The 130,283-nt window shown below is 39.1% G+C and overlaps 4 protein-coding genes across 16 annotated transcripts; 2 read left to right on the top strand and 2 right to left on the bottom strand.

Annotated features, from left to right (window-relative positions):
* The first annotated feature begins 8,967 nt into the window (after positions 1 to 8,967).
* NMU (neuromedin U) lies at positions 8,968 to 22,524 on the top strand. Of its 2 annotated transcripts, XM_053941313.1 has the most exons (10): positions 8,968 to 9,110; positions 11,915 to 11,973; positions 15,239 to 15,286; positions 15,385 to 15,444; positions 16,005 to 16,034; positions 16,141 to 16,191; positions 18,222 to 18,296; positions 20,414 to 20,467; positions 21,800 to 21,839; positions 22,422 to 22,524. In XM_053941313.1, the coding sequence occupies exons 1-9, from the start codon at positions 8,969 to 8,971 to the stop codon at positions 21,833 to 21,835; spliced, it is 555 nt and encodes a 184-aa protein (XP_053797288.1). In that variant the 5' UTR covers position 8,968; the 3' UTR covers positions 21,836 to 21,839; positions 22,422 to 22,524. The 2 variants fall into 2 exon arrangements, with proteins under 2 accessions (XP_053797288.1, XP_053797289.1); XM_053941314.1 differs by lacking the exon at positions 18,222 to 18,296.
* Positions 22,525 to 31,793: 9,269 nt separating this feature from the next.
* On the top strand, positions 31,794 to 93,442 carry CLOCK (clock circadian regulator). 12 transcript variants are annotated; one of them, XM_053940483.1, is made up of 24 exons: positions 31,794 to 31,946; positions 41,964 to 42,062; positions 44,179 to 44,265; positions 62,318 to 62,428; positions 64,660 to 64,750; positions 66,437 to 66,496; positions 66,900 to 67,048; positions 71,146 to 71,237; positions 72,565 to 72,654; positions 73,939 to 74,059; positions 75,461 to 75,574; positions 78,007 to 78,125; positions 81,802 to 81,884; positions 82,106 to 82,212; positions 82,684 to 82,831; positions 83,045 to 83,120; positions 84,017 to 84,158; positions 84,533 to 84,633; positions 85,505 to 85,594; positions 87,518 to 87,676; positions 89,001 to 89,207; positions 90,260 to 90,468; positions 90,763 to 91,027; positions 92,602 to 93,442. In XM_053940483.1, exons 5-24 carry the CDS (start codon positions 64,704 to 64,706, stop codon positions 92,776 to 92,778), a joined length of 2,556 nt encoding a protein of 851 aa, XP_053796458.1. In that variant the 5' UTR covers positions 31,794 to 31,946; positions 41,964 to 42,062; positions 44,179 to 44,265; positions 62,318 to 62,428; positions 64,660 to 64,703; the 3' UTR covers positions 92,779 to 93,442. The 12 variants fall into 12 exon arrangements, with proteins under 12 accessions (XP_053796458.1, XP_053796457.1, XP_053796460.1 ...); XM_053940482.1 differs by having other exon boundaries at positions 41,961 to 42,053; XM_053940485.1 differs by having other exon boundaries at positions 41,961 to 42,062; positions 62,375 to 62,428.
* Positions 93,443 to 102,236: 8,794 nt separating this feature from the next.
* On the bottom strand, positions 102,237 to 111,864 carry TMEM165 (transmembrane protein 165). The gene is made up of 6 exons (XM_053941742.1): positions 111,691 to 111,864; positions 109,858 to 110,083; positions 107,373 to 107,548; positions 106,588 to 106,770; positions 104,389 to 104,494; positions 102,237 to 103,130 (listed from the first exon to the last, which is right to left on the bottom strand). Exons 1-6 carry the CDS (start codon positions 111,862 to 111,864, stop codon positions 103,054 to 103,056), a joined length of 942 nt encoding a protein of 313 aa, XP_053797717.1. The 3' UTR covers positions 102,237 to 103,053.
* A 1,099-nt stretch (positions 111,865 to 112,963) lies between these two features.
* Positions 112,964 to 119,767, bottom strand: SRD5A3 (steroid 5 alpha-reductase 3). Its single transcript, XM_053941281.1, has 5 exons — positions 119,536 to 119,767; positions 116,519 to 116,674; positions 115,938 to 116,128; positions 114,736 to 114,858; positions 112,964 to 114,328 (listed from the first exon to the last, which is right to left on the bottom strand). The coding sequence occupies exons 1-5, from the start codon at positions 119,742 to 119,744 to the stop codon at positions 114,069 to 114,071; spliced, it is 939 nt and encodes a 312-aa protein (XP_053797256.1). The 5' UTR covers positions 119,745 to 119,767; the 3' UTR covers positions 112,964 to 114,068.
* Between the last annotated feature and the right edge of the window lie 10,516 nt (positions 119,768 to 130,283).

The raw sequence follows: 130,283 nt of genomic DNA, 5'->3' as shown, positions 1-130,283 counted from the left end.
AGGAAGGAAGGAAGGAAGGAAGGAAGGAAGGAAGGAAGGAAGGAAGGAAGGAAGGAAGGAAGGAAGGAAGGAAGGAAGGAAGGAAGGAAGGAAGGAAGGAAGGAAGGAAGGAAGGGAAGGAAGGAAGGAAGGAGGAAGGAAGGAAGGAAGGAAGGAAGGAAGGAAGGAAGGAAGGAAGGAAGGAAGGAAGGAAGGAAGGAAGGAAGGAAGGAAGAAGGGTGGTGGTTCATGGTCTTCTCTTTCAGTTGATAGAGGAAGAGCATAAGCTTCCACATTTTAAAACCAAGACAAGGCATTCAAACCTTACTGGCTGTCCTTTTTGGCCTTTGATGAATAATTCCTACTCTGTTCTCTGTTTTTGGGAAAAATAGGTAACACATCCTCTGTTTTACCTTCCTTCTTGGGGCACACCAGGAGTGGTTAATCTCTTTAACTACCTGTTCCTGTAGAAGTACTATCCTGCACAAATATTTTTGTCCATAGCACTGGAAAATGCACACGAAGTTTCAGAGGAACATCGTCCAGAAAAGGAGGCTGGGCATGGCATTGTGTTCTTCAATGAAAACAGAAGTAGTCTGGGCAATTAGACTGGGGAATATTTCCATGTAACTTCTATGGGCTCTCACTTTCATCAGCGAAAAAGAATACTTCTCATTTGAGTTTGGATTATCATGTTGCATGATCCTGCACAGGGTGATGACTGAATAATGAAAAGCTGATTTCATAATACAGGGCAGTTCACGCTGTGGCTGCCCTTGCCCTCACGTATTTGCCCAGGACTTTGTTCAGCTTTAATTCACATGCTTAAATTCTTAAATTCCAGTTTACGGTGTCAGAGCTGGTGCTGGCCACTGAGGAAAGCCAATACTGATGCTTTGTTGCTTTGCTGCATCATCTCCAAAATTTCTGCTGCTATTTGGCAGGAAGATGGAGAAAAACCTCTATATGAAGCACAGAATATTGTATATGCAATATTCTATGTACAAAACTTTACAAAACATCTGTTCTACCAAAAAAAAAAAAAGGTACAAAAATTCTATATGCAGCATTAAATATTGTATATAAATACAGAGAAAAACTCTGCATAGATTATTATATATAAAGTTCAGCCCTAAGCCACCAGGCAGTAAGATTATCTGGAGCTAAACTTCAGCTAGTGTAATTTCATATAAGTCCTCTGAAACGTGTCCTTAGCATAACTGTGTGGTTCATGCCAACAGAGCACCTGAAATTTTTTTCTTTTAATATTTTTGAAAATCAGAAGCTGTCTTCAGAGCATTTGTCACAAGGAACTAACAGCAGGTGCTGTCAGGTCATGTATGTCTAGCAAAATGTCTAGTGAAATGTTAGCTCTCCAGCCCTGACATACACTGCAGCTGTAGCTTTAGAATAAGGATTTCCAGAACAGAATATGTTAACGATTGGCTCGGTCTCATTTTAAAGTTAGTGTAGCTCCATTAGTTCTCTGCTTCACAGGGCAGTAGATGCTCTTTGCCAAGGGACTGACAGACTGATAAACCACTGTACGTACTCTATACCTGTCATTCAAGTGGAAATTGTATTTCCATTTAAATGTCTATTACTTTATTAGAGTGCAATAAATGTGTTTTCATTAGTTGTGATCCCCGGTCTCTGTCTTTCACTTCTAATGTGTTTTCTTTGGTGACATTTTTTCTTGTCAGGGAAAGGTCGTGACATTTCAAGGTGTTCACTTCCTGAAGCATGACTTCTTGAAGTAATGAGATGCAGCTTACCTGCCGGTAAAAATCTGCCACAGTGAAAACAAGCCTGGCAAAAGCAGAGCTCAGAAGCATCAACTCAAAGTCACTCCTGATGTAGCTGATGGCTGCCCATGTTCTCTGTGTTATTAAAAGACTGCCCAGAAAGGACAAAAACCCCAGGATTATGTGTCACTGAGTGCTGTTATTATTTGAACCTCTGTTTTCAAGCATCCCATTAATTTGCATAGTGATTCAGGATCAGGCAAACTTTGTTTCGTTTAACCGTTAAATCATGTTAACTTTAAATGCCAAAAATTGTTGTAAAGCAATTTTGGTTCCTTAATGAGTATAAATAGATTTCAGATTGTGTATGTTAGTTGGAAGTGACCTGACTGAAATTCTTGGGCCTTTTTATCGTGGTTGTTACTCAGGAGCGCAACACTGAGGACTTTAATCTCAAAGGGAAGTCTCTTCAATGCTGTAATCTCAGAGGGAAGTGTCTTTAATGCTGGCATCTCCAGAATGTAAATCAAAAGTAGATTTGGGCCTGACTGAAATAGTTGGTTGTTTTCTGCCCCAATTTTCTTATTGCAGAAAAGTTGTATACAGTTTTCATTTTGATTTAACAGTGCTTTGCATTCTCTTTTCACCTGGGAAGGACTACATTACATTATTCTACAAAAACATGCTCAGCCCAAGGCAAGGCTGAAAAGAACCTCTACATGTCCCCTTTGTGCCAATGCATGCAGAACTGATAAACTATCTTCTGGAGAGAGAACTGTGCTCTAGCCCTTTTAACCCCTACACAACGTCTTTTCTAGTAATATTTGTTAAATAAGCCTTTCTGATAATTTCATCATGTCTCCTGAAGAAAAGAAAAAAATTTACCTAGTATATATTTTTGCCTATTATGAAGTATTATGTATTTCAGCCTTCTTCCATTTTAGGGGCTGTGCTTTAGGCTCATAATTTTTCTTTTCGTAAGTTGCTGCAGTTTTCAGCCGATTTGAAAAAAAAAGAGTCTGTGTTTTTAAGCATGAACTCCTTGAATTGATTTATTCTTTTTTAATGGACTTCCCAACTTTGTCATTTTATTGGAGTTGTTCTGTCATACTTGATTTTTGCAGCGTTCATTGATCATATTCCCCAACAGAAACAAAGAATCACTTTTTAAAATCTGATGTCGTCAGTAAAACTGGAGGTTTTTCATAGATAATGTTTATATTTGAGGAGTTCTTTTGTCTGGGAAGACAGCAATATGAAATCAGAATTAAAAGAATTTAGGACTTAAAATCTCATTTGTGTAGACTGATTTTCCCCTGAAGAATATGACAGTGTCATGCTCCTCCTTAAAGGCAATTAAAACAATTAATTAAAAAATAGACAATTTTTGTCTTAAATTTCTAAGTGCATTTTAAAAATCCTCAAAAAAAAAACCAAAACCAAAAACAAAACAACAAAAAAAGAAAAAAAAAACCCCAAAAAAGTGTATTTCTCCTGGCATTAATCCATTTTTAGCCTATTACAATATGTTAAAATATTAAGTTACTGTACTTCCTATAGCCCTTGTGGGCTCGCTTCCATGATAAGAATAAGAAATAGTGATCCTACTCACTCCAGGGCTGTCATTTGAGATGGAGAGTGCAAGAGTGATGCAGACAGTTGGGTTTTTACTTGCTGTTATGGGGAGAGCTGCCACTCATAGAAGTAGTAATAATCTGTATTAGTCATCATTTGTGAATGTTTCTTCCTGATAAGTAGCATTTTTATAAGGAAAGTCACCTTCAGTTTTTCCTGGAAATAACTGTGTGACCCATCATGTACTATGAGCAGCCAGATTTATAGTGAGACGGTTTTCAACAAAATCTGGAAGGAGTAGGCAAGGATGTTGAACTGATCATCAGTGATATATTTGATCAATCTGCACAGAAAGCAATTCCATTTTAAACAGAATAAATAATGTGGTGTGTATAAAAGGTTTTTGTAATTCCTAAGTTGCAGTGTATTATTTATTGTAAAGCCATTGAAAAGTTCATGTGTCTGATCATGGTGTCTCAGATTAGACAGGTAAGACACCTTACAAAACCCTCCTTATGATAGACTCCAAAAAACATAAAACTAAGAAAAGAGAAATATCTTGAGTTTTGAGGCAAAAGACCCTACTGATGGGTTTTGGCATTCTTCTGCATTCACTGATTGGTACAATGACAAAAAAATAGTTGCAGGCTCTGTACAGGAGTAATAGCCTGCACAGTAAGGTGCCTTGCTGATTAACCCACAGTAAGAGCAGCTTTGTGGGGCTGGGATAAGAACGAAGGGATTGGTAGAATAGGGTTCTTGTTTGTGATTATTTAGACATAACAAAATCTATGAATTTTTCTTCAGTTTTCTGCTCGATTAATAAATAGGATTTCTAAGTAAATCTGACATGAGCCAAGTGCTCTGGTCTTAGGCAGACAGTGAGCAGATGAACAGGACAAAGAACAGACTACTGGGATCCCTTTGCTTCACAGTTTGGGCAGAGAATCTCTGAACGATTCAAACTGGAAGACACTCAGAGGATTTTAGTCTATTCTTCCAAACAATTTCCTTATGATCTTTTCCTTCAAACTCTCAAGTAAGTGCTTATATGTTGCATCCATGCAAAGAAATTTCCTGCAGCTGGCATTAGTTGTACCTCACTAGGAAGCTGAGAGGAAACTTCTGTTGAAGTACTAGAGTTTAGACAGTGTACCAACTTTAGCCCTGAATTATATTTTTTTTTTTTCTGGGGCCAGTGACAATTCAAAACTTTTGGCAAAATATGAACTTTATAAACCAAATTTTCAGGATTCCTTCCTTTCTGCTGGATTTATGTGCATATTGTGAAAAAATTACACAAAACCATTGTGAGGTCATGATATGAGTTTGTCTCTCATTACAAGAGAAATGATCCCATTGTAAACCCAACTCATCGCACAGGGGTGTGGAAGGGAAAATTACATTTTCTAAGTGTTGTTATTCATCTACTTTCACTCTCTATTTTCTTGCTTAAGGTCTTTTCAGTTAATAAAACCTGTAGATTCTGAAAACAATACTGAGGAGAGAAAAGTTGAGATGAGAGTATCTTGAAGATTAGCCTTTTTCAAAAAAAATTATGTGACCATTCTTCTTACATAGTAATTATGGTAGATAATTATTCCTTTCTTTTGAACAGAAATTTATATTTTTTCTACAATCATCAGGACTTCATAAAACAGTAATCTCTTCTGTTTCTAGTCCCATGCTTGTATAGAATAAATGGTGAATGCTGGTGGAAAATATGGAAAATGGTGTGAGTTTGGTGGAGAAAGGTTTATCATCTGTGACCTGTTCCACTTCTAAAATAAACTCAAGTCCATAAAAATGACACCTTTCTTCTGGGTATTCACAGGTAGCCACCATTTTGGAAAGATGTTTTTCCTGAATTTAGTTACTGTCATCAGATTTCCTTTAGCCATTCAAGAGTTCAGTCATCTCTCTTTTACACAAGGAATTTTTTATGCAAAATATTCTGTAACTCTTGAAGAGAGACCTGAACACTTGCTGTAATCAGTCCCATCACTGTTCCCTAGTGGAGTCTCTCTTAGCACAGTGGCTGGGTTTTCTGTCCTCATTTCCAGTAGTTCAGGCAAGATCTAGTTCATTAGAGGGTCATTTATGTTTTACTTATTCATAAAGGAAGAGCTGAGGCATCATCTTAGATAAAGTAAAAAAGGAATTTTTTTAGAAAATACAGGGTCTATCATGCCCAATATTACTTAGGTTTTGTTGTTTGCTTTCTATTTGTAGGGAGACATCCCTAAAGACTACTACTGAGTGATTGTCTCTTTGTGTTAGCCCAGCACTCTAATAAAAGCCCAATTAGAGATGCTTATTCTTGAATTGAAACTCCAGTGACTTTTCTTTATGGGCCTTTTTTCTGTTCTGACACAAAATCTCTATTCATTATTAGCAGTAAAAGGAGAAAATACCTTGAAGGGGCATAGTATCTGAGCAGCCATTCATTAATTTTTGAGACTCTCTTACACAAAATTTAATTCTCTAGAACCTTAAAAAGAAATAACAAAAATCCATGTGCACATCTTACCCATTGTACAGAAGGATAAACAAGTTATTAATGGACCCATCTGAAGTTGTGAGAAGCATCCTCATGCTTGCACACAGTGAGCCATTTCAAGCACTCTGCAGTAAGTTTGAAATACATTGGTGAAGAAAGTGCAGAATGGATAAAAGCCCACCTAGTGCTTGTAGTCAGGCCTAGGAGGAATGATTTCTCATAATTTTTATTAAATTAAAGTTGTAGAAAAACCAGCATGCATTGACCTCTTCAGAGGCTGTGTGTGCGTGTATGCAGCGAGTGGATTCAGTGACGCACCTCCTGACCCTGCCTTTGCACAGACAGAGAAGATGATGTTTTCACATACTCAGCTCTTTGATTTCCTTTCCACTAGCCATAATTAACATTTATTCAAGCAACATTAGGAAGAACATAAATATTTCAAAGAAGCTAATTACAGCATCCAAAACATCCTCCAAGCTATTCGTTTAATGAGGATGTGTGTTTTTCCCGCAATAGTGTAACATTAATTTCATCAAGCTATTAAACAAAACAGAACCAGATACAATAGAGAAAGATGCATTTTTTCTCCTGTTTACAAGAATGCTTACTTGAATTTTGGTGAGTTCCTTGAATAAAGATGACTGTCATAAACCATTCAAGCTTCCTATAAACTCAGATTCAAGGTTGGTGAACTTGCTCTGTCAAAATTTGCACCAATTTCAGTAGAAATACTATCTTGGTATAATATATAGTCTGACCTTAGTGCAAATGTACATTTTTGTTAGAAGTTATTTTGTTTTTTCTAGTATATTACAAGGAGGATTATAACTATTCCCAAATCAGATTACCTTACCCATGTACTGGGAAATGCAAATTTTTTCTTTTAATGGTAAATGGAAGACCAGAAATTTTCTACCTGGATTTTTTTTCCCATAATCTTCAAAATCTCCTGATATGTTTTTGTGCAAGTGGTCTCAGCAAAATTTTTCAGTTTCCAGTACTAAAACACACTACGCAAAAAATGCAGCTTCTGGGCTAATCAAAATTCTTTCACCTGAAACTAAAGTTTAATTCAAGATGTTATCTTTTCTTCTGTATTCTTAAAACACTCTGCACCATTCAACAGGTACAGAATATTTACAGGTATCCTGTACTCAAATCATAATAGACTGTAATTCATTTTATTTCACCATCTATTAAATATTTAACAAGAATGTAATAATTAAAATTCATAGCAAATTAAATCCTTCCTTAGGCTAAAGCCTGGGACACTGATGCATGCAGCTGAATCAAGATAAATTAGGGAGGTATCTTTCAGCACTGATGACTCCCCATTTATGATAATTTTTTCAAATAAATGTGTTCTGCTTTTATTAATGAAAAACCAGAACTAAATGCAATACCTCAACTAAAACTATTTTTAAAAACGTTTTTGATTGGGTAGATATAAATACAACCATACATACAAAATACAGGCTTCTTCAGTTTATATACTGCTCTGATAACTGGCTCTCCATTGACATGGGGATTAGCTCTCTCCCCAGACATATAAAGGAAAGCTTTGCTACTGAATCTCATAGAGAAGATGCTTCTATTACTTAGAGAATTTTACAGCATCTTAGCATGCTGCTTGGCAAAGCTTTTGCAATTTTGATGGCCTATCAAAGTGTCCAGGGTGGCAGAGCCCACTTTTTTCACATACATCTGATAAAGGTGAAGGCAAAGAGCAAACACCAACGCTATGGCTATAAATCAAAGTTTTGCTTTGTTTCACGGTAACAGCCACTGCTCTTGTCAGGCAGATTTACTCCACCACATACTATTTAGCCCCCAGTCAAAACCCACTGAAATGGTAAAAAAGAACTGCAAGTTGTTATGGAAAATGACAATCTCTGCTGTTGCGCTATTGTCTCATTGCTGGACTGCGATGTACTAATTTCCTTAGGAAACAAAGCAACCAAGAGAAAGAAATACGAACATAAAAAGAAGGGAAAACAAATCATAGACTCTAAACTGGGATCTCCCATCCAGAAACCATCTCTGTAACATCGCAGCAGCACCTTCCTGGAGCAAATGGGAGAAAGCAGAGGCAGTCAGACATGTGCCACACTTTAAAGGCAGACCGTGCTACTGGGCTTGGCGTGAGGAACAGATCAGCACTAGCATGAGCATCTTCTCACTCTTGGCAGTGGCGATCATCGCTTGTTGGATCTGACAGCAGGAGGAATGGCTTGGGTAGCCACTCTGGTAAGCCAGACCTTGCTGTGCTCCAGGGACGGCTGCACTAAACTGCCCAATTGCCTTAACAGATCTGGAGTCTGTGTACTTTTGACTGTCCTGGATTGTCAGTCATTCTTTCATTATCTACAGGCATAAATAACAACTGGGACCGAGGGCTGCAGCTGCATTATAAGTAAAATACCTTGCTAAGCACAGTATTAAGATTTTAATAGCTAAATATTACCATATCGCTGAGTTGTGTTTCATGGTGTGGCATTGTGTAGGTATTCAAGGCATAGGAAAAGTCTGGAGGCAGTCGCACCTCTGCATCCGGGGAGTCTTCAGAAAATTCAGTGACCAGTCAGTGGGCGCTGGGACAGAGGGGTGCCCATCCCCAGAGCTACCGACGGCTTCTCCCACATGCAAGCTCCACCAGGTTTACTCCCAAGTTCGGCTAGTTGGGGGCAAATCAGCTAGTGGGTCCGATTTACCCACTTTAAATCACGCCTGTTCTCCCCCGTACAGCCGGCTGGGACAGTGTCTGAACACCCCTTCACCGCCCTCGTTTTATCTCTCGGAACATCCTCGGCAGTGAGGGAGCGCTACCTGCCGCGCCAGCCACCGCGGCTCCTGCGGGGCTCTGGGGGACTAAAACATGGATTTCTTTGTTAAGGAGGGAGTTTAATAAAGGGCGTGGAGCCTGGCCAGCGCCTCGCCTCTGTGCCGGGCAGGGACACCCGCCGCCACAGCGCGGGCTCCCGCGGCCCTGCGCCGGGGCGGAGCGGGCTGAGTCACCAGCCGCCGGCCCCGGGGGGAGCGGGGCAGCCCTCCCGAGCCGGGCTGGGGCTGGTCCACGTGTCGGGGGGATTTAAAAAGTTGGGGCAGAGAGCGAGGACATGCCCAGAAGAGCGGCTGGCAGAGCGGCGGCGCCGGGAGCTCGGCGGACATGGGACACCTGTGCCACCATCAGCCCGCCGCGGCCACCCCCGAGCGCAGCCTGAGGAAGGGAGGAGACGGCGCGGCGCTGCCCGGGTCCCCGCTACTCCTCCTCTTCGTCCTCCTCGCTTCCTCCATTTCTGCTTGCAAAGGTGAGGCTTGTCCCGCTCGCAATCCCTTCCTGCGCCGCCAGCTCTGCCCGTTTTCGGGCAGCAGAGTGCCCGCAGCCTGCCAGCCTTGCGGGGTAGTACTGGGCACAGCTCCGGGGGTTGGTCTGGGGGCTTCTTCTGTCCCGGCAGGATTACTCTGTCCTGGCAAAACACTCCAGCACCTTGGGAAATAGGCTTTTGTTGAAAGAGCTTTAATTTTAAGTATCATTTACTCTGATTTTAAAAGGTAAGAAAAGACATGAAACAACATGTGTCACAAAATTGCAGGACAAATTAGGACCCTCTGGTAGTCATTCCAACCTGTAGCAATATTTATCAGGTGAGGAATCCTGAAAGTTGCTGTTTTTGTAGCAGGGGACTCTTGTGAAACATCTAGCGGACTGTTTAACAAACCACACTCTCCTTTTGACTCTGTTTTCCCACCTCAGATAGATTAGCTGCTTACACCTTGTAAAATAACGTTACAAAATGCTGTGCAAGGACCATTTCTATTTTGCTTGTATTTCATTTGTGTGATTTGCTTTAGTTGTGAGGGGCTTTTTTTATGCTTTGTTTTGGTTTTTTAATATCAATAACCAAAGAAATCTAATGGCAGCACACTTAATATGTTAAAAAGAAGTTCTGAAGATGTGGAAGAGGGGAGGGAAGGAAGATGAGCACAATGGAGGGGAGTGACACGCAGTATTTCATCACTGTTCTCACACAAATGATTGGCAGGAGCTTGTTTAGGGATGCAGTATAGGGAAGAGAAAATTTTAATTGTGAGTCCCAGGCTGTGCATCTGGCATTCTACTGCCTAGAAAGAAGTTGAATTTCTTAAAGATTGCAGAATTGAAGGATAGGGGAGCAAATATGCTGTCGACAATATTGATTTTGTAAAAGGATTTCCTCCTCCATGTTCCCTTTAAATAGGACTCTTTTCTTCAATAGCACATGCTTCTTTCTCTCTCTCTCTCCTCCCTCTCCTCTCTCTCTCTCTCTTCTCTCTCTTGCCTTTTTTTTTTTTTTTTTTCCTTCTCCCTGTGGTTATGTTGTATATATTACAAAATCCTTAATGTTTCACTGTGTGTGCTGATGTGGAAATGAATGATGTCCTGTAGGTACTGCAGCCCTGTTCTGAATGGGGTGATAAAGGAACACTGCTCAGTCTTTGGAGGAACACAGTCCTAGGTGCACAAAACAGATGGGATTGCACATGAAATACAATTTTCTGAATATGTACAGAAGGGTAAAGGAAAGTGAGGAGTGGGAAATAATTTATCTTCTCTGTCCAGAAGTTTATGCAACAGGCCAAAAAAAAAAAAAAATAGGAGAAAGTTATAGTATTCAGGCTTTCCTGCTTGTTGCCCTAAGGTTTACTAAAGCATGCAAATGAATTTCTTTAGGTCTCCCTGAAAAGCCTTGGGAACCAGTCAATGGCAGGAGCAGTGCTCAGAGATAGGCAGCAATGCTCTGGTGGGGAAGGTGTGCTAATTTGAAATATTGCCCTATTCCACTCTTTTAACTAGGATACTAATCCCAGGTAGTACTTCAGTTTGAATACACTAATTTAAGAGCAGAAGACAACCTAAGACAACTGTAGCACCTTTAATTTATTTGGCATTTTCCTTCGAAATGAAACAAATAATTGGAAATCAGTTTCCTTGTTATGTGAACAACTCAGAGATTTTTTTAACATCCCACTTCTATATAGTGTGAAATTAAGAGCCCCTCTAATTCTTTCTTGGGGAAAAGCAAGCATCCATAATAATTGGTTACCTTAAGTCCGTGCCAGTACAAAAATGTGGTTTTGAAGTCCATCCCATTCCATTAATGCCTGGAACTAACTACTGTTGTGATTATTGTTATCAGGGGTAAATGTAAAACAAATAATATAATGGCAGTTATTCCCTGCTCCTGAACATTCTAGCTAGGTCTAGAGGTCCAGCACCAGTTTCCCTCCCATGGGAGTTACAGCACATCCCCTCACTGATATCATTGCGTGGTGTCTGACGTACTCACAATTTGGTGATGCTCATTTCTGTGATTTACAGAGACTCTAACAATACACTGCTGTCAGAAATGCACTGCCAGGTAAAATAACTATGTGGTAAGAGGGACATTCTGGATATTGAGCTGGAAGGGATACTGGGACAATGACTTCCATGTCTGCAGCCTGGGTGGGTAGAGATAGAGAAAGGAGATCCCCCAAGTTAAGCACAGCTTCACTGCATTGTTATGCAATTAAGAGCACATTTAATCTACTGAGGGACAAGCTTTTCCACATCACATATGCAAGAGAGAGGAAACAAATCCAGTTACAGATGTACTATCACCTTGTCAAAACAACATGTTCATATCATGGGCATTATATATATGCAATTGTACATTACATAGTGCATGTTCAATTCTGCAGCTGTAGCATACAAGAAGGCAAGAAGTAGAGTCCAGATCCTCAACTCAATAGTACATGTACTGGAGGTGAGCAGAGCTCTCAGAAAGCTCAAGGCAATAGGAACTGGAATGTGATTTTCTGAGCAGGTCTCAGTGAGGCCTAAGTAACCTCCACACAGTTTATTGTTATTATGTGAGTGCCCATATCTGCTGTGAACTTGTGAAAAAGCGTCCTGCTGTGTTGCTGAAATAGAGCAGGCAAAAACCGCAGAGCACCCAGGGTCACAGACTTCCTTGGACCAAGCAGCTCTCGGCCTTTGCAGTTAATAGTTGTGCTAGGTAGGACTGACATGGGACACTTACACAAATGACCTTTGCTGTACAGCATTGCTAAGCACAGTTTGTGCTTCCAGGTGCACCAATGCCATCCCAAGCACTCGAATCAGATGAGGATTTGCAGCTGTTGAAGGAGGTAAGCATCATCTGTGATGTGGTATCCTCCCATTTCTTCTGTGCCCATCCTTGCTACAGCCCCACCTCACTATCCAGTGTTTCTCTTGCACAGAGTTCAGCTGTGTTTTCTTACAGTACATCTTCTTATATGTCTCCTATCCTGGCATCAGCAAAGAGGTGAAATATCTAATTTTCCAGGTATTCTGAAAAGTTGCTTCAGGAGGATGTTGGGACCAAGTGCTGAGATGTCATTTTGAGAAAAGATTGTCTTGTCTCAATGGAGAGTTATGTTTGATAACTGTCAATGACCAGGCAGACACTGTCCCTGGAAGCATCACAGTGTCCCTCACATCTGGCAGCTTTATAGTCTGTACAGGATACCCAGGAATTTTTTCAACTCATCCAGTCTTGCTTCTTGCATCCTCTGTTCTGCACACAAGGCTGGGACACTGTTCAATCCTATCCTAGCCTTTCAATTTACTAGGTAAAGGATAATGTACTGTGTCAATTAGCCCCTCTAACATTTGGCTACTGATTGGTATCACAACTTCCACTGTCATCTCTGAAATGAACGTTTGTTGAGTGTGACGCATGTGTTAACACAGGCTCTTCCCTGCCCTTTTGGAACAGATGGAGTGGCAGGGCATAACATGTGGAGAGAGTTTATCCTGCAACTTGCATGCCCTGGTGTTGCTGCCACTGTCAACTGTTGTGTTGACATTTAATTTAGTAGCTTTTGATAACATTGGAAAATAAATGACTCATCGGGGGGCAGAGGCAGAGAGTAAATTTCTTCTGACTGAGACCATTACAGGAGACATTCTGCTTACTGTCATCTCCCCACAGTTCATATTGGACATGGTGACTCAAAACCTAACCTATTCTGGACTGGCACTTGAATGAGCCCTAGTGATGCTTATCACCCAGGAAAAAATAGTCTCTTGGGATGTAAGATCCTGATAACTATAAGGAGTTTTGGAAAATGAGTTATTTACATTCTGAATTTAAAAAGCTTTTTTATACATTTCTGCATGTCTTGATAAGATTTGCTAGCTATAAGATTTGTCCCTGTGGTGCCTGGAAAACCAAGATAAAGGTCCTGTTGATTGCAATGAAGAAAACAGTATGCATAAGATACTAAATTTTTAAAAATTTTGCAATAGAAGCAATATAAAACTTACCATTAGAACCAGAATTATGCTGGACTGGAAAGAGTTTAAAGAAAGAGAATTAGATATAAAGTCACATACCCTAAATCAACATAATTGCTCACTCATACTAGGTCACCGGGGTTTCATAAAGTGCAAGTAAGTAATAATTCTTCCCTCTTTGCTACTTTCCTAGTGGATCATTGAGGAGAAACCCTGCCTCTAAATAAACCTAGTATGTTCCAGGAATGGCTCTGAGTTTATAAATTTCAGAACTTTGTAACTAAGTATTTTGGTTCATTATTTGTCTCTTACTTCCTTTTGTTTCTTTATGTTAATTAACCAACACCAACCAACTTGCAATCTACTACCCTCAGGCCACATTTCTGAGACAGGAGAGAAAATTTTGGAGAAGAAGCATAAAAGACAGAAACTACTAATTTTTTAAAAAGGCCTTAACAGAAATTGTGGCTTTTCCTCAGCCCTTGCTTTGTCTGCAAAGGTTTTAGCTGAAAGATACCATTGAACACAAAGCAGTATTTGGCTTGTTCTGCTACTGAATTATGGTAGTTCTCTGTGTCAAGGAAATAAACAAATAAAAACCAAGCACAAGCAATCCCCAAGAGGAAACAGCCCTTTTTTAAACATAAGCTTCCAAAATGACTTTAGCTTGATTTTATCTCATTCATTGCTGACTTCTTCCTCTACACTTTCTTACCCTAAAAGTAGTGAAGCTGAACTAATACACTCAAATACGTGCAAGATGAAGGAAAAAGTGAACAGAGAGGATGTGTTACCAACAAAACCTATTTGAAAAGGGAATCCTGTGAGCTATTAGTTTTTCCACTATGCCTGCTAATGCTTTCTCATAGATTGTCTCTGGAGAAATGAATCATCTCCTGTTCTGAAGTGCTCAGATAAGCATTATTTTTTTTTTTAATTTCTTTTTTCCTTTAATGTTTTCTTTGCTAATGCATGTCGCTTAGGGCTTTTTTTTTCTATAAAAAATTTGCAAGAACAATTGCATTCCCTGCTCTGTCAAAAAAACCTCAAAAACCACTATGTTTTTTATGCAGCCTGTGAACAATGTGAGTGGCAAAGATTTTTTTCATCTAACACTACCAAATATTACATGGAAAAAAAATAGCAAATACTGATTGAAGTTAGTATGATACAACTTCGAAGTTACTTACTAAAATTGTAAGTTGCTTTTTGTTATCGCTATTAAACTGTGCAATTTAAGTTGCAGTGCTGGAGACTTTTCCTTACAGAATACTCTGAGCTTTCAGCGCTGGTAATATTATTTCCCTGAACTCAAGCACCTTTTATTCCATTTCTTATTCCTTCTCTATTAATAACTCTACTAAAAATTAGTCAGTACTACATTATTCTTTCATCTTGGATAAGAGACAGAAGGAGGATATAATTGATACAAAGTTATGAACTGTAGGGAGAGGATGGGTAGGAATCACTTCTGTACTTCTTCCAAGAAAAGATCATGACAGCACTGAATGAAGACAGCTTTGAAAAGACTGGTGAAGACAAACAGTAGTGGTGTTTCACACAGTGTTTAGGAAACTTCTGGCACAAATTGAGTGGTGTGCATAAGATGTGCCAGCATACATCATAATCACTCAAGGGATGCATGTGCCATATGCTTGAAGGGATGCTGTAATCCAATTGAAAGAGTTGTGTTTGAGGATTGATCCTTGAATCCCTTGCCTTAGTTTTGTAATTTTCTTCACAGTTTTGTATAATTCAAAGGTATTGCAGAAGAGATTCAAGTTCATAGGTCATGCCCCAGATGCTTACAATCATAACTTAAAATACGACTTAATCTGAGAAGTTTGCACTTAAGAGGGGTATGTGGTGGGTAGGGAATAAAGGTCACAGATGCATATGTTTGTTTGGGTCAAGCAAGTGTAAGTTTGTTGTTGTTGTTGTTTTCTTTTTTTTATGTGGTTAAGGCCCTTTCCCCCTTTGAATGCAAGGTATTTAATGAATGGACCTATAAGGATGCCTTACAGTAGGCAAGCTTGCCATGCCATTAGCTGCATTTACCTTTTTCTGAAAATATGCATATTTCACTTGTTTTTATTACTCTGATTCCTAAAAAAACTGTGTGAACTCTTACAGATAGACAATGCATGTTCTGCTTACCTGTCCACGGATTCTCAGCCTCAGGTGAGTCAGACAGAGGTAACTCTACTATTTGGATACTGTTTGTTATATGTAGTAGAATGGGAAGTGTGATACCTAAGTTCCTGTTTTCTTTGCATTAGGTATCCAGTACACTGGAAGAACTTTGTTTTTTGATCACGGGATTTCTTCAGAAACCACAGGTAACACACATAAAAGACTGCTTAGCATTTTTGAAGCCTGATCTCTCACTGTGCCATTGTCTACAATGAATTCTGAGGACCCAGAATGCAAAGTGTCATTCAGCACTGGAATTACTTCTATCAGTTTTTACTCTGAAATGCCATGTGCCAGAATGTAACACCTTGTAAAGACAGCAGGGATACATCAATGTTTGGAAAATTATCTCCAGGTTGAGTACAAGGTGTTAGGTGTTTTTATTGTTCTAGATTAGAAAAACTATGAATTCTCAACAGACAAAGAAATTTACTCAATAGAAAAAGAAATTTACTCAGGAGAGTCTGGGGATGAACAAGGAAACATCTACTAAACACATCTAACTCTTCTAGGGCAGAGTAATCAATGCTCTCTACAGAAATCAAAATGATTAGTTAGATTGATAAGTAAAGACATATAATACACCTGCCAAGGAAGAAGGATATTTCAACCTAGTGCTGAAAAGATTATGTATTTAATAAAAATTATCCATCATTCTTTTTATTTTAATGAATAAAAGCCTTTCTACCAACTATTATTCCCACAGGATTTAGATGAGAAAGACAACACCAAAAGGGTAAGATACCTATATATGTCCTACAATCACTAAAAAAAAGGCAAGAATATAATAAAAGTCTTGCCCTGCTTTGTAGTAAAACCCCACTTTTAATTTTTTTGAACAGTTCTTATTTCATTATTCTAAGACTCATGACTCGGGTAACTCAGACATCATGGTAAGTGGCATAGCACCTCTTTATGAGTGAGTGTGTGTGTGCTTGTATACAAAACCAAGGCAATATTCCTTTTTGCAGTAGTCTCTCCGACTGTATAGCAAGCTCAGGGCTGGGAGTTGCATGTTTACAGTACAGAAGGCGTTTTAATAATATAGGAGAGGATGATCAGTACTGTACAGATGTGGAAAAAAAAATCTAACAGACTCAACAAAACTTTCATGGAATCCCAACTGAATCTTAATCTTGCAGTTTCAAATTTTAAGAATGAGATCAAATACTTTTTTTGGGTATTGGAACATAGCCCATGCAGTGATATAATGTGGACTTACAGGACCTGAGAACGTGACCATAACTATTAGATACTTTTGAAAGCATTTTTATTAAGTTTTAGTTAAACTGCGTTAATTCATTTGCGCATGTCATAAATACGTAGAGGCAAAATAGAATTTAAGTCTCATTTGAACTTTGGATTATATTTTGAATGAAAAATATAGTTTAAACCATGGCCAAGAGTTGTTGCTCAAAAAGTATTCTCATAAACCAACAAGCCAAGTACACGATCCATTCTCTTTTTGAAGTGCAAACATACTCTGTTATCTGTGCGCATCTATGTGCCATAGGATTTTGAGAGAGTTAAATGTATTCGCATTTTCTTGTTTCTTAACAATCATTCTTCCATGCAAATGTCCATTTTTGCCTTGTTCTTTACATTTCTCCAGAAATATGTGTGTATTTCTAGAAAGTGACATTGCTCATATTGGTGTCAATGTTTTCATACTACACTGTTTTGGAGGCTTTAATGGTAGTTAAGGCACAGTGAAAACAGCGATTTCTGCTGCTGCTCCTGCTTAAAAGGTTATTGCATTCCACTGCACCACCATCCTGAATACCTTTGCTGCTGCTCCCAGAGATTACCATTCTCTCACTTTTGGTTTAGCTGTTAAGATGACAATTTTCTAGCCATGCTCAGAGATACTTACTTAGGTGAGGTCCATCATTCCTCAGCTTTATAAGCTCTCTCCACTGGCTGCAAGACAGACCCCAAGTGGACAGCTGGGATGTTCAATAACTACTTCAATCACATCAGATTCCTACTTTTTAAAAGTATTATGATCCCATATTGCCTACCTTAGGAAGATAGCACAAAATTGGCAACAAATAAGCAAATTATTTTTACCTATTAAGTACAATAACACTTTGGTAACTCTGGTTACTCCACGTATTACAATTCTCTTAATTGCATTACTTTTCGAAGAAGTATTGTAGTAAAGATGCAATTTTTAAAATTACATTTATATGAGTTGAAGGTTTAAATTGGTTAATGGAACATAGTTTTTTTATAATTTATTTCTTCCTGAGGACCTCTCTCCAAAATCCCACACAGCTGTGTTTTTCCAGGGTGAGTACTTTGCACACAATGCCACTATAATTAGGCTGTCTGCAAGCTTAAAGTCTTGTTGAACACAAGGAATTTCATGATTGGAGCTTAGATAGAGTGACCAGTGTCGTGGTTACAAATGTCCCTTGAGAATGGATTTCTACTGTACACTGCTTTTTAGCAAAAAATACAGGTTTGTTTTTTTTTTTTTGTCATTTATTTTGAAGTAAAATGAACTTCTCAGTACAGCAGAGGTTGCAGCTGCTAGCTTCCATAGTAGAAAATTCTAGAAATGTTAGTGAGAATACTGTATGGAAATATTCTCAGTACCACTCATAGAGACTGAACATTTTTTGAGTAATTCCAGGAGTCTGTAAATGGTTCTGAACTTTCAATTAGTAAAGGTGAGGATACATAGCTTTTCCCTCCATCACTCCATGTAGTGTAAATAAAAATGTTGATTCCTGTTTGTTGTCAAGTCAAAACGCAAAACGTTTAAAAAAAGAGTTTTTCAATTAATAAGTTTCTCAGTCTTCAGTCCTTTACTGGTGCATGTTTGGTCCACGAGTCAATACTGCAGAAAGAGACTTTTTTTGCATCATAAGGGCCAAATTTCACTGTTGCTCATGTGTGTGTGTTCGTGTCCTCTCAGTCATCTGTCCTGCATCCTTTACTGCAACTCGTTCCTCAGCTTAATGAGAGAAGACTGAAGAGATACAAACTGGACGTATGTAAACTGAAACTCTGCATGCTTATGTTCTTATGCTTTGTGATTCATTAGCTTTTCTAAAAATGCCCTTGTAGACCTTTCTGCTGATATATTTTGGTTGGACTACCCAAATCTTGATGTCACATAATGTGCTTCAGGAAGGGTCATCTTGCTGCTGATCTTTTTTCTTCCTGATATTGGGAAGAAAAACAGAACCTGCTGTACATACACGCACACCTCTCTCCCTGACTGGATAAGGAATTGAAAAGGTGGATGGGTGAAGGAGAAAACATGCTCTATTAAATTCATTCTTTCTCTCCAATTTGAAACAGCACCAGATTTTTTCATGACTTTGACTCCTCTTGAGCTACAGCCTGCCTGATAGGATATGATCTAAGAAAGAAGACTCAAGCATTATTTTGGCTAGTCAATAAAAGAGACTGAGCAAAATACCTTCTAAAGGGCAGGCATTAAAATAAAACTCTAAGTAATCATACATCTTCATGAATACATATATTTCTGTGTACATATATACATGCAGGTTTGTGAATAAACTTGTATATTTATTATGGCAGTTTTTTTTTTTTTTTTTAATATCTCCAAACCCTTAGAAGTTTAGAAGGCAGGTGTTACAAAAATTAGATTGTTAGCTTCAGCTGTTTACTAATATCAAACCTCTGACATGAACTCAAACAAGAACATGTAATCTTTAAGGAGGGTCTGGTTGTAAGAGGAAAATGACATTAACATAAATCACAATTTCTCACTAGTAGTTTTGATTACTTTTCTGTTCTGGATGAATTTCTTAATCGTGCAACAGCTGCCTATTTTGTTCCTGTTTTCAGTTTTTTTCACATATTGAATAGAAAAAGTAGAAAATATTACATATGAATACCATATGACTCCAATGGCAATGTACAGAAAAATTTTTACCCTTTTGAAATATAAAAAATTATAGTAGCGATCAGATTATAAATCCAAGATGGATGTTTCAAACGCAGATAATGCTAGAATGAGAAGAACAATAGAAATAAAAATCATACAGATGTTTTATGTACAGTAAGAAACTGAATACAATGCTATATGTGATGAATTGAAGTCAGAGTTAAAATCAAGACTTCAAAATTTAAAGTTTAAACTCTACTTCCTTTGAAAGCTTTCCTGGATTGAATCTGCTTCTGTAGTTTGGAAATGATGGGAGTCATCCTGTTTCACATAATTCTCACAGCATTAGAAGAGAGCAGGTGTGATTCCTTTCTATGACACTTCACCTTATAATATTTACCCAAGAGATCACAGCACCCCAGTTTTTAGTTGAGAAATACCCCCATTGCTAAATAAAAGCCCTCTTCATTTTAATGTTCTGGTAAGCATAATACTGAGACTATTTTGTTTCTCAAATTTCCTGTCTCCCCACCTGCAGGACAGACACATCACTCCTCTCTGATACCAACAGAAGCAAAATAAAACACTGTGATTAAGCTTATGTGTTCTCTAATCAGGAAGATCTCATTAAAGCAACTGGATACTTCATGCTTTGTACTTACTACATTTAAATAGAATTTCTATTTTCTTCATCATTTGTTAGCCTCCTTGCTATATGGATCACTAGGCAGCTGTTTCACCCTGTGTGCAGCACGGACAGGATAGACTGTCACAAGTACTGCTCTTTGGGAGTTAATGTGAGAGGCATGGTTATGGTACATCCTTGGGAACAGTCTGGGCTCTCATTCCTGGGAGAAGCCCAAGTATTTCTGATATTTAAACTTTGTATTTTTGTCCATTTTGTTGCAAAAAGCAACTCTATCTGTAGAGACCACTATCACGAAGACACTCTTGTTGTGCCGGGGTAGTGAACCCTGGAAAATCAGAGACCATCATTCCTGGTGCCATTCAAAAGCAATCTGACCTGATCTAAAACTTCAGGTGGAATTTGGTTCCATTCATATGTTCTCTTCTATTTCTACATGACAACATAAACTTTGTGTTACTGACATGGAGAAATGCACATAAAGCATTTAAGGAGTAAGACTGCATGTAGTACTGAAAAAAAAATTTTTTTAAATACATAAATAACCTCTCTGTATGTACTAATTTATAGCTGTAGATATAATTTAAAATACTTTTTTCTTCAGGAAGAACTTCAAGGACCTGGAGTGATTCAAAGCAGAGGCTACTTCTTCTACAGGGTATGGGTTTTTTTTTTCCTTTTTGTTTTATGGTGAGAGTTAAAAAAAAAAAAAGTAGAAAAAAAAGTAGAGAAATAACTGAATTACAGAAAGAATTACTGGGATTAAGGATACTTTTTTCAGTTAGACCATTCTACTGTACAGGACATCTCCAGGTCTGCTCCTGACATTTCCTCATATTAAAATTGTAGGAATTTTTTAAAAATCATATTCCTAGGTTTGTGAATACATGATTCTATGCCTTAAGAAGTCATTGGTTATTTTGTACCTATTTGTCAGAGAAAGTTCTAGAAAATATGGCATCTTGGAAAATCTTCGTAAAGCATTGTTCAACAGGGTATGTTTGCACGTGGTATAACTATGATTCCATGCTTACGCACTGTGCTAGGGCTGACTTTGCCATTTTCCTTCTGTTTTGACCAGTAATGTAAGAAACTAGATACAGAAATTCTCATGAGACCGAATCGACTGTGTTCATCTTTTACACCATAGAGCCTTTTTACTTCACTTTAGCAAAATTGAGAAGGTGGCATGTCAGATGTTTGAATAGTTCTCTTGATTTTGGTTAGTACTTCTACTTAAATAAGAAAGTGGCTGATGGCTTTAAATAAAAATGTAGCTAGGGTTGTACTTGATGATCTTAAAGGTCTTTTTGCAAACTATATTATTCTATAATTCAAATGAAAAGCCCACAGATTTGTATAGTTACATTTCTTATGTATCAGGCTTGGATCCTTAAAGTTTTTATGACTGGCCAAAGTTATGGGTAATATTAACATTGGTGCATTCATGCTTCCAGAGTAAAAGACAAATCCTTTTTAAGCCCAGGAAGAAATTTTTTATCAGCTTTAGTCCCTCACCAGTGCAAAATATTCCTGAAAAACACCACAGTGAAAGGAAAGTCCTTGCCTATATCAAAGAACACAGTCTAAAAAGAAAATCGAGGGTGACATGTATTTGTTTATAAGTAGCAACAAGCACTTATAATGCAATAATTATAACAATCAGAAAGCACATTTTAAGCAAATGCAAAAAGAATAAGGATTAACGATCTCTTGAAGTGACTTCTTATGGCTTTCTCCCCCGTATAAAATCATACAAGAAAGAAAATTCATTCTTCAATCGATATGCAGTAAATTTTAGTGTGCAGTTCTCCTCCAGAGGTAGATACAGATTAAACAATAACTTATCTTAGGTCTATCTTTGACAGTAATCACAATGACACTACTGAGAAATTCACTAATTTCTATATACACCAAGTTGTTTGGGGCTTTGTTACTAAATCCTGTCCGTTTTATAGAATATATAATTTACTGAATATTTGTCTTTCAGCCACGCAATGGAAGGAGATCAGTGGGTTTTCGCTAAGGAGGTATTTATTTAATGCTTTTGATCATGATCTACATGTAAATGAGTTCATTTTTATCCAAATAGACCATGATATTTTTGTTGAGAAGTTGTCTCAGAAAGCCTTTAACTGTGTAATCAGCTTAGATTTCCACCGACAAACTTTTTCCAGATGTGTTAAATACACTTAGATATGTTAATTACACTTACCTTCAGATGAAGTGAAGAGAAACTGTAGGTATTCAGTTCCCAGAACAGAGAGCACAGAGGTGTTTCAAGCAGCAAGAAATGGAAAATATCCCACGTTTGTAAACAATTTGGGAAGTACTGATGATGACAAGTAAGTCTAAGAAAGAATGTCAAAAGAATGCTGAGAAGTAAACTGATATCCTGAAGGTAATTCCCTAATCTCACAAAGATAAAAAGCTCACTTTGAAACTGAGTGCAAACTTCAGGATTTAATTTCAATGCCTGCAACTATTTGGAGAGACGTAAAAATGTAGACCAATACCATGCATTTTCTAATGTATTTTATTCTGCCATCATTTTTAAGTCTTATATCAACTTAGAGTTATATCAACAGCTAATACTCTATCTTATTTTTCAGGATTATAGATTCCTGACTTAGAACTAAAACTGCAGGAATGCTGAGAACATGGACATACTGATTTCCTTACAATAATTATTCGTCATTAATGTACAATTAGAAATCACTCAAATGTAAATATTCTTAAACCAGATTCTGTTAAGAAGGTCTTTACTATCTTGATTCTATTAAAAGCATATTAAAATTATTTGTTTCCTAGTGTTTTGATGTTTACAATCACATGTAATTCAACTGTAAAAGAGTCATTGCTTGCTAGCAACAGACATTGTCTCTAACAACCCTGTTAAGCAAATTTTCCCTTCTAAATAAAGGCCCTCAGCCAGACAGTTATTTTAATGAGAATGTTTGCAATCAAGACTACTGTGTTTTTTTCCAGAATACATTGTGATTTGTGTGTTTCACCATCTGGAAAAAAAAAAAAAAAAAAAAAAAAAGAGAATCCCTTTTCCCTTAATAAAAGGAACCTGAAAACAAGTTGCACATTTTGAAGAAATATTGTGACTTTAATTCAACTAAAATATAATGGCATGCTTTTTTAGCTATTAACTACGCAGATGCACCATGGTCCTCATTTAGAAGAAGACTTAATTGCAACTGGGGTCACAATTCACTTGAAAACTCAAGTACTTTTGATGGAGATTGAAAGAAACTCTACTCAGAAGCACAAGTTAGCCTTACAATCTTCCCAGCTTATGTCTCGGAGTTTATTTTCACAACAAAATTTTGTTAGATGATGTTGTTGAAGTTGTAATTATATTGAATGTAACTAATCACTCAGAACTAGATGATCTTTAAGTCCCTTCCAACCCAAACCATTCTGTGCTTCTATGACTCAGTTTAGAAGTGGGCTAAAGTTTTTAACGTTGTATTGGCTGGTCATGGTTTGAATTGGCCTCAGCATTACTACTCCTGCTTCTGCACTTTTGGATGAGCAATAAAACTTCAGAAGGTAGTTGGAAAAATTACGGCCTCAGAGGAAGCCAAATTGAGAAGAAGTTTTCCTCTTCTTGCGCACTTGTTTTTGCTCTGCATTTAAATAATTAGCACTTCTTATGACAAAATTTGTTCAATATCTATCATTTAATTTTAATTATTTTCACTTGATTGTTTTAAAAAGGATTCTAAATTAAACATACAATGCAGATAGTGACAAGTGGTATGACATCTAACATGTACAGATAACTAACTTACATGATTTCATAAAGAAGCCAGTCAGTGTAAGGAAGATTACCATTTTGAATTATTAGTAGCAATCCACCTCTGTATTTTCCTGTATAGTTATAATTAAATAAAGTCCCTTCCCCCCCCCCCCCCCCTTACCAAGAGTTAACTAATGGCAAAGTTAACTAATTTCTGAAATAAATACATATTTTTCTTTCATTAGTTCTACATTACATCTGCTTATTACTTTTCACACACATTTAAAATGTTTGGTGACTCTGGAGAACAAAAGGTGGACTTTTTTTGTTTGTTTGTTTTTTTGGTTTGGGTTTTTTGTGTTTCCAGTGAAACCATATGAATGAATGAATCTTGAAGAACTAAAGGAAGCTGAAGCTGGCTTTGATGAGACTGATAGGAAAGCTATTGATATGTACAGTGCAGTGAGAGATATCTATCCAGATTAGCAGTGCACATGTCACTATTGTCCATGTACATGTTCCTAAAAGATAAACTCAGAATCTTTTGAATAGCAATGTGTGCTGACTGACACAACTGCCTTTTCCCACTTTCTACTCTTTTGCCATCAGATAGAACCCACATTATTGTCCTACTTCTTCCTGATTGCCAGTGGCACAGAGAAACAGTTTACACCATATTTTGCTTTGATGTTCTGTTAGAACAAAATTATTTACTCTGAAAGCTGGATACTTAAAAGAAAGTGTTCGACAGGCCACAGTGGAAACCACTGTTACACATTCTCAGTTGAGCCACATCGGGCCACTGTGTGTTTGGACGTGTGCTATGTTTGAAGTGTTTTAATCTCAACATTTGTCCAAGTTACACAAGTAGGGCTCATTCTCTTTCTGCCTGATTAAAAGGTACCCCTCACTCTGCCACACCAAAGACGACTCTGCCACACTAAAGACACTTTCTGCTAGTCTTTAGGACTTTGTGCAATGATGATAAATGTTCAAATAAAGAAGTTCTGAATCCCATTTTCTCTCTCCTGCTTTGGATAGAGTTTTCTGTGCATTTCAAGACAGAAAGAATGGACAATTGGTTGTGGGTATCCCTTTTCTCTCATGCGCACAAGAAAAATAGGAAAAACAATATCTTGTCATGCATGGCTCCAGTTTTGTGATAGATAATGTTTTGCATATGGGGTACATGCCACCCATATGAGGGTGGCATGCCATTAAAGAAGAAAACTGTATTTTAGTGCTGGTATCAAACTGTTCCGAATTTTTAATTGATTAAGTAATTAATTTGACTATTATGAGCAAAATACTTTTCTTCTTCTAGCATAGCACTCATTTCTGGTACAATATGGCTTCTAAATATATTACTGTAATAATGCACCTTATTATGAATTACTATAGCAATTACCATAGTTTCACTATATAATACATTAAAATTTTTGTGCTGTAGTGGTGGTAGCTGCAGAACCACAGCATCACAGAACGGGTCAGGCTGGGAGAGAAAACAGTGGGTCATCAGGTCCAAGATCCTTGCTCCAGCAGGGTCATTCCAGAGCACATGGCACAGGACTGAATCCGGCCAGTTTTTGACTATCACCAGTGAGGGAGACTCCACAACCTCTCTGGGCAACCTGTTCCAGTGCACAGCCAGCCACAGAGTAAAGAAGTTCTTCCTTATATTCAAGTGGAACTTCCTGTGCATCAGTTTCTGTCCATTGTCTTTTCTGCTATTGCTTGGCTCTCCTGACAGAAACTTGGCTTGGCTCCATCCTCTGACACCCTCCCTGCCGACATTTATAGACATTGATGAGGTTCTGTCAACAAGTCTCCTCTGAGTTTTCTCCTCTTGAGGCTGACCTGGTCCATTCCCTCAGCCTTTCCTCATAAGAGAGATACTCCTGTCAATAAACTTGTGTGGTTTTAAAAGCCAGCTGTGGATCCCTAATAAACAGCTATTGTGTTTGGTTTGCCTCTTATTCAAGGTAGATTTTAATGACTTGTCTATTTCTTACTTCAGGAAAACGTTCATTTGAAGTTTATATTGAAGGAAGGCTCAGGGGAGACCAAATCAAGTCTATAAATACCTGAATGGAGGGTATAAAGCAAACAGAGCCAAGGTGTTTCCAGTGGTGCCCCATGCCAGGACCAGAGGACGTGGGCACAAACTGAAATTCTGGAGGCTCCCTCTGAATACCAGAAAACACTTTTTTACTGTGAGGGAAAACAACTGAAATGTTGCATAGTCTTCTTCCTTGTTCAGAAGCTGTTTGGACATGGCTCTGGACAGCCTGCCCAAGGCTGATGCTACTTGAGCTGGAGGGTTGAATCAGGTGACCTCCCTTCCAAGCCCAGGCTACAATTCTGGAAATCTGTGATACATGGCACACTGTTCTTAGGCACAACTGTGACACAATCAACCTCATTCAGCTATTTAATAGGACTACACCGATCATTTTACTTACAGTACCAGACAGAGTCAATGTGCTTATGAATCCAGGTTCAGAAAACTTTGGCACCTTGTATCAACTTCAGCAATTGTTGCTATACCAGACATTCACATGTATATTTTTGTACATATTTTACAAGTTACTCTGCTGAGTTCTGCCCAGCATTGTATTGTAACTAAGAAAAATGAGGCATGCAGTTTACACAAAATAAGAAAGCTAATGTGATCAAAACATTTCCTCTGTCTAGATTCTACCTGTACTTACTGCTGATGAATTTTTAAAATGACTACAATAATTCTAGGACTAACACACTGGATCTAGTAATGTACTCTCAGAGAAAGAAAACAATTAACATAAATATGTGGAAGTTGTGAACCAAAACTATAATGTAGTGTTCCTAGAGTATAATAACATTGTACTTTTTTTTTTTTCTTTGTGAAAAGCAGTTCCACAGTGGCTTTCAGTTGGTGTAATTAATAGCTGCTTTTAGTTCAACAAGTTTCACTAAAGCATTTTCCTTTTCTAGCTTTCTGCAAGTATTTTTACAGACAAAGACTGCCATCTACCGATTTTACATTTCAGTTTTCATTGATTATTTTAAAACTGTCTGTTTTTTTAACTATCTGGTCAGCAGCGGTACTGTAATTCCTCCTTAAACTAATCTCATATTCAGAATCACACAAATATTTAGTACATGCTCTAATGTTTTCTTGCTTCATCTCAAATGATAAATGCTTGTACAATTTGTTTGTTACTCTAGTTTCCCAAATCTGATACTGATGAATTAAGAAAATTAATTTTAATATTATATTATTGAAAAAAGATTGGCATAGATACCTTTCTAGCTCTAAAATTTTAAGACTGTGAGCTCAAGAGTTACTCAAATAATTTAAGTAATTGAGATGCACTAGATATTATTTTAAAATGCATGTAAAATGTTCCAAAGATGCCTATTATTGTTTTTACTCTCTAATTAAGCAGCAGCACTTGCAGGAATGGAAATGTCTTCAGAGGAGGCAAAAGTATGTGAAGCTAAGAGGAAGTTGTGGAAAGCAGTATGCAAAAGAAGTTTACAAATGCTCCAGAGGATGTTTGGGCTATAATTCATCTTTATTGGTCAAGGTAATTACATTTTTTTGCATAAGATGTAGAATACTTCAATACAAAGAAGTCAACTAGCAATTTAAAAAAAAATCTAGAAAAATGAAATACGAGAGGCTAATGAAATAGCAATTTCTTGGAAGCAATGGAATCATCTGACCTACTTGATTTGTTAATTCATTTCGTGAGGGTTAATCGTTCACTTTTGTTCAAACACATGGAAGATTTATTTTGCTGAGCATGCTTATCACCATGTATGTAACCTTACTGAGATCTCTGGGTTTCACTAAGAAAGTGGTGTCCACTGTGCAGTTTCTTTTCTCAGCAGGAGTGGTCTAACAGGATTATTCTACCTTTATTTCCCCTTTGACGTGAACAAATCAAAAGTCCATCAGGAAAAGTCTCAGTTATGCAAACTGAGGAAAGCTGGGGACTTGTTAGTTTATTGATTGCCCTGTGAATTCTCTAATGGCAGCAGAAGTTGTGACAGGATGCAGCAGAAATGTCAAAGGACTCCCATGACTAGTTCTGTGTATGTTAGCAATTCTATTAGATGTTTTTGAAAAGCGCTGAGAATTAGTACAGAATGTTTAATCATATTTTAGATTCAGACCAGTTTTCTCTTTTCCTTCAAGATTTTTTGGGAGGGAGTTTCTTCTCCATTGACAGGAATCAAGTATTTTTTTTCCAGGAGCAAAAGGAATAGGACAACCAAATGAAATTGTTAGAATTACAGTAATTTAAATTTCAAGATCTGAAGAGAGAAAATAGTGGCCTTTCTTGATTTTCATTTGATTTGTATAATGGAGAAGCAACTCTGCATTTTACCATTGCATAAAAAAGAACTTCTGAGGAAATTTGTAACCCCTTAGGAATGAGTATGAGTATCCCTAAAAATCTCTCATCGCTATTAACAAAACTGTCTCACCTGCCTTTGACCTCCAAGTTCCACAGGCCACACTAGCTGATTTAACTTCAGTCAGATACAAAAGATCCTAATTGCTCAAAGGGCTGGAGAGGAACAAGAAAATCCCTGTTGGTTTTGGCATTTTCTGTGTCTGTGTTTTCTTCATCTGTTGGTTAGTTTTTGGGGTTTATATAGATTGTATTTTAAATAGTAACTATGAAAATAATGAACATGGTAAAAATCAAAATATACAAAGGTTTCCCTGATGTTACTTAGGGATGGAGAATTATTTAAATGTTAAATTAAAATCACGTTTAAATAAAGTAAAATGTATGCCACAGATTCAAAAACGTAATTTAAACTCTACAATGGACAAAATCAGTTTTAAAAACTTATTGAGGAATGAAACTGAGGCACAGTGCTTGAAGTGTCTGGTAGCTTTACTAACATATTTCGTAGACTGCGCCTGCTATGAATTTTTACTTCAACAGTTCTTTGAATCACAATGATCTCGGAAGAAGCTAGAAAAAATTTGTCCTGCAATTCTTATAACAAATTAAAGTAGAAGCAGACAATAGGAAAAGGTACTTGTGCTCTTCAAATGCTTCAATAACTTCAGTTATTTTACAAATCATTTACATCAGAACTGTCATTATATTTCCTTATTCTTTTCTAGTATCCCAATGTGTTTACTGGTTAATGAACACCTCAACCTGCTGGCCTGAAAGTTTCCACATGGCAAGTTTCTCAAAGCCATTGTAAACTGCAGAACTCAGAATTACAAGGACAGGTGTTTACCCACAATACCTGTGTATAAACTGGTGAAATACAAGGCAGGTTCATTGGGATAGCTAAACATGGGGGAATCTATCTGAAAGCAGAAGGCACTAGGAATATTTCTAAATAATTCACATTATGAAAAATTCTATGTTGTTTGTAATCATTAGATCTAAAGTCCACTTCTTAAAGGTTGAAAAGGTATTTGATTATTTTTGAAGGGAAAAAAGATCTGAAAAAAAGCAAAGATTTTGCATAAAATTTATGTAAATCCGTGGTAAGAATATTGCCTAAGCACGGTATTTTGCAATTTAATGGTAAGATATTTTACTGAGATAAAAACATGTATTGCTTGAAAAAATTTTAATTAAGATCATGTGTTCTGACATAAGTTAGTTCAAATATGGTTTTCTACTCCTTTGGTAAGCCTATTGGTGGTTACCCACTGGCAGATACCACTGCTGGAAGCTTTTATTTTCCAGATTCAGAGATAACTAGTAGATGCATTTCAGAGACAGCGGCTTATCTGCCGTTATCTGCCACTTCTAACTAGAACACTAGCTAGTAGTTTTAAATGTAAATAGCTCGTCAGGGACTTCAGATAGGACTGCACAGCCCCTTCAAGTATCAAAGCTGGCTGCTATAAAAGTAGCATTGCTTCCTCTCAGCAGCCAGCTACCCTCCCACTCCTGTGGCTGCTGCAAGGGACACATGCACAGTGTGTGACAGTGGAAGCAGATGCGACAGGAAGAGAGCCAAACCTCCCCTTTGGTGACCCTGTCTTTGTTCAAGCAAAGTGATCACGCAGTTGTAGTTAAAGCCACCAGATGTGACAGAGCAGCAGCAACATCCAAGGTAATCTGCAGGTTAAAACCAGATGTTTCTGGTACTGAGTCAGTTACACTGTTTGGAAGAAAAGGCTCCAGGAATATTAGCCAACCTTGCTTTGCAAGCATTATGTGGATTGTGACAGGCTTTCAAGTCAACATCCACTCATTTTAGTATTCTGGAGTGATGTGAAATTTAGTTTCAACACCAGTTTCCTCAAAGAGATCCTCTTTTGAACAGGCCAGTGTGGATCAAAGAGGAACACACTAAGCAGGTGGTCATTCTGTGGCTCTGAAGTACATTATGCAGGATAGCGATGGCACTTCTCTAGGAAACACAGCTATAGTTAATGGAAGTGCATTGGAAATTTCCCCATTTCCAGCTCAATGCAGTCCCACCGTTCACCAATTCACAAAAGATCTGCTGCCCCTAACTTGGCATTGTTTAAAAGTTGTGTTGGCTCTCACATAGCCCGTGTGAGTGAACCACAATTATCATTACACAGCAAAGCCACACTGATGACAAGAGCAGAGCAATAGTATTTCTAGGAGAATAGTTTCATAAAACCACCACACCATCTCTAAGGTGTCCTGCTCCTTCAGGATCCTACAAAATACTGCCAAAAGAGAAGTAGCATTAAAAAAATGACCTCGCTTAGGCCACAGCTTTGGCAGAAAATGCAAATGTGCATCATCTCCACAGCTGTCTTGCCTGTTTTGATCTTGTCAAAGAATAACTTGTCACTGCAACATTGCAGTAAGTAGGTGTAAAGCTCCTATTCATGGAAGGTGTGAAGAGATAGTGCAGCATCCCTACTTTTTCTGAGGAATTATCACTGGTTACTAAAGATCTTCTAGCAAATTCAATAGATACAGCCTATTTGTAGCCTCCTGGTTTCTTTGCCGTGTTCTAGTTCTGATAATTACGCATTTTTGTTGAAAATATTCCTGCATTTTCTCCTGGATATTCCAATCCTGCTGTACCCTATTATCTCTACTGCATTTCAACCTAAGAGCGTTATCCTTTGAGCAAAAGATAATATTATTAGCTTTCCTTATGTCACATTTTCCTGATCTGAAAGCTCAAATTAAGAGTATTACGAATCAGTAACAAAAATAAGCCGTTTTACTAACGTTTTTCAGAATTCTTCCAGTGGAAAAGCTCATGGTCAGCTCTTTGAGAGCATTACTGGTAAGGAAGCTCCTGTCCCTACAGTATCTTTGCATTAAGACTTTGGTCACAATTGTAAATCAAATGGGGAAACTGAACTACCTGAAAAGCACCCCAGAAAGGAAATCCGACAATTTGCAGTCAAGTTCTTTATTTTCTTCTAGACACAAACACGAATTAAACTTCTACAGATACTTTTAAATACATTGCTATTGAAAAATAAAATCCTTTTAACCGAGGGAAAAAAAATTGGGCTTATACAATATTACTTCTAAGCGTTTTATTTTACAAAAAAAAACGGTTCGCCGCTATGTTTTGCTGCAGGCAATAACAGGTTTACTTTTAAATAGCCCCCGCATATTATCGAACGGTATTGAAAGCCTCGCACACACAAAAGGGTTGAGGCAAACATGTCTGGTCTCTGCCGCTCTGGGAATTTCACCGCTTTATGTACACGAAAGAAGAAACCACGGACCTCCGCTGGGACGGGTTCGTTGAACCCCTAAATACCTCGGGGCGCATTTCCCGGAGAGGACCCGGGATGTCGCTTGTTCCGCTTTGGGAACGCGCGTGCGACCGCGTTCTGTGCCGGGTTCACCGTGCCGGCGGGGAAGCGGCTCCGTTCAGCGGAGCCCCTTCGGCGGGCTCGGCAGGCGGCTCTGCGCCTGCAGCGCAGTGCCCGCTCTCCCGCTCGCAGCCCGGCTGCCGGCCCGGGCCCGCGCCGCCGCCATTTCCCGCGCCCGCGGGGTGAGCTGAGGCGAGGTGAGCCGAGGTCAGGGAGGCGCGCGCAGCCCTCGCCCGCCCCCCTGCGCACGCGTGGCGAGGCGCGCGCGCAGAGCGGGGATCACCTCCCCGGTGTGCCGTTCCCGCGCACGCGCGGCGGCGGCGGCGGCGGCCCCGGGCTGCCGCGGGTTGCAGTGCGCGCCGGCGCACGCGCGGTGGCGCGAGGCGCCGCGGCGGCCGGCGGCGGCGGTGGGGGCTCGGCGGCGCAGGCGCGGTGGTGTCGGGGGGACTCCCGGGCCCGGGTGCTGCTGTGCCGCCGCCGGAGGAGCGGGAGCGGGACGTTCAGTCGGGCAGTGCCGGCGGGCGCGGGGTTGCGCGGGTGGAGCGACGCTCGCCGGGGCAACGCAAGCGGGCAGCGGCAGCGCGGGGCCAGGTGAGCAGCGAGCGCGGCGCGGGGCGGTGCGGGCGGACCCGCCGGGCCCCGGTGTGCGGCGGCGAGGGGAAGGCGGGGGCACGGCGCGGAGGGGAGCGGTGGAAGTTTGACAGCGCCGGCGTGTGTCTCCCGCCGCGAACCGGGGGGCGGGAGTGCGGCGGCTGCCCTTGGGCGGGCACGGCCGCGGCCGGGGGCGGGGGGCGCTCGCGGGGCACCCGCTAGGCCCGGTGACCCACTTTGCTCCTGTCACAACTCCCGGGCGCGTCGGGAGCGCTGCCTGCCTGGCCCCGCGCCCGCGAACCGGGCAGGGCGGGCGCAGGACTCCCCGGTATTCCCCGGGCCGCGCCGGACCGAGCAGAGCCGCGGGCGGTACCTCGCCCCGCGGCCCCTCCGCCGCCGCTCCGTGGGGCGGCTCGTCCCGCGGGCGCCGGGGGGACGCGCCCGGCCCCGCCGCCCCACGCGCGGGGGAGGTTTCCGCGGCGGCCCTGCGGAGCGCGGGTGTTTACACGGCGGGCGGGCGGGCGGCGGTCGGTGCCCGCTCGGCCCCGGGCCCTCCCCGCGGCGGGACAGCTCTGCGGGGCCTCGGGCTCCGGGCGGTGGCGAGAGCGTGCCCCGCGCTCTCCCTGCGGCAGGTGGGCTGGAGCTGCGGGGTTACGTATGCACTTCGTAGGCTTTTCCCCCCCCCCCCTTTTTTTTTCGCTTGCGATAACTTTATTGCGATAACTGTCGCGTGTTCACGCTCGTGAAACATGAGGGATTCTCAGTAGCCCCTCGTCCTTTTTCGAGTTACTGCGGCCTTAAAGTCAGTGTGTTAAATACTCCATGCATGCAGGTGTGAAATACGACCAGCGAGGGACTGGAAATCCATGGTACTTCAATTTTGTGTTTGGGTTAAGTTGGATCAGGATTTTTGGTTGGTTTCACTTTCAAATTCCGAATATTTTAGGCCTCGATATAAAATGGAAATTTTTTTTTTCCCCGTGAGGAGGAGTGCTTGTGAACTAATCAAACATATTTGCAGTGAGATTTTTGTAAGGCCGCTGTTTTCATGTGCTAAGGGTTAACCTACCAAGATGCATAGGGAAAGGTATGGTTTTGGCTGCAATATGAAACTGTATATAGACGCAGAGTGGCCGATCATAGAACCTGATGCTCTAAATCCTTAAAGTAGGTATTTTTTCTTCAATGACTGGTTGACAAGCTGTGCTTTTGGTGGCAGTATTGACTTGACCTGGCCTGCCTCTTCCTTGCTCCAGCTGCACCAGCACAACGGTTCGGAATTGTGTCCCGTAACTAGCTTGAGGAAATGATCCAGGTTAAAATTAACTACCTTGGTTTTGTGGTTTTGTTTTTTCTTTTTAACGTGGTTATTTTTAACCTGTATGATTTCTCTGGCTAGCAGGTGTGACAGGAGGCAAAGAGGATTGTTTAAGCAAATACTCTAGAGAAAGAAGTTCTTGAGAAATACACCTCGACTGTGGTAGTCCTGGCAAAGTTCAGTTGCAGTTGTTTCATAATGTTCAGTTTTACAGAAATAATATTGACTTTGTTTATAAATATCTGTGGGGTTTGGGCCTGTTATTTGAAATTGGACAGCATTTGATTGTTGTAATAGATTCTAGTTGAAAGTAACTCTGCTTTTAAATTTTTTTTATAAATTAAACTATTAATTTTCATATGTATCCACTTAAGACACTTTCTCAAACTCGCTACAGACACTGCTTTCAGATTACCAGACATAATGTGTTTGGTTTAGGTTTTTGTAGAATATGGCAACTTTGTCTGAGAATTTTGTTGGTAAGGCAAGGGTTACTGCTGCTTAACAAACAATTCCAACAGGGGAAAAAACCCCAAACTTCCGGGTTGATATTTAATAGTTTAAGGTGCCATTCAGCCATGTCTTGTTTTTTATTTCTTCCGCTTCATGTTCTTACATGGAAAAGTTGTAACACATTTAGGTAAAATAAAAGAATGTGAGGAAAGCAGAGTGTTTTCGTTACTAATGCTCTTCTAAGGACCCCCACACCTTTGCTGTAGGTAACTTTACTCTCTTTGTACTAAGCAATTTAAAAACTGAGTGGTAATTACCTTAAATTTAATTTGCAGTGTTGGTTAATTAGCTTCTTAGTATAGAATTTCATAGAAGTCATGAATCTTTGTGGTTGGATTGGTCTTGCAAAAGAAATTGCTGCTTTTAAGAGCTTTAGGCTTTTGCTTTTTTCCCCCCTCTATTTTAAATTTCTGCAAAAAGTTGAAGGTATTAAATAGTAGTGGAGGTATTGCCCCCCAGCTTCTCCACATGTTCTTTTTATGAAATGTTTTTATCAACTTGGAAAGTTGTGATTTTTTTATTAAAAACTAATAAACTTGTATTGAAAATAGTTGTGAATCAAAAATGCAGTTTTCTTCACTAGGTAATTTCCTCATTTGAAAGCAGCTCCTTTTTTATCTGTGCTTTCCTTCAGGAGATGGATATAATTTGTTGTCAGTGCCTCATGGTTTCAACCTAATTTTATAGATGAAGACTATGGATAACTTTCCTCTTAAAGTAGAAAATTAGCATCCTAATGCAGTTTTAAATACAGAATATAATTCAGAAGAAGTGGCTGAAAGGTGCCTTTTCATCATGCTGTCATGAGTTAGTTTTTCTCGAGACAAAGACTTTGGTAGATCTCTGAAGTAAAGAAAAGTTCATTTTAGTGTTTCAGCCTTTTAAAAGTACTAGCTTCTCTATGAACACTGCAAACTGTGAAGGCCAAGTGTGAAAGCAGGTGTAGAACTGTTTCGGAGGATTGGTGATGTGAGTAGGTAGTGGCATAGCAAAGTCAGTAGTGATTGTTCCTGCCATTCTTCCTTTCTGTTTATTTACTTTGCAAAGTATATTTAACCTTTCCGTTTTAATGAACTGGTTCACCACTGAAGGGGTGGCACAAGATCAGGAGAGTCACCAGGCTGTTGGAGGAGCAGTAGCTGTTTTACAGTAGCTTTATCTCTAGAGGAGAAAAAAATAGTGAGACTACAGATAGTCAGATAGTCGCCAAACCATTCAACTGTTTCTCTCATCTTAAGCTAATACTGAATTACTGTTAGTAGCATTGATATTATTGGATTGGATTTAGTGGTCTTTCAGTATAAAAAGACGTGTTGGAAGCACACCTTCAGTCCCTTAGCAGAATCTGAAATGAAAGATACCGGTGTCTCTCTGTAACTCTGGCACAAGTGAATTTGGGTAGATCCATTAGGAAGGTACCCCATTGACTTCTGTGGGTGGTCCATCTGGGGAAAGGAACTTACTAGTATAGTTGGTTATTTTGTTAACTCAATCCATGTAATACTTTAAAACTCTGACAGACATTACACTGTTTATTTGTTGTAGGACTTAAAAGATGTGAAATGCAAAATAACAGAAGAGAAAGGAGACTCAGGGTTAATGCAGCTGCCCTGAAGGATTGAATTCTCTATCCCCACAAAATTCCTTTGTAATGTAAAAGCCACTTTAATTTTGGTATACCTCACCTCTGAGTGTTTTAATTTATAGTCTTAGTGTTCTCTTACCATACTTTTTGTGTGTATTATAAATTCTTCATTTATAGCCACTTTTAGAATATATAATCATATACATAAAACGTTTTAGTCCTCTGTGGTTGTCATATGTTTAATATTATGTGGAAATAACAAGGCTTCACAGATTCTTTCAACGGTTTAGAGCTGCGCACTGTGGACTCTTTCCAACTGTTACATTTTGTCGTTAAAATCAGTGAATAAGTTTCCTTATTCTGTACTAATGTTCTGAATATATTATGAAATCATCATTAATAGTATTAAAATGTTATTAAATATAGATCCTTAAAAATTAGTTATGTATATGAGATTCAAGAGTGATAATGACTTATATTTGGAGTGTGGTGCTTTTGAAGCTTAGTAGATACTATGGGCATACCTCATATACATGATAAAAATGTACCCAAATTAGGAATAAATGTGGCTACTTCAATGTTTTGCTCTTAAAACTGTGTGTGTGAGATCATCTCAGAGTATGTGAGAAGGCTTCAGTTTTGAAGCTAATGTCATTTTACCGATAATGACGGCTTGGGACCATGAGATAAATGGTGTTAGACTATTGTCCTTTTGTTAAAACAGAACACTTCTTGGAGTAAGACAGATCCAATTAAAGTGGGTTTTTAAAATAAATATATGTGACATAATTCTTCTATAGAGGTCTTTCTAGAGTTCCACTAAAAAGGACATTTGCATGGTTTTTTATGTATGTTATTTTGATATATGGCCAGATCCATAAAATAATATGGAGGAGTCAAAATTGATTTAGATGGGTTTTGTCTGTCCAGCCCCAAATAAAATTGGTATCTGTGTTAGAGGTTTCTAGGTTTTCACTAGTAAAGTTTTCCAAAGTTGAACACTGAAGTTTTGTTCTCATTCACATCTTCCAGAATCTTATCATAACCGAGCATCTTGGCATCTAAATCTGTTTACTATTCATAAATTAGGCAATCTGTAAATTAGGCCTTCACTTGTTCAAAGGCATGTTCAAACCACACCTCAGGCACACCTATGGGATTGGACTTGGACCAAAACCCTGTGGTGACTCTCCCTTTTGTTCAGAAGCACAAAGGAGTGAAGAGGAAGAGGTTTTGTTCATGTCTCCTGTTAAAAAAAAAAAGAAACACCCAAAATAAACAAGAAACCAACAAAATTCCAAAGGCTGGAACCTCACTTTTCCTTGTGGACAAGATGAGTAAAGTCTAATTGGGCTAAAGAGATATACCAGGGCAGTTGTTTTCTTGGAGGAAAAGGAGATTTTATATATATATATATATATGTATATATACCTATATTCTGGCCTGTGTTCCATTTAAAATTTTGAATGCCATTACAAACTGGAACCCAAGAATTACATCTCTTGTTTGCTGCCCTGTAGAAGCATGTGTACTTCTGGTGCTGCTCTGTCCAGTAAAGCTTTACTTTTTATTTTTGCTTCCATATTCTGAAAATTGCCGCTGAAATAAAAAGTTAGGAGTTGATGCATCTTCCCAGTGTGATGCAGAGCCTGCTGAGAGATTAGGGTTTGAACCCTGTTTGGTAGACTGGAGATTGGCTTTCCAGTTTCTGTGATCCAGGTTATTGTGCTGTAACCCTGTGCTGCTGGACAAAATGAGAGCACATCTTTTCCCTCCTGCTGGCATATTAAAAGAATATATTACTCCTGCTTTGATGGAGAAAGCTTAGCTGTGTGCATGACAAGGACAGGGACTAGGCCTCCAGAAACAGGCAAAGTACTGTGTTCACTGGTTACTTACATAGTTTGCATCTCTGTTAACTTCTGAAAAAGTCTTGCTGAATGATGCAACTCTCCCTGGCTTTGGTACTTAAGAATTATAGATCCTTTTGTATGGAATCCCCTTTTGTGCCCTGTTTTAGTGAAGACTGTGCTGCTTTGTGGTCTACTACAGCCAGAGCAGGCCACAGAAGTCGCTAAACACGCAGAATAGTAATGGTCTTGCTGTGGGACACTTAGAAAAGGAGGAATACCTGGGAATGGGCTGATCATCCTGCATGATGTCAGAATTTTAAGTGCTTCATAGTAGGGAGTAGTATTCCTAGCGACCTCATCTACAAGAATTTTTAGCTTGCAGCACCACAAATTTGTGAGTGTATCTCCATGGCTTGCAGAAGAATGATCCAAATCCCATAAGCATGTCATAATCTGCTGAACCGGTAGATCTCCAGAAAGTTTCAGCACTTTCTTCACTGGGGCAGGTATTTGTGAGCATAGAGGCCAGGCTGGCTGGTAAGAAGTGGTTCTTGTGGGAGGTTAATGTGTGAGTTTCCTAATGGACATTAGAAACACTGATGTTATAAAAATATATATTTTTACATCTTAAATTGCAGTCTTAATGAAAGTATGAGATACTAAGCTGCCTAATAAAAAGGTACTTCAAAATACATACCGCTAATTTAATATTTCAAATTCTGAGAATCCTGCTGCTGTTTTAAATAAAACATAAGTCTCCATTTTTATGTTTGAGTAAAGTTTTTAATGAAGTAATTAATAATAGTTTCTGGCATTTAAGGGCATTTGAAGTGTTTGGTGGCTATTTCATTGCATGTTAAATGTCAGTGACTGCCTGTTGAGTGTTGGCTATTACTGACATGCACCTTGCTAGAACAGTGTTTAGAGGTTGCTGTTGAGAAGATGGTTGTGAATACAGAGGATGTAGACTCCTGCTGGCGTGCTAAGATAGAAGGTGTGTAATTTTTCAGATTACTCTTGCTAGAGATATGTTAAATGCTTGGATTTTTACCAGTCATCCAAAAGCCTCAAGATACATTAGGAGAAAAAACCTGTCTTGTTTCAGGTGGTAATTTCCCCACCTTGGTTCCCCAAAGCTTAATTTGAAACCTACATGTGAAGTTGTAAAAAGATAAAAAATATTTTGCCAAAAGCTGCTTATTTCTTTGGCTCAATAAACAACTAGGATCTTTTCCTCGATTAAAAGCTGTAGGGAGTTGCCTTTTTTTAAGCCTGATTTCCTAAGAAATTGTGATTTATGCTTTTTCCTTGTTTTCTCTCATTCTTTCCTTACATATTCACCAGTAGCTTTTGAAATAGTTGATTAGTTGTAGCCATGTTTGTAGGAGGGATGGAAATCACAGACTATAATGTTATCACAGATTTTGGGAAAATGGGCAAGCTGGGTAGAGAGAAATGTGTCACTGCCCTCTCTTGAGGGAGACATAATGCAATGGGATTTTGGTGCTGACCTGTTTTTTCAGCATGCACTGGGTCTGTGTTGGATAGGAGAGCAGGAGTTGTATGTGTCATCAGGTCTTGAGGAGACAGGAAGAATATTGGGCTGTTTTGGAAAGGGAGGGGGACCAACAATATCGTAGTGTGACATTATAGCAAAATAATAATAAAAATAATATTTTTCTGTCAGCATAAGAACAAAAGTATTTCCCAAATCAGATTTCCAGTAAGCCCACTCCTCTGTCATGTAACATGGAGTTACTTGTTGAAAAGCAGGAACTGAATTTATGTCTAGAATGGCATTTCTCGGCTTCTTTCCTGTCTGGCCTGTATTTGCATTACTTATTTATCATAATAAACAGCAGACTGAAATCAACTTGAAGATTTTTATGAAGTCTCAGTAGAGAAATGTAGGATGTCCTGCTGGTTGGTTTAGAAAAACTGAAAATCTTGGTAAAAGTGAAGAAAACTTTATTAGCTTGTGCTGCTTTCATTTCTAGAGAGTTCTCTGCTGTATAATATGAAGTATACTTGTCAAGCCTCATAATCTTCACACATTTTAATTTATTGATTTCAAGTTTTAAAATGGTTCATTTAAAAATATCATAGCAGACTGCAAAATAGGTGTTTTTGACTTGTGCTTATTTTAAAGTAGTTTTCATAGTAACAACAAATACTTTAAAGGAAACAGGGTTTTCCTCTACTGTGAGTATAAAAGTAACTAGCAGCATGAATCACAGCTTCCAAGAACTGTCAGAATAGAAATGCAGATTCTCTCTCTCTCTCTCACACACACACACACACACTTTCCTGTCAGTTTTACTGTAGTAATGTGATTTAATAAAGTTTTCTTGCCATCCACAGCAGCAACATCCATTATGTGTAATACTAGCAGTTGTATGTTTGAGAACTACTGTTCAGAACTAATATGGTAGTTCCACTGGTAGTTCTCTAATATCTCAGCAATTTTACATATAATACATTTTTCTGGAAGTGTTTTTGTTGTTAAAATGTTCTACTTCATTTTTTTAATATAGTCTTTTTTTCCAGCTCAGAAGCATTAGCTAAACATTTTGTGCTGCCCTAGAGCTCTTCATGATGTTTCATAGATAATAAGATAGAGTTTCAACCTTGAGAAGCTTGTGATCTGAATTTCACTGACATAGAAAATGATGACAATGACCTCAGAAAGGGGGACAAGGATTCAAGTTCATAAGCGACTCATAGTGAGTGAATTAAAAAAATTCTCATTTCTAAGAAGATGATAAGATAGATCAGCAATGAGTAATATGAGAATATAGAAGCATAAGACAGCATAAAGCAAGCCCAAATAATATACACATTTGGAGGAAAAGAAGCAAAATATTTTGTGGGAACTGGAAAGCATAATGAAATCAGAAAAGTAGTCTGGATCAAGAGGAAGAGTAGCTAGAAGGTTTTATGAAATAGAGCAGGAAAAAGATCTATAGAAACTTAGAAATTATGTTGATGGGTTTAGCTCTTCTGAAGAAAAAAAAAAATGAGACAGGAAAAGGATTTGAGAATATGCTGTTTTCATCAGTTTGACAGAGAGGTTAGGACACAAATTCTAGTACTAAGATTTTTTTTTTTAAACTCTTTTTAAGAAATTTATCTGTCACTTGAACTTGCTTTTAAAGTGAGTGGAAAAACAACAGGCACCTGTGCCTGAAAATTTCATCTCAGGCATTCCTCTTGCTACCTTCTATTACATGCTATTTTGCTACAGGCTGGAGGACATACGAATTTCAGTACAATTGAGAGTGGGATTATAGAAGTTTTTAACATCAATGGTGATTGACATCCTACCATTTTATCTAAGTCAAAAGGATCACAAACTTTTTTTCACTAAAATAACTGAAATTGCTTTTTCAAATTATTTTAGTTACATTTGTAGTGCCTTTGTATAGACAATTAGATCTATGATTGGTTTAGACTGAGTTACATTAAACTTTATGTTGCCAACAGAGGAATGAAAAATAATCTTTCATAAACTGGCATAGATTTAAAAAAAAAATACATCTTATCTTCCTGCCCTGTAGAATATAGTTTGCCATTTCTTATCTACATGCTGGTATTTGATTCAAATAATTGATTTCTAAAATTTCATATTTCATTTGACCACTTAGAAAAATAGATATGTAGGTGATAGTGGTCTGCATTTCTTATCCCATTAGACTTGGCAGTAGATCTTCCTCAAGCATTGACATTCTTCTTCCCTAGGCTGCCAGCTTCTTCTTTCTATGTTATATGTACTGGGGATAAGGTGGTAAAGAACAGGGGTTTAGAAGTTACTTTGTTTTGATTATTTTATGTCAAAGGAAATCCGCCAGTCCTTGCATACAATGGAAGGGAATGGATTTATGTATGCCTTAAAGGATATGCTTTGCCACATGGGAGTGCTGAATAGAAAATATCAGCAGTGGGTCAGTAGGAGTAGATTTTTCCAGCAGGATTATAATCAGTTAGATGGTATTACCAGGTTGGTGCATGTGTATTTAAAATACAGCATGATGTGTAGGAATACAGAATTAATGATCTGTAGCAGATGGGGAGCTCTTTCTTCGTTGAATAAGTAGAGTGTATGAGTATAAAAATCTCTGTTGTATAGTTAGCTTTTGCTCAGCACATCTTACTGAAATTGGTTTTTTATCACTGAAGAGAGTGATTGATTGATTGATTAGTGAGGGGAGTTTGATCAGTGAGAGGAGTCTTGTGCTGTTGCATGCTATGTTTTCTGGGAGTTTCAGGTTGTGTTCTGAGGTAGTTCATATGTCCTGTTTGAACCATATTACACACAGTTAAGATTTTATTGATGCAGTTTCTTTCCAGAAGTTTGCATAGTGTATTATTAATGTTCTGCAAGGTCGTAATACAATCCAAAGCAATTGTAGTGCAATAATTGTAATATTAATGTTTTGTAGACATTGTTACATCTGTAAATTTCGTGTTACCATTGGGCTGTTGCGTTTGTCTCATGGGTTTGGATTTCAGACAGTGCCAGAGCTCTGTAAAAGGTGGTGTGCAATGTTGAAGTTCTCCTTCACAAGTATTTACATCCTTCTATTGAATAGAAAAATTAGAAAGTGATTTTTTTGACAATTTAAGGATGCATATGAAATTACTGAAATGGCAGGAGAGAAAACAGAAATAATCAAGGGCTCATCCCCAAAAAGTTTTTTCGAACAGTTAATTTGCATTAAAATGTGAGGTTTTTTGTTGTTTTTCAGAAGACCGTGCCAAAGAAGACTTTTACTCAGATGACATCACATTTGAACTACTAATGCTACCCACCCACTCTACAAGGCACAATGTATTTCTAGGTAATTTAAGTAAGTATGCAGATATTATTGCTACTAGAACAGTAATGCTTTAAACAGAAACTCTTTTTCAACCTCAGGCAAGGTAGACATTCCACTTCAATTTGAGATTCAAATTAATGGTGTGTGTGGGCAAGAATAAACTTCAAATAAGCTTTTTATAAGCTTTTATCCTGTATACTGGAGCATGGAATGAAACAACTGAACTGTACTTGAGCTGCCTTGGAAACTAGAAGGAAGAAAAAACCCAGACCTTATGAAGGCACTGTCCCCAGCAATGCAGCATGCTGATGTGGCCCTGTGGTTTCTGGAGACTAAAGTAATACCTCTCCTAGGGATGTGTTGCAGTGAATGAGCATATGTACTGCCATGCTCACTGCTTTTCTGAGTGGTTTTTTGTTTGTTTGTTTGAAGTATTTTTGTGTGGTGTGGGGTGGTTTGTTTTGTTTTGGATTTTTTTTTTTTTTTTTTTTTTTTGCATATGCTCTTGGTTGAGGTGACTTAATACCCCGTTCATGTAAGGATATAGCAGAAGAATGCATCTTAATGGGTTCAAGTACCACTATCTCTGTTCACATGTCACCTTATGAAAGGGTTGCTTCTCCCTGCTTCCTTGATTGGACACTGTGTACTGTCCAGATGAGGATGGGCTGGGAGGTGCAGATTTTCATATTTGCAAGATTTGTCCATGTTGTATCTTGCAGTAAGGTTGCTGATTGCTTTGTGCATCATACAGAGAGAAGCACAGAACAGCAGGGTACTTGGTTTGTGGTTCATCTTTTGAGCACAATGGGATTTTGATTCAGTGGATCATGAGGATCATGGCTATGGCCCTCTGTAGACTTCATGAATGTGTTTTTATGTTTTATCTTTCTAAGTAGGTGTTATTTTTCAGATGTTTTGTTGTTTTTCTGACTGGTTCAAAGCACACTTTTATACTGGGTCAAAAAACCCCAATAAATTGATCTATTTGTGTAGAACTGACATTGAGCCAATCTTGCTGAAATGGGATTATTTTGTCTTGCTGGCAGAAAGCCTTCCTGTATTCCTCGTGGCTTATAATGCATTGGAGGTGCTTGGTCATACATGAAGTATGGTCATGAATGGAATTACAGGTAGCAGTGCTTGTAGTTAATGATGCTTGACACTTCCTGTTCCAGAACCCTGGTTTTAGTTGCTTATAATTTACTAAGACTTAAATTTCTGTTATATGTCTCCTTCACCTAAAATTCGACCAAACATCAATTTGTGTCTGAGAATAAGTTTAGAAGGAAGAACATGCTGTTTTCTTGATGCAAAATGCAATGAAAATCTTGCCACTGGAAAAATAAAGCACCTGCATATGCTGGAGCAAGAACTCAAGGTTTTAGGAGAAACAAATTGTTATGCTGCAGTATTTTTTTCTGCTTTCCCACTTACATTAGGCAGCTTGATAGATTTCTGAAAATATGTTTTGTACCAGTTCAATGAATTTCCTAAATCCATTTCATCTGTCCAAATCAGATGAGGTAGATATGTTCCAAATCCTTTTAGTCATAAGCAGACAGGGCTACTGAGCATGTTCTAGTTGGACTGTGAGAAGTAAACAGGTCTAATCTCTTTGGCTCCGTTGTAGTGTCAGGTACAAACACTGAGTAAGAAGATTTTCTTTTGCACTCTTTGTACTTTTCTTTAACTTTATCATGCATGTACTGTTGATTTGGTCCTTCAAATTCTGCTTCAGCAGTATATTTCCATAACTGTTGTTGATTTTTTTTCAATCAGTTTTTCTCTATTCTTTGCTTTTTCTCTTTATTGCTACTCTCATGTTCACAAGATCAATATTTTATCATAATAAAATTGATCTTTTTGGACAGTGCAGGTGTGTGTGGTTAAAAGTTATAAAATACTTCTTTTTTGGCATCCTTAAAACCTCTGTGTGTTGTGCATCTTTGAGACTGCTTTTCAAGTAACATTTTTAAAACATGAAGATCATATCTGTTCTGAAATGGAAAGGCAATATAATATACTTAAAATTTTCAGATTGTGTACATGTGAAAATTCGTATAGTGTTGTCTTTCTTAAAAGGCAGTTTTGCTTTAGGAATTGCTCTAAAGAGATCTGATTTTTTTGTTTTCATCTAATTTAGCAAGTGTAGAGAGAAGCCCATTCTTTCATTTACGAAATCTTCTGGAAATTTATTTGAATTTTGTATACTGAACGTCAGTGAAACTAGGTAAGTCTGTGTAGTTTGGTTATTCTAAGCAACTAATGAATTAATTGTATGTGAAAAAAAAAGATTAAAAAATCGTATTTGTAATTTACAGTTTCAGGAGAAACTGGCATATAACCTAAAATCTAGAGGATTATAGTATTATAAAAATTACATATCCCAGAAAATAAAGGGTAAAAAGCTGTGTATACACCAAATATATTTTATCTATTATTTCTTTCATTCCATAGATTCCTTGATCAGCTTCCCTTAGTATTTCTTCGTTCCTGGGGCTGTTCTCTAAGATGATGTTTAGAACCAGGCTAATTTCAGTCTTACGGTAGACTAATATTCCTGTGTCATTAATCTGATTTTTCTCAATTCCCATAGTTGGTTAACACAGAATTTAGAGATCAATATGAGTCATTGCAGTAAGCCCATGATCATCTTCACCCCTTTTAAATTTTGTTTGAGTTAGAGCAAGTTAAATCACAGTGGTAGTGCTTACAAACCTGTCTCAGACTATACTATCTGAATTTCCAGGGAAAAACAACTTTTCTGTCTAAACGTTCAGAGATGCAAGAATATTTACTTTTCCCTTACTGTATTTAATAGCATAGGTAATAGGAGGAAATGAATAAATAAATGAGAGAAAGGCTGAAAGAAATAAGGTAGAAACAAGAAGTGAAGTAAAATATTTGAAGTGAGAAAACAGGACAAAAGATGAAGTAAATAAGCAAAGAAAAGAGAAATGAAGCCTAAGGAGTAGGAACATCTAGATTTATGTCTTCTGCTGAATTCTGGCACAGAGGAAATAATTTTTTTGTGGAAGCCAGTAAATAGTCTTTCATCATGATTTTGTTTTTCAATTGTGAGGAATTTTTCTGAAGTCTTTCAGTGCCATCAAGTTTTCTGTTTGTGACATGACATCTCTTTTGATTAGCTTGGTTTGAAAAGTAGGGTATAACTCCAATGTATGCATTACAATTGTGATTTGGATTATTAAAACTGCTTTGGAGAAAATCTCACTGTTGTCTCCCCTTACCACTTGTTTGTCTCAGTGTGTTTGAACTACATTCCTTTCTCAGAAGACTAGTCTGTGAGTTCTGCTGTAGGTGCAGAGTGATGTTCTGTCTCTACTAGGGACATGGAGTTCTGCATCAATCATGAAATTCCTGGAAAAATTTGAATGGTCCATGTGATAGTGATGTTTGCTTCTGGAGACCAGATGAAATCTAATCCAAAATAAACCCTCTTGAACAGCTAGCATAGGAGTGTCAGCACCAGCTGCTTTGATCTACTGATCCATTTCTACAGTTTCAGATTACTTTCTAATGGGGACAGAGCCATACTTGTTCACTTTGGTTATAGGTCAGTGGATGAGGGCAGTGAACCTCTACGATATGTGTCTATGCTGCAAGTCTAGCCATGAGTTTGGGTGCTGATTTAGAAAAAATTTGAAGTGCCAGAAATACTTTTCAATTTTTGTAATATAAACTATGTCTATGAAGCACATAAATACTATAAATGACAGTGGTTCAAACGACTAAATCGTAACTGTTTTCCATAATTCAGATGGATTTTCTGATGGATTAGTTTGCTTATATTTTTAAAGTGTTAAACAGAGGAATCTTCTGATTTCTTTCATTTTACAATTTTTGTATAGAATTTGAAAATATGTATGCTTCCCACGCCAAATGTTTTGCTTGAGCTGCTCATCTGCATTGATAAAATCCCAAGACCAGTGTTTTATGGCAGTCATTAAGTAACAGCAAGACAAAAAATGAAAAAGAGATGGTATTTGCAAGTTTTTGCAATTATTACCCTTTTTCGTGCCTTAGCTGTCATGAATCATGACAGACTTTTTTTTTTTTTTTTTGGCCTGGAATGAATTCCTCAGTTGTTAAGGTGTTGAAAATCTGAGTGATATTTAGGTGCTGGTGTTAAATCATTTTATCTTGAAATAGCAGTTGAAAGAGTACTCTCCATCTGCCCTGTTTAATTTTAAGTTCAGAGTTTCCCAAGATTTTTGCATGTTTAACTGTAGTATAATCTCTCACATATCTAAGCCAGTAATTAGTACTAAATTCAGCTATGTTTCTTGTTTATTAGATCGTTGCAGATTCTTGACTTTGGCTTTCAGCATTTTTTCCAGAAAATTTCCAATGTTCAATTAAGATTTCTGTTGATAGGGATGTTTAAACCTACAATATTTTAATATAATCATTAAAATCCACCCAAAACTATTAAGCTTGTAACAGCATAAATACCAGAAGCATTTTGAAACTATTTGAAAAAAATCACTGGTTTTAATAAAAACAATAAAGTCATTTGCAGTATTATTTAATTTGTTCAAAATTGAGATATAAGCCTCAATTTAAAATGAAGAAAAATGTCGAGAGTCAAAATGTGAGTTGTAAGCCAGTAAGTTCTGAAAGACTCCTTATAAGTAATCTTGGCTTAAGAGTATTTCACTGTTAAGTTGAAGTGCTCTGTTTGTGTATTTTTTTAATGTGTTTGATACAAGTAAACTGTTTCAAGCTTTAATGTGTGCTTCAATACAATACAGCTGTTTTCATTACCCTGTTAGCACATGGCCTGAACGTAAAATTCATATTAATTTCAGGACTTCTTGTAAATATTCATAACTTTTGGTATCCCATTCCTCACTACCAGTGCTTCATAGGCCACTAGCAAGATCCTGGGTCTTTAAAACCGTTCTTGCAATGTGGTGAGCAGAAGGGCGTTAAATAAAACTGGTTGTAATTTTGGTTTTTGATAACTGATACATTAATTGTAACTTGAAATAGCTATAATACTTTTATAAGCATTTCTTAGTGCTGCTTTTAGGGACTTAAGTGCTGGATGATCAGGTTTTGTTAATTGAGCAAAGAGCTGTATGAGGGATAGAACCACTCACTGTGAAGGGGCCTTGATCCCAGCAGGGAAAGTCTCTGATGGTGGGAGTGACTCCTGCATGGTCAGACAGGGAACTTTCCTTAACGCTGGGATCTCAAGAGTGCACAGATAACTTTGAGAGGCAGGAAGTAGGCACTCAGAGGCAGCTATCTTGGTACACAGAAATAACATTCTGTGAAAGAAAAACTTGGGAATTGTAGAAGATAAGAATTAAAAAACTCAGGGAGTTTAAAGTCACGCAAACGTAGCAAGCGTGGTCCTAAGTAGTTGATATGATTTTTTTGTTGGATATTATAGATGGTTAAAAGGACTAATAGTTCTCACAGAAATAACTTTAAGGACTCATTTGAAACTTTATAGGGTTTATATGGGGTGTCAGGATAGAATCTGAATTTCCAAAATACAAAAATACAAAAAGGAGCTGAGTTTGTGACCTGTTCCCTACCCTTAATCTAATCCTGAAAATTCCATTATTAAATATTGTAGCTGCAAAGTTTTTAAGAGCTTGGTGTAGAATTTCCTGATATGTTTTGTATTTCAGTCAATATCATGATCTTAAAATATTTTGAAGGAATGGGAGACACATGACAGAATTTTGCTATGAACATTGAATTAGCCTGCAAGGTATTAAAAGCCTTCATTATAAAAATTCCTTGTGCCTGAAGAGTAATATTCTCATCATAATTAATCAACTTAATTTACAATTAGATTGACTGGAGCCAATATTTTGAGATGATACTGATACATGAGAAGAAGGAATTTGTTCTTTGTCTTTTGCTGTTTCTCTGGTGGCCCTCAGAAGGTGATTTCAGTAGGTTTTGTGGACTTAGCTTAGCACAAGCTCTGAAAGTTTCAGAGGAGGGAGTGCATGCTTCTGCTGCTCAGGAGAATGAAGAAAAAGTGAGAAAATTCATTATCTACATAAATAGATAATGGTTTAGAAACACAGATTGTTAAAACATGTTAAATGTTAGTGTTACTTTAAACTATAATTTTTCTTTGAGCTTTGTTTCCTGAACATTAATAAATTCAGTTGTGTTCAGTGCTCTAATATTTTAATTAAGTAAAGATACTCTTCCTTTAATTCCTTATAAGAATATATGCAAAGTAATTACAGTAAAATTAAATTAAATTTGGAGTTGATTTTATATACTTTTTTCCTATTGCTGCATTGCTGTTTCTGTTTAGTTTATGCAGCACTATTGTCTTTTGTTTCAATAATGTATCATCTTTTCTACCTGAACAAGTCCAGTGTGACTAGATGCTGGCTGGTTTTATTTCCTTTGATTTTTGCTTGTAGCAGGGTGGCGAAAAGACACTTAGCATCTATACCCAAAGTGGTTACTGAATGCCAAAAGTTTATAGGGAAAATAAAACTAAACTTGTTTTTGTCTTAGTTTTATTTGTTCTTTAGCCAAAACAAGAGTTATTTCCTCTCTGTATCAATTGCAAAACTCTTCTGGTTTGTTGCTTTTTTGGGAGTTGTGTTTCTCATTTGGTTTGGTTGGTTGGGTTTGTTTGTTTATTTGGGTTGTTTTTTTTTTTTTTTTCCTTTCCCTTTCCCTCTTAAGGTCTTTTTTTTCCCTTTCCCTCTTAAGGTCTTTGTATATGAAATACTTGTCCTTTATCTCAAGTCTTGCAATCACTGTAATTCCAGTTGAGCCCAGATTCTTCTGTTGAAAGTTCTGACAAAAGAGTAACTCCAGTGTTTTCTTCAGTGAAATTAAAATCTGGAATTCTGCAGTATAGTGTTGAGGATCTTTTTACAGTATAAGCTTGATTTTTCAGTAACAGGTAGTTGTATTGAGGGATAAATGGAAGGATCTGGCAGACACTACTATAATTCTGGAAAATAGTTCTTCTTTTAAAGCTTGTTAACCATAGGAATATAATAGTAAGCATGCTAATACAGAAGTATGTTTTGCCACATATTTTTTGGATAGAATCATAGGCTTGGTTTGGAAGAGACCTTAGAGATTATCTAGTTCCTATCCTGCTCCCCCATGAATAGGGAATGCCATTCACCTGATCAAGTTGCTCAGGGTCACATCTAACCTGGCTTTGAACACTTCCAGGGACAGGCCATCCACAACTTCTCTGGAAAACCTGTTCCAGTGCCTCAGCACCTTCTGAATCAAGAATTTCTTCCAAACATCTAATTTAAATCGTTGCTCTTTTAGTTTTAAGCTGTTCTTCCTTGTTCTGTATCTGCTTGTGTAAAAAGTTGCTCTCCCTCTTTTTTAAAAGCCTCCTTCAAGTACTGGAAGGCTGCAGTGAGGTTTCTGTGGAGCCGTCTCTGCTTCAGGTTGGAGAAACTCAGCTCTCTCAGCCTGTCTTCCATAGGAGAGGTGCTCCAGTCTTATGATCATCTTTGTGGCCTCCTCTGGGCCTGCTCTAACAGGTCCATGTCTTTCTTGTGTTGAGGATCTAAGAGCTGGATACAGTCACCCCTTGTCACTGGCCTTGATCTGGACATAGAGTCATTGACCACAAGTCTCTGGCTGTGTCCATCCATCCATCCAGTTAATTTTCCCTCCAATAATCCACAATTTAAACCTGTGTCTCCGATGTGGCGAAAAGGGTCTTGTGTGGCACAATGTCAAAAGCCTTACAGAAGTCTAGTTAGATGACATTGGTTGGTCTTTACCTTGTCAGCTGGTGCTCCATCATAGGAGGCCACCACATTGGTCAGGCATGATTTGCCCTTAGCAAAGCTGTGCTGGCTATCTCTGTTCAACATGTGCCTTAAAATTGCTTCCATGATCTTTCCAGACACAGAGATGAGACTCATTGTTCTGTAGTTCCCCGGATCTTCATTTCTCCCTTTTTAAAAAAAAATAGGACTGATGTTTCTGTTTTTCCAGTCAACGGGGTTTTTGTGTGACTACCATGGCTTTTCACATATGATGGAGAGTGGCATGGCAGCTTCATCTCATCAGGTCCCATAGACTTGTGGTTATTCAGTTTCATCAAGTGGTCTCAAACCTGCTCTTCTTTTACAGTGGAAATACACTGAAATGACCATCCCCTAGTGCTTCCCATGTTTTGTTTTGTCCTTTTTTCAGCTACTTCATTAATTTTCCTTTTGTTACCACTTTGTGGTCTCCAAAATGATGTGCAGGACTTCTGGGGAAAGTGGTGGGTGGAGGTAGGGAGGAGGAGCTGCTTGTTTGGTAATTTTTTACTTGGACTGCACTTCAGTGTTGTAGCTTAAAATTTTCCAACTGTTTCATTTTATGGAAATGTGAAGTCTCACTTCTTTCATTTTGAAGATGCTTTCCAGTGAAGTACACTGCCTACTCCATTTTTCAGGCAGGCAAACAGTCCACTCTTCACAAGAGTTTTACAGAATAATTTAGCTGTGTGTGAGTCACCCATGCTAGGAAATTTAGGAACCAGAGGCACTTCCACAGCTGCACAGATCATGGATTGTGCAATCAACTTGTAAAAAGTAAAGTGGTGACTAGCACTAAATATTTTTAGAAGTGTTTTACTTACATGTATGCATTTCTGTGATATAGATAATTAAGTTGCAAATAAAATAGTGCCTTTCTAAAGCACCTGTCATATGTTCTTGGGTGTTGCTGTTAGCAACTGTTGTCAATTAAAAAAAGAAATTGTGTCCATTTGGTATACCTGCACAATTGTAAGTGCTACATATGGCTACTGTTAATATAAATTATTCATCAAATTGTCTTAGTTTCAGATTATTAATTTAGAGGAATATCCTTGTATAAGTATCTGTACTGAGGATCGTCCTAAAACCATCCAAGTTCTTGCTAATTAACATGCTATTTGATAAATAGGTTGACAACCAAGCAACACATCAGGTATATATATTTACATTTTGCTTGAGATTCCCATTGACTGTAAGGCTGAGTTCTGGTTTTGTTTTCATATCCAGAAGCTGATCTGTGAGTCTGGATCAGTGTATAAGAATAAATCGCATTCTGCCCAGAAGTTCAATTTCTCATGGGTTGTCATGTGAGAGGCAACAGCGCATGGGAGAATAAAGATGTTTCCTTTAAATGTGATGCAGGCTTCTCAGGTAGTAACTACAGTGCTCATCTCTTTGAACACAAATTTGAATCTTGTTTTTCCTAATTTTGTCTCTGGTTGTGATTTAACACATGATGTACGTCAGCATGAAATGCCACTGTTGCCAAAAGATGTCTAACCTGGTGATTTGCTGCTTCCCCTTCCTCAGTGCCAACACAGCTTTTGAGCAGTCATATGCTGAAACAAATGTAGTTGATTTAGCTGAATGAAACAATATTTGGGTTAGTTTGGGGCTGGACCAGTTTTAGCATCTGCTGACTGATCACATATTAATGATAGCTGAAGAGAGGGAATTTAATGTGGCCATGGAAATAAGTGGTCAGAGAAAGGATCATAGGCTAATATTACACAAACTTCTGGTTTGATCAAGGAGATTGGTAAAAGTGCTTATAGGGTGTGAAGTGCCTGGTCTCTGTAGCCATGTAGTTACCTGTGTGGTCTGTGGGTATTGCTCTTGCTATCTTTCATGTGGTAATTCTTCATCTGTGGACAGATTCAGAGGAAGTACTTAGTCTTACTTCTCCCACATTCTAGGTAAATACCCTGACCATGAGTTAGGAATCCCTTGAGTTCATTTTGTTTAGTTGTCTGGCATTTTTTTTAGTTGTCTGGTACTGGTGTGCCAGTTCCCCTCTGACCCCTCCCATCACTTTTTCATGTGGGTGTAACTAAGAAGCAGTAAGATTTTCTGGATGTGCTAGATAATTGTATCTTAAAGGAGTAAGTTGATGATATAAAATAATTTGATGTCCCTTAAAACTGATTTAAGACTCATAAACTATATCCCTTATGGACTGTAAAGGGCAAGGATGAAGCAAGGCAGCAAGTAAGATTACAACCATGGACTTCAGGGATCTTCTTCAAAGAATCCCATGGGGACAAGAGTCCAGGAGAGCTGGTTGGTATTCAAGCATGACTCCTTTAAGGCAAGCATGACTCCTTTAAGGCTCAAGAACAATGAGCAAGAAGTTGGACAAAGGGGGCAGGAGACCTGTATGAATGAATAAAAAACTGCTGTCATTTTTCAACTGTAACCAGGAAATACACAGGAAATGAAAGCAGGGACAGACTGCTTGGAATCAATATAAAGTGCTTGTCAAAGTAGAAACATGACAAGAAGGGCCAAGACCCACCTGGAATTAAATCTGATTGAGAATGTCAAGGACAACAAGAAGGGCTTCTTCAAATACATAAATAACAAAAGAAAAACCTAAGATAATGAGGGCCTCTTACTAAATGGAAAGGGACCCTGGTGACGGAGGATGCAGAAAAGGTGGAGACAGTGAATGACTTCTTTGCATTGGTCTTCACTGGCAAGACCAGCTCTCCAGAATATCTGACTCAGGAGACCAGGGTAAAGGAATGCTGGAGGAAAGACTTTTCTTCAAGGAGGTCAAGGAGGATTGGGTTAGAGAACACCCAGGTAAACTGAACATTTACAGGTCCATAGGCCCTGATGGATTGCATCAGCAAGTGCTGAGAGAGCTGGTGGACACCATAATGAGGCTGCTCATGAGAGGTTAGGGCAATCAGGAGAAGTACCTGAGGACTGGAAGAAAGCAAATGTCACCCTGGTCTTCAGAAATGGCAAAAAAAGAGAACCCAGAGAACTACTGACCAGTCAACCTCATCTCATTCCCTGGAAAGGTGATGGAATGTCTCCTTCTGGAGGCCATCTCTATTCATGTGGGTAACAAGAAGGGGATCAGGAGCATGGATTCACTGAGGGCAAATCATCCTTGGCCAACCTGATTGCCTTTTACGATGAAACAACTACCTGAAGGGATGAGGGGAGAGCAATGGATGTTGTTTAACCTCAACTTAAGCAAGGCTTTCAACAACATCTCTAACAACATCCTTGTAGGCAAACTCAGGAAGCATAGCCTGGATGAGTGGACAGTGAAATGGATTGAGAACTGGCTGACCCCAGAGAGTCACTATCAGTGACACACGTTCTGGTTGGAGGCCTGACACTTGTGGTGTCCCCCATGATTCAATATTGGAGTTGTTTAAATTATTCACCAATGGCTTGGATGAAGGGGCAGATTCCTCCTCAGCAAGTTTGCTGGTGACACCAAGCTGGGAGGAGCAGCCAATACCCCAGAGTGCCATGCAGCCCTTCAGAAGGGCCTCGACAGGCTGGAGAGATGGGCAGAGAGGAAATTCAGTGAAGGCAGGTGCAGGGTCTTACCTGGGGAGGAGTAACCCCATGTACCAGCACAGGCTGGGGATTGACCTGCTGGAAAGCAGCTGTACAGGGAAGGACCTGGTGGACAACAAACTGTCCATGAGCCAGCAGTGTGCCCATGTGGATGAGAAGGCCAATGGTGTCCTGGGGTGCATTAGGAAGAACATTGCCAGCAGGCTGAGGGAGGTGATCCTGCCCCTCTTAGTACTGGTGAGGCCACATCAGGAGTGCTGTGCCCAGTTCTGAGCTCCTCAGGGCAGGAGAGACATGGAGCTCCTGGAGCAGGTCCAGTGGAGGGCAGTAAAGATGAGTGAGGGATTGGAGCATCTCTCTCATGAGGAAAGGCTGAGGGAGCTGGGCCTGTTCATCCTGGAGGAGAGGCAGTTGAGAGGGGACCTTCTGAATGTATGTAAGTATCTGCAGGAAGAGAGGATGGATCCAGGCTCTTCTCAGTGTTGCCAAGCAGTAGCACAAGAGGCAAAGTGTGGTGTCACATTATAGGAGTAGCGGGGGGGGAAGGCCAACGGCAGGCAGCATGGGGCCAGACACCTTGGGGGGGAATACATGGGGGAAGCATGGGGGTACACAGGACTTGGCTAGCTAACACAAATAAGAACCCCTAAAACCCAATCCTGGGATGCAACAGCAAAGTTGATGCACAGGAAGTTCCACCTGAAGAGGAAGAACTTCTTTACTGTGCAGGTGAACGAGCACAGGAACAGATTTCCAGGGAGTCTTTGGAGTCTCCCTCACTGGAAGTACTCTGGGAACTGGACACAGCCCTGTGCACTGTGCTTTAGGATAACCCTGCTTGAGTGGGGAGGTTGGATGAGGTCCCTCCCATCCTGACCTGTTCCATGATTCTGTCATAAAGGCATTGGGTGCAGAAATAATTTGCATATCTTCTTACAGACCCTCGTGGTCAACTATTGACTTTTTTATTTCTGAAAGTTTTAGAATGGCATCATGAGAATGGAACAGGAAATTTTGACTGAAGTTTTCTCTTTTTTTTATGTAAAAAGTGTACGTAAGTGTTCATTTGAATGTAAAAGCTAATAAATCTTCATTGGGTGTGTTTTTTTTTTTTTTCTGGTCTAGGATTGAATTTTAGAAAGATTCATTTGTGTGAATTTCATAATCTCTTTTTAGCTTCCTTTCCCAACTTTTAAGACATATCTGCATGCTAAAAGTTTGACAGTTGAAGTGCTCATGTAATATGTAGGTTCATGGATTTCAGAAAGAGTAATTGACATGGATAGCTGAGTGTTGTTGCAGTAATAATAACAATGATAAAGTCTCATTTTCTAAACTTAAGCCTGCATTTATATCAAAACCAAACAGAAATTTTGCATGGAATAAGAATTTCCTTGGTGTTATCTTGCTTTGAATGTGTAATAATTATGTCTGTTGAAATCGATAGTTAATTTTCTCCAGGACAGTTTTCAAAAAGTAGTTGACTTTCTGTATGTGTTATTCTTTCCTTTTAGTATTGAGGTATAGGAAAACCAATGTTTGACTCTTTAGTCTGTCTCATTTCTTGGTGAATTACCATGTTTATTTTCCAGTATAGGAATTAAATGTTTAATAAATTTTTCTTCTTTGGTTTGATTTGTTAGGATTCTTCATAGTATTTTTGCTTTGATGAATATGTGAAATACCATTTTAGAAAAATTGATTGTTAAACTAACATTTGTGTCGGATACAAAACATCTAAAATTTATAGTGCTCCGTTTCATAAATATGCACATTTTAAATTGGGTTAATTATATCAAAGTGTTTTTAACTCCAGGATAGATATCTTGGTACTGTATTTTGAAGTTTTTTCTTTAAATTTCTGTTAATATTGATAAATCATCAAGTGAAGATTTTTTTTTTTATTTTCTGATAACTTTATTCTGTAGAAAAACAATTACTTGTATGTAGTAAATAATTTTATGTGATACTTATAATATTCAGTAGGAATTTAAACTTCTGAATGTGTGTGTGGAATTTTTTCACCTTTTGAACTTCTGGAAAAAACTTGACAGTTATCTACCTTCTCAGTTCCATCTAAGAGGCTGGAAGAAAGGAGCTTGATTTTATTTGTTCATTGTGAATTGTACCAAGTTTATGTGGGTCATGTTAGAAAATAGCAGACTGCAGATTTTAGACCATCTATAGCACTTTTTTCCTCAGCAGTGAGCTTTAATTTAGGATCTGTTCTTCAACTGCCTAGCTGACTACAGGTTGTATCTTTCCAGCATTCCATTAAAGGAAATGAAGATGTACACAGGGATGTGAAAGTTTTCCTTTTTGAATTGTAACACTAATAGGTTAGTAATTAGCTTCTCTTGACCTAAATGCCTGTTGTGAAGTACTAGTTTTGTGTTAAGCGCCATTTAAAGAGACAGTAGGTGTACTTTTAAGCCAGACTTGATTATGTATATTGTATTTTAGATGTGGAGACACAACACATAATCAAGTCTAACCCAGGGTACTGTGTTATAGAACCAGGAATGGGAGATGTAGCTAAGATGTTCCTGCTCTTTAGAGAGAGGTTTCTTAGCTGTGCCAATTTTCAAAGATAGATGGAGCCACACTTTTAAAATTCATTCTTTATTGTTTTGTTCTTAAAACTGTGTGATATGTGTGTTCTTTTAAACACATAGTTTCACAAATCTGCTTCAGTGTGTGGCCAGAGCTAAAGGGGTGTGCACCTTCAGTGAGAGCCAAGGAAGGGTGGGGCCTTAAAAAAATGGGAGCAAGTGGGATCATAACGTGTAGCCACAGTCTTTTTTTGTACAGACTAGTTGCACATGATTTGCAAACATTATTTCTGCCACTCACTCTTACAGCTTTGTTATTGAAGGAAGGGAGTCTCTTGTAAGGAACTGTACACAAATGACTGAGTTAATATTTAAAATGAGACTACAGAAGAATAACAGCTGGTTCTGATGGCTAGGTTATTAAATGCTGCCTTTCAAATTTATCTATAAACTTGGGTTTGTACTATTTCTTATTGTCCTTTTTGTTTTTCTGATTTGGGGAGCTTGTTTATTGACAACTCTGAAAATTTGTATCACTCTCTTTTAGTATCTTTGTTAGTAATTTGACGGAGGCACATAAACAATACCTCAGGTGTTTAGAAGTGTAGGTAGTTGGAATCTTGGAAGGCGAAGGTAATACAGGCAGCCTGGAAAGGGATGGAGGGGTAAAAAGCCTCATAAGTGCTTCAGCACCCCACAGCCAAGGACCAATTATTAGACACCTAGCAACCTGCTGAGTGCTTTCCTGGTCACCCCCAGGGAGCTGGAGGGAAGCCAGGCTCAGGCCAAGAGCCCAGATTGCTAGAGAATTCCTGATGAGGTGGCAGGTCTGACGATGTTTTGAGAAGTCAGTTTGGTGAGTCAGAGACCAGATCAGTGGGGTACATGGGCAAGTGTGGGCCAGGTTCAGATGTATCATAAAATAGTTTAGGTTGGAAGGCACTGTAAAGATCATCTGATGTCAATGTTTCCCTTTTTCCAGTCACCTGGAACTTAGCTTGATTGCCATTACTTTTCAAATTTTATGGAGAATGGCTGTGCAAATACATCAACCAGTTCCCTCAGGACTCCGGGATGCATCTTATCAGGTGTCATGGACTTAGTGTATAATCAGGTTCCTCAGGTGATCGTGAATCTGATCTTCCCTTACAGTGGAAGAGACTTTGTTCCTCTAGTTTCTGTCTTGCAGTCCATCCATTTAAGAAGTGTGGGAAGAGGGGTTGCAAGCCAAAAAAGTTATTGAGTGTCGTAGCCTTCTCCTCATCTGTTGTTTCCAGTTTACCAGCCTTATTTACTGGGTGTGTACACCTTCTTTGACCTTCCTTTCCTGGTTAATATACCTATAGATGTTGATGTTATTCTTTGCAGCCCTTGTCAAGTTCAGCTCCAGCGTTGCCATGGCCTTCCTCATCCCATTCCTTCACAACTGGGCTGCATCCCTCTACTCTTCCTGGGATACCTCTCCTGGGACAGAGTAGAGGGATGCATTTATGCCTTGCCCTTTAGTTTGACCAGCAGTACCTTCTCATCCTTGCTAGACTTTTGTGTTCCTTGCTGTTTTCTTGTGCCTGGAGATCATTAGCTCTTGTGCTCTCTGGAGGAAATCCTTACAGATCTGCCAGCTCTGTTGCTCTCCCTTGTCCCTGAGGGCGGTTTCCCTGGGGTTGGTATTGGCTAGCTCCAGAGGCCTGACTTTACTGCTCAACTGATTCACAAACTTCACCAGTGTGTAATCACTGTAGCCCAGGTAAAGGTCTGAGGCTTTTAGAGCTTTCTTGCATGCATCTTCACTGCAGTCTGGGCTAAGATTAGGGAGCTGCACTGCATCACGAGGGAGCTGTGTTGAGTAAGGGGAAAGAGGTACAGACTGTGGAGAAGAGTAGAAGAGTGGCTGCAGAACGGCTGGTCAAGCAGAGATCAGCTCAAATGATCTGGAGCAAAGGAGTGTTTTCTTTTTCTGTGAGCTAGAGAGATGGAAATTACAGACTGTTGTTAGTCCCAAGTCCTAGAGAAATCTCCCTCTTGATGGTGGGACAGTCTAATACGTGAAGCATGCAGGAGAGAATTGCTTTTTCTTGTCATCCTCATAAATAATTTTTCTATGAAGATACTATTTGCAGTGACTTTTGAACATATTTGTTTGAGCAGCTTGTTTAGGTCCATTACCTTGTCAGGGAGTAGACCAGGGCACATCTGTGTGACAAACCATTTCTAAGAACTTAACCTCTCTTCACCTCTGTTGTCATGTTTTCTGCTAATCAAGGTGATCTGTAGCCTCTTCTAGCTGCTGTGGACTGTATATGATGGTACACAAATAGTATGCACTTTTTCAAATGTCATTATAACTCAACTAAATTGGTGATATCACTAACTACTACCATTACAGGCCTTCTAACAGGCATTTAATCTCTCCTGTAGACTGCTTGAACTTTACCCTCTTACCAAGAGTGCTTCAGTAGCAGACATGAGACTGCCATTCAGGTAATGGCAACCCACACCACCAGTCTTCTGTTCTACTGCACTTTCTCCACTATATATCCTTGAGTACTCCCTGAAAAGGTGATGGACCTAAGGAAGCTGCTCATCCACAGCAGACTACTCATGGCCACTCAGAAATTTTCCTATTAAAAGCCATCTGGGATCCATCCATGCTAGAAGCAGCCCTCTCATTGTTTGTCCTCTGAAGCACTGGAAGATGAACACCTGCTGCTATAGCATGTTTTATCTCAGAAAATGACATTTCTAGGATGTGTCATCTCTTCTGTGCAAGCACGGACCAAAAACTGATTTGTTGGTGTGATAGAGGAAAGCTTGCAATATGTGACTATTCCCAGCTGCGGGAATAACCTATTCAGCTGCAAAGTTAGAGCAGAGTTCCTTGAAGTTCCTTTTAGCCCTGTCTTTTGATTATTTTGATTTTTTTTTCCAATTGCCCTTTTTTTTTTTTTTGAGGTAAAAAAAGAGCCGTGTCAGTTTTAAAATCATAGTATTTTCACAGACAGCCTTTGATTAGCAAGAAAAGATTAATCAGTCATTACCCTAATTTGCTTTCTGCTGGTGTGTATACCATTGCAAGCAAAGGAGCAACTGCCTTGAAACCTGCTTGCTCATTCTATTAGACCAAACTATATGTGATTAGAGAGCAAATGCTTATGGTTTACCTGTCTAAAAATCTCTTGCTCTACAAAATGCTATGGTTCTGGAGAGAAACTAAACCAGAGATAATGATTCTTCTTCTCTTCCCCTCTACTCCACCTCCAAAAAAGAGAAATGGCTGAGCTGGAGGTAATCCAATGAAGCAAAAAGCAAAATGGAAAATATGAGTGATAGTGATGTGCTATTCTGGGCAGGAGATAATGGCTGGATCTCTGCTTGCCCTAATTATGGTATAATGTCCTAGTAGAGTAAAACCCCAGAAATTCATTATCCAAATGATCAGAAGCTCATTGAAAGGAGTATCAGGAAGGTTTGTAATTATCTTCAGAATCTCTATAATGAACAGGGCTTCTAATGCTGTGCTTACATTGGGAGTCAGGTTCTGCTCAGCTGTTTGCTCAGGGTGATGTTTCTGCTCTTGGTCTTTCTTACCCTGGTGGGTGACTAGTGTTAAGAGCTTTGCAGGGCACTGGGTGCTGTGGCTTTGATTCTTTAAACAAGGTCTTCTCTACAGCTAATCCTCAATGATTTTAATAACTAGTTAGCTCCCCTGGCAAAATTGGATTACAGCACAGAAATCAGGTTGTATTAAAGAAATTCATCAGTTTCTCTTTGAAGAAACTGTAAGGTTGGAAAATTGTATGGCTTCATATGTTTTTCCTGTGATAATCCTGGTGTGAAATTATTTATTTTAATAATACAAGCCATCTCACATTATTTGTCAGGGTGATAATCTGCAAAATCATGTAAGTATTACTTGTATGCCGTGGCACACATTCTACATAAATAAAGGCTTTTATAGAAAAATATTTTCTACAGTATAGGGGTAATACTTATTCTTCCTCAAAAATATTTTTCAGTGTTACCATTACAGTGAAGTCCTGGAGACATAGGGATTTCAGTTACTGGCTCTATACAAAATGAAATACAGGCAATGCATGCACCATTGTTCCACTCATTTTTCAGTCCAGTCCTGACAGAACATCTGTCATTAGCAAGACTGTACTGTAATCGTTTGTTCAATCTTTGAATTTGTTTTCAATATTTAATATTACCAATGTGCATTCCAGTATTGATAATAAAATTGGACTGAAGGTACTGAAATTCTTTCAGTCTAAAAAAATTGAATTTTTTATCAGATGGTGTGAACTTTATTACCTTAGGTTGTATTATGACTTTTTACCCTGTAACTTATTCAGAACCTTTTTTATTTGGCCAAACAATGACTTGGGACCCAATAACTTATTGCCTTTCCACGAGTGATAAGTCAGCGTAGTGCAGAATTTGCAGTACTGCTTGTTTTTGTAATTTTTCTAAAGATTGAGCAATTTTGTGTAGTAATGGTTTGCACATCCATGGCAGCAGCTAAGATTTTTGGTTGAGGACCTCAGCTTCCTTTAAGATAGTAAGTTTCTAGCCACCTTGGTTACAGAAAAGTTGGAAAACATGCCTGAATAATGTGTTCAAAACACATAATGTCAAGCAACAGACACACATAATTTATTTTTTTAAAAAAACTAATGACTTGTGGAGACAGAATGATGACCTTTGAACACTTGTGGCTGCCAGTGCTGGCATGTAGGCGTTTTAACCTTTCTGCTGGCTTTCACACGCATGCCATTTCTACTGAGTTAGAGATCTATGTGGTTTTGGCAACAAAAGCTTTTCCACTGTGATTAGCTTCTCTTTTGGTCTGACTTAAACTTGCTTGTGTTCTTTTATGATATATGCATATTCCTCTCCTGCTCTTCTTAAAATCCCTTTTTGAAATATGTGTGAGAGCTCCCTTTTTTGACATTATAAAAGATGGTTCTGTGATTAAGACCTGTAGTGTTTATCTGAAGTGTGTAATTGTGATGTAAAAGAAATGCACCTCTACATACTGCAGAGAGGAGGTCTAAAATTTTCGTCATTAGAAGAGGTCTAAAATTTTTATCATTAACAGAACTCTGCTAGGGTGAGAGCTGGCAAAGTTGTTCCACTCCAGGCAGCTTAAAAACACTGGTTTCATGTTGCAGACTTCAATGGGACTCTTTGTCATTATTAATGTTTGCACTTGTCAAATGGAACAAAACAGAATAGGAGAGGAGGCTGTAAACACCTAAAAAAGTAGGTCAATGGGCCAGCAGGTTATTTGGCCAGACAAGAACGAGTGGCTTCATTGAATCACGCTGTAATTTGTTTTCTCCTGTTGGCAGATTGTTCCGTTGTGCTTTAGCTTTCTATGTTAATGTTTGCATCTGTATTTTAACCACTTGAGAACTGTTTTTAGGTGCAGGAGAAGGCACTCTAACTTTTCAAATCAAATAAGTGATAATTCTGGTGTTTTCCATAAAAGTCATCAATGAATTTACAAGTAGCAAAACCTTAGTTTATACGTCCCAGCTTCCTTTTTAGACTTTAATATAATTTAAAATAACATTTTTCAGAAATGGAAGAAGTACATGTTATAGTGAATTTGTTTTATTTTAAGAACAGTAAGCAAGGCAGATAGAAACAGGGATGAGGGAAAAAAAACTGATTTCATGTAGCTTAAAAATGTGGAAAGCAGCATGGTTCAAGGGAAGTTACTATAAATTAAATGTAATGGTATAAAGAGACTGGAAGTAGGCAATCACTTATGTCAGTGCTGAGTTCCTGTTTAGAAGAAGTGCAGTTGTGAAGCAAGTTTGTGATACATTCTAGGAATTGATTTTGAAGTAGGTTTTGAAACAGAGAGTTAATGGCTGTGTTTGAGGGAGAAGCAATGGGCAACTTTGCTAGTTGTCAACAGCAGCAGCATTTTACACATGCTGAGAATAAAAATTTGGAGACTTGGAGAGGAGAAGATGTAACAAAGAAAGCCAGGAGAGACCCTAATAAGAACTGCAGTGAAAAGATGTTTAAACAACAGTGTATAAATACACTTTGAATGTAGTAAGTGGATATGAAGATGTAGATGATACGAGTGATAACAAATTCGAAAGTGAAAAGGACATCAAGGCTAAAGAGAGGCAGAAAGTGATAGCGTAAAGCCAAGGTAAAACTGTGTCAGAATATCCTGCTTATCAAGAAGAACTTTAAAGCAGTGTCAATTCAGATAGTAAAATACTTGAGCTATTTTTGATAGGGAGAATATTGCATTTAGAAATTACTCTCATTAAAACAAATGCTTGTCTTTATTAAAAAATGAAGTAGATAATTTTTAAACTCATGGATTTTAAAGCTCTCCACTGTTATTTTTTGACAGTTTGGAATTTATTTTCTGCGGAAGAGGATACCTCTAACTCCACATTGTTCTTCACAGGAACCAGGTTTTGTCCCTAAACCTCATACTTCAACAAGTCCCAAAGTGTAAAAGGTAAAACGGTGTTCTTATAATTGATAAGGTTCCCATGGCTTTCAGTTATCAACACTGATGGGCTGAGTAGCAGTGTTAAGTAGTGTCTTTTGCTCTCCAGAACATGACTGAATTTCAATCTTAGAAAATATACATAGTCCTTTATTTACCTAGTGTTTACTTTCAACTTGACTGGTTTTGGTGGCATTATCTCTGCAGTCTTATCCTTGGCATGTATAAGCACTGAGAGTGTTCAGTTCAGTGTCTTGCAAATTTGGATGCAAAGATAGAAGGTTCAAACCTTGAAAGATGAGAAACCAGTGTGCTACAGGTGCGTTTCCTGTACTTTTCAGTACTTTGAACTATTTGTCTTGGATACCAGGTCTAGGTTGCCGGTTCTAACGTAGGATTTGTATATTGTAATGAATAATTTTGTTGATTTCTGGGATTTGAGTGCTCTGTTAAAGTGAAAAATACTTTTAAATTCTGATTCTGCATATTGAGTATGTCAGTTATGTCACAAGTAAAAGTTTTCTGTATTTAGCTGTAGAAGTGCTTTTCTTTTGTAGATTAGGGAAAGTGTATAATTTGTCTTACAGAATTTCATATTGCTCTTGGTCCCTATAATTTTAGAATACCATTTTTGTATAAAAATTAACACAGGGCTAGAAGTGTAATTAGTGCATAGCTGTATTAGTGCTTATCATGTAAGCTAAATGAAAACAAGTTTATAGCTTTTGTCTTGATTGTAAACTTAGTTCCGTGCCAGTTATGATAGTTAGCTTTTACTGCTGAGCAACCTGTCTCTTGCTGCGCAGTTTTGACAAAAATTGAAACAGATAACTTCCTCATAATTTATTGTGCCATTTATGGCTGGTTTTCAAATGGTGCAACTCTGTTATTTGGTCAACTAATTTGAGGAATTTAATTTGTCAGTATGGCCAATGCAGTTGTTATTTTGAAGAACTGGAGGGAAGAAGTGGTTTGCTGTGTGTCTTCATAGCACTAGATTTTGGGAGGGTGAAGGCAGGGCAAAGGTGGTCCGTACTAATTGAAGAAGTGAGGCATTTGGGCAGAAACACCAGCACACCTTGTCATGTACCTTGAAAGAGGTTCTGCTGCAGCACAGCTCTCCCATTTACTTTCCTGCTGCACTCAAGTTATGAAACTTTGTGGTGAAAAATGCTATTCTTGTGAAGGAAACCCACACAGTATGTGGCTGTTGTAGATGCAGAGACAGTTTGGTTGAATCACAAGCTTTCTTCCTCAGTTCCCTCATCAGGCATTTGCTGCTGTATTTCTTGTGGTATTAACACCACAAGTTCCACTGGTTTTAGTACTCTCAGAAACAAATAAATATTTTTCAGAAAATATTGAGTCACTAAACGGACTAATATCATCTTCTTTGAAAGAAATAGCCTTTTTGCTATTAAGTTTGTAGCCTACTAAAAATTCCTGAAGGTCAGCAAGTTCAGCTCATATAAAACTTGCTGCATGCAGTTATTCCCTAATCACTGCCAATGAGCAGCCTCTGAAAACTGACTATTCATATGAATGAAACAGGTTTAATTCTATTGTTTTATGTTAGAATTTAGCCTTTTCATAAACTGTGTTATATTCCTTCTCTCACTATTAATATTTCATTCACATTCTTAACTCAAAGTCAAATGCACATCTGGAAAACCAAAAACTTCCTGTCATGAGTGACTGCTTTAAGAAATGGTCAGATTAAATTTCTCACAGTACAGAGATCGTATTCTAATTGGTATCTTCTTGTTATCTTTTCACGTGTCTATGATAACAGTGTGCTCAAGGAAAAGTACAGTAAGAGTAGATTATAGTTGTAGAGTACTATATCCCAAGTGCACTGTTTGCACTGTTTCTAAGTAGAATGTACTGATAAGTGTATTTAACATCTGTTCTGCCTTCAAACTTCTGAGCGTTCTTTAGGAAAAAGTTAAAAGAAAAATTAAAAGCTGTGTCTGAATTCAGAGTCATAAAAACATTTGTACTGGTTTAGTACAGACTTATTTACTGTAGCCTTTAATAATGTTCTCTTGAGCTCTGTCATGTAAAATGAGATATTAAGGCCCCGGTTATGCTGGAAATGGAGATTGCTTTAGAGAAGGTAGGAGGGCAGAGCAGAAGGTTGGAAGAGAGGGGAGGATTAGGAAAAAATGAAAATGTTAGTATGCTCTAACAAAGAACACATTTTTTTCTCTCACATTTTGATATTTTTTCTTCTCTTATAGGCAAGCGTACAAATGTCTACCACAAGACTAAAGTGTGATATGTTATGTTTTTTACCATAAGCACCCATAAAATGAGCTCCATTGCAGACAGGTATGTTAATAGATATGGGAGAATTTTGGGAGAATTACTTTCAGTTCTTTCTTTAATAGTCTTTTTTGTACTGTTAATACATTTAGATGTTAACTTATGCAAAAATTGAAGAGTGAGGTTTTGGTTATTTTTGACAAATTTAATTTAGTAGTGTTAGATGTGTCATTTTGTAGTCACTGGAAATAGTGATTTCAGTTGCTTGAGGTTAATCTTAAAATGCATTACTTGTTTTCAACCATGGAACAACATCTGTGCAAGTTGAGCTGATTTTTCACTTGAACTTTTAATTCTTTTAGTACTTCAGTTTTTGATTAAGAAAAGCAAATACATTTCAATGCTTAGTGTTGCTGTAGATGATAGTAAAGTGACCTGTTAACCTGTTTCAAGGGAAAAGTAATAGCTGAGGTATGTTTTCTACTTGATTCCTTGAGCTCCATTCTCTTAGCAGCTTAGGTGAACATCTGTATTTAATATCTTGTATATTACCATTTTTGGGAAATGAAACTTGCATCTAATTTATGTCAAGTTAAACACAATTAAAGAAAAAGAACAAAAGCAGAAGGTAAAACTTCTATAATGCTTGTCTAACTTGTCAGTTCTTCTAGTGAAATTTTGTGGCACTGAAACTTCCTTTTAAATACATGAATTGCTTCTAAAAACTTGATGTTTATGTAGTAGCTTACAAAATACTAACTTCCTAACCTAATCACTGCTTATCATAATGTGCAGTACCATTGCGTGTACCGTGCAATTGGTTTATAAATCAGAGAGGTAGGGTAAGCATTTTAGAAAGGTTACTTGGCTTAAGGGAAGGAAATATTAGGATAAGAAATTCTGGGATAGACACACAGAGGTCAGTGTGGACAGCACTAAATAGACTGCAAGCAGGGAGAAGTTAGAGAGAAGTAAAATGTGAAAGTCCATTATACAGCAGTTTTGGAAAGCAGAAGAACGGTTTTGACTTGACTTTCAAAGCAAAAGGAAGTGAAACAAAGGAACTGTATGAAGGATGCTGAGGCATCTTCAAAGGAAAACACATTCTTATTTTGGTATTTTAACACCTCTTTAGCAGTAGATGGACAGTTGTCAAGCTAAGAAAACTATGTGATGCTTATTGAGGAAGCAAATATGATAAACAGTTGCTGTATAACATTGATATTGTGTATTTATGAAATTACATATGTGCATGAAGTATAGCATATATTCCTTAGATCTCTTCCACTAATAGTATTTCAGAATTTAAGAAAAATACATTTTCAGTAATTGGAATAGAAATTGCCAGTAAGTAAAAATAAATGCCATATGTCCTCTCCCATGTTTTGAAAAGGGTAAGGTAATGCAAGTAATCAAGAAGATAGACAACCAAATTTAAGCATTGGTCAGTTAAGTGTTTGTATGGGGCTGTAAGTTCTTTTGAGAAACAGTCCAAGAATCCTTTGAGTTGTGTCAGAAATAGAAGGGTTTTTTTGCTTTTTCTTTGGTAAGTGCAAGCAGAACATAGGAGACTTAGCTTCAAGTTACTGATGATAGTCCTTGTGAGACATCACAGTAAAACAGTTGCTATCTTGTTATAATGGAAATGATGATGGTGAATAGTCAGCTCTTTCCCCTTCCTCCTTCTTTGTGATTTGACTTCAAAGGAGAGGAGTTTCCACTCCAACATTTATTTCTTTTTGTTTCTTTCAGAAATGACGGAAGCATTTTTGATGGGCTGGTGGAAGAAGATGACAAAGATAAAGCAAAAAGGTAAATTTCAAAGTTACTTAAAGCTAAGGAATGTCCTATACTTGCACACGTTAACTTATCAGTGTGATTTCTAAACAATAACAAGGTTACTCTTACAAATAAACATATTGCTCAACAGCATTTCTTTTACTGCCATTTCTCAGATATATTGTGTATTTATAATTGTGGTTCAGTTATTTGTGTTTTGTAAAAGGACATTATTCCAAAGGCTTTGCTGCACTGTTCCTTGAGGAGGAAGCCATTTTTCAAAAATGTTGTCTGAGATAGGGAGTAGGTGTTTTTGTGACAGTTATCACAGCAGAAATTCTTAAGGAGCTGTTTGCTTCAGGAACTTGGCAATAGTATGCAGCTTATCATAAAGTCTCATAGTTTTTATAAAACATTTTCTAATTTGTTTTTTCAGAGTGTCTAGAAACAAGTCCGAAAAGAAACGTCGAGATCAGTTTAATGTACTTATCAAAGAGCTGGGTTCCATGCTTCCAGGTAATGCTCGGAAGATGGATAAATCCACTGTACTGCAGAAGAGCATTGACTTTTTACGGAAGCACAAAGGTAACAATAGATGTTATTTAATAAATTCTTAATTTTTAAAGTAATGCTCGATTATTACATAAAATATTTTAAAATATGCAGCTTCTTTAAGGAATTTGTCAAAAAGATGTGAAGTGCTTCTGGAGAATGATATTTTAAGGATCATCTAGGTAGTAGAGGTATAACTGTGTTTCTGCTAATACTTAATAAAAGCCAGTACTATTTGTTTCATCCCAGAGTTGTCAGTGAAATCTGTTTCACAAAGAGAAGATTTGTTTTTGAAGTAACCTCGAAGTTTTTTGTTCTGGACAGATGTTGGTGCAAGTTGTTAAAATTTTGCTTCATAGGAAAACTGCTGATCCATTTCAGTGGGAGTACTTGCTGGAAATACTTATTTGGTTATTTAGATAAGCCTGTATTGAATAGTTGAATAGTCTCTCTGGGTTCTATGTAAAACAAGGTAAATCACTGAAAAGCTAGTCCAAGTTAGTGCTCCTTCTTGTCATGTCAAATGCCTACACAACTGGCTGCTTAAACAAAGGTGACAAGGCAATAGGGCATTGTGGTTTCCAGCAATGTTTCTGGATTGGTTGCTTGACAAGAAAAAGTGAAATACAGGGGCATAGAGACCAGGAGTATGGGCATTTTGGCTTTTTTTTTTTTTTTCTTTTAGCTGGAAAAAAAATGCCAGAAAAATCTATAAATACTTCTAGCTAAACTTTTAAAATGTACACATGGATGTATAAGCCACTGAGTGTATTTGTGTGTGTTGTTCTTTAAAGGTCATGTGAAATGTCAAAACGATCAATATCCTTGAACGTCCTTGCTATGCTTTGTTCCTCTGGCTGTTGGCATCAGCTGATGGTGGGGTTATACCCAGATATGTTGTACTGAAGTTTGTTACAGGTTGTTATTTCTGTAATGAAAAAAGTCCACCAAGTGTATGCTTGTTTATGGCTGTTAGATATTATATATATATAAAAAAAATGACTGTTCCTTCTCCTACACTTGTTCTTAATATGGCACCTTGTGGTTCACACTGCCAAAAATAAGATGAAAACTGAAGAAAATGGACTCTTTTGCTAATTAAATAATTTCCTTGGGTAATTTCTTGGAATACATACTAACTAGAAAGCAATAGGGTCAAAAGAAGTAACTATAAGGTTGTAAAATAAGTAAAGCTGTTAAGTGGATGAATAGTTATGAAATTATCCACAATATGTCTGTCAATTTAAAGTGTGAGAAATGTTTTTCCATGCGCTAGCACGTCTCTTCCATTAGTGTTATGTTTCCAGTAACACCAAATGTGTACTGAATATTGCTATTAAAATTGTAAACAACTCAAATGAGAAAGGAGGGGGGTATAATTCATATGAGAATTCACAGGTTTGGGGCTTTTCTTTCCAATTAAATATTGATTATGCTCTTTTAATTTTCTGAAATACATGTGTCTCATAAAAAAAGAAAAGCAGCATGAAGGCTCCTCTTCTGTAAAATTCAGTTCTTCAGGCCTTTGTGAAAATGGGTTCTGTTTCAAAATTATTTTATCTTGGTGATTCCTGACACAAAATGTAGAATGCTGAACAAATGTGTGTCAGCCAGCTGGCATCACCAGTCATATTATTTTTTTTCTTCAAAGTGCTGTCTGAGAGTTGATTTTTTAATAAAGGGGCAAAAAGCAGCTCTGGAGATGGCTGCCTTTTAAGGCATGGCACTTCTGTCCTTCACTTGGTGTGACAGAATGCAGTTCTGTGTGACCATATCATATTAAGTTCCCTAAAGCAGCCAGTCCTTACTAGCATTGCTGTGCAGTGTTTTACATCAAAATGTTTTTGGACAAAATGTTGGCAAAATTCAGAAGAATATTTTATCTTCTGAAGTGCTTGGATATGTTACAATAAAGCTGAATGACCTAGCAATAAATGGATTGTTCAGCACTGAGTATCTGCTTTATAGTTGAAATGCTACTGTGTTCAGCCACCAGGATTTAACTGCATTGCTTCTGGTTCTTTCTGGACTATCTCCACCTTATCCGAGCTAGGTACTCTGGCACCAGCTTCAGATGAACTGTCTGAATTGGTTGTTGGCCAGTGTGGATTCTGTTTCTCACTGGGAAAATACAGGAGGCTAAACACACTGAAATTATATCACTGGGAACTTCTCTTTGACTAATACTGCCTGTCATCTTTGAATTTGTAAACAAGAATTTTTTTAAATTAGTAAATACTGAGGAATTAGCTGCAGGTAGAATAATTGCAGGTAGTAGACTGATACTCCTACAACCCACAGAGAAATGGTACAGATCTTGGCTTGGGTAGCAATTTCTTTTGAGAATTCTCAGTGCTGGTGTAGAGTTACTTCAGCTACAAAACTTGAAGACTAAAGTTTAATGTGCAAGTTTGGTTATGCTCTTTATGTTATCTAGCTTAGGAATGTGACCTTTCTGTCATTTTTTCTATGAGTGCACCCTTGTGACAGAATTTCTAGGCATTTCTCTGAAGGTACTAAGTGAAACAGGTTCTTTCTGTTGCTTCGGCTCTGTTTACCTTTATCATACTTGCTCTAACGATGGAAAATGTAAAACAGCACCTATACTTGTGGTATTTCAGAACGGTTTGTTAAAGGCATGAACCTCAGCTGTTATTTAGCATAAATCCGTTCTAGTGCAAAACACAGTCTTCTTAATTCTGAAGTAGGATGGTTATAAGGGCCAGAATGAGCCAATGAATCAGACTTTTCCAGTTTAAAGTGAAGATTATCTGTGTTCTGTGGAATGAATGCACTAAGTTCCTGGAATTTTGCCTCCACTTTGGTGGCAGAGCTTTTCATTTTTGTGTCTTTTGACTTGCCCTTCACTGTTCAGTATCTTTGTACTGACGGAAAAGCTACATTTGGGGTTATACTTAGGTTTTCTTTGTTCTGCAACCCACTCTTTCTGCTTTGTGCTGCCATTTCAAAACAGATTGGAAGAGCCTGATTAATTTATATGTTTTGTGAGATCTGATAATTGGAAAGTCTTATTTGTTGTTTTTTTTCACCTCTTCTTGCAGCTTTCCACTTTTGGCCAGTTTCTTGCATGACGTTGCCGTTGTTTGCTGTTCTTTTAGTTAAGTCTAAAGCTCTTTTGTAAAGTTTTCCCCCTTCAGTGTGGTAAACAAAATTACAAACTGCTCCAGCCCTTTGCATATTTTAACTCAATTCCAGGTTTTCTGGCTCTTTAAACCATCTGAAGTAAAACTCTAGCTTACCATCTTTGTCCTTTAAAAATAAAGAACTTTAAAGAATTGGTTTGGTTATTTTGATTTGTCTAAATACTTGATTACTTGTCCAAGATTGTTCTTAAAACCAGCACTTCTGTGATGCCCTTGTTATTCATCAAAACTGAAGTGCTATGAGGTCTTGCTTCTTGTTGTTTCAGTTATCAGTTGATAAGGAGGCATCACTTTCAGAACCCAGGGTCAGGCTTTGCTTAGCAGCTGTTGATTCTCTCACCTGTATATGGAAGTTAATCTGTGTAGTTCTCAGCTCCTTCAGGAATCTCTGCTTACGATTCATCTATGTCCAAATTCACCTGTGTGTTTGTAACAGGCAGGAATTCTAGAGTGGAGTCTGTAATACAGCACTTAACAATCTTCGATGAAGAACTACTCTTTTTTAAGTGTAACCAGGAAAGAGCAGGAAGAAGAGAAAGGACGACAATTTTTTGTGCAAGGATTAGAATGACAAGGATTTGCCAAGATACTTGAGCATTAGCCATTTAAATTACATAAACAGATCAGGAATTTTGGCTTTCTAAACCTTTGTAAACAACACTCTTAATAAAACATTTTATTATAGTCTTAGAGGAAAGAGTAGTATTTTTTCATTATCAAATTCCATTACTTCAGTATTACCTTGAAGCCTGGCAGGACTGTAGCACAAACTGGTTGAAGGAAAGAGAATATAAATTTAATAATGACATGGGAGAAGATATTTATTTTCTTTTTAAGGAGCAATATCTATATGTAATGAATGAACAACAGAGGAGACTGCAGAACTTTCTGCTGTTTCTTAACTGTGGGGGGAAAAATGGCTTTTGGAAGTATTAATCCGTATACTGTGTATGTGTTTGTTTGTAGAAATTACTGCACAATCAGATGCCAGTGAAATTCGACAGGACTGGAAACCGACATTCCTTAGTAATGAAGAGTTCACACAGTTAATGTTAGAGGTATATTATTTCTGTTTTTCTGGGAGTAGAATAATTCCTCACCAGGAGTCATTCCATTATGAAATTTTTCAGTTTGATGACATACCTTTTTATTCTCATATTTGGGTTGTAACTATATATTTTCATGAAGATAAACTATCAAAATTCCTATCTATTCAGAGTTTCAGAATTTTGTTTCAGAAGAGCAGATTTTCTCTGAACTACATTTTCAATTAAATAAAGATAGTAACAGAGCAAATCCATAAATGAATGTGTTTACTGTCCTAGTGTATATTTTAAATTATCAACTAGGTACTAGAGAGAGAATTAATATGCATAAGTTAAAATCCTAATAACGAAAATGTCATAACATATCCATGTAACTTGTGAGCAATAAGTGTTTAATTTCTTCACTTGCCATGCTTTCCCAAACTGGTGTGAGAGTATGACTTTGCTGAAGATTACATGAATAGTTGCAAAACTACAGAAAGAAACTTTAAGTATAAGCTATTTTTCATTATAAATGATCATAAGTCAATTTTGTCTTGTTAGTGAAACAATTTTTAATAAAAGTTAAATGAAAACTATTACAAATTAACAAACACTTTTTTATTTTCATTCCATAGTTAAACCTTTGCTTTGATGCACAGATACAAAAAAAGTTCTGGGTTTTGGTATTGAAAAAAAAAATTTTTAAAAAATCCTCTGATATAAGAGGTTTTTCCTAACATGTGAGCTTTAAAATTCCCTGTTTAGAAATACAGTTCTGTCATGTTTTTGTTGTTAGTTTTCAACTGAAGCGTTGTGTTGTATTCAGAGGAAAGAGATTTGAGTTCCATAGAAGATAAGGCTGTCAGAACTGTATCTCACAAGTTTCAAGTCTCAATAAAATCTTACTGCAAGTTTCTTTCTTTGAGATTGGGAATACTGAGATTTTTAAATACTAAAATTCATTGATTTTGCTGGCTATTTTACTTGTTCTTATCATAGTTTTGCTACATCTTTTTGCTTTTGTTTCTAGTTCATTTTTATGAGCTTTCTGATGTCTAAAATGATGATGGAATTAAAAATAACAGGCAGGCAGAGTGGGAGTTGGAGAAAACAGTGGCTGTCTATATATGTACTTGCTTCTGAAACCATAGATTATTTAACAACTGAAGAGTATGGAAATTGTAATGCTTTTAGTGTAAAAATAAATTTAAGGAATTTTAGTAGGGAAAGACATTCCCATTTCTGTAATAAACTAAAGTAAAATTGGTGTCTATTATTTTCTGTATCGAATATAGCTTAAAATTTTTAGTATGCTCGCTTTCTTTTTTATTTAACTGCCCGTTATGTTTAATTTCAGGCTCTTGATGGTTTTTTTTTAGCAATTATGACAGATGGAAATATAATATATGTGTCTGAAAGTGTAACTCCCTTACTTGAACATTTGCCAGTAAGTAACAAATTGCTTTCAGTAACATATCAGTTTGTCTGTGGTTGATTGGTGTTCTGATATGAGTACTAATTAATTGTTGGCCTTATTGGCATTGTAGGACAGACGTATGCTTTGTTTTAATGCTTCTGTTTTTTCTTCAGCATAACTGCTTTCTTCTGGTCTGTCTTCTTTATTAAACATTTCCTTTGGAAATACAGAATGCAGTCAGCACTCTTATTAGAAAGGATTATGAAGTGCCTAGCATCAGTTTCAGTGTAACTGAAGTAACACAGTTGATTTCAGGAGACCCTTGGGAGATCACAGCCTCTGCATGAGTCAGAAGAGTATGACGAAGAATCTAAATAATTGAAATTTTTTTAACTGCTTTTTTTACTTCTTTCTTATCAAAGCACACTGATAAATACATTGCTGCTGGTTCTGCTTTTTATGTTCAGTATATACTTTTGGGTTTATCATATTCACTTATCTTTAATCTGGGTGACGTAGCTCACTGGTACATGCAACATTCTAGTTTCTAAAGTTACCTTTGAATAATGTTATTCTGAAGCGAGGCAAATTAAGCAATTGATGAGTTAAATTGAGTGCTTTTCTAGAAGAGAAGGGCAAATTCTCTTTAAAGGCAAGTTGTCTTGCTGTGGTAAGAGACAAAATTAATTCTCTTAAGGTATGCATGATAACAGTCTGAGAATTTTAAAAAATATGCAGGTAATTGTGATTTTTATTTTTTCTTTTAATAGAATTTGCCAGGTTCTCAGAGGCACATTTGTTTCTGGCTTTTAGGTGTGAGTTATGAATTCTAAACATACATTTTATGATTCCTCTTTTTTGAATACTTAATCAAATGCATTTATGCATATAATAGTTGTTCAGTTTTGCTGCCTCCATCTCTTTTTTGCAGTTTTGTGTACATAGCTGTGGAACTGATTATAAAATACAGTAACTGGCAACTCATCCTCACCCAGCAGCTCACTCATCACCCCTCAGTGGGATGATGGCGACTGGAAGGGTAAAAGAGAGAAAACTCATGGGTTGAGATAAAGACAATTTAATAGGTAAAGCAAAAGCCATATATGCAAATGAATCAAAGCAAGGAATTAATTTACCACTCCCCATGGGGCAGGCATATCAGAGAGAGGTTTTTTCTTGGAAAGTATTAATATGTATTCCAGCAGGTGGCTTTGTTGAGTCAGTAGTGAACTGTGGAATTGTTTTGCATTAAAATAGTAGGCTTTGTGCCATTGTACATCTTTAATTAATTCTTACTAAATCTTTTTCTTTCAGTCTGATCTTGTGGATCAGAGTGTATTTAATTTTATCCCAGAGGGGGAACATTCAGAAATTTATAAAATACTGTCTTCTCATCTGCTGGAAAGTGATTCCTTGACACCAGAATACTTAAAATGTAAGTAGTTATTTTGAGCTAACCCCTGTAGGCAGCTCAGCCTCATATAGCCACTCACTCCTCTCAGTTGGATGGGCAAAGAATCAGAAGAGTAAAAGTGAGCAAACTTGGGGGTTGTGATAAAGGCAGGTGAAGTCAAAAGCTGTCTGTACAAGCAAAGCAAAATAAGGAATTCGTTTGCTCCGTCTGGTCGGTAGGCAGTTGTTCAGCGGTCTCTAGGAGAGCATGGCTATGTCATGTATGATAATTACTTGGGAAGACAAATGCCATAAACCCAGATGTCTCCCCCTTCTTCCTTTCCCTAGCTTTTATTGCTGAGCACAGTGCCATACAGTATGGAATATCCCTTAGTTCAGCTCTCCCTGCTGTGTCCCCTCCCATCTGCTGGTGCACCCCTAGCCTCCCCACCAGCGGGGCAGAGTGAGATAAAGAGAAGGCCTTTGCACTGTGGAAGTGCTGCTGAGCAGTAACAGACACATTCCTGACTTAGCAGCACTGTTCTAGTCAAAATCCAAAACAGAGCATCATGTGAGCTGCTATGGAGAAAATTAACCCAATTCCAGATAAAACCAGTACAGTAGTTGTGTTAAAACTATCTACTTGGAATTGAACATGATCTACTTGGAATTAAACAAGTTTTTCCAGTGTTATTTAAGGCATATACTTCAGTGTTAACTTTGTGTCACCCCTGCTCTAGAGTAGAATTTTCAACATTAGGTAGGCTTTCAGTCTACAAATTTCCTGTGTGTCAGAAATGTTCATTTTGTTTATGGAGCTTCTATTTAGACAGTTTTAGCAGTTGGCAAGTATAAATACATAGCAGTCTGATGGAGTTTGGGAGCACGTGCTTCAGTGAACTTAAGTTCAGGGCATTTTCTTTAATACAGCTCTAGTTCTCAGAGGTTTTCATGCCACTAATATTCAAGCCCTTCGTGCACAAAATCTGAAGGAATTCTTTAGATTAGTTACTGTCATGCTGGTTAAAAGCACATGCTGTTGATGCCTTATGATTTTACCCTTTATACTTTTCAAATCCTGTACTGCACTAGTGCATAACTCTAAACTCCATATAAAGTGTTAGTTAACTGTTGGGCAGACAAAACAATCCCTTTAGGCCTAAGATTCAAAGACACCCTACACTGTCAGGCCCCAAAAATTGTAAAGGAAAGTGAATTTGGGTGTACCTGTTTGAAGGCCTTTAATAAATACACACTTTATTCTCTTAATCTTGTCTAGCCTCTGTTCTAGGTAGCCACTCCAAGGCATCACTGTAGCCAGCTGTAATCACTACACTTACAGTACCTCAGTTGTATTCAGCTTAATTATTCCTGGTTTCCATTTCATGTTTCATGTGTGCTTCATCAAGCATATAGCCTATTACTTTGTTTATTTTTTTTCTAGCAAAAAATCAGCTAGAATTCTGTTGCCATATGCTGCGAGGAACAATAGATCCAAAAGAGCAACCTACATATGAATACGTAAAATTTATAGGAAATTTCAAGTGTTTGAATCATGGTAAGTGATTTCAGCAGTGTTGGAATCGAATATGTAGGCAGCTCCACAGCTAAACTGGCTTGGGGCCATGGTGCAAAATGTAGGTGAACTAAAATCAGGCTTTGAAAAGAAGATCTTGAAGCAATTTTATCACTTCTATATTGGTGTAATGGAACAGAAGAAAAACTGCCTCTCATGTATTACAGGTCTGTGTATTTGAATGCAAAATGCAGTAATTGTACTTAATGCTTTAAATTAAAGAAAACTGGTATTTTGTAAAACATTGTTTAAAGGAATGTAAGAGAAATTCAAGCAAATGCTTTAATGTAAAGAGTGAATTTAGTTCAGCATAAGCCATATTTAAGCAGGTGACTAACTTGAAGATTAGTGGTACTGAGTGCCTGCAGTTCTCATTACACAGGAAACTGGGAAGGAAAATGTAGGTTTTCCCCCCATTTCAGTTCTGTATTTCCACTTGACAGGAATTACCACTCAGATGAGTGGGTGGGCCGTATGGTTGTCCACCTTGAGTTCCTACTCCTGTCCATTGAAATTATTTTTATTAGCTGTGTATAATATTCTTTCTCTTACTGCATCTCTAATCTGTTTGGCCAGGCTGTGCTGACTATTTACTTGAGAAGCCTGTTTATTTGTCCAAGTGGGTTCTGCAGTGTGATCAGTAGTAGATTCTGAGAAAGCTCACCCAAAAATATTATGAAAACCAGTATGTTGTAAATAAATCTGTGGGGTTTTTTTATCTGATACCAGTGTTTCTCTCACAAAATGGGAAGAGTTTGAGTCTTGATGCAAATGCAGTTATGTAATATTATACTAGAGACAAGAAACAGTCCTGAAAAGGCTAAATATCATGCTAGTCTTGGAATGAGAAATTGGGAAACTGCAATTCAATATTTGGAAATACTCAGCAACAAATAATTAAACTATATATGAGTTTCAGGAAGGTAGCAGGGAATTGAATGGCAGCCACTGTGGATTTTTCTGGTAGAAATAGCATCAAATCAGTTCAGCTTCATCTACCAAAAAGTAACACACTGTGTGGACAGGACGATAAAGCATAAATGAATGATGGACTTTTAAAATATGTTTTTGTTATCATATTCTAGTCTCAAAAATGTGTAAAGAAAGCGCATGTTAATTGAAATTGCTGGAGGGTAGCTGCAAAAACTGATGGGAAAGGTTATCAGTGTTCACCATCAAAGTGCAATTTTAATTTACAACTTCTGGATTTGGTCAGTATTTTCAGTGTTATGAACAATGGAACATAGTTTGCAGTTATGAAATAATCCACTAAAAACAAGAGAAGAATTCATCCCCCAAATCTAGAAAATAAATTATTTTGGGCTAAAAACCCAGAAAAATCGACTAAGAAAAAATGCAAGTTGCTACGTTTAGGAATAGCAAACTATATGAACAGGGATGGTTGCAGCCAGCTACATAGCAGTCCTTTAGGAAAAGGGCTTACTATGGAATGTAAACTGAACAGGACCAAATCACCTTGACCAGCCACCAAGCTGAGAAAATGCAAAAGCCTTTCTAAAATATAGTCTAAATCACATGAAATAATCCCACTGCACACTTTGCACAAGGCAAGATAAACTCTGAAGAACAAAGGACAAAGGCTAAGATAGAAATGAAAGAAACTGCCTATTTTCTTTCTGATGGAAAGAGCAAGGAACTGTAAGGTGAAACTGCATGAAGAAACTTCAGTAGGAGTTCTAATCTAGAGCTGAATTGAAACCAGTTAGGCTTCAAAAAGCCTCACAGTGTTTTGAAATCACCATCTCTAGACCTTAGTAAATATAAACTAAATTGGTAACTGCTGGAAATGAAAGATAAGGTTAATCTGTTTCGAGGTCTAGTCCATCCTTTGCCTCCTTTTGATTCCATCTTTATGATTCAATAAGTGGAATGAATTTGTTCTCAGCTCAGTATCCCAATTCTTTCATTTCCATAATTGTGCCTTTACTCGGTATGTTGTCAGCATGTGTTGCTTAAATAGGATGGAAAGTCTAGAAAATAAATGCTTACTGCAGAGTTCAAAAGAAAAAATTAGCCAAACTTGATACAAAAGATAAAATAGGAAGATATTTTTGAAGAAAGTGTACTCCAGTCATTTTTACCAGTTAGCAAGGATTAGAACTGTTACTAGTTCCTTAAAAATGCTTTGTCAGAAATAATATCATATTAACAGTAGTTTCAGTTCTTTGAGAAAGTTACTTGATGGTTGTGTTCCTATTACTACTATGTAACTACTTCTACTACTGTGATATTATTCCTGTGCATATAAGTGTAGATATGGAGCACTTTTTTTAATGCCTGTGAAGTTACAAGCAAACCACAGATAAATATTGGGCCACTTATCCTCTGATATTGCTGCCATTTTCCTCCATTATATTGTCATGTGTGTTGTCATCTCCTCTCTCTGCCCTCAGTTCCCAACTCAGCGCACAATGGTTTTGAAGGAACTATTCAGAGATCACACCGGCCTTCCTATGAAGAGAAAGTTTGCTTTGTAGCCACAGTTAGATTAGCTACACCTCAATTTATCAAGGTATGTACAAATGAAGTCACTTTTATATCGTTCTTAAATGGACTCTGAATGGAAAAACTTCTGAGAGAATGCACACAACATTTAAAATACTAATGAAGACCATAGGGAATTCTAGTATATGAAACTGAAAGTGGCTGTTTCTTACTTCAAACAGGCAAAGTTTTGTGCAAAGTATCAAACAAAGTTGTGGTGAACACTAATTTTAAACAGTAACATAAAAGAGAAATATGCAAGAAATAAATCTCTAAGAAGTCCACAGGAATATAATTTAGCAAGATGAACTTAAACAATACAAAAGATTACACTGAGATTCCACTTTCACTGGAGAAATGATTGATTTTATTTGAAACTTGGATGTGAATTTTTTGTTGCTGGTGGTCTTTTCTGCAGTTTGACACAAGTAAATCTCAGAGTGCTTAATGAAAGCTTATATTACTTGTCAGTAATGAAGAGTTGGGTTTGAGGTAATAGAAATCTTTTATTTCAGTGTAGTTATTCAGAAACTCAGTGGTTTAAACATAGCATTTTGCTTAGCTGCTAATGTACAATGGGAAGGTGCCTTTCCAAGTTTAGAATTGAATGCATGTAATACTTGTAGTTCAGTAAGTGTTTCTCTCCGAAACCAGTCAAAATAAATACCCAGGATACAGTACAGTATAGACTGTGATTGTGATTCTGATTCTATGTTTCATACAAATATATGAATCAAGGTTCAGGACAGTCTGCTATGTAACATTTGGTTTTGCAATTCAGCTATGAAGTAATGCCATGAAATATATGTGGCCCGATGTTAAACTAATGTCTGTAGTACAAGAACTCTGAACATTAAACATTCTGCCTCTTAAGTTTAAAGCACTGATGTCTTAAGCTGAAGACTGTTGGTGGTAGCTTCTGAAAACATGGTTTATATACTTTGCACTTCAAAAGCATTGTAGGGAGACTGTGGAGAAATCATAAACTTCTTCAGTTCTGTCAGGCTGAATAGGAATTTTGTCTCTCCAGACTGTATGGCAGAGAAAGTTTATTCTTTCTGAAGCTATGAAAATCTTTCATGTGACACTTTTCTTCCCATGCAGGTCTAAAAATTATTCTTCCTGTTATGCCTACAGTTGGTAGATATGTGGGATTTTTGCCTCATGAAATAATTGTGGAAAAAAAGACCAACCTGACATTTGCAATTGTTCTTGTCTTTAAAAGTGTGGCTGTTCATAGTAAAACTTCTGTATTTCCTACTTCTGGAAGCTGAGGAACATCCATTTATGATCTTCAAGTGTCTCAGTCTCCTGCAGGCTAAAGCCTTACAGATTATATTCTGGCCAAAGTTTCATTCCTGTACTTGAACCTCTGAGCCCTTAGTGCCCAAGAAAGCTTCTGTGTTACAAAATTTTTCAGATCCTCCTGAGACTTTCAACTGATGCTGTTGATTTGGGAAATATTTTGAAGAAGGCTTACATTAATGACTTGATACCTTCTGTTATTATTGGGGCTAGCATTAACTAGACTTTAACAAAGGGGTGTGTGTCAGGAATTTTAGGATGCCAGTAACTTCACTAACAAATGTATGATGCAGCCAGTAAGGAGATGTGTGTTTCAATACTTGCCTTATTTAAGGTAGAACAGACCTGCTCATCTGTCACTTACTCTCTTTCTTTCAGTTGGTATATGGTTCCAGATTTTTTTTTTTCTCAAATGTAATTTCTCAGGATATGCAATGCTTTCTCCACCTTTAAAGTTCACATTTTTATTTTATGCCTATGTCTCTACCACTTCTGCAACAAAACATGTCACAAATTTTGGTCCCTAGTGAAGGCATTTGGTTGTACACATTCTTTAAAACATTTGTCTTGCGTTTTGGTTAGTTGATGATTGCATCCTATCAAGAAGGCAGGATTAATCTAGCCAAAAGGATTTTACCAGAATACTTTTTGTTACAAATGAAAGTCCTTTCTTTTCTAGATGCCTTGTTGACAACTTCAACAAGACGCCTTGTTGAACAAGCTGGCTTCTGCCCAGGGGTATTTTACAGTGGAATATCTGCAAATCATTAATATAAATGTATTGAGTAATTGGATACTAACCTGCTGCCATTTCCTCTCTAACCATTATGTTTTTACTGTGGTTTTACTGCCTGCACTTCAGTGATTTTTACTTTTGTTTTGACTTGTGCCAAAATATTTAGATCAAAAGAAGCAACAAATCAAAAGTATATCTCAAGGATATACTCTCTGTCATTTATCTTACTTTGAGAGGTGCTTTATTAAATGCTGTAATTTTAGAAATGTAGATGAGCTTTGGGTTCTAGGGGTAGTTTCATGTTTGAAGCTTAAGTCTTGCTGACTAGAGTTTGCATCAACAGTTATAAATTTGTGCCCAGAGTTGTTTAGTTCATTGCCTTCATCTAATTCATCCATCTTTCCATCATTTTCTAAGGAATTGTCTTTAGATTTTATAGTGATGATTGTGAGGAAAAAACATTGCCTAGGTATGGTCACTTTTTCCTTTTATAGAAAGAAAACTTAGATTTATTTAAAAAACTGTAAAGTATGCAATTAAGCTCTTTGGGTTATAACCTGAAAGAATGAAAAGTGGTCCCTCTGTTGGTTTTCTACTGTATTTTTCTGCAGGAGTGCTTTAGTTGCAGATGTTTGCAGGGCAGCAGTGTGCTTGCCTGTCCATACGTCTTGTGAGTATTCTGCAACTTCCACGTTGCAGTCTTTAGGAAACTCTTGTACCTGATCATCAATAGATTGTAGTGTGTTCCTGGCACTGGGAGTACCATTGCAAGCTCCTGCAAATGAAAAATGTGTGCAGATGTCCAAAAAAGAACTATTTACTTATGTCTTAATTTTAATGTAATTCTTTGAGGGGTGTATTTGTATGCATGTATTCTATCATCCATCTTCCTTCTTGTAAGGCACTACTAGAGGAATTTGTGACAGAATTGGCTGGCTTGGGGTGTGTGGTGTTGTGACTGTCTCTGCATGAGGCACAATCCTCAGTGGGGCGTCTTTACCTTTCTTGAAGGGGACAGTAGAAGTTGACTGAATAATGCTCTGAATACATTTGAGTGGAATACATTTAGAATTATGTGCAGAATACCTTAAGGTTTTGTTGTAATGAAAATACAGCCTTTCTCTTACTTTTCATGAGTTCTAAACATAAGAATAGTGTGTTATTTGTAGTACATGTCTGTGCACTCAAAGAGATTTAGAGTACTTTGTGTTCACTAAAGGGAAGAATCGTATTCCTAAACTCAGAGTAACGTGACCATCTTACTAAAGTTGCGTTTTACCCATGATAAATACGACTATAATCAGACTGGTGGGAATGTTTCATCTCTTGTTTTGCGGGTTACAATTTAAAAGCGTAACTGCAGGAACTATGGATTTCTGCTTGTAGTACTGTGTGTGTAGATAGTGCATTTGAGTTTAATCTCATGACATGGTTAGTCCATTTAAATCAACCAAGCATCAGCTTGGCACAGTTGAGATTAGATTCAGGTTAGATTCTACCTCAGTACTGTGCGTCTAAACAAGCAAAACCAATGAAGCTGTCTAAAAATAACATTTTAACTATTGTGGAATTATCTACTAACTTCAGGTATGTCTGAATTTTGAAAGAGCTTAGGTACTAGAATAGAGCAGTTTTAAGAGATTCTTATTTTTTTCCTTTTTAGGAAATGTGCACTGTTGAAGAACCCAATGAAGAGTTCACATCTAGGCACAGCTTAGAATGGAAGTTCCTATTCTTGGATCACAGGTGCAGTTCCTTCTGTGTAGTAGCAATAGCAGCTGAATCACAGTGGTGACTGTAGTATGGAGTTCACTAATCTGCATTAACTACTATAGCTTGTGTTGGGTTTAATTTTTTAATTTTCTTTGGAACATATACTGTAAACAAGAAAGCTTATATAATTAATTCTGATTTGTTTGAGATTCCTTCATGTGTCTGAAAATAACATTGATTTCTTTATTAATTAGGGCACCTCCGATAATAGGTTATCTTCCATTTGAAGTTTTGGGAACATCAGGCTATGATTATTATCATGTGGATGATCTGGATAATCTGGCAAAATGTCATGAGCATTGTGAGTATTACTAAGTCACTAAAACGAGCAAATTTGTTAAATTGAACAACTGTTCTGGTGATATTTTGAGTGAAGGGTCTTTACTCCCATTTGTTTGGCATTATTATACTTCTGTTCCATGTTTTTTTGTTTGTTGTTTTGTTTTTGGTTTTTTTTTTTTTTTCTTTGATACAGAACTACAAAACAGATTTAACTTTATCTTACACTTCTGGGGTTTCATTGTGGTCAATTGAAGTGCACAGCTCTATGACTAATACTTTTCCATTTCTTCCAATGGCATTTAAAAGGCTTTATAATGTTGAATAAGTGCAAAAGCTGGTGGAAAATTTTCAAACCTGTTCTTGGTCATTGTCTTAATACTGGATTTAGACATGGTTTGGGCTATATGAACATCGGAAATAATATTATTTTTACGTAATTGGAGTATTTACAATCTGGCAAGACCGTAAACTTTATTCTTCATCTTTATAGTAATGCAATATGGGAAAGGGAAGTCATGTTACTACAGATTCCTTACAAAGGGACAACAATGGATTTGGCTGCAAACTCACTACTATATCACGTATCACCAGTGGAATTCCAGGCCAGAGTTTATTGTCTGTACGCACACTGTTGTAAGGTAGGTTGCTTTTTAAAGTATCCTCCCAATCCTAAAGTATGGGAGCTTTCTTGATGGTATTTTGGAGGTAGAGAAATTATAGCAGTGTGAAGAATCACTGGAAAACTTCTTGAGATGCTTTATAAGCAAGATGGGTTTGAGGAGTTTGGTCTTTGAGTTGTATTTTCTAAATCATTCCACAATACAGTAGTCATCCTTGGTTTGTTCTTCTAGTTATGCAGAAGTTAGAGCAGAAAGACGACGAGAACTTGGTATTGAGGAATCTCTCCCAGAGATAACAGCAGATAAAGTGAGTATTTTATATAGTTTTATTTTACATCTTCACATACTAAAAACAGTACGCAAGCAAATATACAACAGCAAAAAGGGTTTTGTCCCATTTGTCCCCAAATAAAGTAATTATTTGATCTCTAAATAATGTGACTATTGAAAGTGATCAAAGAAATTTAGAGTGTTTAACTATACCTATAACACCCTTCTCTTTTCAGGAATTAATGTGCATGTAGTTATAATAGTTATAACACCTGTAACTTTTTATTAAGATCTGATTTCTGCAGCATTAGATTCCTAAATAAATGGTCTCTCTGACTGGAAGTACCCATAATCTGAAAAATCAAGGTCAACACACCAACAAGAAATTCACAATAGGAAAGTAGAAGCTGTTTAATTGTGTGACTCTGCCTAACTTCCTAAAAGTATAAAAAATAAATTTAGAATTAATGTCCTTGGAAGCGCAATGAGTTTTTTCAGCTTGTGGAGATGATCTGACATGTTATATATAGTCTGACAGTTCAGAAATGTTTTCCTTTGGCAGTTTCACAAGTTTCATCTGTCAGTACTCCTAATGGAACGAACTCATCCTTTCTCAAAAGAATAAGCAGTTGAGTCATTACAGTGTTGTTCAGAGTGAATTGCGTGGCTACAGAAGGAGCTCAGCTCAGTAGTCAGTTTGTGGCCTAAATCTGCATGCATTTTGGTCTCTAGGCTTAATACAGCTTTGGTTTCCAAGGATAAAAGCCTCAAAAGGAAACAGAGCTTACAGCCATCAAACAGGCCACTACTTCTGCATGATCACCTGTCTAAGGGGGTTGATTAGAAACAAAAAGGTCTGAGATATTTTCTAACAAAAATATGCATTGTGTGCTGGATTAAATAAATAATTGTTGTTTATGTGTGTCTCTTCAGAGTCAGGACTCTGGGTCTGACAATCACATAAACACCGTGAGTCTCAAAGAAGCACTGGAAAGGTTTGATACCAGCCCCACACCTTCTGCTTCCTCCAGGAGTTCAAGAAAATCTTCACATACTGCAGTATCAGATCATTCATGTAAGCACCAACTACTGAAAACAGAATTGCTTTCCTAATGAGGGCTTTCTCTACTTAATTCTATTAAATGCATAACTGGCAGTTAAAATCATTTTATGAGAAGTGTCCAGGTGAAAATACTCTTTATGATGGTTCAGAGAACTGCAGACTACTCTGAAAAAGACCTTTATTTCTAGAGTACAAAATGAGACAGTAGTACACCCTATTTCAATCCATCAGATTGCACTACTGGTGGGTGGTCAGGGGGAAAAAAAGAGTCCAAGCCTTTATAGTTTTTTTATTAATAAAAAGCTTCTTGTAATTAGATAATTGCATTACAGAATTGAGTTAACAATTAAGATGTTTCTTTCCATTCTAACTCTCAACATTGTCAGCAACACCAACTAAAATGACAGTGGACACTAGCACTCCTCCAAGGCAAGGCTTACCTGGTCATGAAAAGACTGCGCAAAGAAGATCATCTCTGAGCAGTCAGGTAACTTCAGAGAAGAATATTGTACTTAAACAGTGGAGTTCACCTTTAAAAGCTATTCTTAAATCCATATAAGCTTTGTTTTATTTCTTCTAAAAACCTAGTTTAAACTTTAAGGGTTTCTCTTGGAATACATCTCTTAGAATTGCATCATCAGTATGCAACTTTGGTATACTAGATTTTAAAGGAATACAGTAAGCATATATGAATTTAGGTTTTGTCATTAGGATTTGAAAGAATATGAATGAATCTCTGCTTTCACTCACACAGAACTTCTTTCTGTGATTCTGGATTTTTAATACACACACACACATATATATATACACGTATGTATGTATGTAAAATTGCCAGTGTAATGCTGTGTGTGTCCCTATAGAGAACTCATACAAACTTATGACGAAGAATATTAGTGAATCTTCCATACCCTTTCTGAAATCTTGGTAGTATGAGAAATTATCATGCCTCATGTGCTTGGTGTTCATTTTCGCGTTGAACTAATACATTCACTTCGTAAACAGAATGCTTATTAAAATATGCATTTCTAAAAATCATTAGTGTAAGAACAAATCAAAGGTGTCAACTTCCAAACTTGTTGAAATGAAGATGTCTGAAATACTTGTAATTTCTGTTTTATACCTACTGCTTATATATATTTTTAGCAGTGGAAAAATTATGTATATATTATGTAGATAATCAATTGCTTTTGTTTTCTTAATTCTCTAATAATTAAGGTTAGATATTTCAGGAAACAATTTACTAGTTTCTATTATATGCTAATACGATGCTGTTTTGAATTTGACTCTTTAAAGAAATACTTCATGTCAAGTATGAAGTTCATTCTCTTATGATTATGGAACATTTTTTTTAATCCTAGTCTTTAAGCTCACAGTCTCTTGGACAACCAGTAACACAGCCAGCAATATCTCAGCCTGCAACTTTACAGCTTCAGTCTGGAATGACTCAGGTATGGATTAACTAGATTGATTGTTTATTATTTTTTAAACAGTCTTATTCTCCTAGAGAACAGCATTCTCCTGGAGTAATGGACTCCCTGTGGCTTGGGTGGATGTGCTGTTCACTGAGAGAAAAACAGCTTGGATGGCCAGACCCAGAGAGTGGTGGTGAATGGAGTTACATCCACCTGGCAGCTGGTCACTAGTGGGGTTCCAGGGGGCTCAGTACTGGGGCCAGTCCAGCTTAATATGTTTATTGATGATATGGACAAAGGGATTGAAGTCACCATCAGTGAGTTTGCAGATGACACCCAGTTGGGTGGAGAGTGTTGGTCTGCTGGAGGGCAGGAAGGCTCTGCAGAGAGATCTGGACAGGCTGGATTGATAGGCCAAGGTTCAACAAGGCCAAATGTCAGGTCCCGAATTTGCGTCACAACAACCCCATGCAGCATTACAGGCTGGGGTAAGAGTGGCTGGAAAGTTGCCCAGCAGAAAAAGACCTGGGGTTGCTGGTGACAGAGGCTGAACAGGAACCAGTGTGTGCCCAGGTGGCCAAGAAGGCCAATGGCACCCTGGTCTGTATCAGCAATAGTGTGGCCAGGGCAGTGATTGTCCCCCTGTGCTGGGCACTGGTGATGCTGCACCTCAAGTGTTGTGTTCAGTTTTAAGCCCCTCTCTGCAAGAAGGATATTGACTAGCTGGAGCAAGTCCATAGAAGAGCAATGGTGCTGGTGAAAGGTCTGGAACATGAATCAGGAGCTGGGGTCATTTAGCCTGGAGAAAAGGCTCAGGGGAGACCCAAGGAAAGGAGCTTGTAGTGAGGCGAGTGCTGATCTATTCTCTCAGGTAACAGGGACAGAGTGAGAGGAAATAGTCTTGACTTGCACCAGGGAAGGTTTAGATTGTACATGAGGAAAAATTTCTCTACAGAAAGGGCTGCCAGTCATTGGAACAGGCCTCAAGTCATGGGCACAGGCTGAGCAGGGAATTGGTGGAGTCACCATCCCTGAGGGTATTTAAAAGCCATGTAGATGTGGCATTTAGGGACATGGTTTAGTGTTGGACTTGGCAGTGCTAGGTTAGTGGCTATCCTTGATGATTTTGGAGGTCTTTTCCATCTTAATCAATTCTCTGCTTCTATATTCTGAATATAATGGCAATTTCTCATTTAGAAATTGAGTCCTTTGGTGCCAAATTATTCTATTGTAATGAGCAAATTCTGTCATTTGACACTTTTGCTTTATTTTTTTCTTCCTCTTGTGTAGATATAGTTTTCAGCCTTGTGCATTAGCAACATAGATATAAAAACAGTTAAAGCTAAAATATTTTAGGGCATTAATTTAAAAATCCATCAACTCGGCTGGCAGCTTTCAGGCATATGCTTATAACACAAGGCTGCCTGATCTCTGAAATGCTTCTGTATAGTAAGAGCAGGATATAGGTATCAAAAGGTCATACTGACTTGGGGCCTACAGCAGATTTCTGAAGAAGAACAAAAGTGGCAAATAGTTTCTCTGTGGGCTTAGCCTTCAGCTTTTTGTGACTGAGGGTATTCCCAAGTTATTTGTATGTTTTAGCTCTGGGTGAACATTTTTTCCTAAACTGGCACAATTATAATTTTTAACATGAGAGAGCTTTAACATCTACAGTACCATGTAAATTACTAAGGCTACATACACACATATATATGCTTGTGATTTGGACACCAGTCAATTTCTTGTGCTATGGAGTTTATTTAGTTCACCAGTTCTCATGCATCAATTAAATGTTGATTCTGTGATGTTTTCATACTCATGAATTGGTCCTCAGATTATGGTTTATTAGTAATTTAAAGAGCAATGCTTGATTTCTTTGCTTCTATGGAGGACTGTATTTACCTCTTATGAATAAAATGTAATTTTTGCTCAGCTTTTAATTTATTCATTGCACTACAGCCTGTGTTTCAGTTTTCAGCTCAATTGGGAGCTATGCAGCATCTAAAGGACCAGCTAGAACAAAGAACACGCATGATAGAGGCAAATATTCATCGGCAGCAGGAAGAGTTGCGTAAGATTCAAGAGCAGCTTCAAATTGTTCATGGTCAAGGACTCCAGGTGAGTTAGTGCATTACTTAGAGGTTTCATCTCTAGAGAATTCAAGCATCTGAAATGTTGGGCACCTAATTGCACAACATGGTCCTCCATATTCCCTGTCAGCTGGGCCTAATATGTCTAAAATCCATAGTATCTGAAGCTGCTGTTCCAGCTGATGTTTTGCTTGGGAATGTATTTGAAAAGGCCCCAGTGTTGAGCAGGCCAAGCCTAGCTTATTCCCTAACCTAATTAAATGTAAAAGGATGGAGTGGTTGTTAATTCTTGCAAAGTTTTGCAGTCATTAGAATAATAATCCAAGATCTGCAGTAACTGTTTTTAGCAGGTCTTTCAGCCCTGAAGATGTTAAATCCATGTTTCTTTGTTTCTTAAACTGTCCTATCAGGCTCAATGGCTCTACTTTGGGTGGTAAACTTAAAGGAGTTATTGAGCCAGAAAGACAGGAAGTCTAGAGGGTGCATTACTCAGCCTAGAAGCTGACTACCTGATTTCTGATTTTTAACCAGTGTGTATTTTTCTGTTTTTGTCAATTGTCTTTTCAGCAGCTACATTTGAAAGAAAATAATTACCCTATTGGGTTTTTCTAGTTAAAAGACCCAGACAAAAAAAGCTGATCACCTCAAACTAAGATACATTTTAAGGAGATAATTTAATATTTTCAGTCTGGATTGTGACAAAGAATAGCAAAGATACTTCCTGGAAGTATTGAGTATGTTGCTTAAATTCTGTTGGAAGAGTAGGAGTTTCTGGCGTGTGCCATTTTCAGTGTTGTGTGATGTTTAGTGTAAACATGCCAGCAGTAGACTGCCTTATCCGTGTCTCAAAAGGAGAGATTCACAGCTCTCCTTTCCATGTAGTGTGGAGGGACCTTGTTCAGGAATGTGAAAACTAGAAAAAATACTTCAGTGATGCACATTCTGCCTTGTTGTAGGCTTGGGCCTAACTTTTTGTAAAGAACGTAATATTTTTGTGCTGAATTCTGTTTACTACAACAGTGTTGAAAAGTTCAGTTATAATCATTATGATCTTCTGATTGTCAGGGAAGATTACATTCTTGGTGCTATGCCTGGATCTGCTAATTCAGATATCTTTTTCATCTGATTTAGTGTTACTGAGGAAGGTCCTACCAAAAGAAGTGTCATCGCAAATATGTTTTGTCTTTATACAGCTGTAGACTGCATTACTGGTTAGTCTCTAAATGGTGCTTTTTCTTTAAGAACAGATCTTGAATGTTAATGTTTAGAACTCTGGAAATCAGGATTCTGATTCTTACCAGATAGAGCTGAGTCTCTGAATACTGACCCTATAACTTGTGGAATTTTTTAAGATGTTCTTGCAGCAGTCAGCTTCTGGACTCAACTTTGGTTCTGTGCAGCTTCCTTCTGGAAATTCTTCAACTGTTCAGCAGCTTACGCCAATAAACATGCAAGGTCAAGTTGTTCAGACTAATCAGACTCAAAGTGGGATGAACACAGGCCATATAAATACTCCACACATGATACAGCAGCAACCTTTGCAGAGTACTGCAACACAGGTAAAATTCTATTATTGATTTTACTGGGTAGAATATTTGCTCAAAACCACAGCTGAAACACAACAGCTTCCCTGACATCCCCCTGTTATGAACAAGTGTTTGAGATTGCTTAAAAAATCATTGGCAAGGGTATCAGCAAAAGCCTGATTTAATATTAAGTGGCAGCACAACAAAGTTTATGGGCAAGACTTGCTACTATTTACAGGACAGTTAAGGCACAATAAGGAAAAAACAAGCAGCAAAACAAACAAGCAAAACCAAACAAAATCTATGCAATCAAAACGGAAGTGAACTGAGACCTGCCTAGGGGAATGTGTGTGTGTGCGCGTGTGTGTTTTCGGTGCATGTGACAAAAGCACAGCGAGGGCAAAGATAAAAAGGAACATGGCCTAAAAGCTTAACAGCACTCAACTTATACATCAAACCTAACAATATAACGAAGAAACAGCTCTTATCTTATACCATAAACTTAACCGTAACAATTTAGCAAAGGCATAACACTCAACAGCATGTATCCCTACAGAAGCTGTTTCTTTATGATGAACATTTCTAATGTGTTTGACCATTATATGTATGGAGACTATGTATACATCTGATCTCTGTGGTCACCCTCCTCTGTACACTTTTCCACATTCCATTCTTCTTTTGAGATTTGTGAAGAGGCAGATTCTAGTGATGCATTTTACCATCTCAGCAGTAGGCTAGTTCCAAACTTTCAAGTAAAAAATTATTGACATTATGTGCACATTTTAGTCTAAGTTGGCCACAGAGATGCTAAAGGAGTAAAAAAGATAATTTTGAACAAAGAGTATGCAAATAGCTGAAAAATTCGGGGAAAAAAATAACCTGAACAGGAAAAGAAGTTAATGTAAGAGGTTCAGGTGTCCAATCTCTAAGTCCTCATTCAGTAGAAATACCTGTATACTTTGAATTAAGAATTGATTTGAATAGGAAAAAATCTGGTAGTTTTGAGGTGTGGGCAGTGACAGTGAGGAGAATGGCTGTAGTGCCCCTGGCTATTTTCAACTTATTATCTCATGATTTCTTTTCAGCATAATCAACAGAATGTACTTAGTGGACACAATCAACAGTCTTCTCTTGCCAGTCAGTCACAGAACACAGTGTCAGCACCTTTGTACAACACTATGGTGATTTCTCAGCCAACAGCAGGAAATGTGGTGCAGGTTCCCTCTAGCTTACCACAGACCAACAACCAGAATGCTGCTGCAGTAACCACTTTTACACAGGACAGACAAATCAGGTAAATCAAGACCTGTATTTAAGATGACTTTTTATAATGGTATGCTTATGCAGCTGTACCATATACAAAAGGAACTAAAATAGTGTTTAAAAGATTGTGTGACTTGTGTTTCAACCTTATGGATACAACCCTTGAAGTTAAACTGCCCAAAGTAACATGTTTGCAGGCCTATCAAAACCCATGTTGTTACAGCAAAATATGGCTTTGAGAAATCTGCCGTTCTCAAGTGTATGTGATGCTTTGTATAATTTTTTTTTTCCTGAAGGGGCTCCAAATATCTTTTTCTCTTAACAGATTTTCTCAAGGTCAGCAACTTGTAACAAAACTCGTCACAGCCCCAGTAGCATGTGGAGCGGTAATGGTACCAAGTACTATGCTAATGGGACAGGTGGTGACAGCTTATCCCACTTTTGCTGCCCAACAGCAGCAGACACAGACTTTGTCAATAACACAACAGCAGCAGCAGCAGCAAAGTCAGCAGGACCATCAGCAGCAGCTCACCACAGTGCAACAACCAGCTCAGTCACAGCTCACCCAGCACCCCCAGCAGTTCCTACAGGTAATGAATGTAGAACTGTCTACAAATTTTCCCAAGTCCTGGCGCTTTCAGCATTGCTAGGTTATCCAGGGGTGCTTTACCTGAAAACAAAGCACTTAAAATAGTAACCTGTGAATAAGCCCAATGCATAAGGTAAGTTTATTCTGTAGCTATTCTCTAAAATCCTATTACTTGAAGGAGAAGTGGTCTTTCCTGCAGTGTTACTCCATGCCTTGTCCTGTGTTGTTACATCTTTTTCCCTTTGAATTGCTGCTTTTAATTGACTGGGGGATGGAAAAACAGATATTTGCTTTAAAAAAGTTGACATTTTCTTTCATTAACTTTACATTAGTTAGTACCGTAAGGTATGAGAGATGATAGTTGGTCTGGAAAGCAGCAGACAGCCCAAAGCAAGACATTTCCCAATAATGTGAGGCATGAAATTCTGTCTAGGCTACAGGGGAGGCTGAGCAGCAAGTAACTTTGTAAGCAGAGAGTAGGGAAGAACCTTGTTTAAAGTGGAGAAAGAAGAGAGATTGAGTCAGAAGGGAAGGAAGAAAAACCCAGGGGGTTTAGAAATAGGAAATCTCTAAGAAAACCAGAAGGTAGAAAGAATTGATGAGGAAATCTGTTGCCATTTGTTGATTCCAGTTAATTACTGGAACATGGGTCACCCAGCATCTGGAATCGGTGAAGGAGATGTGGTGGCTAGAACACTAGAGAGGCTGTTTAGCAGGTTGGTAGTGTCTGTTATCTCTGTTTCTAAATTTAAAAGTTTATACAATTTTGACTTAATTCTGGTGAAACAGGTATGTGAAATATGAAGATCGCAAAGGGTCTGTTCCTACTCTAGAATTTTGTTCTAGGCAAAAGTCCAGTATTTTTAGTACAAACTTTTAAAGTACTAGAATTAGAAGTGAAGCAAATATTCTTTAAAAAGGACAAAAGTACCTTCTCTGCTTCTGTTCACTGGGGCATCTTACAGTCTGATTGTGTAAGTGGAGCAGATGATGTACTTTACTCTCTGCTTCAGAATATTTCAGGATTGAGATGTCCTAGTGCATTTGTACCCATTCTTCATTGTTTTTATATTCAGTAATCTTTTTTTTGTGTTCTAAGAAGAATACTGTTAAAACTAAGTACCATTTCCCATAGTCATAAGTCTCCTTTGAAGGGGATGTTTGGGTCTGCAAATGCACTATTTTCTTTGACTGTGCATTTTGTCTGTGGGGAATAAATGTGATCTGTGCCAAATCATGCACTATTTTTTCATTTGACTGCAATGACAGCTACCTACACTTACTCAAATAGATTCTTTATGCCCTGCTATGCTTTTGTGGTGTGAAATAAAGACAAATTACCATGTATTCCTACCTATCACCACAGAAATTCCAAAGACCAATTACAGCTGCTTTATTAATTGTTCAGATGCGCTGATTAAATGTATTAGTATGAACAAATCCTTGCATTGTTTGCTCAGCTTAACTGGCCAAATCTGAAGCTTACTTTGAACCCTTGAAAAAGTTAAAGAGCAGCTAGGCCCATGTTTCTCAGTGCAGTAGGAAAAACAATTTTTTTCTATTTTTGTGTTTTAGACATCCAGGTTACTTCATGGAAATCAGTCGGCTCAGCTTATTCTCTCTGCTGCTTTCCCACTACAACAAAGCACTTTCACTCAGTCCCACCACCAGCAGCATCAGTCTCAGCAGCAGCAGCTGTCACGACACAGAACTGACAAGATGACTGATCCTTCCAAAGTTCAGCCACAGTAGTGTGGGCGCTGCCTCTTTTTGAAGCAAACTGCCAGGAGGAGCTGCCTCACAAACAGTTGCACTGAAGCTAGAGAGGTAACAGTACGAAGGCTTTCTAGCCACCATGGTGTTGAGATCTACTTCTAACTTCTGGAATCTGTTAAGAAAAGCCACAAGATGATGATGGGGATATGGCCAACTTTGAGCGTTGCCCCGGTTTCTGTGTTCTAAAGGATTTGCTGCCATGTTGTAATTTGTCCAGGTGAAATCTCCAAATGTGACTGAAAAGAGAGTGATGCTGAAAATATTGGTATTTTTATCAATCCTGTACATTTTTAAAGTATTAAAATGGACATGGAGCAATTGTTTTGAATTAGCAGGAAAAAATGCCAGAAATATAGTCCAAAAACCATCTAATTTTTTTTCAGATGATTACAGGACATTAAATATTTTGAAAATGTTGTGTGAAATCCAGTTCTCTGTTGTACAGATGCTGTAAAATATTGTGTATATGTCTGCATAAAAGGAGAAAGAGCAAAATATTTTATATGATGCATGAAAATGTAATCTGTTATTTGTAGGTTTGAATATGTTTCCCTAAATTCTCACGCCATACTCAGACTAATGTTTTCCTCTGTTCTACCCTTTTGTTTACAACATGATGCATCATTATTTTCACCCTTAATGTGGGCACAAGTCTCTTGTTTGTGCTTTGTCCGTGATGTCAGGGTCTGTTCGGTGAGGTATAGTGTGTTGGTTAGTTGACTGCTTGAAGTTAAATTATTGATGAAGCTGTTTGAACTGGTGTTCATGCATCAGGGTTCAGGACATTCAGATTCATAAATATCATCCATCATTTCATAATGAATTCATCATTTTATTTGAAAAATAGGAATTTGCACTGCTTTCTTGCGGATGGTTTGGAATTTTATTCCCCAAAGCTATCTTTTGATATAGTTCATAGTTGGAAATATTTATGTAAAAGGTTTAAAAAAATGACAGTAATTTTCAAGAATGTTTCAGTTATAGGAGTAATTTGCACAAAAATATATTTACATTTAATAACCTTTTGGGCACTTTTTAACCACTTTCTCTGTGGTGAGAATTGTAACTTGTTAAACCATGTTGGAATCTTTTTATTCTCCTTCAAAAATTAGTCAGAACTAATTCAGGGTCATTTTAACAACAACAACAAAACCCATAGTGCCTTGATTTTAATTCAGGTGATAATGTTGAACATCTTGAATTACAGCGTCTTGAATCTGTAACCATTTTCAATTTTGAAGTCTTAGCACATTGTCAACCAATCTTGTGTATCTACTTCATAGATATTTCTGTATTGTGTTAATTTTAAAAGTGGTCTGAGTTGAGACCATGGATATTTTTGACTGGTACTCCCCCTCAGACAGTAGCCAGAAATACAGGAGTCTCAAAAATCTAGATCTTTAAGGTAATACTCAAAAAAAAAAAAAAAAAAAGTAAACCTTAAAAGACAGGACTCCTTTTGCAGAAGGAAGAATAATAAGCTGATTTTTTTTTTAATCATTTTTGGAAGCATTTAAAGTGTGCTTTGGGGGAGATCATGATTGCATTTAACACTACCAGGTATTGATTTAAGAGCTATCACTGAACTAAGACTTCAGAAGGCAACTTCACTTTATAAAGAAAATAAAAAGTTCCAACAGATGTGTGCTATTTAAGTAAACGTTGGTAGGTTTTTATGGTACTAGTTTGTGGAAACCAGAGATTCAGAGGAAAATTAATAAATGCTGATAGATCTGATAATTAATTAGAAACAAAAAACAGTAAAAGCATTTAAAACTAGTGCTAGGGAGAGAAAGCTGGATTAATCTTGAATACTATGGAGGAGTTGAATGAATGTAATGAAATGGTGATGGTCTATTTTGTACTGTGGAACAGTTTGATTGTACTACTGGATGAACCAAACCCACAGGAGGTAATACCAGTTTAGCCAAGCCTTTGATGCCGTTAGTTGTGTTTTGGGGCCAGCCTTTGCCTCTGCACATGTCCCAGCATTAGACCTTTGTTATTCCCCAGTCATAAAACAAATGCTTGGCATCAAAAAGCCAAGCGGTGAACAAGGAAGGAGAGTGTGAGAAACACAGTACCAAAGAGAATGCGATTGCTCTCTGCTCCAAGAAGCCTATTGCAACCTGGAGCAAGGAACAGATGCCAATGCCAAACATAGCAAGGAACATATTCCCTTTAAAGGGATTTCTGGCATTCTTCAGTCTGGGATAATTGTCAGAGACCTGTTTCTGTAATGTTCTATGTAAAGAAATCCTGCCTTGCTCTGCTATCCCTACCACTCCATTCCACCTATTTCTATATGAAGCTGCATTGACCAGAGGTCTGTGCTATCACTTCTTTGCCTAATGGAAAATAGGTTAGATACAAATTTCTTTAACCAATCACAATAAAAATATCGTGCTAAAAAGAAAACTGGGAGAGCTTTAAATAGTGCTGTTAGAACTACTGAATAGTGGTAAAATAGGTGTATTAAGCTATTATACTGAGAATTACAGAAATTAGAGATACCAGCCAGACAGTTAATGATGCAGCTTTTTATATTAAAAAAAATTCAAACTCTTTTCCCATTCTCCCCTCCCCAGATACTCTGGTGTGCTGCTCTAAGTCTGTCAGTAAAAAGGCTAAACTAGGAGAGAGAAATTAGATGACGGGATAGCATGGCTGCTGAAAGAGAATAGAGAAACACGTGATTTGATCAAGTAGCTTTTTGTAGCCTCAGAGAGAGGTCATTCAATCACAGAACTACCAGGTAGTAGAGGAAGGGTAGAAGATGGGGAAGTTCTAAGGAACTGGAAAAATACAGCACACATTTGACGAATTCCTGACATGAATCGGGCAAACTTCACAAAGTCAAGTGTGTAGAACTTAGTCCAGATTGTGTGCAAGTATGGAGATACTTTGTTCACAAGTAGTGACTAAAGAGTGTATATTTAACAGGTCTGCAGTTTCCCCTGTTGCTGAATGAATTGCTGAACAGTCCTTGAGTTTTAGTGAGATGAGGACCAGGCTGTTGCCTCTTTCTTAATCAGCCTTTTGCTTCTGCCTGACTCATTTACTACAGACTTATTTGCAACATCCTGAGAAATAGCATGACAGTGAATGCTGTGATGCTGCAGGTTCTGGAGCAGAAATGTTGCAGAATGACTCTGACAGAAGGGAAGGGGTCTGTTAAGGGGAGGATTGTATTTGTGAAGAAATGGGCTGGTGATACATAATGGAGTGAAGAGGACGGCATTTACACGGAGTTTAGGAGACAGGCATTGTCTGCAATGGGTGAAGCTTTGAAGAAAAGTGTCTGGGAAAACTTCAGAGAGAAAAAAGAATATAGCTATTTTTATATTATATTTAATATATATTATATTTGTATATAAATATGAAAGGATTCTAGTAGGAGCTCTCCATATGCCTTCCACTTCATCTAGAAGGTTTACCTTCTGCACTACAGTTCCAGTGTGTCACCACCTTCTGTGGGCATCTTGCCTACTGCCAAACACCAAAATTAGTAACCCAGCATCCTTACAAGAAATAGGTTTCATTTCAGCTTTATGTAAAAATGAATAAAGTAAAGATATATCAGGCAGTTTTTCACACGAAAAAGAAATTATCTTAAGACTTAAATAGCACTTTCTCTTTTTTTTTGGTTTGTGGGGTTTTTTTTTTTTTTTTTTTGTTTGTTTGTTTGGGTTTTTTGTTTTGTTTTGTTTTTTGTTTTTTTTTTTTTTTTTTTTAGTAATAACAAGCACTTTACTGAAAAGACTATTTGAAAAACAGTTTATTTCTTTAGTCAGTGAAACTGTTAAAAAGGGGGCGCATTGAGGAATAACACATAAAACTGTCGAGACATTTCTGGAAAATGTTTCTTTATTATGGTGATCCTTTGAGGTTTAAAGTGCAGGATTAAAAAGGCTTCTAAAACTGGTTGCCTTTGTGTTTTATATGGCCAGGGGAAGGGATTAGGGATGATAGCTTCCTTGGAAGGAGGCTTTTTAAGTTGCACAGTTGCCTATGAGAGAGAATCATCTGGAGGCTAATTTGCCTGCTCAATAATTCTAAGTGTCCCTTAGGATTATAAATTGTGTGAAAATGTTCTGAAGGTTTTAAGATGTGGCCTTTTTCAAATGTTAAAGTTGATTCAATAATCATTTATATTTTCAGAGATTTAACCCAGGTATTGTTATGAGTGTTTTAAATGTCACGGCATCAGGAGATGTCAAACATGTCAGATTCATAAGCTTCTCTATTTGAAATAATTATTAAAATTAGATGTACAGTCAGAGGGCTGGAAAATGGTTATTTTGATTAAAAGGGAAAAGAGACTAGTTTTAATAATTAACCTTTTATTTTTTTACTTATCCCTGGTGGAAAAATTGAAGAGAATGGAATGAATTTGGATTAAAAAATACATATTTAAACAAATCATAGTAGATGAGACAACTGTGAGAGAACATTTGAAATTGTCTTGGTTGTCCATGAGACTGGGTAGTTGCTTTTTCACTACCATGATTTTTAACACTACATTCCTTGTCTTTTTCTTTTTTTTTGTCTTTTTTAAACAGGTGATTTTAAACTCTGTGACACTTCATGCTATGCCATCTGCATGAGTTTTGCCAGCATGATATGCTATATTCAAAGAACATATACCTAAATAAAAAGGAAGGGGGGGGAACAAAACACTGTGTCTGAAAAAAATATTTTATGGCCTAATAACAGAGACCCCAGCTATGACTGAGAGATGCTGCATTAATAGACAATCAATCAGTAGGTAATTATTTATGAAACACTTTTGGGAATGGTCTTAAGGATGTAACTGCTTTGAAAGCAGTTGGTGAGCTGTCTTTTTCTAACAAGAAAGGTAAAAAATATTTATTTTCAAATATATCAGATTGAATTTTGAGTTTTTGAGCAGTGTTGATTTCACAGTGTCTTGGGTTTCAGTTTTGTTTTGTATTTTTTTAACTGGCATTAGATTTATATACGTAAAAGAAAACAAACAGAAAAACCCTAGTGCCGTTCATATTGACGTCAGGAAATGTAGATACAGTTCCCTGGTGTTCATGTGACCATTACTAACTGTCAATTTTTTAACTGAATAAATGTAACTCATTTGAAATTTTGCTTTCTGTAGCTTCTAAGGTTCTAGAGGTTTTTTTCTGAGTTGCTTGATGTCAGTTTTATCCAAGTTTCACAGTGAAGCGCTCTTACCCTTCCCACGACTGTACCAAAGGCACTCTCTCTCCCCCACCCACAGAACTGACTTGTGAGAAGTTGCTTGATGTCACTTTTATCTTCTCTCCCCTACCCAGACAAATGACTTGTGAGATTTCAGTAAAAATGCATACTGTATTTTTTCCTTGTCTTCTCTCTGTATCTCTTTATAAACTGATGCCCCACTCTAAAGGCTAGAGACCTCTGATTTGTGTATTTACATTACTGCCTTGGAATTTACTCACACAGCACTTGATTGAGTGTGCACAACTTAAAACTGCTTTCATACCTTCATGTCTACAGTTCCTGTTCTTGCCAGAGGATGGAGCAGCACATTTGGTTGGGCAGAGCCCTTCCCTCATTTTCTGTCATGGGCAAAACACCCCTCCCTTTAAATTGGTGCCACTCCCCTCCCGGGGTATTTCTTCTGCTGGTGAAATGTCAAAGAACAGTATTTTAAAAGGAGTAGAGATGGTCTGAAATGTTGGCTGTGCCACTGAGCAAGGAAGCAGAGACTTGCATTTAGCGGCAAGCACAACTTGTTGAGAGCATGTAGCTCCTGCCTGGAAGAGCTGTGTGAAAATATGTAACCTGTCAGGGTGGTCTGACCCTCTTTTCACTAATCAAAGTGTAAACATTAATAATTCCAAATTAATTAAATGTTCAGGGAAAGTAGGGCGGGAGGAAAATTGTGTAATTGAAACGGAATGCCTGGAGAAAACGATAAATACACTTAGCCATTTTTACAGTCTGCAGTACTTTCTTTTTCTGTAATACCACACTGGATGCCCAGAGGAAGATACTGATCTTTTGCCTTTGAGAATTAAATAATACTTGTGCAAGCTGTATATTACTTCTATATGCTATGAGGCCTCTGTGCCCCAGGAGTGAAACAAAATCAACTGTAGAAGTTCTGTAGCTGTAGTTAAGAACTTGTCACCACCCGTCAATGATAAGACTGAGAGCATGTAGCAAGCAAGATCGTCAGTTTTCTTTAAATCGAACTTTGGAAAGAACAGTACAGTTTTCCTTAAACTTATCATGAAGAAGAGTGGTAATTACAACTACTGCCACACCTGAAGCAATTCTGTTAAGTGGTATTTTGCTGTCATGCAAGCTTGAAAACAAAACCCATGTTTATAAGAAAATGAAGCTGTTAAGTACTTGTAAAGATTAGCAATCCAAAGGTTAGTTGCACTTGTGACTCTCAGGCATTAGTGATATAAATTCCAGATTTCAGCTGTTCCGAGGGTACCATAAAATAGCAAGAGCTTTACTAGCATTCTTTGTAGCACAGTCTCTATCACTGTCAGACCCTCTGGCAAGTACATTCTCCCTTGGGAAGGAAAAGGAAGTAATCCCAAAGAAACATACAGCTATCGTAGTGCCCACGTCAATGGGAAATGCTACAGAAATGTCCCAGCATCTCCATTAGCAGAAGCCTGTAGCTGTAACTTGCCACGGGTGCTGACTTCAGGGGCCATACAAGGTCATGTCTGGAAAAATGCCACATCAGTACAGGAAGTGCCATTACATCGTTATTTCCATGGCTCTGGACATTAATAATAACTCAGATTATATTAGGATGAAACAGTCTGATCCTCTTGATTTAAGATCTGATTTTGTTTTTTAAATACACAATATCTGGGACAAACATGGAAGTACACTGAACTACCAACCTCTTTCTAGAAACAAAACCGATAATGTAAATCCGGTGGCAGCGTTCCAGAGCCAGCCTGAGCAGGAGGGGCAGCTGAGGTGAGGGACAGCCTGTATGGCAGCAGGCTGCCTCTTGCTGTGCTCAGGGAACACAGCCCCTCTCTCACTTCCAGGTCTTCCAACTTGGTGTCTGACTCATAGATCTCAAAACAGCAAGCCCAGGCACCAGTCCAGCACACACACACCTGCTGGCAGTACCCTAGGAAGAGCAGGCTTGCTAGTGATCTGGTCCTGTACTTTGGTTCAACAGGTTTCCTTTGAAAAACTTTGTCCTGGCAGGATGGAAGATTAGTTTGCTTTGGTCTTGGCTTATTGCACTTTGCCACATACAGAGTAATGAGACAGGCTTTATCTAAGTATTGGGAATAGGCACTTTTGAAAATAGCAATCACAAGCTTTTCTCATTGTAAACATCTCAGTTGATGTGAGAATTTTCCATCCCAGTAGAACTGACCATCATCTCCATTTTACTCCTGTTGTGTGGAAGTGAGGAATTACTGGCAGTGTGCGCTCAAAAGCCTCTGCTTGTGCAATGTGCAGTCAGAGTTGTAAATTCCTGCTTTAGATGCTGCTTTTGAGGTTCCTTTGGCAGCAGCTGCAATCAGCTGCCTCTCACCCCAGCAGGGAAAGCTGCAGGATGGATGGAAACCTGCGGTGGACAGTTGCCCATTTCCCATGTTGCAGGCACAATATGTTCCCTTCAACACTGCTCTCACTCACTGCATTTCACATTCTCCAGCTACAAAAGAACAAGAAAGCGAATAGGATTGTGGCAATCAAGGCTTCAGCTGGTTACATTATATATAAATGCCCATACACACTACATTGCTTATATCTCAAGTATCCCGGTATTTGAGAGCACACCCCTCTTGCTGGCAATGTGCTACAACAAGAAGCAGCCTGAAATCCCAGCCCCCGAACCAGCCAACAGGTGAGAGCTGGCCACGGTGCAAGTCCTCACACACTGTGGAGGAATAAGGCCAAGTCTGTGCTGGAAACTGCACAGCAGACACAGCACTGCTAAGAATCTGTCACTGGGTCCCTCCATCACCTTCAACAGTCTTTCCTTATGTCCCAGCTCGATTCTTTAAACTGTGAAAAATTCCAACAGGCACTTGACAACATTAAATCACTGTCACGAGTAGTAACTACTGAAGCACCTTTCAAAGCTTTTACTAAAATTTCACAAGCTATCTAATTTCATGCTAGACTTCCAACAATGTTTGTGCTGCTTTAAAAAAAAAAAATTAAAGGTATTCTAACATCACTATTCAAACTAACCTGCCTAGCTGGTCTTTGAGAGCAGCCAAATACATTGCTATGACTGGGCAAAAGCAGTACTTGACATCTGTGTCAGTTTGTAATAGTAAAGTATAGATGTGGAAGTTGCAGAGATTTGTTCTGCACCTTAATGCTCACCTCTACAAACAACCTCTTGAAGAGCTTCATTCTTCTGTTGATCCTATGATCCTAGCTGTTCACATCAAAAATAGCATTAAGCAACACACACAAACTTTGGGAAGCTTCTACAATTAGAGCATGGCAAACTGGGCTGGATTTTGAGAAAAAAAAAAAATTCCGTGTCTTTTCCCAATTACATTTCTATTCCTAAAAGGAAAAATCAGGTGGCACCACAGTTACCCTGCCTGGGATGGATCTGTGTGAACGTCCAGTGGCACCACTTCTGATTAACAAAACTAGAAGCTGTCCCACAAACAGAAGTTTAGGCTCTATCCTGCAGATCCCTGTTCCTGCTTTGTTTTAACATGACCTCTGCTACAAATCACTCCCTACCGGAGATGAAACTCATCATCGACAGTGTGGGTCCTGAGACCGTGGGAAAGAAGAGGCTACAGGTTTTGGCTACGAAGTTTGCTTCAAAAGAAAAAACAAAACAAAAAAAACCAAAACCCCTTAAAAGAACACAAAAAAAAAAAAAAAAAAAAAAACCCAAACCACCAAACCATACAGTTCCTTTGGTCCAAGACATGAACATGTAGACCTGGAGCCCACAATGGCAGCCTGTTTTCATACCACTGTGCATGCCTGGCATTGCACTACTATAGTCTTAAGAGTTTGAGAACTGTGGCATTAAGGGTTTTCTGGAAAGAGAAACCCTAAGAGAAGGATTAGGGGCAGCTGTTTCTGATCTACAAATGGAATGGTCAAATCTGTAATGCTCCATTAGTACTTCAGCTTCAAAAAGGCAGATTAATAATATTAGAAACAGTATCTACTATTTTCCAAGACTGCTACAAGATAGATCTTCATGAGTTATACAGGCTCAGAATCCAAATCACCTTTGGAGAGCAGAGATAAGCATGTACTTCTGCAACCCATGTATCTTCAGTGCTCAACATTTTCAAAGGCTTCATAACACTGGCATTTATCAGTAACTAAAATAAATTTAGTAAACTTTCCTCACCTAAAATACATAATCACTAGGTAAACCTTTGTGGCAGGAATTATGGCAGCCATCAAAACCAAACTGAAAATAACACAAATTGAGACACTATGTTTTATTAATACTCTTCCAGATTACATTTCTATTCCTAAAAAGAAAAATCAGGAATACATCTAAACCTAAGAACTCCATTACTGCTCAGTCCTAGGAATAGAACATGGTTAAGTTGGACCACTTCATTACTTTCTGTATACCTTAATATTAAAAAAAAAAGTCAAATAATACTAGCTCCAGCCAGATTGCATATTTAACACAGTAGGCTGTTAATCGCCCCACATCAATTTCCTGATAAAAATCCCTGATTAAGAAGTTTTTCCCTCTAAATTAAGTTTATAACATTCTCTGTTGGTTGGCTCAGCCACTGGATGGCATAGGAACTGCTCCCAGGTTTCTTGTTGCTTAGATTATCCAGCCTCAGGTGCACCATGGAACCACCATCTTTGGAGGTGGAGCCAGCAGTTTTCTCCTTAACACAGTCTGCCTCAAGAGGCCTGAAGAATCAGCTCTTGAAAAAAACAGGAAAGGTGGTTGTGTGTATCAGAAGAAGAAAAGAGGAATTCTCAATACTTTGGAGAGTTGATCCTTGAACTCAGCTGAGCCAGGTCCAGCAAGTGAGAAAACCACTCAAATCCCACCATGGGAGCAGGCACCACAGCACAAACAAACCAGACAATAAGCAAATCTCCACTGCAGAAGCTGTCCATAAATGCATCAGTCTCATGAATCATCCACTATAAAAAGTTCAGTGTCTCATCTTCAGCATTGTTTAACTAGAATTCTGTACATTATATACAAAAATGCACAAGGGTAACTGCTTGATGCTTCCAATCCTTGTTGTTTTGCAGCAATGAAAAATTTTAAAAACCAGAGTCTGGACTTATAAATAGTGCAGAAAATGCAAATGCTAAGAAGACAATGCCTCCTATGATTGTCACTGAAAAGAAAACACAAAACAAGAAGAAATTAGATATCAAAAATTATCTTCCATGACGCATTACAGATGTTATTTTTTTTTTAAATGTCTGATTCCCAAATAACCTTACTTAATTCATGCTACAAGCAATGGATGCTGTTTCTAGCTCAGTATTGGGATGCCCATATGCCAACCCACTGCCTAACTACATCTCCAAGAATATATTCTGGTCCACAGAAGGAAGCTTTGTTTTACTCATTACTTGAGCCAGTATAAAACTAGGTTAACACCTGCTGTTGAGTATTTGGCTGTACAGCAGAAAATAGGATAGGCTATTCTCATGCCAGAGCAAGCCATCAGCTGTGACTGACATATATTTTGCATTTTTTGCACATTTTAGGCCACTGTACTGAAAGTATAAAAAAACACTAACTGCTTGCAGTAGCCACAATCTACTAGAGGCTGGGAAAGAATTCTGGGAAAGCACCACTGTATATGTTTCCCAACTCTTTAAACAAACTAATGTGCTAGAAGGATCTTTGGTTTAATCTAAGGCTATTTCTGTGGCTCAAGATCCACATTGTGCTTGGAGCATATGAAACCATTGTTAGATTAGCATTTTGTCACCAATTTCCTCAGCAAACAAACACAACAGAGTGCATGTTTCACTTTTAGCTGTGAAGTTGGTTTTTTACCACCTCTGCAACTACAGAGCAAACATTCTGAATGAACATATATAGGAAACAGCTTCACAGGATTATTCTTGGGAGCAAGAAATTTCACCACATCATAGGACTGACAGTGGAAGCAAGCTGCAACCTAAGTTAAGGAAAAACACACAACCCAATGTAACCTTACTGGTCCTGCCTGTAGCAATTAGCAGGTATGGTTAAAAAAAATATGCCATACACAGTAGTTTTTATGGCTTTTAAATGGCTGGTGTAAGTCATTAGGATGCAATTCTCTTGCTCACCTAATGGTCTAGACTCAGAATTGCAACAGAAATTCTATTATCCACGGTCAAACAATAAATACTGACAATTTAAAATAGTGCATTTCCTTCCTCTGGTCTGCTAAAAGAAGTAGCTCATAGTGAAGCAAAACGAGGTGGGATGTAAGACAGACTCAAAAAAAAAATCCCCAAAAAACCCAAAACAAACCACCAGTTTTTATGAGTTTTCCAAAAGTTTTGAGAAACGCTGTTCCCAAGCATACAGCTCTTTACACCACAAACATTACCAGCATTACATTTTTTTGGATGGAATGAGTTTTCACTTACCAGTCCTAACAGAAATTTTTTGTGCTATCATTCTCCCTCCAATAACTGCTAAACCAGTGCACAGGCAATGTCCCACTGTTCCTCCTACTGCCACACCATAAGGGTCCTAAGGGGAAAAAAAACCCACAAAGGGATAAATCATCACTGCTGAAAACCCGCTAGTCCTACAACAACCTTGGAGCAGTGCTTTGATTCCCTGCTTGCAGACTGCCAAGCATGGAGGACACTGTCTGGTGATTCCTCTGCTCTGCTGTTCAGCACTGTCTTAAAGACTAGTAATAGTGAACATCAGCTGGTGAGACAGACTTAAATCCAGCCTAAGATAGTCACATATAGCATGTTTCATCCATGCAGCATCTTTAAGCTGTTAATTATAGATCCAGAAATCACTCCGCTGTAGTTAAACCAATAAGCAACCTCTAGAGGGAAGGTGGCAGCTGTTGAAAAACACACGCATCAGCTGAAAGAACATCAACCTATCTACAAAGAAAGAGTGCAATAAGTCCTTGAACTGCAAATGAAAGCTTCCAGCAGCTACAACATTTCAAGTTCTTTGCCCTCCTTCACCCACTTGTGCTCCACACTCTGCCCTGCTTCATCATCCAAAGAGGGAAGGCAAAAGCATGAAAGATCTGAAGTCCAGACGATAATAAATTATTCTATAATTTACTGTCAACAACAGCTTTTCACATCACTGAATAACAAGCAGCTCCTCAGTGTGTGAACAACTGCACTGCATAAAAAGGTTTCTCAGATCTCCGTAGAAATTACACAGCTAAGGACAGCATATGTCCCCGGCTCATCTCTATGTGACACTTTTAGTTCCAAAAGGAAAAAAAAATGCTGCCATCACCTAAGGAACGCATGAAACCTCAGAGAGGCCAACAGCAAAACTGCCTAAGAAATTCTGTTGTTTGAAGACAACACTCACTAGCCCAAAAGAACAAACACCACAAGCCAGTGAGAAAAGGTGGCAAGCACCAAGCAGTTGGCAGGTTGGAAAGCACCAAGAAGTGCAGGAAGAAGCAGGGCTGGGCCAGCAGAACAGGCCCCTAGAAGCAGGACCTGGAGTCCCTGGATATCCCTACAGTCAGCAATTACCTATACAGCCCTCACTGGCAGAAGTGGATCCCCCAATTCCATCATAATTATTCACTGATTTTGAAAGCCAGTATCAAGATACCTTCATTTTTTGTTCGGTAGCTCTCTTATGAACAGTTCATATTCTACAGGTACAGCCCACAGGCTTTAACCACAATGCTCAGCACTTCACAAACCAAACTAAAGAGTCTGACAGACATTTCCTAAGGGGACACTTAGGAAATGCAAACCAGAAGTCAACAATCTCCTGTAAAAAGATGGGCTTAAGCAACTTGCCTAGCAAATTGGGCAGAGGCTGTAGTGCTTCCTTTTTTCCCCAAGAACAATGATGTCATCCTCTCCTGCTGTTAGCTCTAAACATCTTCCCTACACTGTAACAGAGACAAGAGGTTCCTGCAGGTTACAGCCTTTCATTATCATACAGCCCTGATTTATCCCTAGGGAATGTCTGAAAGTGCACCTGAAAGAAGCATGAGTCCTACAGAAAAAAATGTAAATTATCTCAATGCATGAAAGAGCATAGGCAAGCTACTTATGTTTATTAAAAGCTGGACCATAAGCCTTCATCTTCCTTTAAGTGTAATACAGTTATATACACTCTAATCACCACAATAAATATAATATAATATAATTTACAGCATTACTTAGTGCCCAGCAGTTTTGATTTTATTGTCCTTCTGTACCCTGTACCATATTAACTCATATTTTTAACAAGATGTATCTGAGAAGGTTATCTTTCTAACAGTTTAAAGCTTGATGGAATGGAAGTATCTTTTAAAGTTACCCAGTTAAAACTGAATGACCACAAAGAGCAAAGGAACATCTCTTCTGTAACATCTCTCAACACTCTAACAAACCCCAATTGATGTCAGCTGCAGCTATTTCCAGAAATGCCAGTGCAGTCCCAATCATGTAACAGCAGTTTTAATACTACACAGAGCTTCAGTGCATTTACTGTCAGGTCTTGACACAAACTACATAAGGCACATCAAGGCAGCAGGTGTGAATCTGATACCTCCTGCAAGAGTGTTTTGTCTCTTACCTCTCATGGGCAACCCAAAGAAGGCAAAAGAACAGCAGGGATTCTGCAACACTCACCTCTCTGGCAGCCAACACTATGGTTGTTAATTGGGAACGATCGCCCCATTCTGCTAAAAATGTTAAAGTAAAAGCTTGAACAAAGATTGGTGAAATAAAGTGTAGCCACTTCTTCTGAGGTATAGTGGTGCCTGGCCCAGATTCCACATCTCCTGGCCCATTTAACAGTTTAGTTCTCTGAAGCTGTGGAGGTCAAGGAAAAAAAAAAAAAAACCAAGAAATAACCATAAAATTAAAAATGTCATCCAAACAACCCAAATGAAACATTTAACAATAAAGTTAGACATTTCATTTCTAGAATGTAATTAGCCACTGCTGCATTAAACATATTTACACAGTCACCATTACAAAAAAAAAATAGTAAGTATATGCACATATGTATGTATGTGGAAATATACACACATATATATAGCTGTAATCAGCTCTAATCTTTGATTATTGTCCATCTTGTACTGCTTACAATAGTGTCTGACCATAAAAAGAAGAAAAAGTAGAGCCAAAAATAAATGTTGGTGTCCTCTCTGTTAGTAATGCATTAAAAACATGTCAAAAACACCCGTGCTAAGCAGAAGATCCCTTCTCTCCTAAGAAGCCAGGCTTGCCACAGGACTGGAATCACCTGCTGAAAGAGCCTCCAGGGCTTCCATCCCATCTACCACACATTTTCTGTGTCAGTTTATCAGTCACAGACACATCTGAACACCCCAAACATGACAGTACTGCTCTGCAGCTTCGCAGCTGTAATTCTTCCACCAGCTGTAACTAACAGCAATTCCATTACTTACTTCCTCATCTTTTTTTTTAATTTCTGCTTGAACTTCCTCCAGCTCTTCCTGACCTTCATCTGGACTCATTTTCAAGCCTTCCCGAAGCATTCGGATGCCAAAGATTGCAAACAGTGCTGTTGATACATAGTATGTGTACACACGAGGAATAACTGTGGTGGCATAGCCAAACAAAACTGGAAAGAAAACAAATGTGTCATTAAAAAAAATAAGCATGAGGATCATAATTGTTTTTCCCACATCTAAGAAATGCTTGCTAGCAATGTCAGCAATCCAAATATCCACTGATAAATAAATATTGCATCTTTTGTTAGTTTTGTATAATTTTCTAAGTTTTTGGAAGATAACATGCTAGAAACTCCAACCATTACTGGTTATGCCAGAGACTGAAGTCCACTAAGACACAGACAATGCACTCCCAGCCAAAGCTGAGGTGCTGCTATTCCTGAGAGCCAGTCCAAACAACATTATCTTTCCTATCAAGGTCTGTGCAAGTCCTGTCTTTCTCCATACACACCATTAAACTACCATCTGTAATTGTGTTAGTCATAGTGTATCCCAGTTAATTCCAATCATTTCATTTATCAGATAAAGTTAGAATAAGATTTTCAACAAGGTAAATCTACCAGGCATATCTACAAATCATCCAGCTGGGTGAATCCATGTCTGTCTTCCTTTGCCAAGTGCACATTACTATTCCCTTGTCCCTAATATTCCCCACATACACACAATGTGACCAACTTTGATCTTTCTTTATTTCAAAGGCAGATCCCACTTATAGACTGAAAAGCAACCTTCACAGTGCATCTTTTAGAGGTATTGAGGGTGATTAAACTAAGCCAAAACTAGTTCTTAAACAAGAAATATGTATCCAGGACAAAGTACTTTGTTTTCACAAAGTAAGACCACTTAGCATTTTTGTCAGAAAAAGGCCTATAAAAATGAGAAGAAATAAAGAATCCACACCAACCATTCAAGGTTGTTTGGACCATGCACTCACAAATGTTTCTGCTACTTTATTTCACAACCAATTAGCTAAAAGGAAGCATATTACCATGTGTGCTTTTCTGTACACACCTTTTTAGTTGAAAAATGCACTCAAAAGTTACTACATGATCTAGAAATAATTCTGCACTGCCACTACCAGAAGTAAGAATGAGACCAGAATCAATCAGCCTTATTACTCATAAACACAGCACATATATACACATATAGCAGTACTATTTGCAAAGCTAAATAAACCAGGAGTTAAATAAACTTCTTTAAAAAGCCTGTAAATACTGCAAGAAAGCTAGACAAAAAGGCTATCTTTTTCCTAGCATTTCTTACATATATAAGCACAGACACAGTGAAATAATCAGAACTGTAAGACAGTTTATTTTGTCAAGCACAGCTTGAAAAAAACATCCCAAATAGTTTATTTGGAACTAAAGGGTTTAAGTGAGTATGTCTTCATGAAATCAAGGTGGTCAAATCCCCCAAGAATTTCCAAACTCAGCTTGTATAAAACAAGAGCAAGAGATAGGAGAAGGAAAGGGTGTGGGGGAGCAAGAACCAAACAACAAAACAAATTCCTTTCTGAAAAGGGAATAAACAATTGGGAATCTCTAAACTTGGGGATAAAAGCAGAAAAGAAAGCTTTTATGAGAAAGCATTAAAAAAGGTTTGAAGAAAGAATTTGTATAGAAAAAGAGAGCCATAATGGGAAGGAGAAATTACACAAAATGCAAGTGGAAACTGCTCTAACTAAAGCTGCAATAATTGCAGCAGTGTACACAGCAACAGCTACACACCCAAAAACCATTCACAGAAACACTTGCCAAGCAGCCTGCAGCAGTGAATTGGCTGTTTCCAGCGTGTATAAACCAATCACCACTATTTCAAGTATTTCTGAAATGGGCACGGTTAGAAATGAGCACACAAACTCTGTGCTGCATCTGATGTACCTGAAGGCTGCTCCATTTTACGGTCACAGCTACCTAAGTGCCCAGGGCTACAGGTTCCTCAAGTGCCACCTCATACCTTACTTGCCACTCCGGCCCCTCCATCTTCCACTTATGCAGCTCCCAGCACAAATCCGAACAGCTATGTGTGCAGGACTACAAGTCAGATGAGTAAAAGGTGTCATCATACAAAGAATCTTTTGCCTTAGGAGGAAAAACAGAAGCCACTCCCACATTCCCTTTAGGCACACTAATTTAACAGGAGCAAAAAAAAAAAAAGTAAACCAGTCCAAAAATCAAAGGAAGTGCTCAGGCTCTCCATCTCATTCCCCTTGAAGTCTAGGGAACACAAAGACTTCATTACAAGAAAGAGCCTAAATATTCCATCTGAGATTCCATGCTGTGCAGGAAAAACTTCACACTCTCCTCAAAACAGAAAACTGCATATACATAGTACCTGCATTCCAGTTAAGGTTTTTGGATAAATACATCCCCATCACTTCTTAAGAGTTAAAACAAAACGGAAAAACCAGAGTGCTAACCTGATAAACACGTCATCAGTCCCAGGGCAAGCATAGCACCAGCCAGTACGGTCAGACGGTTGTAGCGCATGGCCATGATGGCCGCGATGAAGAAGGTCTTGTCCCCCAGCTCTGACACGATGATGACCGATATAGCAGCCACGAAGGCATGAATAAAGCCCAAGTTAGTCTTGTCAGCTGACTCTTCACTGACAATGTGGACTGGAGCAACTAGCGAGGAGCCTTTCTGTAAGAAGTGGGAGGAGAGAGAAAAAGACAAAACAAATCCTCATCAATTAGGCTTGAGTGCTTAGTACACAGAAATACAAAACCTTGTATTTCCCCTGTCACACCATCCTGTGCAGAGTGACATTTTAAGCAGATACACCTCTCATGCTCATTAATGATCATTAACTAGTTCCTGGCTGCCACCCACCTCAAATTGCTGGTTAGAAAGAGGAATTGGAAAGAGGATCCTGCTGATTATTAAAACATTACTTCACCATGCACACTATTACCAGAACATGAGAACCACCATTACAACAAAACATGGTCAGCTCAGGTCCAATATTGCTGTCTTTAAAATTCCTACCCATTTTATCACCTTAACCGTGAACGATTTTCTGATATGAATATTAGTAAGTACCTCAAAATAAAACAGGATGGCTATGATACCTTTGGAAAAGAAGAAGCCCATTCAAAAATGGTCAGGATCATTTTCTTCCCTTGCAAAATCTTTGCATCTCAGATGAATTAAAATTTCATAGATTCACAGAATGGGTTGGACAGAACCTTAGCAATCATCTAGTTTTAAGACTCCTGCAGTGGGCAGGAACATTTTTCACTACACCAGATTGCTCAGAGCTCCATCCAGCCTGGCCTTGAACACTTCCGGGGATGGGGCACGCACTCACAATTTCTCTGGGCAACCAGTACCAGTGCCTAACCCCTCTCACATGAAAGAATTTATTCCTATTATCTAGCCTACATTTTTCCTCTTTCTGTTGAGCCCAAGCCAAATTTTGTGCCAGTTTTCATCAGCTTCTTCTGCACTTGCTCTATGTTTGCTGAAAACTAACTTTAAGACTCTCCAGTGGTGAAACCAGACCAGCACACTCCAGTTCCCATTCACTCACCTAAGTGTTTACTTCTACACAGAGGTATCTGTGATCAAAAGCAAGGCCCAAGACCTCTATACCGATGTTCACATCCCTGACCAGAGATGGCTGAGAAAGCTTGTTCCAGCACATCCACCAGCAGAGACAGCCCGCAGCGTGTTTTGACATGACGGCTTCCCAGCATTCCACTTTCAGCAGTGCTCCAAGTTTCCTGGTGTTGCCATTTAGCTCCCACGCTCTGTGTGACACACTGACTTCCCAGAGCTCCTTCACCTTTTGCAGCACTCTATGTTTTTTGGTTTGTGTATGTGACACCTGGCGTGTTCGATGTGCTACACCAAGCCACATGTCAGGAATTTTTCCGTCCCTCTGTGTGATCAGTGGAACTAGAATCCCCCCACCGAGAACACTGTTTAATAAGTTTTAACGCAAAGGAATTGATATTAATTGTTGAGAGAAAAAAAAAAACTGGCAGCTTTGGAGTAGCAACAAAGCCTGCTTTCAGATGCTTCTGCGGGGGAAAGGGAGCACTGACCCCTTTCCCATGTCGGACATAGATGTCCCTCTTTTAGGAGAAAAAGGGGAGGATGCGATGGCCCCGCAGCCCTCCTTTTTTTTCCGCTAAAAGCGGGAATTTCGGAGCCCGACGGCCTCCGGAAGGCGCAGCGCGGCGCCGGCCGAGCGCTGCCGCGGGGGGCACAGCGCGGGCAGCCGGCGCGGCCCGTCCCCGCCTCACCTCAGCCCGCGGCTCCGCTCCCTGCGCCGCCGGCGGTGGCGGCGGCTCCTTCTTCCTGCCGGGCTCTTCCTCGGGAGCGGCGCGGAGCCGCGCCGGGGCCGCCAGCAGCAGCGCGGCCGCCAGCAGCAGCGCGGCGGCCCGCGGGAGCGGCGGCAGCGGCGGCGGGGACCCCATGGCGGCCGAGCGCGGAGCTGGGGGGCGGCGCGAGCCCCGGTTCAGGGCGCCGCGTCACCGCCCGCGCCGCGGCCCCGCGCCGCCCCCGCCCGCGCCCGCTTCCTGCCGCGCGAGGACGCCCCGCCCCGCCCCGCCCCGCCCCGCCCGCTGCCGCCGCGGCCCCGCCGCTGTCTGCCGGGGGTGCCGGGGCGAGGGTCGCCACCCCCTCCCTCCTTCGGCTCCCGGCGTGGCGAGGCGACGGGCAAAGGTGGCTGTGCGGCGTTCCCGGGGAGCGGGCGCGTCCCTTCCCCGTTCGGGGTTGCTTACGGGCAGGGAAAGGGCGCAGCGGGAGGGACGGGCGGCGGCTGCGTGAGGCGGCAAAAATATCCGCATAGGAACGGCCCGGACACGTCTCGGTGGTGTATGCGTGACCCCAGCAGGCCCCGAGCACGGAATCACAGAACGGGTCGGGCTGGCGGCGACCGCAGCAGTCATCCCGTCCAACCCCGCTGCTCAAGCACGGCCACCCGGAGCGCACGGCACAGCGCTGTGTCCACCCTGTGCCGGCAGCTCCTGAACACCTCCCGTGAGGGAAACTCCACAGCCTGTCTGGAAAATCTGTTCCAGTGCTCAGTCACCTGCACAGTAAGTAAGTTCTAACTCCTATTCAGGTGGAACTTCCTGTCTATCAGTTTCTGACCATTGCCTTTTGTCCCGTTGGTTGGCACCACCAAGGCAAGCCTGAATCCATCCTCTTGGCACCACCCCCACCTTTAGATACTTGTAGACATTGATGAGTTCCCCTCTCAGTCTCTTCTTAGGATAAACAGGCCCAGCTGCCTCCACCTTTTCTTGTGCAAAAGAGATGCTCCAATCCCATAACCATCTCTGTTGCCCTTACTGGACCTGCTCCAGGAGCTCCATCCCTCTCCTGAACTTAGGAGCCCAGAACTTGACAGAGCACTCCAGGTGATGCTCTCCTTGGGGACCCCAGGATAGCAGTGTGCCCCGATGCTCTCCCCAGAGCAAGGAGAGAAATGTGCATCCTGAGGAGCTATAAAGTGATTGCTCATGTTTTTCAAATACATAAGCTCAATTTTGAAAAACCATACAAAATAGAAAGAGTGTAACAAGCTTTTAATTAGGCAATTCATAAGATATACTTCAGTGTATAAAAATACTTCTAATACACAAAATAATGTGTGCATGTAAGTAGACAACATGCTGAAACACCGGCACTCATACCACCTCATCACTCAAACTGATCATTCACACCAGTATCATGAGAAGGACCAAAATATTCAATAGTTAAGTGCAAAAAAAGTCCCTGTGCTGAGTGACATCATCTCCCCAGTAAAGAATTTCTTTGCAATGCTTGCCAGGACTTTTTTGTGTGTGTGCTCTGCCTTGGCAGTTCATTGTATCTGTTTAGAAACCAGTGTAGTTGTGGTCATGGTCATCGTGCACAGCTGTCCCCTCTAACACACGAGGGACACAAATAACACACTAAAAAGACAACAGAACCACAACAAAGAACATTAATTTTCTGCAAATTCTCTTCTACTGTCTTTTACTCAGAGGACCTTCCACCATTTTCCCAGTTTAGGGATAAAGCAGTCTTCATCAATGAACAAAACCACTTTGGTGCAGAGGAGATAATGCAGCGAATGGGTCTGTTTATCTCCACTGCTGAGCATGAGTCACTCCTCCACCGCAGCTTTCTCCATTGTTTTTTGTGCTTACAGTTGTAAAGCAGTGGCTGGTTTTCATTGTCACCAGGGAAGCACAGAAAGATACACAATTTGCCTCCCTCTGAAGTGATTTGAAGAAGAGACTTGGAAAGAAATATGCTTAAATATTAGTCAAGACATGAAATACAGTAGTTCAAATTATTCCCTCCTTTCAGTAGTTCTTTTCACATATATAAATTTGAACTTGCTGCACAACAGCAGGTGTTTTATGCATAAGATATAATTATAAAAGAGGAAAGACACAATTAGCATCTCTCCACTTTGAATTAAGGTCTTCAGTAAATCTTTTTTAGCTTGCATGATATGCACAGACCTTACATTTCCTAAGAAATTGGTCACATGGATGAGATTATCATTAAAATTATGGGCTTTTGAGGTAGAATTAGAGAAAGTGTGCAACTTTACCTTGGTTTTAATAAACCATGAATCTCTTATATTCCTAGTTTTCATGAAAATACTTTAGAAAAAAATTCTCTAAAAAACAAGTGGTATAAATGCTTTTCGATGCTTTGGGTAGGAGCTGAATTTTTTCTGATAAAACTCATGACACAAAACAGCAGCCAGTGCCTGGTTAAAAAGGACATACATCACTACACACCACCATGTCACATTGTGAATTCCAAGTGTGATGGCCATAGAAACATATATGAGGAGCTCTGCAAGATAGTGAGGGCAAGAGACACTCTCAAACCAGTCCCCAAAAGGTACACTGTGGCTCAGACTTACAACCTTTCCTGCAAGCAAACAGAAAGAAATTAATTGGGAAGATGCATTAAACAAACTTTTCTTCTCACAATTACAGAACAATATGTTTATTAATCATCATCATCCACCTCCATCTGATCTGGCAGCTTTACACTTAATGAAATAAGATGCCACCTCTGGCTGCGCAGAGTATGGAAAGCATGTCTATCCTTTAGATGTTGGAAGATAGAGCTTCATTTTAAGTTTTACAGAACTATATATACAGACATACCACACCCTCTCCCCCCAATTCAGCCATCCAAACAGCCTCATTTAATCTACACGCTACAGGAACTGAGAAACACTCATGTTTAAGGTATTAGAAGCTACAGAAGCCTATCGAAACAACCAGAAAGAAATACCTAAGTAAACAGTTGAAAGAAATGAAACATCTTACCTGATGTGCTTTTTCTAAGATTAGCTAGAATTGCAAGGCATCTATGTTGGTGAAGAGAGGCCCAAATGTACATCATAACTCCTATGATGTGATACCAGCAGATCTGCACGGAAAGCTTTTTTCCTGAATGGAAACGTGTTTTATTAATATATGGTCAGGAAGTAACTTCCCAAGCATCATCCCAAAACACTATATACATTTTTTCAAATGTTACTGTCTTACAAAATTCTAGTAGTGAACCTCTAATTCCTTGAAAGAGGCTTTGAAATTCTGTATTATTTGAGTGCCCAGGTAGTAGCTCATTTCCCTTGACTGCTCTATACTAAAATACCTAGTTATTAATCCAGCAGCTTGAAATACAGTGTGATGTAGAACAACATATAATTGGTAGTCTAAGACTTCAATATTCAACACTGTTTGTAACTATTATTATCCTGATTAAACACATTGTCATGGCTCAGGTCAACATGCAAGCACACAGTTGTCTTCCCCACAGCGATAGACATACACACACACACATCTATATACCACGCCCTGCCTGACGTGGTTCAAAGTGCTTAAAAACTTCATCAAACTTGGTAATGACTGCCTCACAAAAATTAATCACAGGAGTGCTACAGCTAGCTGATGGTTCGTCTATGCAGGGGATTTAGCAGCTCAATTGTGAGACCCAGTGGAATGTGTTGGCAGAAACAAGTCATATAATAGAAATTTCTCATGTATTAATGGAAGAACATTATAGTACTAAAGGAAAGAAGACACTGCCTGAGTCAAGGCAGAGCAGTGGCAAGTTCACCGTGGAAGAAAAAGGAGGTGGCCAAGACAGCCTTGCAGACTCAGCTTGCAGGAAAGCTTATAACAAAAAAACAACTCTTCAGTTTGAGAACTGAAACTGTGTAGTGGCATTTGAGAACTAGTACCTATTACTGTCCTTCACAAAGCATATGATCTATATCCTTTCAGCAAATAACCATGACAGTTAACGTGAAAGTGTGTCCCTGTCTGTGTTTGTGTATAATGCTGGCTGATTGTATGATATACTGAAATGTAATTACTTTGAACTATGCCAGGAAGTACTTTTATGTCTCATCAGTTAACACACTTCTCATACAAGCAGCTCTCTGTGAAACTGCTTGCCACAATGGAAACAAATGAGAGCAAAACTGCATCTAACTAAACATGATAACTAAGCAGGCACTTACCATTCCTGACATTAGTAGGCACTTGACACAGCACAGTTGAGCCAACAGCAATGTAGTAACCAAGTCCAAAGCAATATTGCACAATATGAATGACACCACTGGAAAACACACTGGTCCAGAGGCATTCTGCAAGTCTTCGACAGCTATGCAGCCAAAGGAGCAAGAGAACCAGGAGTGCAGAGAAGTGCTCACTATCTGCTTACAGATAAAAACCAGCAACTTTGAAATAGACTGGAACTATTTAACCCTGACAGTGCTTCAAAAAGACTGTTATTCCCTCTTCCCACAGCAGAATTTTACCCTCGTTTTAAATTAACTGGGAAAAATATTTGTACAGGTAAGGCACTGCTGATCAGAGCAAGATTTCTTCCAGAAGGTGCTAGTGGCCTTTTCTGTTAAAAGGACTGCTGAAAGCCAGCATATTTATGGATATTTCTGTCTTCAATAATGAGAAAGGTACTTGGTGTACCAGAAAAGTAATTTGGACCATGGTTGAAAAGCAACCAATGAAGTAGCACTTGGATACAAATTCAGTATCCAGATTTTTTATTTATATGGCTGCATTATAATATCTGGAATACTTGCCCATGTCCTTGTTCTGAGAATCTCTGCCAAGAGCATGGTGCATGTCCTGAATCCATGATGGGAATGACTCTCCAAAGAACTCAGCTCGGAAAAGACAGATCAGTAGAAAACCATTCCAGAGCACAGAAACCACATAAAAGTGAGTAAACCACCTGTGGGAACAAAAAAGGGTTTTCATTAATATTCTCATCATTCCTTGGAAATGTAGCTGCAGGACATGCGTGTCTGATGGGGAGTACATTCCATTTTGGTGCCCACATCAAATTAGAGAACTCAGGACTTCAGTGGTACCAAGCAGGAATAACCTTAACACATTTCACCCCAGTGAAATGCTGCCTGGAATAACCTCTAATTTACCTTACCTTACTAACCATAGCTGCACTAAAGAGGAGACAGTGTAATCCACACATTGCAAAAGTATTCCTCAAGGCTTACAACTAATTGTGATGTACATTTTCTTTATAATTTTCACCACTCAAAGCACATCCAGATTGGTTTTCTGCTTATTTCCAAGCTGCTGCACCTCACTGCACTCCCACTTTTCTCAGTTCCAGTGGGTGCATTACATGACATGTTAAAATTCATCAAAGGAACCCAGAAGTAATTACCCTGCCCTACATTAAAATATCTGTCCTTCTGGAAATTCAAGGTCTGCAACATATAGAAAAAAAGCAGTGACCATCAACACTGCTGGGTGATTACAAGGCAAGACCACACATTTGTTTTTTTTAAGAAAACAAAGAATCTCCCAACCCCGTAATGCACTTATAAAAGCATATTGTGCATTACCAAAAAACAAGACATGACAATCAAGGCAGGTAAGTGGGCTGAGTTAAACAGCCTACAGCTGTTTACAATATCCAGCAATATACAGCTGTTTACAATATCCAGCTCAAACTAGGTGATCCAGTATTTCCTTTTGCTTTTAAAATTAGAAGTCCTTCTGGCAGTGAAGAAAAATCAGGACTTCTGGAAACATCGGAAAGAGATAAAATATGTCCCATGAGAAGACGCTGATGGCAATGACTTGACAATGTAACTATAGGTACAAAACTAGGATATACCTGTATAGTCAAGTGAAGACCATATTTCTGTTGAACATGCAAACTCTTCTCTTGGGCAGTGAAGGGGTACAACACCCTTGCTTAGTGAAACCAATGACCCCTCCCAGAGCAGCTCAGGTATCTCTTAAGAGCACAGAAGAGACCTGAATCACAATGGCAGCAAGTATCCCTACATGCTTCAGAGCACCTCGCCCATTAGCAGCTGTCTTTCCCTATAGATTAGAGCTTCTCCTCAGTTCCTTCTCCTACAACGTAGAAACTGCAACTGCTAATTCTGAACAGCACAACTAAAATTTAACCACCCTCCCTCACTTTCTAAGACAAACATAATTTGTATATTGATAAAAACTGACCATCACCTCCAAGTTTCAAGCTCTTTCCTGCAGTCCTCTTACTCAGTTGACTCATATCTTGTCACTTGCCAGGAAACTTTCTCCACACTTTGATTTTTGCTACTAGCACACAAACAAGCCCTGGCAACTTAAAAGAGACACACCCTTCGAGCTTTTAGCATTTCTAATTACACTGGGGATATATCTGACCTACAGATCAAACCAGCACTGCAGTTAAGTACACGTGCCATCCCTCCTCAAGGAGAGGAATTTTCACTATTTGCCAAACTAACCTGAAATGCAACACAACATTTTACAAGAAAGAATGGCAAAGTTAAAAACAAGCCCAGGCTAGTGAAAACACAATGCTTGTCTGGAAACAAGACACAGATGAAAAGAATAGAAAATACCTCGGTGGATCTTCTCTATTCCTTCAGGTAGAAGTGTTATGGATTCACGGATTAACTAACAGAATTGCTTTTTACATGTTGAGACCTTGAGACCCTGAAAAAGCACATTCTTCAGACACCAATCTCCCTAAGAAGGGGTGTTGGGAAACTTCTGCTGGAGAAAGGTCAACTCAGACAAGAACCTGCAGTACACAGTGATTAAGACAAAGCCTTTATGAATCCTTATTTTCACTCAGGGTACTGCACATTTTAAACACATCCCTGGGTATTTTCTGTATCATGGAGCCTGATAACCAAGATACTACATTACAACCTTTCCATGAATAACACGCTGTGTCACAAACCTTTAAACTTCTGATTTAAAAGCTTGGTATACAAAATGTGTCAGAGATTGTTACAATAGGGGAGATCAGAGCTTCAGGCTAAGTAGCCTCCCAGTCCTGTCCTGCCGGCCTTGGAAGATCCTGTCTGGTCTACGTTCAAGTCAAAAACTAGTTCTAGTCATGAATCTCAGCTGATTAAAAAAATAAGAAATCCCATAATATATAAAACCAGAAACATATAAATTGCTGTAAACGGGGGGGGGGGGGGGGGGCTTTTATGATTTCACTACACAGCTATTTAATTATTTCATTTCATTAAACATTTAAACATATACATATATTTAATTTCGTTTCATCAAACATCTGTTAAGATGGATTTGGATAACGCAGTGGTTCTTTTGCCTTATCGGAGACTTGTTCATGCAAGGTCTAGATTGATGTTCCCATGCTGTTATTGGCCACATTTCAAAAAGAAACCTTGAAGGAAGAAAGCAATGACTGCGAACTGGTGTAAAACAGTCGACCTGCAGCATGTTTGCACAGTCACAATTACTCAGGATTCCACGGTCCCAGGTGCTTGACCTGAGTCTTGCAGGGAGGTTTCTTTTGGAGACCTCGCATGCGACTGTGATTCAAGGGATTAGGTTTTTGTTTCGTTTTGGAGCACATGGATTCTGTATGACCGCTCGCAGTCTCTACGCTCCTCCGTTCCCCGTTTGCAGAACCAGAGCAGCACCTTGCAACACAGCTGAGCCCAGCTCTGTAAAACCCCGCCGTGCTCTCGGCGTGCGCTGCTAGTTCACTGCCGCGACCTCCGGCTGCGGTAACCGAGACGCGCAGGGCCGTCGCTGCGCGCCGCCACGGCGGCGGCTCCCGCCCCTCACCTCTTGGGCACCTGCAGGAGCCGCAGCCAGCCCGGGAGCTGCCCGCACCCGCGCTTCGTCTTCCCGTAGCGAATGAGGTCCTGGAAGAGGCCGGAGATCACCAGGCCAACGCCACCGGGCCGCGGCGCCGGGGCCCGCCGGAGCAGCAGCAGCGCCGCCAGGAAGGCGGCAGCCAGCAGGGCCCAGGCGGCGGCCAGCGCCGCCAGCATCGCCCCGGCTCCACTCCGCTCCGCGCCGGCTCCGGCCCCGCTCCGCCCCGGCCCGTTCCGCCCCGCCCCGACGGCGGCGCTGTGCCTTCCGCTTCCCGTCCTCGGGAAAAGCGGGGCCCCGGGCAGCGAGCGGCGCTGCGGGGCCTGGCCGCTGCCCTGCAGCTGCGCCCAGAGCAGCGCCGGGCTGTGCTGTCTGCCTGGGCTTCAGCAAAGCCTTGGACGCCGTTCCCCGCGCTAGTCTCCTGGAAAAGCTGGTGGCCCGCGGCTTGGACAGGTGTTCCTTCGCTGCGATAAGAACTGCCTGGATGGCCGTGCCCAGAGAGTGGTGGTGAATGGTGCTGCATCCAGCTGGCAGCTGGTCTCCAGTGGTGTTCCCCGGGGATGAGTGTTGAGCACAGTCCTGTTTAATATCATTATTGTTGATCTGTATGAGGGAGTGAGTGTACCCCCAGTAAATTCATGAGTAGCCAAGTGGATGATAGAGTTGATCTGCTGGAGGGCAGGAAGGCTCTGCAGAGGGATCTGGACAGGCTGGATCAACGGGCTAACACCAGTAGTGTGAGGTTCAACAAGGCCAAGTGGTGGGTGCAGCACCTGGGTCACAACAACCCCCTGCAGTGCTACAGGCTGGGGGAAGGGTGGCTGGAAAGCTGCCCAGCAGAAAAGGACCTGGCCGTGCTGGTCAGCAGCAGCTGAACATGAGCCAGCTGTGCCCAGGTGGCCAAGAAGGCCAATGGCACCCTGGCCTGTGTCAGCAATAGTGTGGCCAGCAGGATCAGGACAGGGATTGTCGCCCTGTGCTCGGCACTGGTGAGGCCATGCCTCGAGTGCTGTGTTCATTTCTAGGCCCTTCACTACAAGAATGACATTGAGATGCAAATGTTATATTTTACCAATGTACTTTACTAAGCAGAGCTATAAACCCTGCCTAGATTATTTTGAGATCTGACCGCATTAATCAAGCCTATCAGTGAATCCTTCCAAGCAGCACATGCACTGCTGAAGCACTCATGATGTCAGTAACACTGGGAAAAAGAAATCATTGAAGTTCATATTTCCTGCTAAAATGGGTTGGTAGCTCTCTGTTTCTGTCTGCATGACAGGTTATAATAAATATGTTTAATTCAATATCATTTATGTCAATGCTTAGTGCTCAGTCTAATTCTCCTGTCAATTCTGTATAACTGAAACCTAAATCTGGTTCAAGGATTTCAGGGCCAAATGGTTTTGGTAATTAGCAGGAAATGAATATATCAGGCAGGTGGGTGTAAATCTTTGGGGAGTGAGAGGAAGGAGCTGACTATGTGGGTAATTCCCCACCTGGTGAGAGCATGCTGTGCTAACCAGGCTGTGCTGGGCAGGAGGTAGGAGTGTCACCATCCCTGCTTCCCAGCCCTGCAGCTGGGGAACTCAGTCAGCAGCTGCCTTGCCATGCTTATCTCTGCGTTCCACACAGAGCCATATTTCCAAAATACTGCTGTGGTGACTGGCTCCAGCAGAGCAAGGCATGTGTAAGCGAGGAGCAGCCATGCCTACTTTGCAAACAGTGATGGCTCAGGAGCTGTCTGTGACAGCCTGCAGGTCACAGCTGCAATGTGCTTCTGTAGGTCCTGACTTGAGGCACCCTGTCCTCTTGTACTGCACATCCCTCTCAGCTGGACATTGTCCACTCTTGCATTGTGTCTCCCTGAAACACAGCAGATGTACCTCTTTCTCCTCAGCCTCATCTCCCTTCTGAAACAAAAAGGAGACACGTCCCAGCCTTGTCTCTGCTGTCTGCTCCTTTTACAGCTTCCACAAGACAGGTAAGACAAGGGGCAGCAATGGTCTAGCCTATAAAGCAAGTCCTTCCTTGTCTGAGCAGCAACCTTCTAAAATTTGAAATAGCTTTGCTCAGCAATTTTGGTGGCCAGTGCAGTTGCTATTTTCATGAAATCGTGGTCTAAGGATGGTGATCAGGATACATTTTTCTGTAGAGTTTGGGCTTTGGGGATGTTTGTAAAGTGAAGGACAGGCGATGTGGATGTTACAGTGCCCATGAGACAGTGAAGGCCAGAGTGCCTACAGGTGTGCTGCTGGGGAATAGATCTGGTGTATGTCAGCAGGACTCCAGCAGGACAGTCCCACATACCCAAAGACATGCAGTGCATCTTGCCATGTTCCCATTTAGGATGACAGGTACTCAACTTTTTGGCACTTCCATAATCTTCGAAATTTATCTAACCCAGCACCTTGGAGGTACAGCTCTCATGGAGGTCAGTGAACTACCAAATATTTAATATCAAATGACTCTTTCATGAGCTAAGCTTTAAGGAATGAAGACCAGGAATCTTCCAGGTGTGGGTACGAGTGTACGAGGCACTATTTCTACATGGCAAGCTGTGTTGCTAGCTGTGGTGTGTTGACTGCAGTGTTACTAGCAGCAAAGCCAGGCAAAGAGGGTTTAGCAGTCATGGCACAACACTTGTTCTGCACTCTACTAGGACACAAAGGTGGGAAGGAAGAGAATCAGTGTTTGAGAAAACTGCAGCTGTAGCAAGTAGAACAGGTCTCTTTTAATATCTTAACGATCACCTTCAGCATGGATGCCATGTGGGATTTCCTATGGAGCAAATAAGAGCCACAGCATGAATGCTGTGCCCCTGGACTAACCCATGGCAGTGATCATGTGCAGAAGCTTAAAGGAAAGTGGTGTGGTGCACAATGTTTTGGTCAACACTTACTCAGAAATTAACCTACTATGAAAGGGTCGCAGAGTCCACCTGTCAGCAACACTTCCCCAGGCTCCATAGTGTCCCTGCAAGTTATTGCCACTGCTGTAATCATGGTAAAACCTATAGGTTGTAGGTGGCAGATTTAATGATGAAAGAATTACAACAATTTGTGTTTGTACTTGAATCCTGTGCTTGTGGGTGCTGTCCCTTTTCCTGATATAATGCAGAGCAGATTTAAGTTACACAGGAAGATGATCCAGATGGATCATTTGGAAAAGCTGGTGGTCTGCAGAGAGCTGTGGAGTTGCATCCCTGAGGCTTTCTTGACCACATAGCTGATGCTTCCTGGACGCCCAAGGCACCCTCCACACCAGCTGGCTCCAGCCATGGCTGTTGCTGCAGGAAAGCGGGATCTAACCTCCAGTGTGGTCAGCTTGTTGGCTATTTCCTCAGAGTTCAGATAATTGGAGGAAGAAGAGAAGGAGTACAGCTGTGTGGCTGGGAAATTGTTTGAAAGGGAAGAGGAATCAATAGTTGGTTGTCTTAAATATACTGTCTGCATTTATAATTTCAAGCTAAATTGAGATGAAGATGTAAGTTCTGTGCTGCTACTGCTCATATTGTGTAAATAGTTTGCAAAGCAGTAAGAGAGAGCCTTTCTTTCTAGGATTTTTTTTCTCCAGTGCTGTACAATTGTGGCTAATTGTGTGACACCATGTGCGGTGACTCGCCACTTTTTAGACGAGTAACTCCCTCTAGGTGGCATCAGCACTCTTCGGTTTCCCGAAACCCGCCCTCCCTGCGCTGGGCTCCGGCTGCTGCTGCCCGCGAGTGCCCCGAGCATTTCTCCAGCATCTTCCCAGCATCTTCCCAGCATCCTCCCAACAGCAGCGCTGCGGGGCTCCCACCTCGCAGCCTCTCCTCGCGCTAGGTGTCTGGAACAGCTGATTTTTGCATTTATAGGCTTTGAACTTCGACAATTGCAGACGTTTGTGTTTGCTTGTTCTCAGCCCTGTGACATTCATTCCATCTTGAGGGGTGGAGTTCAACTTGCCTAACTTTATCCATCTGAAAATTAGGTAAATAGATGAAACTATTTGTGTGGGTTCCTGATATAACTGATGGAGACAGGTATCTCCAGAGTGCCAGTGTTTTTCTTCCTGAGCATGGATGTCTCAGCTATTGAGCTGTATTGTCCTCCCTGCTGAAGATCCACTTGAGGGAAAGAGAATCTTAGAGGATCCAGAATAAAAGTGGGTATAAATTATTTATGCTCCTGGATCTAGGGTTGGTTTGATGAGTGTCATGCAAAGAGGTTTTCACTTAGTTAAAAAAAAAAAAAAAACAACAAACTTTTTCACAAAAGCCAGGACATGCAGGAGAGTTATCTGTAAATGTAACTGCTTTTTGTTTCCTGCCTGCCCCAGACAGTTTATAGGCTTCTGTGAGACATCACTTATAACAAAACTTATTAGGTTTTAGTATGTGGAGAATGGAGAGAGAGCCTGGAAAGATGGTGTGCAAAAGCAGAGAAGGAGGATCAAGGCTTGGCTGAACCATATAGGAAAAGATGGAGAGGTCAGACAAGAGCTCAAATTTCTTTGTCACAGAGCTGGACTTGTGTGGGCCACCATGGACCACAATGTTTGATAGAGCTTAATGAAATGCTTGTAGGGTGTGGGACAGGAAAGCTCTGCTTTGGAAATTTTCAACTCAGGCCATCATATTATTTAAAGGAATTTGTCTGCATGAGGGGCAAAAATCAGCATCATTTACTGGCCAGCCCACAGCAGATTTCACTGCAACTCCAGACTTACTAGACTTATCTACTTATATTATATAGTGATTTATTTTTTTTTTTTCATTTATAAGAGAGAATAGGGAAATTATTTAGTTACTCAGATACTTTTTGCTGGTTTCTTTGTTTAGACTTTTCTTTCCAACAAATGTTTTTGTTTGCCAATGAAGCCCAAAAGCTTTGTGAGCTAAATAGCTAGTTAGGTTTCTTGGTAATCTCTGAGACAGGATTTAATGTGAATTTAGCACAAAGGCAACCTTGAAAGTAGAATTAGAGGCCACAGTCTTTCAGACTTGTATCAAAATGCTTAAAGCCAGTACAGGCGAGGATTTTAAAATCTAGACACTTATTTATAGGATGTCATGATCTGTATTTAGTTGGTTGGTACTAGTGGGTCTAGAAACCTTAGCTGTCAAAACATTTTTGATTCAACTAATTAACACAATGGGGTAAAGTCATGCATTTCTGTTATTTGTGGGCAAGTAAACCAAGATATCCATCAGATTGCTGCATTTTCAAGTTTGAAATGCTAGCCCGTGTCTACTGGTTTTGATCACTGGCAGAATATACTGAGATGCTGTGACCAAGCAAACATAAATCGCAGAGCACAAAAACCCCATGCTTAGAGATGTGAAAAACTTACACTGAAATGCACTTCCCCCCATTCAAAGGATGACTATGTGCCCTTGGCTTTCAAATTATAAAATGTGAGTGTTTCCACTAGCTGGTAGAAAGCAGGAGCTCTAATCTCTGATAAGATGAGAGCTCCTGTTCAGGATTGGTGCTGTGCTTCTGGGATAAACACTGTTATATTTGCATAGATCTTCATTCATAATTCATGCACAGGAATCCATAGACTTCAAGGTGTGACTTCTTCATGCCTTAGAGCCATAATACTAAGATACATGATTTATTCACCATTCAGCTATATTATTTGCTGAGTTTTCACCAAACACAGTTAGCCAGTATCTTGCCAACATAGTCAGCTTGGAATCTGAGACAGTTTGGAGTTTCACCCTGGGAATAAAAGCAGCTTTATTCAGCTTGTGTGATATGGTATTGATCTCAGACTGGTAATGTGCTGTGAAGACTAAGTCTGGGCAAGTTGTTGTTTGCTATATGAACTGGCATTTGGATTTTTGAGAAACTATCATTATCTAAGGAAGTTTGTAAGGGAGAAAAAAGCTCATAATTATCACTTGAATTATTTTGATTTTCAATATAGCTTAATGAAAAGTAAATACACCTTTACTTAAGATTATAAGTAGGTTATGGTTAAAATGAGAGCAGAGAAGATAACTTAAAATTCTCAGGAACGAGTCCTTAATAATTTCTTTGTCAAAGGGCACTGGTCCCTGCTGCAACCACAGGGCTTGGCAGGGGCAGAATTCATGCCCTAAGAGTAGCAAAAAATTATCTGACGCTGTACAAAAATCCTCAAAAGTCCTGTCTCTGTCTTCTGTATATTTTATATTTATTTAGAAATCTGCCAGAACATATTTGCTTGCAGAATGATCAGGATTTTCCTGGAATAGACAGATTGCATTCAGGCATGGGTTCAAAAGTAAAAGTTTCTCCCTGAGATTCTTTTTGAAACTTTCAGACTGAAACACAAGGTATGAGAGTTCAGGCACTAACTTGCCTGCCTAAGGAGAAAGACCAAGGCTGATAAAAGTAATGGATATCAGGGATATCAGCTGAAGATGGAAAGCTCGAAATAGACTTGGCATGCAATGAGAAGGGTAATAGCAACATTTATAGCTCACAATTGGGAAGAATGAAAATTCCCTCAAGGAAACACAGACCATTTCTATGCTGCTTTATACACTCCATGGAAATGGATGACATTGGTGGGCTTTTCCTACACCCTCTGAGGCTGTGAATGAAAAGTATTTTAATGCTGGTACCTGTTCAATAAGAATAATCTCAGAAACAGAAGGAATTTTAGGACATAGGTCCTGTTCTCTGGGGTGGCAGATGTTCCAGTCTATACATGAAGTCATGTCCAGTCTATTATGAAGTCATAAAGGACAGGAGCAGGACTCACATTTGTCATGGACTATGAGAATGATATTACTCAGTAGCAGAAGCACCTTCTCAGCTGGGCATTATCTTGAGTGGGTACTTCTCCCTTTGTATGGGAACTAAAGAAAGTAGCTGTGTCCCAGGGATACCACCCTGATGCTGTAAAAATGCAAACATTAGGGTTGAAAATGCCAGGCTGCTGCCCTGCTCCAGAATGCAGATGTGTAATTTTTCCCTATGTTATCAGTGCTCTGTCATAGCATGAAGTCATAGGCTAAATTCATGCATCTGCTCATACTTGCTGGTGATCCTGCCTTGGCAAAGATGCAGAGACTCAATGAACCCTTACTGTCTGTGACTTATGACTAGAAAGAAATTCAGGTTTTCAACTACTAAGTACAGTGAACAGCTGTAACAACAGCTGTAGAAAATAATTTGTGTTGCTTAAGGTAAACATGTCACAAGGGAAATGAAAGCTGTTGATGAATATTCAATTTTTTTTTCATTTATCCTTATTGTGTAAATATAATCTGGGCAAATTAACTCTTCCTGATTAACTGATTTAGTGGAATATTGGAAAGAATTTAACATCTTTGCTTTCTTATTAATGCTGCATTGCTACAAAGGGCAAAAAAGATGCAAGGTCTGTGCTAACAGTATATGATTTGTACTTCAAACTGCTAAGTTACCTTAGCAGGACTTGATCCTAACTACTTCTGAGCTCAGCCTTTCAGTCTGATGTCAAAAATGAGACAATCTAGTGCTGGCTTTGCAGTATTTTCAAGTGAAGGTGCAATAGAATGGGATTTTATTCAAAGGAAATTAATTTTATCTGTAGCTTTTGTTACAAAACCCAGTCTAGTTCTGAATGAACTCTGAAGTGAGAAGGGAATCAGTTCCACTTTAGCTCACACATCTTCTTTTATTCTGTCAAACCCTTTGCTGTGTAATTCTTCCCTTGCTGGCATGTGCTTAAGTTTTGTACTCCTTTTTGCCAGCTGTTTGATTAATTTTTATCTTGTCTTGCTTTTCTAATTCATTTTTTTCAGTAACAGATATTTAAAGGATTTTTTCCCTTGGTGTGCTTACTGACTAAAAATCTCTAGTAAATATTCATCAAGAAAATGTTACGTTAGTAATTTTCTCAATAAATATTTATTAGAGACTTAATACTACAAATGCCAGTACAATTGTGATAAATACTGGCTTCAGCTGAGAGAGAAACAGTGCCTGAAGGGCACTGCATGCTGCAAGCATGTTCAGATGCAGCCAATCAGTGACAAATAGCTGGTGATTTTTAGGTAGGAGAGCTGAGATTTCCTTACCTACCAGGTCTGTCATACGCATAATGGCACAGGATTAGCTTCTGAGCTGGGGCCACAGAATTAAGAGGCAAATAATTTAAAATGGCAGCAGAAAACCAGAGGAGCTGGGGGTTGGCATTGGTTTTAAAGCACTCTTGAAAATACGTCGTATCTTCTCCCAGTGGAAACAAGCTTCTGGATTTAATAGATATGTGAGAAGCCAGAGGGGCTTCTTGTGATACAGCTAGACAAGCATGTTGGTGTCCACTTCATTGGCATCTCTGTGTATGGCTGGAAAAACAATTTTAAAAAGAGCCCTGGAAGTGTTAAAGCAAATGAAAGGTCATCCACAAGTTAATTACTTGTAGTGCCTTACCTGTGTATTTGCACTGACACATGCTGCTCTGCTGCTTTCTGAACTAAGGGCTAGAAAAATAAATAGTTATGAGTGGGTAGATATGATTGAGGCAGGGGGGTCTCTGGTGATAAATAATCCCAGCCCCTGTGCTCAAATGCTGCGAGCAGCTTTGGCTAACGGCACGACTTGCTTGCCAGAGCCATTGTATGATTCATCTCGGTTCAGCAGCCCAGACAGCAGTTAATAAACATTCTTATTGTCCGGACTCAAAACAAGCTGAGGTCACATGGGGCTGGCACTGTTACCTAGGAGGAGATGCAGGCTGTGCTCTCCAGACTGCTGTTTTCTTGGCTGTTTTAATGAAATCCTATCCTGACAGGTTTCAAACCCCTTGGACTGAGAGCAACGAGATGACTGTCAGAGCAATAGGGATGCATTATTTGCATGTGCTTCTGGTCTTTGTGCCAGGAGCTCAGAGCAACGTGCCAGGAGCTCAGAGCAATGTGCTTTACCTGTAGCTCTGCTGAGCTTTACATACAGAATGCTATTCCTGCTGAAATCACTCCTGAAGCAGTTAGAGAAGGAAGAGAGAGAGAGAGAGAGATATGAAAACCGCAGTGATTTGTACCACTATGTAAACAATTTGGGTTTTCCTTTCCAGCTGTGCGGCTCATGGGTGTGAGGAGAAATATAGCCAGATCATGAAACCTTCTCAGCTAGCTTGTCTGAGCCAGTGCACAGCGTAGACAGGGCACAGGACAGCAAGTGATAAACACCACTCCTTAACTGCCACTCATTTACACCATGTCAGAGGGGTAGAAGTAGCCCTGTCTCCACTGTCATTGGCAGGGATGTCGGGATGTAAGCACTGGGCATCCTGCATGGTGGGTCTGGGCTTGATGGGCTAGCCTGAGAAGGTGTGCAAATGCTGCTGGCCAAGAGGACAGGCTGTGGGCTGTCAGAGCTCTAACTGGGCCAAGTGAGTTCCTTGCTCAGCTCCTTGTTCCCTGATTCCATTAAATTCAGTCATCTTGCAGCTGACTTAGGTCTTATTTCAGGAGTCCCTCCCTATTCAGCAAGGGATTAAACACAAGCTTCAGTGGCTTTGCTGAACAGGGATAGAGTTAAGCTCAGGACCTTCCTGATGTTTATTCACAATAGTCAGAGGTCTGACTGTCATGAGCAGTGTATGTAAGAACCGTGAATGGCCAGCCTGCTGCCTGTCACTCCTGCATTTTGTTGTGACCACCAGTGCAACAGTCATGTAGAGCCCCTCTGCCTGCCCTCAGCCCCTGCCTGACCAGGTGTCTGGAGATGGCAGCATTTACTTCCTCCTTACCTCTGCAAAAATCAGTTTTAGCAGTACCTCGTTTGCCTCCCAGTTCTTAGTGATCAGAGGGTTTGTTGGAAACTTTTGGACTCAGCACTTACTATCAGGGTTGCCTGCGGTTGAATTAAATTCCTGATCTGCTCATAAACTCCCCAAAAATTCATTCTGGCTGAGAAAACACAGTTTTTCATTTCAATACAGACAGTTTTAGCCTGCTAAATTCCCTAGTTCACCTCCAAATTGAATCAACAGCTTTCATTTAGCTTGAGGATTTAAGGAAAAGCATAGATTAATTCCCAGTGACCCATGCTGAAGTGATGTAGTGGAGAGGCAGTTTCAGTGTTTGTCACACCTAAGAATGCAATGACAGTGGATGGTTTTCTCTGCTCAGTTCCTTTCTTTTGCTTGCAGCATTTGTTTCCACTTAGATCTAAAGAGACTTGGAAAGTGATCTGATGAATTAGAAGACACTACTTAGGAGGAAATGAAAATAAATCTTTGCAGCTCTCTGTTGCTTCTTCAATCCTTTCTGTGACTAGTACTAAGCTGTTATTGTACAGGATTTTTGAGATGCCAGGGAAGGAAAAACAAAGGGATTTCTGTGCAGCACGAAGTTTTCCACCCTGGGGTTTTGGATTCCTGTTTGTGGGGCTGACACTGCGCTGCTGTCCACCAGCAGCCTGGAGCCCTTGCCCATGGTGGGGGCTGGCTCTCACCTTGCCGGAGCCCCAGGCTGGCCTGTACCAAAACTCTGGTGTGCTCCCAGAAAAACAAAAGAGAATTAATTCTTCATTTTGTGATGGAAATGAAGAACAGGCATACATCTCAGGAAGTAATAGCACTGCTTCTTACCTCCATTCACTGCTTTGGACATCAAATGTGACTGGTGAGTCCTGCAGCCAGGCTGGCCTGCGTGGGACCACATTGCGCTAGTATGAACATGCCATGCTACTGCTGAGGTTCTAATGAAGTCTGCTACTGTAGCTTTTTAATGTGTGTCCTTCCAGCAA

This window comes from Vidua chalybeata, chromosome 4 (genome assembly GCF_026979565.1).
Source record: "Vidua chalybeata isolate OUT-0048 chromosome 4, bVidCha1 merged haplotype, whole genome shotgun sequence".
In the NCBI taxonomy this organism is placed as follows: domain Eukaryota; kingdom Metazoa; phylum Chordata; class Aves; order Passeriformes; family Viduidae; genus Vidua; species Vidua chalybeata.
The sequence above is the reverse complement of the archived record's forward strand: the minus strand, read 5'-3'. Positions and strand labels throughout refer to the sequence as shown.

Excerpts from the sequence above, each read along its gene's own strand:
- SRD5A3 (XM_053941281.1), bottom strand. The coding sequence starts at position 119,744 with ATGCTGGCGGCGCTGGCCGCCGCCTGGGCCCTGCTGGCTGCCGCCTTC. Across the intron at positions 116,675-119,535 it reads CTCCTGCAGGTGCCCAAGAG|GTGGTTTACTCACTTTTATG; the intron begins GTGAGGGGCGGG and ends TTGTTCCCACAG. Across the intron at positions 116,129-116,518 it reads CAGAACAAGGACATGGGCAA|TGAGCACTTCTCTGCACTCC; the intron begins GTATTCCAGATA and ends GTAAGCAGATAG.
- NMU (XM_053941313.1), top strand. The coding sequence starts at position 8,969 with ATGGGACACCTGTGCCACCATCAGCCCGCCGCGGCCACCCCCGAGCGC. Across the intron at positions 15,445-16,004 it reads GATTTCTTCAGAAACCACAG|GATTTAGATGAGAAAGACAA; the intron begins GTAACACACATA and ends TTATTCCCACAG. Across the intron at positions 20,468-21,799 it reads GAGGCTACTTCTTCTACAGG|CCACGCAATGGAAGGAGATC; the intron begins GTATGGGTTTTT and ends TTTGTCTTTCAG.
- CLOCK (XM_053940483.1), top strand. The coding sequence starts at position 64,704 with ATGTTTTTTACCATAAGCACCCATAAAATGAGCTCCATTGCAGACAG. Across the intron at positions 64,751-66,436 it reads ATGAGCTCCATTGCAGACAG|AAATGACGGAAGCATTTTTG; the intron begins GTATGTTAATAG and ends TGTTTCTTTCAG. Across the intron at positions 78,126-81,801 it reads CTACACCTCAATTTATCAAG|GAAATGTGCACTGTTGAAGA; the intron begins GTATGTACAAAT and ends TTTCCTTTTTAG.
- TMEM165 (XM_053941742.1), bottom strand. The coding sequence starts at position 111,864 with ATGGGGTCCCCGCCGCCGCTGCCGCCGCTCCCGCGGGCCGCCGCGCTG. Across the intron at positions 107,549-109,857 it reads ACTGATGACGTGTTTATCAG|TTTTGTTTGGCTATGCCACC; the intron begins GTTAGCACTCTG and ends TTTTCTTTCCAG. Across the intron at positions 104,495-106,587 it reads TAGTGTTGGCTGCCAGAGAG|GACCCTTATGGTGTGGCAGT; the intron begins GTGAGTGTTGCA and ends TTTTCCCCTTAG.